Here is a 144,179-nt window from a genome sequence, read left to right as displayed (position 1 = left end):
TGTTACAGAGCATGGGCTGTAGGCACATGGGCTTCAGTAGTTGTGGTGCAAGGGTTCAGTAGTTGTGGCTCGCAGGATTTAGAGCATAGGCTCAGTAGTTGTGGTGCGTGGGCTTAGTTGCCCTGTGGCATGTGGGATCTTCCCAGGCCAGGGATCGAACCCGTTTCCCCTGCATTGGCAAGCGGATTCTTAACCATTGTACCACCAGGGAAGTCCCGGCAGGTGGATTCTTAACCACTATGCCATCAGGGAAGCCTGGGTCTCCTGTTAACTGCCTGTCTCCCCAACTGGACTTTGTGGTCTGTGAAAATAGAGACTGGTCTATCTTTTTCACTGCTCTGTCCCTAGCACCTAGCACAATATCTTGCACAGAGAAGTGCCCAATAAACATTCGATGAATGAAGCAATGAATGAATGAAATGATTTAACATTACCAAGATATGGCTCTTAGATGGTTATTAAATATGTGTTATAGTTAATTATTTCTTAGTAACTTTTTTCAAATAGAAAAAAAAACTTAAAACATCCTAATGATATCATTGAACTATAAATCGTTAATATCACCTTCATGTTTCTCATTAATATTATAATCTCTAGATATCATGGCCACTAAACTTAGGAGAATATATTTGTCAACCAAATCATCTAGCCCCAAATCACCTTTGATAGTGCCCACAAGTATTTTCCTAAGAATCACATCTAATGTCACACCTATGGTAGACACAGATAGTTGTCTACACAATCTGTTCTCCCTTCTCCCTTCCTAATAGAACCTCTATTGTTTTTGGAACAGAAATATGCTCAGATAGCATTTCTCAGCCTTCCTTGAGGTAATGTGAGTGCCATGAAACACATTTCTGGCCAGAGAGACAGAAATTTTAAATCTTTTCTTTTTTTAAAAAAATAATTTTTACTGGTTTATGTAGGATATTCTTTTCTTTTCTTTTTTTAAAAATTTATTTGGTTGCACCAGGTCTTAGTTGTGACAGGCAGGCTCCTTGGTTGCAGCTCACGGGGTTCCTTAGCCATGGCATGCATGTGGGATCTAGTTCCCTGGTCAGGGATTGAACCTGGGCCCCCTGCATTGGGAGCACGGAGTCTGAACCACTGCACCACCAGGGAAGTCCCCAGAAAGTTTAAATCTTTAGAGAACGTTTTGCATTCTTCATAAGGACTCCACTAATTGCTATGGGATGCTTCCACCAACTTCCACTCTGAGACTTGAACATGGTGGCTTGAGCTACAGCAGCCACCACCCAACCATGAGGAGAAGATGAGAGAATCACAAAGACCTTGCCCCTGACACCCTCGAGACATTGAACCAAAACCAGCAACTACTAGCCTTCAGATTTCTTGGTGAAAAACAAACCTGAGTTTGTTTAAGGCATTGTTTTACCAGGTTTTCTGTATTACTTTTTTTTTGACATTTGAAATTATGCTGGTTGGCTGGCATAGGGTTTTTTTAATTTTTATTTTTATTGAAGTATAGTTGATTAACAATGATGTGTTAGTTACAGGTGTACACTCTGTTACTTTAAAACCTGCAGTGTCTCTACTGACTATATGATAAAAATCCAGACTTCTTCCTGTAGAACCCAGGGACTTTCACAGTCTAACCCAAGCCACCTTCTACCATCACTCTCATTCCTCAGCCATGCCTTATTACAGCCCCTCAACAACCTGCTCTCACTAATGTTTTCTACACGTCAGATGACTCTGAACTTCTCCCCTTTTCCTACTACATCACACATCTCCAAACCTCTGTGTCTACTACTCCTCTTACTACCTCCTGCTGGAACCTCCAGTTCCAGCATCCTGCCCTCCATAAGCCTTCCATGTCTCTTTGAGTCAGTTTCCTTTCCCATTCTTCTCTGCCTCCCAATGTCATTACAGTACTTATGACATTGCATTGTAATTGGCCCATGATGCATCTGTTCCCTCTAGTCTGTGAGACATAGGTCTGGTATGTTAGTCATCTTAGCATCTTAAACACCTAACATTCCATTGGTTACCATAACCCCTTAAAATCATTCATCAAATAAATGAATGAATGTCTCTCAGCTAACAGTTACTGTTGTTTTAAAATCATTATATCTCACTGTGTGTCTCCATTAATTATTCCTTTCTTTTTGAGCACCTACTATGTGCCAGACTCTATACTAAGCATTAGGGATAAAGCACTGAACAAAACAGACAAAGTTTTGTCCCTGTACAGATTTTCCTCTGTTGAAAAAAATTTATGGAAATGAAGTGAAAATCAATTAAAGGATATTGCAATAAACCAAACCTGAGCAGTAATAAGTAATGAAGGCAGGGTTGGTAAGGTGACACACCAAGGTGCCAGTGTAGTGCAAGTATCATTCAGAAAATAAAAAATAATTCTAAGCCTACCTCATTAGAATGTGAAGAGGACAGTAAGCAATAATCTAATTTCCACTGTTTATGCTAGATACAGTTACTACTAAGGTATAAAAAAAGTAAAATGAAACAAATGTTTCTATGTAAACATTCAGATATATGTGCAATAAGTCTTATTACATCATTGTTTACAATAGTCAAGCTTTGGAAACAATCTAAATATTCCTCAATAGGGGATTCATTAAATAAAATATGGTGATTTCATACTGTGGAATGTTATGCGGCCATTAAAGGAATAAGAAAGTCTTATAGCTACTGATATAGAAAATAAACCTCTAAGATATGTTACTAAAAGATAAAGCAATCCACAGAATAATATAGATAACATTTATTTCTTAAAGGTATGTATATGTATGCAACATATTTACTAAAGTTATAAAAATAGAACTGCAGAAAGAAGGAAAAACAGAAGGATGGAAGGAAGGAAGGAAGGAAGGAAAGGAAGAAGGAAGGAAGGAAGGAAAGAAGGAAGAAAAACTGACACAAGAAAAATGAAAAATCTCAATAGTACTTGTATCTGTAAAAGAAATTAAATCTGTAATTTCTCTCCCAGGAAGAAAACTTTAGGCCCAGCTTACATCAGTGATTCCTTGAAACCTTTAAGGAAGAAATAACACCAATCTTACACAAAGTCTTCCAGAAAAAAGAAATAAGGGAATATTTCCAATCTCATTTTGTGAGGGCAGTAGGTTGATATCAAACTCTGACAAGAATTTTATAAGAAAGAAACTCAACAAGAACAAGCCAGTTTCTCCCATGAACACAGATGTAAAAATCATACACAAAATATAAGCAAATCAAATCTAGTAGTATATGAAAAGGATAAAATACCACAACCAAGATTTGTTTCCACTAGAAATGCACGGGTGACTTAATACTTAAAATCTTTTAATAAAATTCAACAAACTTAAAGAAAAAGAAAACAGAAATCTCATATGGTCATCTCAAAAGATCCAGGAAAAAGTAATCATTTGATAAAACTCAACATTCATTCATAGTAGAAAAACTTTGTAACAAATTAGGAATGCAGGGGAACTTCCATAATCTGATAGCCACAATAACAAAACAAAACAGAAAAAGCCTACAGCAAACATCATAATTTATAAAGGAAGGAGCTTTGTTTAGTCAACTGGCACATACTAGGTACTTAAGAAACAGCTGTTGAATGAATAAATCAGATTTAATTTATTTTATTCTAAAATAGAAACACTAAAACATGCTTGTTACGAAATAAAATTATCTTAGTAAGACAGTAACTGCTATTAGAAAATATTTCCAAATTATCTGTTAAAAATAAATAGAAATCTGGTAATGGCACCAGTTGCTGAGAGTTTACCATGATCCAGTCGCCTTACATTCGTTACCTTATTTAATCCTTACAAAAGGATTAATAGTATCTGCTACAAGGCAAATACTATAATATACACATTTTACAGATGAGGGAAATAAGGCTTAGAGTCACACAGCTTGCCTAACTCACATAGATACTAAAGAGCTGAAGGATTTGACCTCAAATAACCTGTCTCTCGCGATACCTCTTTTTTTTTTTTTTTTTTTTTTTTTTTTGTGGTACGCGGGCCTCACACTGTTGTGGCCTCTCCCATTGCGGAGCACAGGCTCCGGATGCACAGGCTCAGTGGCCATGGCTCACGGGCCCAGCCACTCCGCGGCATGTGGGATCTTCCCGGACCGGGGCACGAACCCTCGTCCCCTGCATCAGCAGGCGGATTCTCAACCACTGCGCCACCAGGGAAGCCTCACAATACCTTTTTAACCACTATGTTACACTATCTTCAATTTTTAAACCACTTTTCACTACAGTATGTAATTTTTGAAAGCCAATAAGAAAAAAAGGGGGGGAAAAAGCAATAGGCAGACTCCTACTTCCTAAAAGGATATGAGACATAATGAAAGTGCTTGAAATGGCACATATTGGAGCCAAAGTGGTGGTTGTTAATAAAACTGAGAAAGGATGAATTGCTTTCCCACAGAAATTGTGGAAACACAGATGCTATCCAACCTTAGAAATGTAAAATTGTTCATGTTTTTGATCTCTGGACCAAAGGAAAAATGACAAATTCCAATGTTTGGAACATTTAATGGAAGAGTTTTAAAGGAAACCATTATTATAATCATGGTACCCACCAGCATTATGAGAATCCAAGCTCTGTCAACATTTCTTTATAAATTCACTATTAGGACTTTCTAACTCATCCAGTATTATTCCGTTAGAGCTTAAAAATCTGAAATGTAAGATCTTAAATTGTGAGTGATATTATTCCAAGAATTATGCAGAGGAAAATGGATATCATCTGATACAGGCACAATAGAAAAATGTTTGGCTTATGCAGGATTTTAACAGGTATTAGCTGTCTTTTACTTTGTTTTTCTTGCTTTGGAAGAAGGTTTAGGGGAGGAGGGTTGACCTGGGATGGAAGATTGTATTGTCAACTCAACCATGAGCAAAATTTTTAAAGTTTAGTATCTTATATACAGTTTGATAAACTCTTTAAAAACCTAGATATTGTCTTCACTTTCTGAGCCTACACAAAGGCTTGGAATCTCATAAAGAGAGATTATATTTAAGAACTCTGGCACTTTGCTTTTAGTCTAAACCATAAAACAAACACACAAAACAAACAAACAAACAAAAAACTGAAAGAATAGTCATTTCTAATCCTGTCCAGTGCATTCCAGCTAAATGGAAGCAAGAAGACATAGAATAAAAGGAGCTATTCGGTCATTTCAGAACTTCAACAAATATTGAGTTAAAATCTTTTCTCAATAAAGGTTAAGGCTGAAGAGCTCTGATTCCTCTGAAAATACTTCTCTTATCTCTAACCTCAATGTTCCTTGACATTATTATTTTTTTCATCTCCCTTCCTTGAGATGACTTGTCTTTAAAACTAAATCAAAGGTGAAAAAAGAACTGTAGCAAATTGTATCTCACAAAGGCAAATGAAATAAACTTTAATGATTCAGTCTGGAATTAGAATTCATGTCACCATTTGTCACGCTTGAAAACCATGATGAATGTTTTGTAGGATCACATTACATGGCTAAGTCAGAAGAGAATGAATGAAACAATGCAATCCATCTGATTCTTTATGGCCAATCTCCCCAGTCACAAATATGGAAGAAACTAAGAAAACTCAGGCCCTTCATTGACACTAAAAAATAACATAATGAATTGCCCAAGGCCACCCCATTTTCCTGGAATCACATAAATATAACCTTATGTGGCTTCTTTTTCTAATCTATCCAATTCAATTTTTACCTCACTGGATCTTGAAAAAACTATAGTGTACATGAAGTTCTAACTTTAAACTCCCTCTGCCTCCTAGGATTACTAAAAAATCAATTGGTTGATTGTTTAAGTGCAAAGTAATTTAGATTTATTTTCTGGTAGGGCCTGGTGTTCCTTACCAAAAGAATTGTCTGACTATTTTACCTAATCTAGCATTTTTTGCTTCTGGATTTATTTTACATAGTAAATTTCTACATCAAATGTTCACTTAATGGGTAAAGCCTTAAAATAATAGACCCACTTTAAATAAACCGTCCAATAAGTAAGGAAACTCTTGAAACTATGGGAAGTAAGGCTATTTCTACTATTATGCTTTAAATCTTATGGTTCACACAATTTTCTTATGTACACATTTTGGCTACAAGTACATCCTAATATTAAATAAAAATGGTTTCAAAGCAAACTGATTCATGTGTCAGCATAATATAAATACAGAAGGTATAATCTTATAAGTAGAAATGGTGCTAAAATTCTGAAGTTAGAAGGTTTACTGTAAGTAAGAAGCCAAAAGTTCAGACACTCAACCAAAGTTGATCCAAACTTCTTGGGTTGGAAATATCACAAAAGTGAGCTTTTCCACAAAATAGCCTGTATTTCCTGTTTTTAGCTAAGCTGGAAGTGCAGTAGGAACAATACTTATTATGGCATGTCACTGTGTCTACTTTGGGTTTGAAAACACCAAGCAGAGACTATAAGCATGACGAATCAAAAGGAAAAAAATGAGTGGGGAGGTGTTCTGGGCTAAGAAAAGGAGAATTAATGGAAACAGAATTTTCTAACTTGACCACCAGTTAACCATAGCTTGGATGTCCAACGTGCTATGAATCATGAGCAATTAGCTCCAAGATAACACAAGAACATCTTGGGCTAGATCATTACTGGAGTATATTGTTAATAAAACTTCCAGAAAAAAAATTAGCAGACATAGTTATTCAAGGGGTAAAATGGTACTCATGTAAATTCCTTTTTACAAAATAATCTGGAAATGAGATAGCGCAAACAACTTGCTAGACATTCACCACATTCATTTAGAAATGTTAAGCAAAAATCACAGCTCTCATCAACAGGGTTGATAATAACTCTTCACAGGAAGAGTGTGGAATTGTTAGACAGAACACAGGCTGCATTTTCAAAAGCAAAGTCTCAAAAGTTTCATGGATTGTGAATACAGAGGTATATTTTCCAAAAGGCCACTTAATGCTGTTGTCTCTAACATAATTTCTTACGGTCTTTAAACTAAAACTTCTTAGTTGATAAACACAAACTACTAATATTCCACCATTTAGTTAATATATTTATTGAATCTGTGCAATATTGGTTATGCATACTCAGTTAAGAAAGAAAATTTGGGAGCTGTTCCTCTTTTCTACTTGATTACTCCATAATCAAGGGCATGCTGTGAAGTTGGACAAGTCACTTAGTGATGCAATATCTAAGAGTCCCCTTAGAAATATTACTTGCCCCCTAACAAATTAATCCTCAAAGATGAAAAGACAAAAAATAGTTAGTAAAAATGAAAAACAAGAAAAGAAAACAAGTGTTTAGGATTTGTAGCCAGGACGAGAGAGTCTTAATAGTATAATATATTGACACTAACTATAAAGGAAGTTTGTGAGTCCTTGCAAAGAATATTGAAAAGTAAGAAAACAATGAAATGAGACAGCAGAACTGAGACACAAACCCAAAACAATGAAGAAAATGGCAATAGGAACATACATATCAACAATTACCTTAAATGTAAATGGATTAAATGCTCCAAGCATAAGACACAGACTGGCTGAATGGATACACAAACAAGACCCATATATATGCTGTCTACAAGAGACCCACTTCAGACCTAGGGACACATACAGACTGAAAGTGAGGGGATGGAAAAAGATATTCCATGCAAATGGAAATCAAATGAAAGGTGGAGTAGCACTACTCATATCAGACAAAAATAGACTTTAAAATAAAGACTATTACAAGAGACAAAGAAGGACACTACATAATGATCAAGGGATCAATCCAAGAAGAAGATATAACAATTGTAAATATTTATGCACCCAACATAGGAGCACCTCAACATAAGGCAAATGCTAACAGCTATAAAAGGGGAAATTGACAGTAACACAATAATAGTAGGGGACTTTAACACCCCACTTTCACCAATGGACAGATCATCAAAAATGAAAATAAATAAGGAAACACAAGCTTTAAATGACACATTAAACAAAATGGACTTACTTGATATATATAGGACAGCCCATCCAAAAACAACAGAATACACTTTCTTCTCAAGTGCTCATGGAACGTTCTTCAGGATAGATCATATCTTGGGTCACAAATCAAGCCTTGGTAAATTTAAGAAAATTGAAATCATATCACATATCTTTTCTGACCACATGCTGAGACTAGATATCAATTACAGGAAAAAAATCTGTAAAAACTACAAACACATGGAGGCTAAACAATACGCTACTAAATAACCAAGAGATCACAGAAGAAATCAAAGATAAAATTTTAAAAATACCTAGAGACAAATGACAATGAAAGCATGATGACACAAAACCTATGGGATGCAGCAAAAGCCGTTCTAAGAGAGAAGTTTATAGCAATACAAATCTACATCAAGAAACAAGAAACATCTCAAGTAAACAACCTAACCTTACACCTAAAGCAATTAGAAAAAGAACCAAAAAACCCAAAGTTAGCAGAAGGAAAGAAATCATAAAGATCAGATCAGAAATAACTGAAAAAGAAATGAAGGAAACAATAGCAAAGAGCAATAAAACTAACAGCTGGTTCTTTGAGAAGATAAACAAAATTGATAAACCATTAGCCAGACTCATCAAGAAAAAAAGGGAGAAGACTCAAATCAATAGAATTAGAAATGAAAAAGGAGAAGTAACAGCTGACACTGCAGAAATACAAAGAATCATGAGAGATTACTAGAAGCAACTATATGCCAATAAAATGGACAAACTGGAAGAAATGGACACATTCTTAGAAATGCACAACCTTCCAAGACTGAACCAGGAAGAAATAGAAAATATGAACAGACCAATCACAACTAGTGAAATTGAAACTGTGATCAAAAATCTTCCAACAAACAAAAGCCCAGGACCAGATGGCATCACAGGCGAATTCTATCAAACATTTAGAGAAGAGCTAACACCTATCCTTCTCAAACTCTTACAAAATATAGCAGAGGGAGGAACACTCCCAAACTCGTTCTACAAGGCCACTATCATTCTGATACCAAAACCAGAAAAAGATGTCACAAGAAAAGAAAATTACAGGCCAATATCACTGATGAACATAGAGGAAAAAATCCTCAACAAAATACTAGCAAACAGAATCCAACAGCACATTAAAAGGATCATACACCATGATCAAGTGGGGTTTATCCCAGGAATGCAAGGATTCTTCAATATATGCAAATCAATCAATGTGACACACCATATTAAAAAATTGAAGGATAAAATCCATATGATCATATCAATAGATGCAGAAAAAGCTTTCAACAAAATTCAACATGCATTTATGATAAAAACCCTACCAGAAAGTAGGCATAGAGGGAACTTACCTCAACATAATAACAGCCATATATGACAAACCCACAGCCAACATCATTCTCAAAGGTGAAAAACTGAAACCATTTCCACTAAGACCAGGAACAAGACAAGGTTGCCTAATCTCACAACGATTATTCAACATAGTTCTGGAATTTTTAGCCACAGCAATCAGAGAAGAAAAAGAAATAAACAGAATTCAGATCAGAAAAGAAGAAGTAAAACTGTCACTGTTTACAGATGACATGATACTATACATAGAGAAATCCTAAAGATGCTAAGAGAAATCCTAAAGATGCTACCAGAAAACTACTAGAGCTAATCAATGAATTTGGTAAAGTAGCAGGATACAAAATTAATGCACAGAAATTTCTTGCATTCCCATATACTAATGATGAAAAATCTGAAAGAGAAATTAAGGAAACACTCCCATTTACCATTGTAACAAAAAGAATAACATACCTAGGAATAAACCTACCTAATGAGACAAAAGACCTGTATGCAGAAAACAATAAAACACTGATGAAAGAAATTAAAGATGATACAAACAGTTGGAGAGATATACCATGTTCTTGGATTGGAAGAATCAACATTGTGAAAATGACTACACTACTCAAGGCAATCTACAGATTCAGTGCACTCCGTATCAAATTACCAATGGCATTTTTCATAGAACTAGAACAAAAATTTTCACAATTTGTATGGAAACACAAAAGACCCCAAATAGCCAAAGCAATCTTGAGAAAGAAAAATGGAGCTGGATGAATCAGGTTCCCTGATTTCGGACTATACTACAAAGCTACAGTAATCAAGACAGTATGGTACTGACACAAAAACAGAATATTAATCAATGGAACAGGATAGAAAGCCCAGAGATAAACCCATGCAAATAAGGTCACCTTATCTTTGATAAAGGTGGCAAGAATATACAATGGAGAAAAGACAGCCTCTTCAATAAGTGGTGCTGGGAATACTGGACTGCTACATGTAAAATAATGAAATTAGAACACTCCCTAACACCATACACAAAAATAACCTCAAAATGGATTAAAGACCTAAATGTAAGGCCATGTACTATAAAACTCTTAGAGGAAAACATAGGCAGAACACTCTATGACATAAATCACAGCAAGATCCATTTGGACCCACCTCCTAAAGAAATGGAAATAGAAACAAAAATAAACAAACGGGACCTAGTGAAACTTAAAAGCTTTTGCACAGCAAAGGAAACCATAAATATGACGAAAAGACAACCCTCAGAATGGGAGAAAATATTTGCAAAGGAAGTAACTGACAAAGGATTAATCTCCAAAATATACTAGCAGCTCTTGCAGCTCAATATCAAAAAAGCAAACAACACAATACAAAAATGGGCAGAAGACCTACATAGACTTTTCTCCAAAGAAGATATACAGATTGCCAACAATCACCTGAAAGTAGGCTCAACATTACTAATCATTAGAGAAATGCAAATCAAAACTACAATGAGGTATCACCTCACACCAGTCAGAATGGCCATCATCAAAAAATCTACAAACAATAAATGCTGGAGAGGGTGTGGAGAAAAGGGAACACTCTTGCCCTGTCATAAGGAGTGAAGTAAGTCAGAAAGACTTACTAGCACATATATATGGAATCTAAACAAAACAAAAAAATTGTTCTGAAGAACCTAGGCGCAGGACAGGAGTAAAGATGCAGATGTAGAGAATTGACTTGAGGGCACGGGGAGGGGGAAGGGTAAGCTGGGATGAAGTGAGAGAGTAGTGTGGACAGGTATACACTACCAAATGTAAAATAGATAGCTAGTGGGAAGCAGCTGCATAGCACAGGGAGATCAACTCAGTGCTTTGTGACCACCTAGAGGGGTGGAATAGGGAGGGTGGGAGGGAGATGCAAGAGGGAGGAGATATGGGGATATATGTATATGTATAGCTGATTCACTTTGTTATAAGCAGAAACTAACACACTATTGTAAAGCAATTATACTCCAATAAAGATGTTAAAAAAGAAAGAAAGAAAGAAATAATGGGTCTCTTGTTTGGTGGCAGTCAGGCTACCTTCCTGGAGCCGTGCTGTTGTCGGGTCTGAAACAGGCCTGAGCTCCACTGTGAGCCCACATGTAATTGATGGTAAAGCCTAGAATAGCCTTGCTGGACTTGAATCTAGAAGACTATGTATATTTCTTTATTAAACTTTGAATCTATGAACTCAAGACTGTGTTTGATTTCTTCAGAAGGACTTGCCTAGCTGAGGGAATCCTGACACAAAGGAAACTCAAACTACATAGAAGCAAAACAAACACATATGGTGTGGCTCTCCTAATTTATCAATTGCATGAAGATGAAACCCTGATAGTGAGTAATTTATTGGGGCAAAGACCATGTCTCATTCATTTTTTATTTCCCAGCATCTAATCATAGTGTCTGGCATATGGTAGGCATTCTGTAAACTTGCAGTGAACTGAACTGGACTGTGTTGTTTCAGATCTCCACTGCTGGTCTCCTTTCATCTGAGTAAAAACTGTACTTGACCTTGGCTCAGCCTTCACTTCCTCAGAAAGGTCCTCCCTGACCTCCCCAACTTGATCCATTACCCCTAGTATTTACAGTTATATTATTATGCACTCTCCTTCAAAGCACCTATCACAACTATAATTTTATATTTATTTACAAAGCTCTTTGAGATAAACAATAGAAACCATAAACAATAAAGTCAAAGGAGGCATCATGCCGTGCGAGGCAGCCTCAGACGGCCCACGGAGCCGCAGCTGCCCTTCGAGCCCTCCTTGCCAACACATGCCCCAGTTCCTGCTTGGATTTACTCTTGGCAATGTGGTGGGAATGTATCTGGCTCAGAGCTATGACATACCAAACCTGGCTAAAAAACTTGAAGAAATTAAAAAGGACATGGACACCAAGAAGAAACCCCCTAGTTCATGAGGCCAACTCCAGCACTGCCTCCTGGACAAACTGATTCTACTGTTCTGAGGGCCTCCTTTACCATCTGAACCAAAAGCTTTTGTTTTCATCTCCAGCCTCAGCAATTTTCTTCTTTGCTAGACCCTGTATTGCCATATAGCACAAATGGGGCCACAGGTTAAGAACAACCCTTACTTTTCAAGCATCCTCACTTTTCCCTTCCTCCTTCCAGCCACTTGGGAGATCCTGAGAATGGAATTATGGTGCTAGATTAGTAAACATGACCTTAAATTAGTAGTCTCTCCCTTATTCTTTGGGATTTCTACTACCATTTCCAAAAGAAAAATTGATGAGTTTTGTAGAGCTGATGGGATATAAATAATGCTGATTTCACAGTCTAGCAATTATATTGGGTGTTTAAACCTTTGGTACTAAATTATGCTGCTTCAAAGTAGTAATTAAAATGAAAATCTAGAAGCCAGTTTCTGGTGAATTATCCACTAATTTTATGTTGTTGTCAGGAAGCTCCATGGTTGCTAATTTAACCAATAAATCAATTTGCTATTCATTAACCAAGAAACTGTTCTGAGAACTCTATCAGGAACTGGGGAATTTAAGTGTTTAAAGTAATGGCCTTTGTACTCAGTAGAATTCATAGTCTAGTATGCATATTTTTTCTTAATGATGCATTTGATCTGGCTCTATTCTCTCGTAAGAATCATACTTATTTCATGGGATTACAGGCGCATTTGACACTACATGGTAGATAAATGAGAAGTTGTCTATAAAGGAAATGTCATGCCTTTTTACATTAAAAAAAATGTATTTACATTATAACTTATAGTGATTCTCATAAGAAGACTTTTTGTGTTTTTCTTTCTGCAACCATAAATTACTCTTGTAATTTTTCAAATGTATAATAGTCTATAATTTTTTTTAATTGAAAAAAAAGTTTAAATACATAACTTTCCCCTGGGTCAATCCAAAGTGATCTGCGTTGTCCCCCAGCTCCTAGGTCCTCTCCCTGGATTCAGGCACTCGCTAGTTTCCTCTATCCTTTTGAGAAAGATTTTGTGCCTGAACAAACACATGTATGGGGGTGTTTTATACAAATGATAGCAAACTATATACAGTGTTTTCCCCAGTGCAGGTCATTCCATATCCATAGGTAAGGAACAAAGAACCTCTTTCCTTTTTTGGCTACATAAGGTTCTACTGAATGAATATACCATAATTTATTTAATCTGCTTACATGTCTGTGCAGGGGGATAGCTCCAACCTAAAGTCCTAGAAGTGTAATTTGCACTAAATATAAATAAAGGCCCATTTCATTGGGTGTTTTGTTCCAGAGGGCTTGTTGGGCAGCTTCATTGATGATGCCATTTCTGAAGACATTTTAGCAGAATTAGTAAATGGGAAGAATGGTTTAGAGACCTTTTTTTCAGACAGTGATGCCACTGATATTAAATGTGATTATAAAATGAAGTGATTCTACCTCTCTTTGAAAACATGGATCTTCCACACATGGAGATAAGTTTTGTCCATGTCAGGTTGTACTGGTGCGTGAGACAGGTTAGGATCATATTATGGTTTGGCTCCTTCCTTGCAGTGTGATCAGCGGCAGGCAGCTTATTTTTCTGAAACTGTTATGTTCTCCGTAAGATGTGGATGCAATACCTACCTCATAGGGCTTCGATGAGAAACAGTTGAAATAATGTATGTGATGTGTAGCACAGTGCTTGCAAATTGTCCAATAAATAGTAGATATTAGTCCAAAAAATTAAAAAAGTAGAAAAAGTAAAGTCAAAGGAGGCAAGAACTGTGTCTTTTCGTTTTCCGCTCATGCAGTAAATATTGTTTTTGTTGGCTCTCAGTAAATATTTGTTAAAGTAGTGAACCAAGAGCCCATAATTTTCATGGTTTCCTCTCACTCTAATAATACTCACAAGGCCTCAAATAATATGAAATAAATTATCCAGCACACATTCACATAATAGTCAGAGCTGGGAAAGTAAGTTTGTGCCACAGGCCATCCAGTTAGGAAGAATTCTGATAAGGCAAAGGAAAAATACAAATGTCTTTCATTATAGCCAGAAGTATACCAACCTGGAGAATGCCATAGAAATTTTTGTGGAGAAATTTTTCTTCTTTTTTATTTAAAAAGAAGAAGAAGAAGGAGAAGAAGAAGAAGAAAATAAAGCATAATCCATTAAGTTTAACCACTAAAGGTCAAAAACTCCCAAATATTGTCAGTTGCATATGACCCAACCCAGCAGACTATGTATATTTACATAGTTTAGTTTATCACATGTGAGCAGTTTTTCTATAGTATTGTTTTCTGTACCTTGGAAGTAACAAAAAAGAAATACTGTCCTGATCCAAAACACAGTACTAAAGGAATATGAAATGTGGTGAATGACAAAGTTCTTTTCTGGTTAGAGAAAAAGAAAAAGCAGACACTGAAACTTAGTCATGTTTAATCTAATATCTGAACACTTATAATAAACCAATATATCCAATTTTTCCAATCAACAACTTAAGTAAAATTCCAGAAGAATGATTAAGGCAAAAAAAAACCATCCTAAGAGGCTATTGATTTAATTCAGTTGGACCATAGTTTTGAAGCAACTCCTGTGTGTCAGGCAGTGTACTCAGCACAAACGATGCAGCCATGAAAGACACAGATACAGTGCCTGTCCTCAGGAATTTACAAGCACTGAAGGAGTCCCCAGTCTGCATCTCAACCCTTCACAACAGTTCTATCTTCTTCCAATTCTTTGGGGGAAACTCCTGGCCTCAGGCAGGTCCACAAGGAATGCTCTCCTTCCCCTAAGGGGAATTACTGCTCTTCACTTAGCCTGAATTCTTAGGAACAATGCTATGTACCAAATCAGGTTTCAATAAATATTATTGGAATAAATGAAAGAAGAAATTAACTAATCACCCAACTGATATGAGAGCGAGCTGTATAAATGAGGAGTTGGACAAGAATACCCATGGCTTGCTTTCCACAAAGTTCAGGTTTCCTGGCTTGACTCTGATCTTTTACCTGATCCTGAGACAAAGAAGACATTTTTATGGCTGATTTAAGTTAGCCTTACCCAAAAGTAAAAGTTCAATTTTCTTCTTTAACCATCTAATATGTGCACCAAATAACTCTGGCTCTTACAAGGTAGAAGAATCTCAGTTCTGTCACTGTGTGACTTTAGAAAAATTATAAACTCTCCCTGTGCCCATTTTTATATCTGTAAAACATTGGTAATCATGTAGTAAATTTGTGAGGATTAAATGAGGCAATATATCTAAAGCACTTGGCACAGTACCAAGCATAAGGTAAGCTCTCAGCCAGTATTGGTATTATATTATGCATGACTTGTAGCATTATTATCCCTCTTTCCATGTATTTTTTATTGGGGACATCAAGGTACTGGTTAGATTGAAGAGCTCTGGTTAAAAGGCTCAAAAAAAGATCCAGCACCTCCATTTAATCATTCTACAAATATTTATTGAGCTGCAAGGCATCAGGGTTGACCAGCTCCCAGAATCAAATGGGTGACTTACTGCGGGCTTGGAAGGGAGAAGGCAGAACTGTGGAAGAATAAGTAAACCATAAGTTAACGGGCCCAAACTAAGGTACAAATCCTGAAGACAGAGAGCATAAATAAAAGGGGTCAGGCACAGAAGTGAACCTCAGAGTCCTTGGGCAGCATTAAGTCTTAGAAAATTGTATTAACCTTTAACAAGAGGAGAGTCCAAGGTTGGAGAACTTTCTTACCCATGACTGGCCCCTACCTAATCTAGAATGCTAAAAAAAATTCCCCATCTTAAATGATCTTAAATATTATCAGAGATGGTTTGTTGTGTTAATGTCCATCATCATAAAAAATCAAGAGAGAGAACACAGTTATCTTGCCAAGAACTGGAGGGCTATGCAGAAATGGAAGTCTAGTAATGAGCTAAGGATGAAAATCCAGCCTGGTGAGGAACAATGAAGATAATTTCCAAATATGTTGAGCAATAAAATGGGAAAATAAAAGCAGTTCCTCAGACTGAAGACCTATATCCCAGGTTTGCTCAAGGCTGGTCTTAAAGAGACTGAAGTCTGCAGGGGAAGAGGAGCAGTGAATTATCTAAGAATACCCAACTTCTCTGCAGTGTCATGATTTGCTGATTGGTCTCCACCAACTACATATCTGGTTTCCACAGACAATGTTCATTGTGAAATACCAGAATCATCCTGCTAAAAATACACAAGACTCAGGAAACCACATTCATGGACTCAAAATGTCTTGTGTGTGTGTTTTTTTTTTTTTTTTTTTTTTTTTTTTGTACTAGACCAGAGATTAAGAGAGGAGGAGATGGCTTGAGACATGTCAGAACTGTGCAGTGAAGGCTATTTGCAAACTAACATTCATACTTTTACAGATGCTGGAAGAATATGTGACATGCCTGTGTCAGAGACAATTGCCGTTATTCCTCTCAGCAGTAGTGGTAGCCAGAATATCATTATTTTCTTGCACTAGTTCCCAGAGAGCCAATTCCCATAGGGCAACACAAAGAGGGTCAGGTGACATCTGTACATACAATAAATATTAAAGGAGAGGGACCCTGAGCTTAGGGAACCTGAATCTTTTATACTGGACAGTAAGCATGCCTGCCCTTTGCTCTGAAGGGAGATACTATCTACATCTTCTAAGGCTGTTCACTGCACAAACATTCTGGAAATAATAGAGTGGAATAAAGTTAGTTATTTCCTTTGCTCATAAGACAGAGAGAAATGTGAGACTCCAAGACACTCCAAGAATTGTCTCCCAATATGACCTTGACTCTAAGAGAATTCACAGAACATGCTTTAGTGCTTGGCGTCCTGTTGGTCCACACCCTAAATAACTGTGGATCTGCAAAGGATCTTTCTGATTCAGGATGTCATCTAATCTGAACAAACCATTATTGCACATTCCCAAGAACATTTTCCTGAGCTTGTCAAACCACTTACGGGTATTCATTTCCTGTTTATTAAAGTCAGCACAAATTTCTAAAACTACTGTTTTTTACCATTTCCCAAAAGGATTTAGGGATTCATATTGTAAAAGGCTTCTGCAAAGTAGAACATCTCTCTTCCACTAGCGCTAGAATATAGTCAAAATATAGTCTATACCTATCATGGATTTAAGGTAGGCATAGTCTTACTTTATACTATGAAAACATTTCAATAATAACAATGCTCCTAGCATCCACCTGCCATTCCACCCAAGCCTCCTAAGTAAGGATGTCAACACTGAAGAGTAGCAAAGGCATGAGTCCTGGCTTAACTTACTAGCTATTGCCTTGGGTGAGTCACTTCATCTACCTTAGCCTCCTTATTGTGAAATAGCTGTAATAATACTCAGTCTCCCTACCTCACACAATTTTTGAGAAAGTCAAATGACTTAACATCTGTGAAGGCATTTTATGATCAAGAAAAAAATCTTAGCCTCAGAAACTGGGTCATGATAGTATCAATATATTAGGCAGAGTTGTGGTGTAATCAGTTCTTTGCAATTGGATTCATGTGTTATTGGGTATACAGAGGAAATCTCTTTATCATCAAGGATTTGTGGGGGAGGGGAAGGGATGAGGCTGTTGGGTGAAAAGGGTAGGGGGTGGGAGGGAACACAATGTTATTTCTAGGTCAGAAGCCATTTCCAAATATATAAAATAGCCAAGGTTTTATGATACCAAACATTGGCTTTTGGTTAATTTTTAGTTGAGAATCAGTGAATAGAAAGAAATAAAATATACTATCCACTTTTCATTAATATCTTCATTAATCTGCCTTCCACGTTTTTGTCTTTTTCCAAGACACCAGTAAGACTACTGTCAGAGTATATTATTTTCCCCCAACAGTGTCAGGGTGGGCTACAAGCAATGCACAAAAGTCTCAAGAAAAAATAGTTTAAAACCCATAAAAGATGGATTGCAACTGGTTAAACAGTTCTCATGCTGAAAATTATGAAGACTTGGATCAAAAATTCTGCTCTCTGCCTAATTTTCCAGAAATAGAAAACCTTGTAGACTGTTAATATAGAAAAAGGCACATAGCACAAGCACCCACAGATCAGAAGTGGGAAGCAAAGAAAACAGGAGAAAGTAAAAGGGACAGAGATCTGCTACCAATCCAAATAGTTTTGAAATAAAAACTAGAATAAAAATGAAAAAGAAAAAACTAAAACCTGAAAATACATTCTTATGATGTTGCACTATTTCCTTTAGGAAGAGAACTTGATCTAGATTATTTCTACTCCCTAAGATCTTGTACTCTGTTCTCTTTTCAGAAGTTGTCAAATTTTGGTAAAGATAGATTTTCCATTAAAATTAAAGTTAACAAAAGCATCTCTCAGTTCCCTAAATTCCCTTGAAAATGCAAATGCTTTGAATCAGCAATGGAATTAGATATGTCTAAGTATGTTTCTAGTAGCATCCAATAGTCTAGAAAAAAGCAATCCATAGAGCTTCCAAGTATGAAGTCTCTTTCTGGAGAATAGTGAGTTTAGAAGTCAGTTTGTGTACCATGTGTCTTTTATGTTCTATTCTGTTTCCATTCTCTCTTAGCTTATTTTGACCTGTCTTCTAGTTCATCAATCCTGTGTCTTCTAGTTCATCAATAATGTGTTCACCTGGCTGTTCAAAACATCCAAAGTTTTTAATATTAAATATTGTATTTTTCAGCACAAGAAGGTCCATTTGATTAATTTATATGGATTCCAATTCTCTGTTGAAGTTATATTTTCATCTATTTTGTACATCATTTTCTCCATCTTCTTGATCAGATTAACCATAGTTATTTTAAAGTCCCTATCTGATAATAGCAATATCTAAATCATGTATGGGTTTATTGTCTTTTTTCTCTTGGGTTTTGGTCATTTTTTTTTCCTGTTTTAAAGCACATCTTGTAATTTTTTATTGACTGCTGAGTATCATAGAGACTCTGATATGGTCCTGAAAAGAGAGTTAAATCGTTTTCTGAAATTCAGGAAAAAAATGCTGGTGGATCAACTGATCCTGTCTAAGCTTGATTTAAAGCTCTGTTGTATTTCATTTTAAGGTCCCTACTCCTAGGGCTTGACAGACAGGGTCTCCACTGAGATCCTGAGGTTGTTTACCAATGCCCCTGTACTTTGGCAGCACTTGAATTCCTATCTCTCTCCCCGATGTCACGAGGCTAAAACACCCCAGAGATATGTTTTTTAGCCATTCAGATGTCCTTTTGTGCTACATTTCTTGAGGTCTTTGTCACGCTTATGTACAGACTAGTAGTTGACAACTGACTTGAACAGAATTTTTATGGAGATATTTGGGCTACTTTTCTGAGGCTTACTCCCCTCCAGAAATTTTCCCCTCTAGCTCTAGCCACTTTGTTTGCCCTAAAGTCTGATATCATTCTCCTTAGTCCAATAACAATTGCCACTTTCTTCTTATACTTCATTCACTTGTGCTAAAATTTAGACAATGCTCTCATAGGGGTAGCCATGGAGAATTTAAGTGCAGCCAATGTGCTTCTCTTCTCTCAAGGATCATAACCACCCTTGTGTCCCGACTATGTCGGTTGCTCTCCAATGTCTTCAATCTATTATCTACATATTCTGTCCAGCTTTTATAGTTATTTATTGCAGGAAGGTTTGTCCATTACAAATGACTCCATCACAGAAACTAAAGTCTACAATACAAACGTTATTACAGAGAACGCTTAGTGCGGTAAGCTTTCAGGTAGAAGCAAGCACAGATACATGGATCATGATACAAAAGAGAACCAGATACCCTCCTAAGGTTGGTAGAGCAGTAAACGTTGTTCAACATGGTAGAATAAAGTAAGGGAGGATTCACTGTATGGTGGGCAGCCTACTATGATAGCAAGCAACAGAGAAATTCTGATTTACTGTAATGAACAAAAATAAGCACAATTCAACAACAAGGTAGCAACAGTCAGGTGAGCACTTGTAACAGGGGCTAGGTAATCCTCAAAATTCTGAACTTTAATATGAACAAGGCTTCTAGAAAGCAAGGAATCCCAAAGTAAGGCCTAGCATAGTTGCACGGGTCTCTGCCATTAATTTTCCCTGCCAAAGGAAGTCTTTTATTTTGTCTTGATCATGGTTAATCCATCAAGCTTAATCATTGAAAGGAACCACTCTAGGCTTAAAGCAACTTTGACTAGTTAGAATAAACAGCGACTTCAGCCATCAGTAATTACATAAGGAGATATATTTCTATCAGGAGATCTATACTCCATTACCACCCATTCAGGTTCCACTGTAGGATTAGACTACAAGAAAGAACCCTCCATCCTCAGCATTATTCAACTTCATCAGTGACCTAACCATCCAACAGAGGTCAGGGGGCATCCAGCCCATGGGATTTGTGACTCACAGCAATAACTAAATTACTTACTTAATTTAAAAAATCATTAAAAATAAAGTAACTTTTTTTGCTTTAAAAAAGTCTAAATACAAATATAAATTAATAAAAATTAATCGAATCCTGCCTTTCCTTCCAGTATATAAGTATTGCATTTACAATGAACAGAGCATTATATAATGATTAATATTTAATGTTTAAAGAATTAATATTTTTCACACAATTTTTACTTTCTAGCTAAGCCACTACAAGAGACACAGTATTTATTTATGCATCTCTCTCTACATTCTTCTTCTACCTATGAGGGAAAAGATGGTGTTTTCATCAGCTTGATATTCCCAGGGCATAATATGGTGCCCAGTAGGTGCACAGAGCAGGTGATTAACAGATGATTAATGAGTTAATCAATTAAAAACTGGGATGGATTTGCAGTGATCCAATGACATGCCCATCATGCTGATATCAAGCTAAATGGACTTTCTGTCAGATACAATTCTGTAATAAAAGTGGAGAAGAGAAAAGGATCTGGATTGTTAAAGGGCTCTAATTTACAGATCCTTTACTAGGAAGGATATAGGGTAAAATCAAAAGAGCAGAAGAGGAGAGGATATTTATTCAAGAACTGGCTCCGCCACTGTCTGTCTGAGAGTGTATCTTTGAGTAAGGTGCACATTGCCTACGGAGTCAGTTTCCTCACCCGTTGAAGGGGAGGTGCACTCACAGGCTTTGCAGAGCTCTGCAGAAGCAGTGAGCCCAGCTCCAACCCCTCTCTTGAAACAACTACAGCTGCTCTTCCTGGTTTTTATAGGTTACATTTTTGTAATTAGGTGCCATGGTGAGAAGCTTGAAAAGCATAAGACCACATGATCAGAAGTGTTTTCTTCCAAATTTACCAGTTTCAAATTCTATATATATTTAACTAGCTGAGAAAAAAAAGAAGCTGTCAGTTTCTCTAATCAGAACCAAAAATTAAACTACTACTTTCACGGTGCTTACTTTTGGCAGATTTTCTAAGACAAACTCCCAAGACTTTCATAATTTTTAAACTCACATACTTAGTGAATATTTAATCCACGTCTTAAACACATTCACCCAGACTTCCTGACAGTGCTTATTCTGAGAAGTAATGCCACATCTAAAGGGACTTCTTAGTCTATTTAACAAATATTTCTTTAGAAGAAAGCCTGACTTTCAAAGCAAGATAATTTAATTTCGTAACTAAGCTGCTAATTTCCCTTGTTTATAAAATTTTTACTAATTGAAAACATTATTCTTCTGTTTCCCATTCAATGGCCCTTACTGTGAACTAACAATGCTTATGAGATCACTAGAGCACTGAGAAGCCCCTCTCCAGAAAGTGAATTTCCCCTTGATCCCTAATTTTTTTAGTTTTTTAATTGGGGAAAATAAATCTTTCATCTTCCTTGATAATATTAATTATTAAAGTAAATATAATAGTCTCTAACGTTTGGGGAGTACTTACTATATACATCAATGCTGTTATAAACACTTTAAATAAACTATACTTCATTGAATTCTCACAACAACCCCCAAAGGTAGGTTTTGCTATGCTCTCCATCTTCCAAAGGGGCAGCTGAGACACAAGCTCTCACACTTAGTGAGGGGCAGAGCAAGCCCCACCCAAGTGCCTGACTCCTGAGCCCAAGTCTGGAGCCTCATTGCTGCATGTCAGCAGCCACTGCAGGGCATTAACATCCTGGGCCAGTATGCTGAAAATTACTAAAACAACAGCCTTAATTTAGAATTCATGTTATTCTTTTCCATTTATTTTTATTTTCCTCAGAATATATTTCCCCATAGTAAATTAAATAAGATAGGATGAAGTAATGAGAAAAAAACAAAACAATGGAGATGGAGCTAAAGTCAGCAAACCTGTCCTTAGCAACAGTTCTGCCACTAACTGGTTATGTGGCTTTGGACAAGTCTTTAAATATCTATTCCAAGCCCCGAGGGAAAAAAAAAACAAAAAAACAAAAAACTATAATTCAACCTACCTAAAATTCATGAGGTATTTAGGGAACCACATCAATAGTATTACTAATCACCAAACCATGTATGATAATTATTATTATTAAGGGAATAACTGCAAATAATAGGCATGCTTTACTCTATTATACAATACTAAACTGAGCTTAAAAAAATATTCTAAGACAGTTTAAAAATGGTTTCCTTTGTTTCATAGGACTTTTCCTAAAGATAACAGTAAAACTGTCACTATTTCCTGTAAGACTCTTCCTTACTCTGCAACTTCCTGAAGATGACCACATTAAATAAACTCTAGAGAGGCCACAGTTAGAAGACATGGTACTGAGCAAACTCTACTGAAGTTTATTCATATTATAGAACAGATGCCTTGCCTTTTGTTTTTCAGGAAGAAAGAAATTTAAATTAAAAGCACATATATTTTGATATATTTATGTCAAATAAAATCTAGTCTACAAGTGGAAATACTAAATAGTAAGATTTGGTCGGTATGTGATCTTATGGTGGAATTTCCACTGGGATTGTTCCCTTCTTTCATACCTTACCTTTTTCATAGTAGGAAGTCAGGCTCTGGCAGTGACTTCATCCTGTTAACTGAAACCAAAGACATGGTGTTATTTCCACAACAAGCTAAAAAGAAAACTCCTATTCTTAAATTTGCTAGTTGTATGTTCCAAGTTGAAATTACATTTCCATCATATTCAGGATTTGCCCATATAAAAATACCTGCTAACATCTTTATGTGTAGACATTTTATAACCATTTAGGTCAACTGAGCTTTAAATAAATCAACCCAGTAAAATGTGTAAGTTAAATACTTTTAACTTCCTTCTTTAGGGGTGGGGATTGGAGGCGGAAATTTGATCTTTGTATTTGCTTTTCAACTTTTGGCTAAACGTATGAATCAAGAATTAGTCCACAAATTAAATGAGTATAAAATTAAAAGAACTACCAATTTTCAGTTGGTTTACTTTTGGTTTAATGTCCTAGGTCTTTTTTTTAAATACACAAAATTCACAAAACACTAACTCTATATTGTTTTACCCATTCATCTTCTGATTCAATTGTTGTTTCTCTTTTTTTTCTGAACATCTTTACTGGAGTATAATTGCTTTACAATGGTGTGTTAGTTTCTGCTTTACAACAAAGTGAATCAGTTATACATATACATATGTTCCCATATCTCTTCCCTCTTGTGTCTCCCTCCCTCCCCCCTCCTGGCCCTATCCCACACCTCTAGGTGGTTACAAAGCACAGAGCTGATCTCCCTGTGCTGTGCGGCCGCTTCCCACTAGCTATCCACCCTACACTTGTTAGTGTATATATGTCCATGCCACTCTCTCACTTCATCACAGCTTACCCTTCCCCCTCCCCATATCCTCAAGGCCATGCTCTAGTAGGTCTGTGTTTTATTCCCGTCCTACCCCTAGGCTCTTCGTGACATTTTTTTTCCTTAGATTCCATATATATGTGTTAGCATACGGTATTTGTTTTTCTCCTTCTGACTTCCTTCACTCTGTATGACAGACTCCAGGTCCATCCACCTCACTACAAATAACTCAATTTCATTTCTTTTTATGACTGAGTAATATTCCATTGTATATATGTTGTTTCTCTTGATTGACGGTTAATAACAATCACCCTCCCTTTGTAGCATTCAGACTCTCTACTTTGTAATGCTCTCAATGAAAATGACTTCACCACTTCCAACCATATGTAAACACACCACATGAAAGACAAACAATTGACCCAAATGATCCCAAGAATGTAAGAGTAGGTGTGGCTTAGAGTTCTGCGTAACTCCTGAAGTTTTAACTCCTGATACTCCACTTTGGGGTGAAGGGAAGAGAAATCTGACAAGCTTGGCTTAGTAGGTCTGTAATGTCCTGCTTTAATATCCAGCCATCTTCCACACTTTGTGACTGTCTGTAAGAATTCCAGGAGTTACATAGAGTAGGAAATAGTTCCACAGATTAGTTATTGAAAAGGACTGCTCTATCTCCATGCCTTTGGGGTGCCAGTTGCCTCAAGAACAGCTGGATCCCACCAAGCTTAATTCAATTCAAGTCAACTCATACTTACTAATATGCAAAGTACCCTGCAAGGGCTGTGGAGAAAATTAAGACAAGCACAAGCTGGGCCTAAGGCATTTCTAGGGAAAATAATACTCTTCGGCAAATCTCATGAGACAAAAATCCACTTGTGCTAAGTCTTCCCCCTCATTTTGCATTTGTTTTAACTGCTCTTCCAAATAGCATTCTGAGGATGAAATGGCATCATTGCCTGCACCCAATCCAAGACTTGTGAGATGTCTCTAACTTCCAAATGCGTAAAGGCACATGTCTGATTATAAAACAAATTTTACTTTACACGTAGATTCTATTTATTCTCAAAAAGTTCTGGTGGGGATGGAAAACTCACAATCAAATAAATAAGGACATGCTAGTGGATTCCATTTTATTTGTTACAAACAACATTGCTAAGTTTTTGAAAAATATTTTAAATCTATTCAGTCTCCACTTCTAGCCTAAAGGTAACAATCATTACTTATTTGATGTGAGAGTGTCAAAAATAAATTTTTGAGTGTTATTTAAGTTGGTTATTTAAAAAGACAGTCTTTATTAAATCATACACTGAATAAATATCACCCCTTCATTAACAATTATATTTTAATTACTAGATATGCAGTAAAAGTTTGCCACGATAAAAAATGTACATACCCACATAATATGAATAGTTTATTAATGGTACATTTCATCTTATATTTTATATCACATTTGTGTGACTTTTTAATTACTCTTTCTTGTTGACTCACATTTGTCTCCAAACTGTTATAACTGTGGCAGTTTTGTTTTTTCAGTTAGTTTTCTGGAAGTGATACTTAAAAGCCAAATTGCCAATTCAAAGCCATATATCTGACAACACCATCATTAAAGATTATATCTGTTGTACAAACATTTACTCAACAAGCTCTCATCAAGTGACATCTATAAACAAGGTATTGGGCTTGGTACTAGGGACCAAGAGGTGAATGACTCACTTCTGCTCTTGTGGAGCACCATCTGGTGCAAATTACCATACAGTTAGAGAATATAGTGATGAAAGGATAAGCACCTAACCCAGTCTGGAATGCTAAAACAGAAAGTGACATGTGCGCTGAGAGCTGAAGTATCAGTAAGAGTTGGCCAGCTGGTAAAAGGCATAAAATCACCCTCAGACTAAAAGTTCTTCGTGAAGTGTCCTATGAATGCACCCATTACTGAGTGGCTGAATGAATGAAAGAATTCTCTAGACAGTTTGAGCAAGTAATACTGGTTTCAGTCATGTTTGTTTCTCAGTAACATAAACATTTTCAATACTTTATAGTTATGGGATGTTCATTGCGTGCATAACACCATATAGGAGTCACGGAGCATCACAAAAAAGAAGAAATATATTCTCTTCCCTCAAGAAAGATGCATTCATTCAACAAATGTTTATTGTGCTTTGTGTTTTTACCATATGCCTGGCGCTTTGCAGGTTGTGGAGAGAAAAAATAATAGATACTATTTAAAGCCAGAAGAGAAACAGAGCATAACAATAATTTCAGCATTACTAACTCTGAGTTTTGAGACTCTCTTAATCATTCCTTATAAATCTGCAAGTGTATTCTTAACATTCTCTAAGCCCTGAAAACTATTATAAAGCAATATATATGTTCCAAAGACTAGAGGACTAAAAATAAAAGTGATATATTCAACATTAGAGTAAAAGAAAGAAATTAGGATTGCAGTTCCTGCACTGTAGTCCCTTCCTTAATCCTTCCAGTTCATCCGTCCAAACAGCCCATCTATTCTCTTCCGTATATGTCACAACATTCACAAAGTCAAGACTGTTCACACCATTCCTAAGGTCTGGAATGCCTTTGCTGTTCCTCTTGTCCTCATCTTTTAACCCAGCTTATATCCGTTAAAAGGTCACGCTGGGTTTTCCACATTGGTTACTTCTCCTTCCTCTTCACTTACAGAACACTTAATGCTATATCCCTCCATGACCACTTAATGACACACCACTGACCCACTGACACCTGAGAAAGAGCTCTTGAGCCTCATAGCAAATGGTTCTATCATTATGTATACCTCAAAGTTCTTCAAAAGTTCTAATAATCTTTGGGGTCATGAAATATTACATCACACCAATCCTCCAGAGTTTTCAGTGTCGTGTGGTTACCATGTCAGAAAACTGTGAAGATCATTGGTTTAATGCTTAGTCCATGTGTAACTTGCTTCTGCAAATAGATCATAACCTCCTTGTAAGCAAGAACTAGATATCTTTTGATATCCCACTGTGTTTAAAACAATGTTAGAAATATATCAAATGCTCAAAATATTTGTGAATTATTTATTTCACTGAAAGGGAAACAATAACAAATGTCTGATTGAGTTTTAATTTAGAGCATTTGAACAAATTTATTAGCTTGGAAGAATTTTCCACTAATATCTTCTTATGCCTAAGGTTAGGCAATTTTGACAATTGCATTAATTTTTAGAAAATCCATCGGCCAGTCAACCAGCAACTTTTCCTACATACCTAGTATCCAATTTTTTAGAGAATGTTTTACTTCAATAAATTATGGCTTGAATGAAATAAACACTGTATTCCCTAGTATTCTGAAAACCACAAACTTACCCGATATGAACACATGAGCCTCAGATATTTTCTTTATATGATCAATAAATAAATGGATAGAAGTACACTATAATATAAATCACCATAGTTCCTAAAAACTTAGTAATTGTGAGTTTTAGCTAAATATAGCATATTTATAGGCTATTTTAAAGTTCAAGCTAGTTCTCAAACTTTATATAAGGAATTCATTCAATGGCAGATTTGTTTGTACTCGATGCTGTGTGAGAGGTTATTCACAAATACTCAGAAATCAACTTCCAAGAAATACCTTAAATTACCTAAAAACTTTTTTTAAAAAGTAGCAATTTTCCAGCAAGCTTCCCTATGATCTTTGATATCTTCAAACCAAAGGAATTTCTATACATTTACCATTCCAAAACTTTAGAACTTTTAGAAAGCCTTTGCCCAAAAATGCCATAAAAATATTATCATTTTCTATGTATTCCATTATGTCTTTTTTAAAAAGGGTGGGTTAGAAAGCATTGTTATATCCTAATACTGTGAAAGAATTAGGAAATGTTATAAGTAATTACATTAGAAAATATAAATGTGAAAGTAAAACTATTCCCTCTCTCACATTAGTGAAGTCTGTATCAGCTAGGACATTTTGGAGTACAATATCCAGAACCCATTAAAAAAAGCAGGGCTGGACATATTGGCTCATGAAACTGATAAAACTGATTAAGTACCAAGAATCCAGGTTTTCTCTGCCTCTCTGCTCTGTATTTCACTTGCACTCCACACATTGGTCTCCCAGCAACTACAGGTGCTCTTTTAATGATTCCCAACTGTCTACAGCATCCCCAGACCTCACATCCTCACACGACCTTCCACCTCCCTCCAATGCTTATTCAGATAGCTTATCCTGATCACCTGGGATTGCAACGCTATATCTATATATCTTATTTCTAACGTGTGGGTTCTATTAGACAGTAAAATAAGCTTAGAGATTTCAAGTGTTCTTAGACCCAATTCCAGTGAGTGTGGGGTGTGTGTGTGTGTGTGTGTGTGTGTGTGTGTGTGTGTGTGTGTGTAGGCTTCCCCACATTAACAAACAATTCAGATTGAACAATTAAAGGGCTCAGTCTCATAAGACTGTCCTCCACTTCAGAGATCAGTTGCAAGGCCAGGCTGTTACCTGTGCTTTTGACTGACTGGTTATAAATCAAAGGTTCCCACGACCCCCTCCTTGTTTTCTACTAATTTACTTGAACAGCTCTCAGAACTCAAGAGAAATATTTTACTTAACAGCCCGAAGGAAGAGACACATAGGGCAAGGTATATGGGAAGGTACGCTGAGCTCCACGCCCTCTCCAAGCACACCACACCGCTCTCCCAAACCTCCACGTGTTCACTAACCCAGAAGCTCGCTGAACCCTGTCCTTTTGTGTTTTCATGGAGGCTTCATCACATAGGCATGGTTGATTAAATCATGGGCCATTGGCAATTGATTCAACCTCCAGCCCCTCGCAGCTCCCCAGAGGTCTGCTATAGTGGGGGCGTGAGAGGGGGAGTGGACAGAAAGTTCCAACCCTCTAATCTCATGGTTGGTGCCAATGGCAACCAGGTCCATGCTTAGGTGCTTCCAAAAGTCACCTCATTCACAGAACAAAAGACACCTTTATCACTCTCAACACTTAGGAAATTTCAAGTGTTCTGAAAGCCATGAGCCAGAAATGGCACAAAGACTGAGTATATGTAAGAAATACATTTTGGTCATCTGAAGGACCAAATATATTTCTAATAAATCACAGTATCATGGAGGTTAAGATCAGCATTTTTTAATGGAATGTAATCGATTTTAAAATACCAAAGCTATCACATATAGTAACAATAAATATTGTTTCCATAAATTTTTTATTTCACTGTGTGTGTGTATGTGTAAGTGTATATGTACTGGAACAAATATAAAACAAGCTCCTACTATAGTCAAAAGTTCATTTGGTATAAACACACTTTACAGCTCCTCCAAGTGCAGGATATGCAAGATTAGTAAGTTATAACAGCATGATTAGCATGATGAAACTACTTTACTGAAACTGACTGGAACAAAATAGGAAATGAAAAAGTTATAAGGGCAGGGGTGGTGGGTAGTGATAAATAAGAATGGAGAAGATAGGAACCACACGAAGGGATTTATCTTGGAAGCAACGGAAACCATGTGAAGGTTTTAAGCAGGTGAGTAAATACTTTGTAGTGATAGATTCCTCAGGCAGCAGTGCAGGGAATAAATTGGAAAGGGCAAATAAGGCAGGTCAAAGACCAGTTAATAACAGAAAGACTAACGCAGTAATTCAGACAAAAGATGCTAATGGCATGATATGTTGGGAAGATATCATGAGAAGGTAGAGTCTACAGAGCTTTGGGACTGACTAAATATAGGAGGTGAAAGAGAAAAAAGAATATCAAACAATATACAGGCTTCAATATGGAGTGGTACGGTGGTTCCAATCACTAAGACTGGGAAACATTAAAGGGAGCAGATTTGGGGGTGGGGGCAATGAGTGTGGCTTTGAATATGCTTACTTTAAGGTCTGTGTAGGACATTCAGATTAATATCCTGTACATGGCACAAATGTTTCTGGTAGAGAAACATTTCTCTGGTAGAGAAATTATTTTATCATAAATATTTCTACTTTCTCACGGATATTAATATAATCTGCTTAGATATTTTAGATATGCACACTCAGTAATAATTGGTATCAAATTCCTTAACCGTATTCTTTGCTTCTTTCAAGAACTTATACTCCCAACTGTGGCAATTTGATGGCAAAAAGAAAAAAAAAAAAAAAGAAAATAATGGGATCCTAAGGACAGAATCACAAGTCATAAATCATTCACAAGTGACATAACAATAGTATGTGTTTTGCTAGAAAAAGTCTGTCAACAGAAACTGTTACCACATTCTTTTCTTTCCATGCAATCTGCATAGTGCATGACCCCGAAACCTACTGGGCTAAGGGGCTAATATTTGGTCAATGTGCTAATGCAAAAATATTTAGATATGAATGAAAAGGAAAATTTTACCTTAACGAACGTTTACTGAGTGCTTATTCTGTGACAAACATTGTGCTTGGCACTTTGCAAGATTTGAGGGATTTAATCCTCACAAATTGTCCCAACAGTCTTATAAGATAGGGTACTATATCTCCAAGTTAAGAGGAGCCAGCTGAGGCTCAGATATATTAAGTAGTTTGCATGATGTCACACAGTTAATAAAACAGTTGACTAATGAAGTAAAGAAGAAAAAGAAATAAAGATCTCTCCTGAAATAGTCAAAAAGAGAAATACTAAGTCCAGCAAATTCTATATTCATGTCACTTCTGTATTACCTCTATCAATAGAACATTTGAAACCAAGATAACAAAAGTTGCCCTAGTTAAATCCAAAATGGTGTCTATTTTTAGGAACTGCTTTCCAATACAGAATTAACTTACTTTAGGTAATAAATGTTCATACTAGAATATCAAACTAGAATTGTTGAAAATCGTCTTTAATTAAATACCAATCAAGTTTACTTTGTAGGCTTTATTCTTGACATCTTAAAATGTAAACACCAAAGGTTTTTAAAACATGATCTATTGGTTTCTTTGTTTTTTCCTTTGCTTTCCTAGGCTTGACTGAATACTGGGCTGACTGAAATAGTATAATAGTATTTCCCTACCATCACCACTGCCAAGAAAAAGAAGGAGCCTAAGCAAATGACCTTCAGCTGTGCTTGTCTAAAGGACGCCAGGTGGCTTCCCTGGTGGCGCAGTGGTTGAGAGTCCGCCTGCCGATGCAGGGGACACGGGTTCGTGCCGCGGTCCGGGAAGATCCCACGTGCCGCAGAGCAGCTGGGCTCGTGAGCCATGGCCGCTGAGCCTGCGCATCCGGAGCATGTGCTCCGCAACGGGAGGGGCCACAACAGTTAGAGGCCCGCGTACGGCAAAAAAAATAAATAAATAAATAAAAATAAAGGACCCCAGGTGATGCACTGTCAATGCACTTGGTCACCTGCCCTCGACACACATGGAGTCTGAGAAATCCCCTAGTCTTTGGCAGTTGTAGACAGACGTCTACAGATCACCATTTCTGCTCAATATAAGGTCATTTTCCCTTCTTGGAAAGTCGGATGTGAAACGCGAACAATACAGGAGTTTGGAGTTCCTGTGCCCTCTTTAGATTAAGGCCAGGCTTCCATGAGCAAGAAGAGAACATCAGGGAAGCATAAGAGGTACCACCACGCTATGGGGGCCCCTCACTGGCAGCTCCTCCAGAAGCTGGCCCGGAGGAATCTGCTGGACTGGTGAGGGGGGGCCTGTGCAGATAGAGTCACGGCCAACAGGGCTTTGTGCTCAGTTCTACTACAACAGTGCCCAGCCCAACAGCGCCCAGCACAGTACCTAGCACAGAGCCCACCATAGTACCTAGCACAGCACCCACCACAGTGCCCAGCACAGCACCCACCACAGTGCCCAACAGAGTGCCCAACACAGCACCCAGCACAGCACCCACCACAGTGCCCAACACAGCACCCAGCCCAGCACCCACCGTAGTACCCAGCACAGCACCCAGCACAGTGCCCAACAGAGCACCAAGCACAGCACCCACCACAGTGCCCAACACAGCACCCAGCCCAGCACCCACCATAGTACCCAGCACAGCGCCCAGCACAGTGCCCAACAGAGCACCAAGCACAGCACCCACCACAGTGCCCAACACAGCACCCACCATAGTACCCAGCACAGCACCCAGCACAGTGCCCAGCACAGCGCCCAACAGAACACCAAGCACAGCACGCACCACAGTGCCCAACACAGCACCCACCACAGTGCCCAACACAGCACCCACCATAGTACCCAGCACAGCAACCAGCACAGTGCCCAACACAGCACCAAGCACAGCACCCACCACAGTGCCCAGCACAGCACCCAGCACAGCACCCAGCACAGTACCCAGCACAGTACCCAGCACAGCACCCACCACAGCACCCACCACAGTGCCCCACCGGGCACAGTGCCTAGCAGTGCCTCATCCCACTGCTAAGTAAAGTTGGTTCAAAGTCTATCTGAAGCTAGGCCAGAAGTTTGCCTGCTTACCTATAGAGTAGAAAGCAAGCGGTGGGAGTCTCAGGAATCAGCCATATTTGGAAACAGCAGAGGGCAAAACACATGAGCAAGAAGAATCAACAGAGCAGTTAGAAATGATGAAAATGCCACAAGAGATTCATTTGGACAAAATCAGCTTTCATCATCTATATGTGAGAAATGGCTTAATGGTGAAATATTTCCAGACATGAGCAAGTAAGTCTATGGTTCTGTGAAACTTTATCCTGTAGTTGTTCACTCCCACACACACACATGGGTCCGTACGAATATCCCCACATTACAAACCTGCCTCTCCTAGACAACAGCACTCTCAATCTCTGCCATGTGTAGTGACGACATAGACCTCATTCCATTAACAACAAGAAACTCATCAGGATTCAAATCAAATCATCCCATGGCAAAAGAAGGGGAAAGCTGTAAGCCTGAAATGCACACTGTATTCCATATGAGGAAAGTGCTTTTTCACTGAAGATGGAGTTCATAAAATAAGCACTATGTTAATAACAAGCTGAGACATGCCTATTAAGGGATACTTGTGAAAAAATTCTGTCTATGGTAGATACTGCTTCACTGCCAATGGCCTGTCTGAGAGTCTGCCATGGTATTTATGCACAAGGGTCGCTTATCAGTGAATGATGCAATTATTCAAGAAGACTTTTTTGATGCCTGTGGTTGGTCCGAGTCTCAGCCTAAACAAGACAGCACTGAGTTAGAGACTGCACATTTTCAATGTGGGCTGCGGCTGATGTCATAGTAGTACACACCCTGATATTAAGCCTCCCAAAGCATACTCATCATCTTGATTCATGTTTCCATTTTTGGCTACATCAGTTCCTTAGTGGATAAGAAGCAACACATCTGCCTACACAGCAAAAATAGAAAAATCTTAATCCTGGGGGGGGGGGGGAAGTCTTTGTCTAAGCCCAAGAGTCTCTCCTAATACAGATCAGTAAACGTTATCTTTCTACTTCATGCTTATCTCAGACCGCAGCATAATACTGACTATGCTAATTAGCCCACAGTGTTTTATATGCCTTCTAGGGTTTGTGCTTTAAGAGTTTAAAGAAGCTCTGAGATAACTATCTTAAGAACATACATTGTTCAGAGATCAGTGTATATAGAACGTGAAGAAAAGAAGCAGTGGAATTTGAAAAGAAGTGATCCCTTTAGAACCGAATTCAGACTCACATGTCCCTGCTCCACCTCTGCCCAAGCTTATGTAATGTTACTTAGCCTTCTTGGACCTCAATTTCCTCACCTGCAAAATGGGGAGAATAATCCCTCACAGGACCATTATGAAGCTGAAGTGAGATCGTGTATGCAAAAGGGCTTTTGTAAATTTAAAATTTCTACATAAACGGAAGGTGATACAGCCATATAGGGTATCCATTTCAGGCACCCTGACAGAGCACTAAGAAGCATTCTTGTTAAATTGATCAGACAGAATTGGCATTGTGAGTTCTAACATCAGACTCAACAATGCATTAGTTCACATTTACTTCAAATCTGATGATGTCAAGAGTTTAGAGTGGCTTTTCTTCCTTTATGGTGTTAAGCTCTGACCTAGAAGCCTAAGGCCTTCGCAAAAAGCCTTATCCATCTGTTCAGATTTTAATACATGATTCCCATAGGCATAGTTATTTAAAAATTCCCACATAGAGGAATATTTTAGAAACTCTTTGGACAATATGAACAGCTTAGTTTTTAACACTTTAGCATGTACTGGCTACCAGTTCCCATTCAATTTGAAAACTTGCTTGTCTCTATCATGGTAGCATAGTTCACATTTAAAATTAAATGAAAGAAGAAAGTCTAATGTAGACTGTAAAATGTCTATGGCATTATGTTAAGCAAAAAAAATACCATCTTGGTTTCTGAGGAATAAACAACCTAAAGGAAACATCACTGAAACAGGCAATAATAATAAATTTTTAGTTGTCTCTTGAATATTTACACGTGATATTTTTACCTAAAAGTTTCATTTGTTAAATGTCTCTACCAATTCTGAGCACCTAATCTAAAAAATGAAGAAGTCAGATTTGATGTTCTCTAAGCTCTTGCAGAATTTTAACACTCAGAAATCCCTGCAAAGATGAATGGTGTTATCAAGTCAGACTGCGATGGGCTTTTTAAAATCAAGGCTTAGCTGGACTTAAGAGGAGGAAGAGCCACTGAAAGACAGAAGAGATTTAAAATCCTCATACATTATCTAAAATTACTTTCATAAACATGGTCTCCTTGGGTTGAAAAATAACTTTGAGCAGGTGGGAAATTGGGGGCTCAGGGAAGATTAGGTCTGACCCTGAGCTCCACGGCAGGTAAACGGCAGGTGTGGAATTCACACCTCCACCCTCCTAGCCAATTCTCTGGGTCCTACCTAATGATTTTCAAAAAGTATTCCAGGAAGCCCTGAAGTTGTGAGAAGGGGCTTTCAAAATATTTATCCTTTCATTTACTCCCATTCTTTGAAATAAAATCTCATCTCAATTCTGTCTTCCTCTTAAACCTATTGATTTGCTTTCCCCGAATCACACATTTGAACGAATGGTTACCTCCATTCTTTTCATTCCTACTCACTTATCACCTTAAGTATCACCGAGCGGACTCTACCTGTTTAGGTAGAGAAAACAAAGGGTTGTAAATACTCCTGGTTGCTATACATTTGAGTTGCTAATCTGTCAGGAAAAGTGTTAGAGAGACACCTCCATGTAGAAGCATCTGTATTCTCCAGCACCATCTCAGACTAATGCAAGCAGACCACAGGCAAGGCGGGATTCTAATTAAACTAACAGGATAAGTGAGACAAGTAGCAAACTGAAGGAAATAGCATCTTTTTTAAAATTCTTTTCCTTCCTCACTCCTCTAACCCTCAATTCCATTTACCAGCAAGTAAATGAACAGGCAAACATAAAACACAGACCACATGCAACAGTCTTGACTACCTTCTGACAAATAACTTTGCATCAGAAAATATCCTAAGAAAGTCAGAGAACTAATTATGAGGGAAAAGCATGAAGGAAATGAATGTAATTTAGATAGTAAACATCCGTGCTTCTTTCCCACCTCTGAACTCCCAGGGAGTACGCCCTCTCTTTAACCTTCATCTTAAGCAAATACAAGGAAATGTAAGCCAAGCCAGGGTCCCTGAAGATTTTAGGATAATATTTATGACTATTTTTCAAAAAGCCTACTGGCACACCATGTTTTTTGCTGGAATTCATTTACATGATTGGATTTGAGGCATGTCAGAAATATCGGAAGCCCACTCCCAACTGACCATCACGACAAATCATCCCCCTTCCAGATGTCCTTATACGGCCAGACTTCCTATAAATCTGATGGCTTAGTGTGTATGCATTGCGTATGGGTCTTGGCTCTGAGTTACATTCCCTGGGAGCTTTGATTTCCGCTTTGAGGGTTGGCACAGACTCCTGCTTGCTCTTATAAGAAAATGTCTACGACTGAAAGCTGAAATGTGCAAGATTCCTTCCTCAACTACACAAACACTCCGAGTCTGGCCACTTTCCTGTAGTCCTGCCAGGTTTTCTCTAGGTCTGATACCTGATCAAGTAACCTTTTTTTCAGGGAAAATTAAAAAACATAAGAGAAGGAATGTAGTACATCCGCAGCTGAACATCTTACAAGCCTTAACCAAACGACCTGTACAAATGATGCCTGAGTAGACACACACTTACCTTATATAGCTCTGTAAATAGGACTCAGTGGCCAGTTCAGTGAATTCCTCATTCTACCAGGAAAAAGAAAAAATGCTCTCTAAAAAGCATTTGCTAGATAAACACTTGCTTACAAGACAAAATTAGTGCATCTTAACCATTTTACACACAAATTCAAAGACCTTTTTCTCCCAGTTCTGACCTGCTGTCAATCAAAAGGGTTGGGATAAGTCAGAGCTGGAAGAAGTTATAAGAAGCCACTATTTCCACTTTACTGCCCAGGCACACACAAACATTTGCTGAGTCATTTATAATACTGCAAGAATTCAAATCCCATGGCATGAGTGAAGGACAGAGTGTCAGCCTTTCCCTTTGAATTTCCTGGCATTTGATGGTCCATATCACAATATAAACATACTTTTGAGTCTATGAATGTCTTGGGTGTATTCATTCTTTCTCTCCCACCCTCTTTCTGACACTGTCTTAATAATCTTTCATTTTAAACCTTTCAAAAGAGTTTTGATCATAAAGCCCCAATCTAAACTTACATGCACAGCATATTTTTCTATTCTGAGAGTCCATGTTCTGTATATTTCAATATGCTTATTTTCTCTTAGCCAATATTAAAACCATCCAACTGGAGCTAACTATGGACTTTTGAGACTTTGAGAGACCAAGTGAATTTTATTAAAACCAAATTCTTTTTATAATAGTTCCCGATATTTTTAACAACACAGCAGAATAGGAATATACTTGTTATGCTTGTGGAGAAAAAGAAAATCAAGAAAGATCAAAATATAAAATTAAATTAAATTTTAAAATAAAGTAAAATAAAATAAAGCACCAGTTCTCTGAGAACTGTAGTCTAATTAACTATCATTAAACCATCATTTTATAAACAGAAACTCGGGAATATGACTCCTACTTGTGACTTCCCTAAGATTTGTGAATGGCAGCTCCAAGAATACAACCCAGGTCACCCAACTGTAACCCAGTCCAGCAATTTAGCCCCTCCCTGAATGAGAGTCTCCACTCTGCTGGGCATGAAGTGGTGGCTCTTAGACTCTCCAGAGTATTCAAAAATTCCCAACCAGTTCTCCCATCTACCTCACCCTGCAAGGCACAAGAGCTCATGGCCCAGGCCACATGTCACTTTGGGTGAGGTCCCAACTTCACATCCCTCCCCTTCCCCATCCACCACACCTTTCCAACCATTAGTGGTAGATATAATTGGGGGTTTAGGTCTTGAAAGATTTCACTGTGGCTTCCCACATATTTTGGACTTTTAAAATCATCCACAGGGGAAGAAAAAGTTGGGGGCCAAGTTGCCTTTAATACACATGTGGCTAGTAACATAACTCAGAATGTTCCTTCTTTAAATAGGAACTTTTAAGGCTTCTTCTCTTTGAGGAATGCTTGGAAAGAACATGAAATAACAATGATGAAAATTCTTCCTGAGCTTCAGAGACCCCCATCGTTGGCTGGCCATGCCCACTGTTGACATGCAGCTACACTGTACAACATGTGGACTGCTTAACAAGGTAATTGTGCACAGATGATGTGGTCTGTGCTGAAGCTGGAGTAGTTATTTTTTTTCTTGGCTCTTTTTCAACAGAATGAAATGAAACTTGAAAAAATGTGGCCAGTTTAAACAGGCTATTTTCAAATTATAAATCTATGTTTCTGAAAGCTTGCCTTTGCATCTGAAACAGATAGGTTAATCTTCAACCTATACAAGGAAGCATCAGCAACTAAAATGAATCTACTCATTTGATGCCAGCATCAAAGGATGTGGCATTACAATAGCAAAAAATGGCATAGCCCTGGAATCATTCTCTTTACATAAAGTGGAAACTGGAGTTATTAACAAAAAAACCCCCTATAGATTCTAGAAGGAAGCACAGTTAATTAACTGACTTCTTAGTGAAGTTAAATAGCAATATTAGGAAAGGTACATATGTTTAGACTTTATTGGCCATATTTGACATCTGCACACAAGCAGAGGGAATAAAACCCATTCTTTCCTTGTCCTGATCTCCCTCCATTAGGCTACAGGCTCCTTGGGTAATAAGAAGTAACAATCACTATTCACAGATGTGTGGAGAGTCACTAAAATATATTACTTACTGACTCTCTTAGTTTATAACCAAATATAATGGGAGTACAGTGTTCTCATTATATAATCAATTTTTTTTTTACTGCAAGACAACTGAATCTACATTTGAAGACTATAGGTTTTAGCATAAGAAAATGACTCATTTCTCAAAGACCCACAAATGTGTTTAAAACTCCCCAAGTGAACCCCAAGCTTCTTGCTGCTCCCCTCCTATATGGTTCCCCTGTCTTCCCACCCCCTTTTCCATCCCAACACCCAGGGCTTCTACCTACCCAACACATAATCACTTGCTCTGACATAACAATAGATGGATTTTTCTGGAAGTGTTGATGTCCACTCATCCCTTTTCCCTCTCTATAGCCCCAAACGATAAAACTGCTACATATATTAAGAGAAAACAAAGCAAGAGTGGTGGAAATCCCTCCCAGAAAACTGCATCCATACTCAGACCCCTGGCTTTATTCTCCTTCTCGTCTGGCATGGGCAATCCAAATCGTTATTCCAAGTGACAAATGATCAGATCCCTGCATCTCCAATGTGGGATTCAGGGATTTGCAGGTGTGCTTCTGCTTCTAGAGGATTTCAAGCAGTTAAAAGCAATGAACTCCTTTTCTGCTCTCTGAAGAGTTTCAAAGGCAGACAGCCGCTAAAACTAAAAATCATTACCAAACCAATAAAAAAGGAAACCCTTTCAAATTTTTTAGGAATCCCTGCTATTAGCCTCTCCAGCTACCTACCTCCTACAAAGGATATATGTGTGTAGAACAGGCACAGCTATTAGAAACAGAAGTGAGTGGCATAAAAATAATGATAATCACTGCCGATGTGTTTCTTAAATGATATAAATCAGGAGTGATGCGAAGAGGCAAGAGGAAAAATAAATCCTATTTGGTGGCTGGAAATACTGAGCTTTTTTTTTTTTTTTTTTTTTTTTTTTTTTTTGGTGAGCTGGAGTGTGCCAGCTTTTTCAGACGGGAGGAATGCTGAGTGTCAAGGGGTCAGGATCAATCCGGTGTGAGTTGATGAGGCAGGAAGGTGGGGAGGAATGCGAGGAATGTCCCTGTTTGTGTAGGACTCCATTCAGCTCATTGGCGAGCCGGGGCCGCCCTGAGCGTATAAAAGCCTCGGGCCGCCCGTCCTGGCCTCACACAACAACTCTTCCCCGCCGAGAGGAGGCAGCCAGTGCGACTCCCACCGCCGGCGACCCACTGCCTTTAGCTCGACGGCAGCCGCCCAGGCCGACAGCTCCCGAGACAGCCGCCCGGCGCGTCCCGACCCCGCCTCCGGCCCGAACCCGAGCCGCCCGCCCGGCCCGCCGCGCCACGCCCGCCCCGCCGCCCGCAGAGACCCGACCATGTCCGCCGCCGGCCTGGGCCCCGTCCGCTGCGCCTTCGTGCTCCTGCTCGCCCTCTGCAGCCGGGTAAGCACCGGAGACCCCCGCGGCGGCCGGGGCCGGGCGGGGGACCGGGAGGGACCCCGGCGGCGCCGAGGGGCGTGCGCCCGGCTGACAGCCGCCTCCCTCCGCAGCCCGCCTCCGGCCAGGACTGCAGCGGCCGGTGCCAGTGCGCTGCCGGCCCGGCGCCGCGCTGCCCCGCCGGCGTCAGCCTGGTGTTGGACAGCTGCGGCTGCTGCCGCGTATGCGCCAAGCAGCTGGGCGAGCTGTGCACCGAGCGCGACCCCTGCGACCCGCACAAGGGCCTCTTCTGCGACTTCGGCTCCCCGGCCAACCGCAAGATCGGCGTGTGCACCGGTAAGACCTGCAGCCCCCGCCCCTCCCCGCCTCCCCGGGCCCCTCGCCCCGCGCCGCCGCCACCGCCACCGCCACCGAGACGCCGGGGGACACTCGATGACCCACCACCTCTTCCCTCACGCTCACCGTCCCGCCGGAAAAGAAAGCCGCTCGAATTGCGTCCCTTCCTCAAGCTGTTTCCCTGGAGCCCTGCTCCCAGCTCGCATCCCCGACGCGCTTCCTGTTCAGGCTCGAGAACCGTTGCGTGACCCCTGCACGTCCCCTTTTTCCCTTCCTCTCCTTCAGCCAAAGATGGTGCCCCCTGCGTCTTCGGAGGGACGGTGTACCGGAGCGGAGAGTCCTTCCAGAGCAGCTGCAAATACCAGTGCACTTGCCTGGACGGGGCGGTGGGCTGCGTGCCCCTGTGCAGCATGGATGTCCGCCTGCCCAGCCCCGACTGCCCCTTCCCACGAAGGGTCAAGCTGCCCGGGAAATGCTGCGAGGAGTGGGTGTGTGACGAGCCCAAGGACCACACCGTGGTCGGCCCTGCCCTCGCTGGTGAGCTGAGTCTTCCTCTAAGTCAGCCTCGTGATTCTCCCCCCTGGGGCTGAGTCCTGACTTTGCCAAGGGCAGGGGGAAATGTCTTAGCCTGGCGTCTTACCTCGTGTTTGCGTGCTCTGCTCTCACAGCTTACCGACTGGAAGACACGTTTGGCCCAGACCCAACCATGATTCGAGCCAACTGCCTGGTCCAGACCACAGAGTGGAGTGCCTGTTCCAAGACCTGCGGGATGGGCATCTCCACCCGGGTTACCAATGACAACGCCTTCTGCAGGCTGGAGAAGCAGAGCCGCCTCTGCATGGTCAGGCCTTGTGAAGCTGACCTGGAAGAGAACATTAAGGTACGTTTTCTCCTCCTATTAACTCATAATCATGGAACAAGAGTGGACAGGACCAAAGTTAGGACAGGACCAAAGTTAGGTCTCGTCCCACCCTTGTTATTATAGGCCTGTCATCTCCAAAAATATCCAACCATTGAGCTGTTTTGATGGAATGAGATGTTATGTAATAGGAACCACCAATTTTCCACTCGGAAATCCTCCACAGTGTTAGTTCATTCAAGACATCCCAGAAGAGGCCATGTCTATTTTTGGAAAACTGGCAAATGAGACTCAACCTTCCCCTTCTCAAAATATAAATAGAAGTCAGACAGCCCTAAGGCGAGAACACACAGAGGTTGAAGAAAGCCACGCCCCTTGCAGAGTCATTGATTTTTCTCTCCTCCCTTGTCTTCCTCAGAAGGGCAAAAAGTGCATCCGGACTCCCAAAATCTCCAAGCCTGTCAAGTTTGAGCTTTCTGGCTGCACCAGCGTAAAGACATTCCGGGCTAAATTCTGCGGCGTGTGCACCGATGGGCGGTGCTGCACCCCGCACAGAACCGCAACCCTTCCCGTGGAGTTCAAGTGTCCTGATGGCGAGGTCATGAAGAAGAGCATGATGTTCATCAAGACGTGTGCCTGCCATTACAACTGCCCCGGAGACAATGACATCTTTGAGTCGCTGTACTACAGGAAGATGTATGGAGACATGGCCTAAAGCCAGAGAGAGTGAGAGACATGAACTCTTTAGGCTGTCACTTGAACTGATTCACATCTCATTTTTGTGTAAACATGATTTCAGTAGCACAGGTTATTTAAATTTGTTTTTCTAACTGGGGAAAAGAAAAATTCCCACCAAATTCAAAATCTTGTGCCATATGACATTCAAATAGTCTGTCAACCCCAGACACTGGTTTGAAGGAAGTAAGACTTGACCGTGGGACTGCATTCGTGCATAGCACCAGCATGTATGCTAGGAGCAGTGGGAGGGGACCAATAGAAAACCTTGTCATCTTACAGTAGTGATGTACCTCCTGTGTGGAGTGTCACTGGGAAGGAAGACTCACTGACCTGCCTGTAGCTCCAGTGACAGCTAGGATGTGCGTTCTCCAGCCATCGTGAGGATGAGTCAAGTTCTTCTCTAAGTCATAACAGCAGATTCAGCTCTGACCTGATTCGGATGACAGTGTTCAGGAATCAGAATCCTGTCTATTAGACTGGACAGCTTGTGGCAAGCTAATTTGCCTGTAACAAGCCAGATTTTTTTTTATTGATACTGTAAATACTGTGTGTGTGTGTATATATATATATATATATATATATTTGTACAGTTATCTAAGTTAATTTAAAGTTGTTTGTGCCTTTTTGTTTATGTTTTTAATGCTTTGATATTTCAAATGTTAGCCTCAATTCTGAACACCATAGGTAGGACGTAAAGCTTGTCTGATAACTCAAAGCATGAAATGGATATTCAAATGGAAATTCTGCTCAGTTAGAGCAACAGTCCATCAAATCAGGTTTTTTTGCTGAAGGTGAGGCAGCAATGTCCTTGGAAGTCTGATTTGTAGGTTGGAAATGTGGTAGGCTCACTTTTAATGTACAAATGACTTTTATTAAAAAATGAGTGGCTCTGTATAGCTGATTGGTTTTTCTACCTGGAAGCATTTGTTTCTACTTTGACTATGACTGTTTTTTTGGACAGTTATTTGTTGAGAGTGTGACCAAAAGTTACATGTTGCACCTTTCTAGTTAAAAATAAAGTATATATTTTTTATACAAAGGGCTTGGTTATCCATTTATTCTCTAAACATTTCTGAGTTTTCTTGAGTAAAAATAGAAAGCTTTTATTTGTCTTAGAACAATTCACTTATAATTTTCTAGATATCTTTTATCATCTAATCAATTGGTTAATCCTTTCAATAGAACTTTTACACGAATACACATCACACTGAATCAGGTGTCACAAATTTGCAGGCATATACACTGTATTGAGTACACAGGCATTTTTTGTTATCTTCACAGTACTTTATAAACACTTCAATTCTCTCTAGATTATTTCAGTCTCCACTAATCCCTGTTGTATTACACTTGGCCCTGTTTACATTTAATACCTCTCTGGCCATTGTAGGCATCTAATTTCCAACCTGTCATCACACAATAGCCCATGTGCCTTGCACATAGAAAACTTTTTTGAATTTGTATGCTCTACTGTAGATCACACACTAGCCTATGTGCCTTGCACATAGAATAACTTTAACTATTTTTTGAATTTGTATGCTCTACTGTAGATCTATTTCTGAACTTTAATATCTTACAGTTAAATCTGAAAAAGTATAAAATCTCCACTAAAGTGGAACAACTTAATAACTCTTATTTTGCATAGTTCTGCTTTCAGTTGCCAGATAACAAATCACAAATACATGAAGGCATAAGTAGAAAAAGAAGATAAGCAAATCTTCAATTCATATGTATCATAGAAATTTGCCTGAAATTAAAAGCAACTCCTCCATTTCCCCAAGTTTTTCACCTTATCAGATCTCAAAATCAATAATTTACCAAACGGTTTGACAAAATGAAATTGTTCAAGAAGCCCTGTGTAGAAATGATAAAGGACCTCACCAGGTCTCCACTGAAAAATCAACTGACGTAAGTGGCAAACAAAAGAAACACTCCAGGGACAACTAAAAGCCCATTTTTTTCTAGATCAGAATAGATGTGAATTCTAGGGACAAAAATAGTTGCAGGCAGAGGAAGCCCTCACAAGGTAATTAGCAATGTTGTAGTGCCAGTGTCATTCTAAGAGATAAAAATACATCCGAAAATAAAGACTAGATTTTCAAACAGTACCAATGCCACTAACCAAAGTGAAAGCTTCCCATGTTCAAAATGTGAAAAGTATTTCTGGTCAAAACGTTGGACTTTTAGGATATGCCTACATACGTATACAGCAATGCCATCAGTAGCTGCACTCCACTTCCCCAAACAAGCCCACGTGCAAACACACACACACACACACACACACACACACACACACACACAGAGCACACTGTTTGCTTTACATTTCCTTTCTGTCAGTTGACTCCTAGCTGCAAAGATGAAGGGCCATTGTAAATGAGCCTAACTGTTTTAAAAGGAATTTGAGAATTCTGGGAAGATAGAAGTAATAACGGAAGCATAGATTTTAGATTTTCTAAATATCTACATAAAAACAGAGTAACTATATTGCAAAATCAAACCACCATGAGACATATTTACAACAAAATTAGATGGCAAGGCATCCCTTGCCCCAAGATAAGAGAGGGGGAAAATCATCAACCACCACAAGACCCACACTACGTCAGCATAAATTTGAGAAAAAGCAAAGGAATGCAACAGAGTGTCTGATGCTTCTGAGAAGGGGAGAGCTCCAAAATATCCAACAGTGAAATATAGGAGATCAATCTGAGGATGGCTTATGAAACTGATAGGAGTTTTGCCCATTCCAACAAAACTTAGAAACCAAGGCTCTCTCCCAAGGGAGGACTCCATATTCTTGGAAGTAAAATCAAAATTAAGCAAGTCAGAGACAGCAAAAACATTGAGAGAGAGGGTCCAGGTAAAAATGAGAATAGGAACAGATTCAAAATCTCAGGGAGCAAATGACCATATTTTTAATGCTGCATGAAACAACCAAAGAGGGAGCTCTATGAAGTCAGAAAAGCTATTTAAGCCAAGCCTCCTTCCTAAATAAAGTCCAGGGAAACTAATTTTACCTAAAAAATAGAAAAACAAAATTATCAAAGCCAAATCCATAATGATAAAAATCCTCCAGAAAGTAGGCATACAGAGCACCTACCTCAATATAATAAAGGCCATATATGACAAACCCACAGCCAACATCATTCTCAATGGTGAAAAACTGAAACCATTTCATCTAAGCCCAGGAACAAGAAAAGATTGCCCACTCTCACCACTATTATTCAACATAGTTTTGGAAGGTTTAGCCACAGCAATCAGAGAAGAAAAAGAAATAAAAGGAATCCAAATTGGAAAAGAAGTAAAGATGTCACGATTTGCAGATGAAATGACACTATATAGAGAGAATCCTAAAGATGCTACGAGAAAACTACTAGAGCTAATCAATGAATTTGGTAAAGTAGCAGGATACAAAATTAATACACAGAAATCTCTGACATTCCTATACACCAATGATGAAAACTCTGAAAGAGAACTTAAGGAAACACTCCCATTTACCATTGCAACAACAAAAAAATAACATACCTAGGAATAAACCTACTTAAGGAGACAAAAGGCCTGTGTGCAGAAAATTATAAGACACTGACAAAAGGAATTAAAGATGACACAAACAGATGGAGAGATATACCATGTTCTTGGATTGGAAGAATCAACATTGTGAAAATGACTTTACTACCCAAAGCAATCTACAGATTCAGTGCAGTCCCTATCAAACTACCAATGGCATTTTTCACAGAACTAGAAGAAAAAATTTCACCATTTGTATGGAAACACAAAAGACTCTGAATAGCAAAAGCAATATTGAGAAAGTAAAACAGAGCTAGAGGAATCAGGCTCCCGGACTTCAGACTATACTATAAAACTACAGTAATGAAGACGGTATTGTACCGGCACAAAAACAGAAATAAAGATCAATGTAACAGGATAGAAAGCCCAGAGATAAACCCACACACATATGGTTACCTTATTTATGATAATGGAGGCAAGAATATACAGTGGAGAAAAGACAGCCTCTTCAATAACTGGTGCTGGGAAAACTGGACTGCTACATGTAAAAGAATGAAATTAGAACACTCCCTAACACCATACACAAAAATAAACTCAAAATGGATTAAAGACCTAAATGTAAGGCCAGACACTCTAAAACTCTTAGAGGAAAACATAGGCATGACACTCTATGATATAAATCACAGAAAGATCCTTTTTGACCCACCTCTTAGAGAAATGGAAATAAAAACAAAAATAAACAAATGGGACCTAATGAAACTTAAAAGCTTTTGCACAGCAAAGGAAACCATAAACATGACGAAAAGACAACCCTCAGAATGAGAGAAAATATTTGCAAATGAAGCAACTGACAAAGGTTTAATCTCCAAAATTTACAAGCAGCTCATGCAGCTTGATATCAAAAAAGCAAACAACCCAATCCAAAAATGGGCAGAAGACCTAAATAGACATTTCTCCAAAGAAGGTATACAGATTACCAACGAACACATGAAATGATGCTCAACATCACTAATCATTAGAGAAATGCAAATCAAAACTACAATGAGGTATCACCTCACACCAGTCAGAATGGCCAACACCAAAAAAATCTACAAACAATAAATGCTGGAGAGGGTGTGGAGAAAAGGGAACCCTCTTGCACTGTTGGTGGAGTGTAAAGTGATACAGCCACTATGGAGAACAGTATGGAGTTTCCTTAAAAAACTAAAAATTGAACTACCATACAACCCAGCAATCCCACTACTGAGCATACATCCTGAGAAACCCAGAATTCAAAAAGAGTCATGTACCACAATGTTCATTGCAGCTCTATTTACAATAACCAGGACATGGAAGCAACCTAAGTGTCCAGTGACAGATGAATGGATAAAGAAGATGTGGCCCATATATACAATGGAATATTACTCAGCCATAAAAAAGAAATGAAATTGAGTTATTTGTAGTGAGGTGGTTGGACCTAGAGTCTGTCATACAGAGTGAAGTAAGTCAGAAAGAGAAAAATAAATACCATATGCTAACACATATATATGGAATCTAAAAAAAATTAAAAAGATTCTGAAGAACTTAGGGCCAGGACAGGAATAAAGACACAGACGTAGAGAACGGACTTGAGGACACGGGGAGGGGGAAGGGTAAGCTGGGACAAAGTGAGAGAGTGGCATGGACATATATACACTACCAAATGTAAAATAGATAGCTAGTGAGAAGCAGCTGCATAGCACAGGGAGATCAGCTTGGTGCTTTGTGACCATCTAGAGGGGTAGGATAGGGAGGGTGTGAGGGAGACACAGAGGAAGGAGATATGGGGATATATGTATATGTATAGCTGATTCAGTTTGTTATACAGCAGGAAAGTAACACACCATTGTAAAGCAATTATACTCCAATAAAGATGTTTAAAAAGGGCTTCCCTGGTGGTGCAGTGGTTGAGAATCCGCCTGCCAATGCAGGGGACACGGGTTCGTGCCCCAGTCCGGGAAGATCCCACATGCCGTGGAGTCGCTGGGCCCATGAGCCATGGCCACTGAGCCTGTGCATCCAGATCCTGTGCTCTGCAATGGGAGAGGCCACAACAATGAGAGGCCCGCATACCACACACACAAAAAAAAAGTTTAAAAAAAAACCCCAAATGCATACAAAGATATTATATGAAAAAAATAATAAAGGACAGAATAACATATCTACAGATAAGAAAAGTATGCCAGAAATATGTGCCCAGAAAACATGTCAAAACTATAACCTACTATTTCAAAAGAACATTAAGAAAATAACACTGGACATAAATGATTAAAAGGTAATGACTAATGACATAAAATAACAACATAAATGAGTTAGTAAAACCTGGAAATATGATAAAAACTCAAGAAGGAATTAGAAATTAAAGAAATATTAGAAAAATAGAAGGAACACAAGAGTGAACAAACACAACAGTTAATTCCTTAAGAAAAAGAGATAATGAGGAGAAAAAATTTTTTAAATAAAAGAAGAATTAAATGGTTTCAAGAAAAAGGGGTAAATATTACTGTTAGGCAAAGAAGGTCCAACATATGAATAGTAGGAGTTCCTGAAGAAGAACAAAACCAAAAACTATAAATCAAGAAAACTGAAATAAAAAGAGATTTGAAAGTGATACTGAAAAAGAAAGAAATAATGAATGAATGAATGAAAGAAAGAAAGAAAGAAAGAAAGAAAGAAAGAAAGAAAGAAAGAAAGAAAGAAAGAAAGAAAAGAAAGAAAGAGAAAGAAAGAAAGAAAGTGATATTGAAAAAGCATGCCATATACCTAATAAAATCAACCAACACTAAAACATATTCTAATAAAATAGCTTCACTATAAAGAAAAAGGAAAAACTGTTGGGACATCTAGGCAAAAAGAACATGAACCTTATAAGTAAAAGAAAATTAATTCATTATTCTGATAATGACAGCAACACTTCATATCAGAAAAATTACAATAACATGTTTAAGATACTGAAGGAAAGAAAATGTGAGCCAAAGAATTTTTACTCTTCAAAACTGATATTCAAGAATAAAGGACACAGACAAATCATCAAAACCATGTAAGAACTCAGGGCATATTTTCCCTATGAACACTTTCTGAGGAGCCTACCTGAGAAGAAGCTCAAAAAACAAAAATGTCTGAGAGATGTTAACATAAGGACTAGTGGTGAGCATTAAGTATAGCTTATCTTTAGAACTAAGACTAAAAAAAGGCTAAAGAGGAGAAAGTATAGTATGCAGTGGCTATATACTCTGATAGTGTGGAGTGCAACCATAAAATGTTTGGGGAGAGAATGAAAGTAGCATATGTCACACACACACACATTTAACTCCTTTTATTGGTGGTGGTGGTGGTGTTATTGTTATTCTTAGACTATGGGGTGTGTAAGGTGAGATCAAGCAAATTAGCCATTATGGACATTCTAACACTATCCCAAGTGGTGGTGAGTTCCTAGGATTCTTAGTGAGGAAGTCAGAAAATACAGATGTAATATAAAAGTGGTTAAGTTAGATTCTGGAGTCCTGAACTTGAATTAGAAATATCAGCATAAACTTATGATGTATTTTATCTTTTAAAACACACACACATATGCACATTTCTTCTTACATCTGCTCACTGAGAAAGCTTAGCTACAATGACAACTAAAAAGCAATGAGCATCCCTAAGTCCAGATTGTGCTCTTGTTATTTTCCACTAAAAGAACCTAAGGCTTCTTGGAGAATGGCTGACTCCAGGACTGGGGCAGTAAATGTGTAATATAAATACATTTATGCAAGTAACACCTTTATATATTGGATAATAATGAAGCTAACAAGGACCATTAAGATCATACTGAAAGGATTCAGGAGGCAAATTGAAGAGACTCCTACTAAAGATGGGGCAATTTGAGCTTCTATGAGAATAAGAATTGCAGTGTATTAAGCCTATCATCTATCCTTAAATTGATTGGCTCATTATGATAGCTAAAGAAAAAATCTAATTAACCACCTGAGAATATTAGGAAACCTATTCATTATACACTAAATGTAATACTTCCATGACGACTTTGGTTTCATATCTTTGTTCACATCTTTGTTAATCTACACAGCTCATAGTGCTTCAGAAGTGATTGGTCTAATCTCTTAAAAGAGATTAAGACATAATCCAGAGATGACTTTTAAAAGAAATAAATCTCTTAGTAGTATTCATCTCATGATATTCAATTTAAAGTAATTTTATATTCTTTAAAAATAATTTTCTATAATTTTCCAAAAAAACATGCATTATTTTATAATCAGAAAAAGTTTTTAAAAATAAATCTTTTAACCCCTCATTAAACAAATAGCAAGAATATACCAAAAAGTGTTAGAGTTTTTCATGATTTCAGATTTAGATAAACAGCTCACTGTACCTAAACAGATGGCTAAGCCATTCAAGTCACTATTCCTTGATGTGCCAGGTGCCCAGGAGCATGTGCAACACACATATAACCTCTAGACTACATGTATTCATGTATATTAAGTGTATTCTCTTACCTCATTTTCTAATTCCATAAATAAATTCATGGAAGATTTTCTTCTGTAAATTTACAATAACTGTTCTTTATTTCATGAATCATACTGATTATATTTAGACTGTTGCTAGGACTAAGAATAAAGTAAGCAATGTAAAATGTATTCTTAAAATACTGTCACATTCCAAATCTAAATACAGGATCCAAAACAGTAGACATGGAGACCCTCTTCTGTATTAGATATTTAAAAGACAAAGAATAGTAAGAAATGTAAAATGTCACTGATTAATTTGAATTTAGGTCTCAAGAATGTAAAACATATATAAGATCTTCATTCGGTCAACAAATTCTAATACAGTTTTTGTCAGCACAGTTAACACAATTGGGTTAATTCAAATTGGGAAACTGAGATCAAAATTTAAATTTATACTTCCACATTAACTGCTAACAATGTTTATATTCTCCATTTTTCAATCCAATATATATTGATTTATTCTATGTTTGAGATTGAAGTCCTTTAAAATTGAAACCCTTAGCATTAAAAAAAAAAGACAAACTATTATTATCTTATTCTTTTTTCAAATGTTCTTTTATATCATTCCAGAGGAATTTTTTTTTTAACTAAGCATAGGCTCAACTCTTTGTTTTTCTCCCCAATTCCTCTCTTCCTGGATTCTCTCTGATCTGTGGTCAGTATTTGTTGTATCGTCTCTAGTGAGTTATTATGAAATACTGAAAATGACATTAAATCCAAGGGCTTAGGAAATGTTTTCTACATGACTGTTTTTTGTTTGTTTGTTTGTTTTTGCATTTTGCTGATTTGCTGGTTTTTAAACTTTACCCATAATTTGGGCTGATGAATCTCAATATGAAAACTATTTCATGTCACTGATGATTTGTAACTCAAGGCAAGTTTCCATGTTTATATTAAGGAGCTCCGAGAAGTCTGAGAAATTCCCAGAACTCCATTTGCATAAACACCTTGAAATAGGGATGTGGTGAGAGAAGGGACGTGTGTGGGGCATGAGCCAAACACTAAAATTGCCTAGATTTGAGGAGGGAGTTATGGGATTTATAATGTGACCATTGGGTGATACATTTTAAAGAAGACAGGAGCTTTGCTGGAACTCTGGGGAAGTCAGTTCATGTGTTCTGCCTTGATGAACAGCAAAAAAAGTGGGAAAGACAACTAAAAATGGTGTCCTGTATACAGAATAGTATACATATTCTCAATTCTCTCATTTCTGGTTTCTGGTGAGTTTCATCCTTTTGGGTTTGAGTCTTTGTCAATTTTCCAGGTACTCTTTCTGTTTCTCTGCTCCAAACATGATTGTCTAGTGAGCTCCTACACCCAGAGATTGCTTGGCTAACTGGAGTACATAGAGGACCCCACAATGAGTAAACACCCATCAGTCCTTCTATCCAGAAACCCAGCATCTCTGTCTATGGGACTTTTCTACCAGGTATGTAGAGTAACCAATGGAGATACAAGGGACTTTGAAAGAACAGTGTGACATCTTAACTGCCCCTAAAGGGCTTAATAGAGAGCCTATTGAGATATGGTCTTAAGGAGTGATGCTGGAGTGTAATGCTCCCATTAGTCACTGAGGGAAACCAGAAGACTTTTGAGAAGATGTATGGGATTGAGGTCCTTTACAATTAAATCTTTTAGAATTTAATGGGATTCCAAGGATAAGCGGTCAAGAGCTGCTGGCAATCTCTTGGAGGAAGGAAGGAAGGAAGGAAGGAAGGAAGGAAGGAAGGAAGGAAGGAAGGAAGGAAAGAAGGGAGGGAGGGAGGGAGGGAGGGAGGGAGGGAGGGAGGGAGGGAGGGAGGGAGGGAGGAAGGGAGGAAGGAAGGAAAGAAGGAAGATCTGCTGAGATGTGTTGCTGCTGGTTAGGATCTGTGACAATATGGGTGGCCACTGGAAGCTGCTGCTATGGAAATTCTTGCTGACCACTGTTGGAAGTAGTGGCCAAGAAGTGGTCATTGCCAAGAGCAACAGCCAAGAGGCTCTCCTGGGAGATGTTGACTGGAGTCATCCTTGGGTGTTTTTAATAGAGAGCTGGGTCCAGGGATCATCTGCTTGAAGAGCTTTTTGAGGGAAGATGTTGTTCGTTTTGTGTAAATATGCTTAGGTGAATCATCCTTGATGTTAGGAAAAAAAGAGGAATACTATTGGTCTTATTATGCTCCTCACTAAGAGAACACCATAATTTCTCTCAAAATCAACTTCTCCATGTGACTCTGCATTTCTATTAATAGCACTATTAATCTACTTGTTACCCAGGTAGGAACACTCCATTATCATGGAATCCTCCACTTTCCTTTTACTCACACTCAAATATTTTAACTTCAATTTAGAAATTTATTTATAGAGAAAGTAGTCCCAGACCCAGTCATAAGGGGAGCCCCATGCTTTTGTGAATCTTACCTCCAGGAGCTCTATGAATATTGCAGGAAAATTCCCTCTTGCTTCATGCAGGGGAAAGGGAAAAGTAACCATTTAAAAATACACCAGAGCACTCTGTTCTTCTTAACAAGGCCAGGCCCAAGGAGAAATTATTTTACTAGAGTCTTACCTATTGGGATTTTGTTCAAGTCTAACCTACCTGGAGGAAGGAAAATACTTAACTTCAGCTCCCTCTAGCTATGTGATCACACCAAAGACAGGGGAGACTGAAAGTACTGGTGATGTTTACAGAGGCACAAGCTCACCAAAAGACTGAGGCCCAATCATAGGACTATAAAATGCTTCCCCTCCCCCAACACCTTACTACTACATTACTACAGGCCTATTTACTGCAGTTCCTTTCGCTCAGTACATCATGTCTACCTTTCTATAAAAAAATTACAAAACATACTGAAAGGCAAAAAAAAAAAACAAACCCACAAACAAACAAGAAAAAAGTTTGAAGAGACTGAACAGACATCAGAACCAGAGTCAGATATGGTAGAAATATTGGAATTATCAGACTAGGAAATTTTTTTACATTATAATTAATATGCTGAAGAATTTAATGAAAAAAGTAGACAACATGCAAAAACAGATGGACAATGTAAGCAGAGAGATGGAAATTCTAATAAAGAATCAAGATTAAATGTTAGAGATCAAAAAAACACTATAACAGAAATGAAGAATGCTCATCAGTAAACTTGACACAGCTGAGGAAAGAGTTTCTGAGCTTGATATGAAATAGATATATCCAAAACTGAAAGGCAAAGAGAAAAGAGACTGGGAAAAAAAAACCCAGGATATCCAAGGATTGTAGGGCAACTACAAAAGATGTAGCATACACATAATGGGAATTATGAGAAAGGGACAGAATTGATATTTGAAGCAATAATGACTGAGAATTTCCCCTAAATTAATGTCAGACATTAAACCACAGAAGCAGGAAGCTCAGAGAATACCAAGCAGGATAAATACCAAAAAAAAAACCCAAAAACTAAACCTAGGCATATAATATTCAAACTTCAGACAATAAAAGATTTTTAAAAAGTCTCGGGAGAAGTCAGAGGAAAAAAATGACTTACCTATAAAGGAACAGAGATGAGAATTACATCTGATTTCTCCCCCAGAAACCATGCAAGCAAGAAGAGAGTAGAGTGAAACAATTGATGTGTTTCCAGAAAAAAGCCCACAAACCTAGAATTCTGTACCTTGTGAAGCTATCTATACATAAAGAAAGAGCATCAAAGAAGAAGTAAGTAAAGTAAAATTAGAACTTTTGCTTTTCTTTAGTTGATCTAAAAATAATAATTTGGGCTTCCCTGGTGACACAGAGGTTGAGAGTCCACCTGCCGATGCAGGGGACGCGGGTTCATGCCCCGGTCCAGGAGGATCCCACATGCCGCGGAGCGGCTGGGCCCGTGAGCCATGGCAGCTGAGCCTGCGCGTCCGGAGCCTGTGCTCCGCAACGGGAGAGGCCACAACAGTGAGAGGCCTGCGAACCACAAAAAAAAAAAAAAAAAAAAAAAAAAACAAGGAGAATAATCCTCTTACTTGGAAGTGTCTACCTCCTAAATGCCTAAATGCCTGTATTAATCAGCTTTCCTGTGGTGACAAACAAGTCCCAAATCTCAGTGACTTGTAACAACAAATGTTTATTTCTCGCACAATTCCATGTTAGTAGCTTTGTCTTGGCTGCTGTGGCTTTGCTCCATGTGCCTTATCATGCCAGGAACAGGGCTAAAAGAGCAGCCCCTCTTTGGGACACTACATCATTATTGAGTCCAAGGGGAAAGGGCAAGGCGCAGAGCCAAACCACCCAACTGCCCTTAAAGCTATTACTTGGATGTGGCATTTGCACTTCTATTGGCTGAAACAAGCTACATGGCCAAGTTGAAATGGTGGCCAAGTGTATTCAGCCCATAGGGTGGCTTTACAAGTCCTGTGGCAATGGATGAGAATGCATAATTATCCTACAGGGAAGGGGACTGAGTCGTGGGTACAATGATGCAACTACCACGAGAGCCAATTAACATAGTTATCTTGAGTGCATATTTCTCGCAGTAAATGACGCTGAATTTTGTAAAGTTTGTGGTTCTGAAACCTCCTGCAGTTTTTAACTCCTTAGTTAAGTCCTTGATGATGAGTTCATTTTTATCCCTCTGTTTCTGTTCTGCCATGGGATACAAGGATTTAACCCATCTTCTCTCTTTCTAGACTGTCCTACCAACCTACTAGATACTGAACCCAATTGTCATCTTATGTAATCCTCCCAGGAATCTCTGAATATTCAAATAAATGAAAGGTCTGAGAGGCTAATAAAGTTGCCAATTTTCTCACTGCTAGAAATTGATTTGTCCAGGATGTGAATTTCATGGACTTTCTAACACATCATGCTGTCTGCTATGTAGACTTGTCTTATCCAGGAACAGGAAAGGCCAGGTATGGGCTGGGTGGAGAGGGTCATTTTTCAGGGTCATTTTAAGGCCTTGGTAGGCCCTGAGTTCTTTTATTATGGAGGTTTCACACTGCATCACATAAAACTTATCAAAACAAATCCATATCCCACACTAAATAGAATTTTCAGCTGTAAATTTTTTGAAAGGATGCTTATAATTTTACCTTTGAAGCTATTTGGCTACAGATAGCATTTGATTGATGGTTGACTATGATTTGTCAGCTATCACCATGTATACTTAGGAAGTATTTCAAAGTAAGAAATTCCAAATACCAAAATTATATTCAAAGGCAATGAAATTGGTATAAATACTAAATTTGACAATTAATACAATTGACATGGTGCTATATTTGTAGATTTTAGTTAAACACTTATTACTTTCAATTTTCCAGTCTTCTTATATTATTTTGAGCCATACGTGTTTTTTTCAGGACTCAAATATTTTGCGGGGGGCGGGGGTGATGGGTCTCTAAAATGCTTATATGCTCCAGGATTTGTGCATACACCACCCAATGGGTTAAATGCTTTATCCTAGAACTATTCTGGGGGAGGAAAAACACATCCTCAAAATGTGGAGCCCAGAGACAGAGCTTTGAGAAGAAATTAAAAGTCAGATATCATCCAAAGATCAAAGAGTAGAATCTGTGTGTGAGACAGCAGGACAAAAGTGAGAAATTTGAGATTAAACCTGAGGAATATGAGTGAATGGGAGAAACGTGGAAAGAGATGCTTATTCAGTGAGATGCCTGCAGACACTGGTAGCTCTGTGACCTCTGGGGAGGTGGGAGCTGCTGAAAAGCTGGCTTTTAAGTCCAGCACATTTTTGTGCTTGACCCAGGGCAAAAATGTGCCTTGAACTTTCTGGCCCCAAATGACTGCTCCCCCAGACTCCAGAACTCCTGCACTGACACTATTCTCACCCTCTCCATCTTTCCAAGAGATCTCTGTAGCTCCCCTTCTGGGCTCCTTGCAAGAGGTACTTCTTTTCCTGAGTGGCCCCAAGTGTTTCTCCCTCAGGCTCTTGGCTGTCCTGAACTTTCAATGAAGGGTCACTGACTCTGATCTCAGGAAAGCCTAGTTCCTCTTCCTGATTTTACTTGTCCAGTGGAAACTGTTCAGCTGTTGAGGCAGATTCCTTCTGTAAGTAAAGCTGCATTTCTGCTCCCAAGATTCAAAGTGATTTCTACATCCCACTCTCCCATTATTACTCTACAGCACTAACTCTATTACTTTTAGAGTCATGTGACCTCAATAATTAACGGATTTCTCTTACTGTGATGGAGCATCTCAGCCCTCTGATTTTTTCTTCATTTCCCATTGAATTCACATTTCCAGTCTGAAGAAGATACCACTAGCTTTCCTCTTGATTTTGAAGCAGAGGTGATTGATATACCATTAGCAAAACTGTTTCCATAGCTTCTCTCTAAGGATAAAATCAGGTGACTCTTCACCTAATTCCAGCAAGAGAACTTCTGGAGTCTAATTACTGTTTCATATTATTATAAAAATATTTTTTCACCTTCAGTACCTTGATTGATGAGGACCAAGCTTATGAGTCTGACTCCCAGGTCTAACCTCATCCCTTCTTCATCATGGAACATAAGGACATTGTCTCAATCAATTTCTAATCACAGAGCTATTATGGAGGTGTCCGTTCATGATAAAGAGATCTTCAGAGGAGACATGGCTGCCTGCCTGGATTCTGGGCAGACTTGGAGGAAAGTTGAGGAGCTGTAGCAGAGCACATCACAAGAGAGATTTGATGGAGGGAAAACCTGGACCTGAGGGTGCTCTGGATGGCCCACCCACCAGGACAGTCTTTAGGTGAGGAGAATGACCTGCAGCATCATCGAAGTCCACTAGCAGGGCACTACAGGGTGAGTGATGCAGTGTGCCATGTGTGTAACTGGCTACGGTGGGCCTGACAAAGGGAACTGTGTCTGGTAAGAGAGAGATGGTACTGGGAGCAGGCCAAGCTAGCAGAGGGCAGGGCCTCTGCTGTCCTGGGCTTCAGAACAGGAAGACCATCCTCCGCGGCCTGGAAGTGGTTATGTAGTCTGAGACTTCATGAAAATAATGTTATCACCGCACCATCCAGAAAGGCAGCTGCTAGCCACGTGGAGCCATTGAGCACTTGAAATGTGTCTAGTGTAACTGAAGAACTAATTCTTAAAATTTAATTTTAATTAATTTAACTTTAAAATTGACATTCAGTTTAGTTATTGGAAAACTTTTATGTATGACTTATGAAATGGAATAACTCAGTCTATGAACCTATTTCTAGCTATAAATTTTATGAAATCTAAACACATCAAATTTAGTGTCCAAATTGAGATGGGTTGTAAATGTAAATACACACCAGATTTCAAAGACTAAGCATGAAAAAAATGTAAAGTATATCTATCTCTATATATAATTTTATATTGATTTCACATATAAATAAAATCAGTCAATATATCATTAATATATTTTATTATATAGATTAATATATCGTTAATAGAAAATATAAATATAACATTTATATATTGTGTAAAATATATAATTACATAAATATATACATGTAAAATTAATATAGCTTAGAACATTTAATATATCATTACAATTAATTTCACCTATTTCTTTTTGCTTTTTAAATGTGACTTCTAGAAACTTTAAAATTACATATGTGACTCATATTTCTATTGAACAGTGCTGCTGTATTATGTATTCATGTATATCCTCTAGATTGTTAAATAAATATAATTTTTAACGGTCAAGTACTATGCAAACTTTTTAATAACTTTTTTTCCACTTCTCGATGTTAAGAACATTTTGTCATATGAAATAGATATTAAGCTACAACCTCATCAGGACTAAAATAAATGAGATCCTTGTTTGCTGGGTGAGCTTATTGCTGAGCAAATTATGAGTTGAATCTCCATTCCTTAATTAGACTTTTTCCTAAAATATTGATGGCAGAGAGCTAGCAGGTGGGGGAGCCCTGGACCATTCAGTGAGATGTGTTTTTAGGAAACAGAGTAGAGACTTGGATGAAAGGAGTGTTTGTAAGCTAAACATTTCATATTACACTTGCCCTGGTCACAGTGACAATAACAGACTATTGTCTGTCAGTAGTAGCTATGGGCTATTCTCTCATACAAGCTTATCATCAAGCAATAATACTATTTTTAGGAGATGACTCTGTAGAGTTGACAAAGCATAAAGTAGCTACAGACTGCCTCTAAGCAACCAGTATAAAACAGATTGATGGGACTTGCTGCATTTAAAGTCTTATAAGAGAATGGGGAATAATAAAGTCTCAAAATAGATTTTCCAATAAGAAACTTTCCCCTTAAATGTCAACTTTTGCAGTTCAACTCAAATATAGCAAATCTGGACTTCTCATACATAAAGAGTAATTATTTTGTACATATGCCTACATATACTGGCATAGAAACACTTAGTTACTTCACAAGTTTCCAGATCCCAAAGCAATAGTAAATGGCACCAATATGCCTTGCACGGTAAAAATTGTCCAGAGACAATATTCTTTGTTAATGCTACTTCCCAGAGAAGTAGCATGGTAGTGTGGGAAAATCATGAGTTTCTAGTGTCTAAGACTTTTCACTTCTGGATCGACATTTATGGTTGTGTGGCCTTAGAATGTAATTTAACCTTTCTAAACTTCAGTTTTCCCATCCTTAAAAAGAAACAATAGTAAATGCCTTCTTCCTCAATGTGAATATCAAATTTAGTATTGCATTCATTGAATTCTCTCAATCGTCTATTAGGTAGCAGGCACAGAGTAGCTGATATAAAGTAAGCAATCAGTAAATATTCTTTCTTTTTCATCTTACGTTACTTAAACATCTAATGTCATTACATTAGAGAATGCACAAGTAAAAGAGCAGAGATAAGAAGAAAATAGAAATCAAGCATGATACCCTGCCAAAACAGACTAATAGGGCTATATAGTTTGGGTTTTTTTCTCGTTTCATTTGCCTGTAATAGTTTAGTTTTGAAATACATTTGAGTTGGAGTCTACTGCAGCATAGTCATTTGTTATTTCCTTTAATTACACCAATATTTGTGGTCATCTGAACACATGTCTGGCAATTGACGGTTGTTCCTCCCCATATTTAACCTTCATCTGCAAGGATGCCATACGAGGAGTTGAGTCTCTACGTTCAAGAAGTAAATAACAAAACGAGACCAAAGTATACACTTATTTTGACGGTGCACATCATATCAAACATATTAAAAAGCACCCACATTCCTAATTAAACATAGAGATAATTATAAGAATTGAGGTCTGGTTGACTGACATATTGTTTTGTGTTGTAGATAGTGACCTATTTATTAATTTTGATTTACAGTTTGGCATTTTCTTTTTGTGACTTGTAGATGAAACTTTGTTTTTCAAATTGCAAACGTTTTTGTAGGCCTTCAAAATCTTATGTACCTGGGCAAGCACTGTATCAGGTATCTAACAGATAAAAGACTATGTGTTGTGAGGCGGGGTTTCTCATAAGTTAGTGGAAAAAGACTGTTGGTCCCCGCACCTAGAGTTTTTGACTCAGCCCGTCTGGGTAGAATATGAGAATTTGCATTTCCAACAAGTTTCCTGGTGATGTTGATACTATTAGCGTAGTGACCACGCTTTGAGAATCATTAGTGTTGTGTTTGTAACTACTGCAACGTAGACAATCAAGAGCAGACCGTTAGTGAGGGGACTGCACTTAAATAAGCAAAGATGTGTGAAGATATAGAGGAGATGTTTGATTTGTACTCAAACAGCTTACTGCGTGGCAAGAGTTAGTGTCTGAAAGACGTGACATTGGTACAGAGAACAGCGGAGTTTCAGTTTTAACAGTAATTCGTAGAATTCTCTTGGGAAAGTCACTTCTTTCTGCGTCCCAGTGCTACCTGCATAGAGTGGGTTTTGAGTATCAGTAAATTACTAAATACTAATCACTACATTTAAAAAGTTTTTTTTTTCTTTTTTAGTATAAGTGAGAAGTGAAAAGAATGGGAGTTTAAGATCCTTGAGAAGAATATACAGTCTAAACACTACTGCAAAACAGGAGAGCAAGAATCTGAGTGAGAATAAGCCGGTTGGCACAGTGGTTGGATGAGGCGAAAAGGCCCTCAGGACCAGCTACTCTGTCGCAGCTTTAGAAAACAATTGCTGAAAATCTGAGAGTGAACTAAAAGAGCTGTAACCTTGCCGTCCGAATGAGGGTACCAGCAAGGAAGAAATTGTAGCAGTAAACAACCGTCCCTGGACCCGGCAGGACTCACGCTCAACAGCGACCCCATGTGGCAATGACTGACAATAGCTGTGCTGAAGTAACAGGGCAGTTCTCTCTGCCTGGGGCTGGAAGAGGACTGACTCCCTTTGTATTAAATAATCCCCAGGAGTTCTTGAATAATTTGCTGGAGAGGGTGAGGCCTCAAAAGAGGACATTAGGGGCTTCCCTTCCCTGGTGGCACAGTGGTTGAGAGTCCACCTGCCGATGCAGGGGATACGAGTTCGAGCCCCGGTCCGGGAGGATCCCACATACCGCGGAGTGGCTGGGCCCGTGAGCCATGGCCGCTGAGCCTGCACGTCCGGAGCCTGTGCTCCGCGGAGGGAGGGGCCACAACAGTGAGAGCGCCCCCCCGCAAAAAAAAAAGACATTGGACTTTTTTTCAATAAAGGCAGTTGGATTTAAAGTGATTCTACAGAAAAATAAAGAAATGTGACTGTATTTGTACACTAAAGATTGGTGACTTGGTTCATGCCTGAACTATATTATTTGTTTCTACCATGAGGAGTAGAAGGCAGGACTCAGTCTTCTATATCTAAGCCTGTAGAGGTCCAAATAATCAGATAGGAAGACACTGTCACAGGTCCCATTCTGTTTTCATGTATGTCTATGGATGCTAAGGATGGCTTGAATGAATGTTAGGTTTTAAGTGTTTGCCAGATGGATTTCTGTTTCTGGGCAGTAGACAACTTGAACATTCTCCAACCATGTCTAAACCTAGAAATTCTGGGTAAAATACAGCCAACAATCTTTAAAATGCATGGTTCAGCTCTCAAGAAAAGAAGGAATTCTATAGGGCCTTCAAATAATAAGATATTAAAAACTAAAGCTATGAGTGCAAAATAACACTGAGGTTATCCTGGGAGGGAAGAGGGTTCCAGCCCCAGGAACCATAAGTCTGGGGTCTTACCACTCACATGAACACAGCATATGAAGCTCTGATGCCAGGAGGTGGAGATGAAAATAAGACCACCACCCCAAGCTCCTCTCCCAGAAAAGCCAGAATACTTGAAAGGGTGGTCTAGAAAAAAAAAAAAAAAATCAAACTACTAGCACAAGAGAAACAGTTTTGTCTGCCTGGATAGGAAAAAAAAGTCTCTTCTGGCATTAATAGTTGTGGGCTTTCCCATAAGTAGTTTGAGGTTTGAAGTTGCACTACTTATATAGTCTGGGAACCCTCAGCTAGGAGATTAATATAAAGGTTAGTCCCCAAACGCTAATATCTTCAGTGTGCCTGACTAAAGCAAACTGGAAACCATTTTGGAATGGCATATTCCCAAGTCAGGCTGTGGAGAATTTCCATGGATAAATCTGTGTTCACAATTCCAAATTATAAAACCTTGATTAAATAATCTTTCATGAGGGAATGTTAGGGCACAAAAACAGGAATTTTAGACCCCTAAAAATTAATGTAATGGAGGAGTAGCATATCAGTTCGGGAGGGGTTTGGGGGTAAGAAATAGGTCTCTTACTCTGTGCAGATGGCAATGGCTGTGAATGCCTCCCCTGAGCTCTTGAGTTGAGAGGATTCTGAGGCCACGTCCAGGCTCAGTGGAAAAGCCTCATTGTCATATGTAGTGTTCCCTTCTTATTGGAAAAGTTTGTCTATTTTATCTCTCTGGATCAGGGATGCCAGGGCCTAACAAGCAGTTTGAGATAATAAAGTATGTAACTAAAAGAGACAAAAATAGCAGCGAAGCATTCTAAGTCCTCCATAATGCTTCCCCCAACTTAATCCCTCCCGTAAGTCTCCATTGCACTTTGTACATCCATTAATTATAACTTATCAGGGACTGATATTAGAAGTGTACAGATCTGCCTCCTGTACTAGGCAGTGAGCTCCTTAAAGGAAAAATAGATGATGTTTCATTCAAGTGTGTATGCCTAGGGCCTATCAAAGTACTTAGCACAGAGCATGGGTTTATTAAAAGTGTGCTGAATTGAACTGAGGGAGAGGAGTGCGCGATGCGGCATAAACAGTCACTTCATTCCTTAAGCTGTCTTGCCAGACAAACGAAAACCATTCACTTTATCCAAAGCACCAAAGAGGAAAAAACAAACAAAATTTGAATCACATACTTTTTTTTTTTTGTGGTACGCGGGCCTCTCACTGTTGTGGCCTCTCCCATTGCGGAGCGCAGGCTCCGGACGCGCAGGCTCAGCGGCCATGGCTCACGGGCCCAGCCGCTCTGCGGCACGTGGGATCTTCCCGGACCGGGGCACGAACCCGTGTCCCCTGCATCGGCAGGCGGACTCCCAACCACTGCCCCACCAGGGAAGCCCTCTCTCGCTATTTTGATGATAGTCATTCTCATTGTGCTTTTGATTTGCGTTTCCCTGATGATTAGAGATTTTGAGCACATGCTCATGTACCTGTTGGTCATTGGAAAATATCTATTCAGGTCGTTTGCCCACTTTAAAATTGGATTTACTATTATTATTATTATTGCTATAGAGTTGTATGCTTTCCTTATATATTTTGAGTATTTACCTCTTATCAGATATGTGGTTTGCAAATATTTTCTCCCATTCTGTAGGTTATCTTTTTATTTTGTTGATCATTTCTCTTGCTGTGCAGAAGCTTTTTAGTTTTATATAGTCCCACTTGCTTATGTTTGCTTTTGTTGCTTTGTGCTTTAGGTATCATATCCAAAAAAATAATCATTGTGAAGCCCAATGTCAGGAAGCTGTTTCCCTATATTTTCTTCTAGGAGTTTTACGGTTTCAGGCCTTACATTTAAGTCTTTAATGCATATCGAGTTAATTTTTGTCAGTGGTGTAAGATAGGGGCCCAGTTTCATTCTTTTGCGTGTGAATATCCAGTTTTCCAAGCACCATATTGAAGAGACTGTCTTTTCGGCTCCCTTGTCAAATATGAGTTGACCATGGGAGGAAGTGAATTTAAGTTGGGCTTTGGAGAATGAGATAATCAGAGGTTTGGGAATTGATAGGATGTATGAGCAAGACAAGAGGTATTGTTAAGGGACAAAGCAAGTGTGTCTGGTTCAGCAGAAAATTGGTAAATATTTAACCACTAGCTGGAAGAGATGGAAGGTACTGGTTTGTAACAACAGAAGATTTCTATTGTAAATGCTTCTGTGATAGACAATTTCAAGCTACCAATGTAAAGTCAACCCACTTGCAAAATCTCTGACAAATTATCAATCAGCTTTTATAAGCCTGCTGAGGCTGGACGCAACACAAAACAGCCTGGTTTGAACATTGAATTTGAGATGACTGTCAGACATCTAGACGGAGGTTAGTCACCTAGTCGTAAGAATTACAGGTCAATTGTTCCAATGAGAAGCTGAGCCAAAGCAGGGTCTTCAAAGTCCCAAAGGTCTGCTGTACTGGGGGAGAGTGGCTTCATGCCCTTCTTCAACTAAAGTAGCTCAGCTCTAAATCTGTTTTATGCTTAAACAGTAGGTACCGCTTCACTAGTTTAGAGGCACCAAATAAAACAGTGTTTCAGGTGATATTCAAACTAAAAGATACCTTCAGATTAGCATTATGTCCCACATGCCCTTAGAATCACCCCTTCTAAGCAGCCTAAGTAAACTCCTAGATCCTTCACGCTGATGCTTGTTACAGTATTTCCCATAATCACTTATCGCCACCTGCTGGATGAAGAGAAGCAGCGCTCAAGGACAAATTGTATCTCAAGGACAAGCTGAACTCTAAGTAGTTATAACTTCTGGGCTGTTTGTCCTCTGTCACTGTTGCTGCTAAAGCAAAAGCCAGTTGAAAAAAGATAGTACAGACAGTTCAGAGAAATGGCATCTGCCACGGACATCTGCAGCCTTCGTTGGCTGTTCTGCGAGCTTCTACATGCCTGCTGAAGGTCTCTGCTGATTGGCCCATACTTCAGTGACTTGTGAGATACAAGGGGAGGTACTTCTCCTATATGATACTCTTGCAAACAGTTCCCCTCAGTGGTCAGTGCTCTAATGGATACTCAAAATGATAGGCAGTGCTTCCCAAGGAATTCCCATGGCATCTGTATAATTAGTACATGAGCATCATATGCCCTTAATATTTCCTAAACTGAAGGGATCCTATGGTGATATTTCACTGTGATCTAATAATATTATAAAGCTTTTGATTATCCACTTTATCCTATCAACAAAATGAGAGTCACCTCAATTTTTTGGCAAAGTGATTACGGTTTATCAGTTCTACATAAACATAATGGCAAGGGCCAACTATAGTTGCTGACTTTTTCTTTTCTTACTTTAATCTAATTCATAAGAATGAGGACTTTGTTATAAGAAGAAAAACAAGAGAAAATACCAAAGATTTCTTAAAGTAATTGGTCAGATCATTATTAATGTGATCGCTGCTTCTCATATAATCACTGCAAGGTGAAAAATTCTACCAGGAGTATGAGTTTTCTTTGTATTGAAGGGGTTCAGAACAAGTCTCCCCAAAATGTGCCATTGTGGAATGTGGATTATTTTGCACTAAAGGCAATGGAGAACTTGTAGATTCAAGAGAAACTTTTGCCCCTCCCGTGAGTACCTGGAAGAATTTAAATTAGGAGTTTTTCCCAGAATTAGAGTTATTGCCAGAGATCAGTTTTATTTGAGTGGCCCATCTGTGTGGCAGGGCAAACATCTAATTACCCAACATCTGCTTTTCTTCTTATTGTCCTGTGAATGACCCCCCCCAACCTTGGAAGGCTCAGGCCCCTAAGCCATTCCTTAGCTCAGAATGGCATACAGACTTCATTTTACCTTTCTGTCTTTGAACCTCTCACGTATGTGGAGTTCCCATATGTTCAAAATTAAACTTTGTTTTTCTCCTGTTTATCTGTTTCACATCAATTTGATTATTAGACGAGCTGAAAGAAACTTTGAAGAGTAGAGGAAAATTCTTTCTCCACAACAGTATTATTTATTATTTTTTCTAATTGTTTTATATAAACCTACTGTTTTTATAAACAAAAAATGGATACTCATCAGAAACATAGCAACTAATGTTCAGATTTACTCTGATTGAGAAAAAATAAATAAAATGGCATTTCTATCAACCAACATTTGTCAAAAAACCTACAGTTAACATTATTGTTAAGGGTGAAAAATACTGTTTGCTTGCTAGGATTGGGAACAAGTTAAGGATGCCCATTCACCACTGCTATTCAACATAATACTGTGCCTTCTAGCCAGTGATATAAAGCAAAAAAGAAAATAAAAGGAATACAGATTGGAAAGGAAGAAATATAACTGTCCTCATTTGCAGACGGTATGATTATCTACATAAAAAATTCCAAGAAATCTATTAAAAAAATCCTAGAACTAGTAAAAGAGTTCAGCAAAATTGCATGATACAAGATCAGTATACAAAAACTAATTGTATTTCTATACACTAGCAATGAACACTTGGAGATCAAAATCTTAAATACAATACTATTTACAATTGTTAAAAAAAGGAAAAATGCTTAGGTGTAAATCTAATAAAAACATGATGAAAACTTTAAAATATAAATGAAAGAAATCAAAGATCTAAATAAATGAAGAGACATACTGCTGTCATGAACTGGAAAACTCAACATAGAAAAGATGTCAATTCTCTTCAAATTGATATACAGGTTTATTGCAATTTCTGTCAAAATTCCAGAAGATATTTTGTTGGTAAGGACAAGATTATTTTAAAATAGATATGGAAAGATAAAGTAACTAGAATAGTTAAAACAATTTTGAAGAAAAAAAAAGAATCACATGGGAAGACTCACTCTACCTGATTTCAACATTTACTATATAGGTTCAGTAAACAACATAGATCAATGGAAAAAAAATAGAGAACCCAGAAATAGACCCACAAAAATATGCCCAATTAGTTTTTGACAAAGGTACAAAAGCAATGCAATGGAAGAAGGATAGCTTTTTCAACATATAGTGTTAGAGAAATTGAATACTCACAGGCAAAAATATAAACCTTAAACTAAACACACATTTTGTACAAAAATTAATTCAAGGTTTTGGATCATAGATTTATATGTAAAACATAAAATGATAATGCTTTAGAAGAAATCACAGGAGAGAATCTTCAGGACCTAAGGCTTGGTGAAGTGTTCTTAGACCTGACACCAAAATCATGATTCATTAAAAAAAAAGATAAATTAGACTTCATCAAAATTAAAAACATTTTAATTTTGCTAAGTAAGTGCATCAAAAGTTCCTCACAAGACCCTGTTAAGATGTTGAAAAGACAATCTACAGACCAAGAGAAAAATATTTCCAAGCCATATATCTGATAAAGAATTCATATACAGACTTTTAAAAGAATTCTCATAACACAACAGTAAAAAAATAAATTAAATAAACCATCCAATTAAAAAATGGGCAAAAGACAGGAAGAGATATTGCACTAGAGGATATACAGATGGCAAATAAGACATGAAAACATTCAACATCATTAGCAAATAAAGAAATGCAAATTAAGATCACTATGAGATATTGCACACCTATCAAAATGGCAAAAATGAAAGATTGACACCCAGATTGTTGGCAAGGATGAGGGAAAACTGGATCTTTCATACATTACATGTGGCAATGTAAAATGGTACAGTCATTCTGGAAAATAGTTTGGCAGTTTCTCATATAAACTAAACATACACTTACTATACAACCCAGCAATTGTCCTGCTGGGCATTTACCCCAGAGAAATGAAGACTTATGTCTAAACAAAAACCTGCACGTGATTGTTCATAGCAGTTTTACATGTAGAAGCTAAAAACTGGAAATAACCAAAACAGATGAATGTTTAAACAGACCATGTGCATCCATAAGGAGAATGCTACTCTGCAATTTTTTTTAAAAAAAGAACCAACTAGTGATATATGTAACAACTAGGATGGATCTCAAGGACATTGTACTGTGTAGAAATAAAAGCGAATATCAAAAAGTCACATACTATATGATTCCATTTATATAACATTCCTGAAATGACAAAATACCTTAATATATGTATATATCTCCTGAATTTGATTTACATGATTTGCCTGTCTATGTATTTCTGTTAGTTGTTATCTCTGGGGGCCAATGTCATCTTTTACAGATTAACTGTTGTTAGGGGTTAGGGATGATGGAGGGAGGAGGTGGGTGTGACTCTCTAGGGGCAGCTGTGGGAGGTCTGTGCTGATGGAATACTTCCAAATCTTGATTGCAGTGGCACTTACGAAATCTCAACATCTGATAAAATGACACAGAACTATGCACACACTTTATACCGTCATCAACTTTCTGTTTTGAAGATGCAATCATTGGGAAAACAGGATGAGGTATACGTGGGACTATGTGTACTGCCTCTGAAACTTCCTGTGAATCTGTAATTATTTCAAAATAAAGACCGTTCTTGAAAAATCCAACTAGAGAAAAAAGAGAATATATTAATGTACAATTAATATATTAATATTTGTATGAACAGATTACTTCTTCTTAGTGAATTCTAAGGGTAGGGACCCCATTTACTAATTATACTTCTGCTGAGTCTCTCTACTGCCTCTTTATGCCCCAATTTTTATTCTCTAGTACACAGACAAATTCTATCACATTTATAACTCTTTACTGAATTTAATGATTTACATGTCAATGTCACTCTATTAGATGCCAAATTCAGTTCTACACCAGTGTCATCTTTGAAACCTGTGTTTAGCACAGCTCCTGGCACCTATTAGGGGTTAAATAAAGGTTGGTGAATGAGTGAGCTATATCCAAATGAACTGTACGTTCATTTTTTAAAAATGGAAGAATGAATGAGTGAATAATTGCAGATAACAGCTATGGGAGTTTAGAGTCTCTACAGGAAATATTTTGGTAAATGAAAGCACCTGATCTTACAGGGAACATGCTTATTCCATCAGTCCTGGTTATTTCCTAAGATGGAACAATTCCAAGGTGACCAGCAGGAGGCGAACTGCTCCTTAGTTTAGTGCTGAAATCTACCAAGTACCGTGGCTACAGGAGTTTCCTATATTCAGTTTTATCCCATGTTTACATTTACAGAACTGTTTCTAAAATGACAATTTTTTTTGTTATTTTTGCTCCTGCTATATTTATTTTTGCTGTGAAGCATAACTGTAAACTTGCAAATTCCCCACCTACAAAATCAGGATTTACCATCTATCTTGTCACCATGCCCTTCCCCACCCCTCGATTGAAAAAAAAAAAAAAGTGGTCAATCAAAAACCACCTTACTTAAAATATACCGTGTTAACCATTTTTAAGTGTACAGTTCAGTAGTGTTGAATATATTTGCACTGTTGTGAAACAGATCTCCAGAACTTTTTTGTCTTGCAAAACAGATGCCTATTTAACATCTCCCTATTTCCCCCAGCTACACACCACTGGTAACCACCATTCTACTTTCTGTTTCTGTGAATTTGACACTTTAGATGCCCCACAGAAGTGGAACCATACAATACTGTCTTTTGTTGACTGACTATGTCCTCCAGGTTCATATATGTTGGAGCATGTAACAGATTTTCTTTCCTTTTTAAGGCTGAGTAATATTTTATTGTATGAATCGACAACATTTTGCTTATCTATTCATCCATCCACGGACATGGGGGTTGCTCTCAGCTATCGTGAATAATGCTTCAATGAGCACTGATGTGCACCAATGTGTCCTTTCAAATATGGAATCAACACTCACACACAAATGCCTTATGTCTCAATTTTCAACTCAGCCTTGTCCCTTTCAGAGTGTTTCACAAACAACTGGAGACAGATTTTGAAGAACAGCAACATTGTATAACACATAACACAGGTAGTCCTTTCTTCTACCTTCAACAGTCTTTACCATTTCCAGCCTCTGCCCACTGCCTGGTCCCAAAGCCAATGTCACATGTTCCAAGTTGGGCTTATGATACCATCCATGTTCAGGTATCAATTATATACTTTTGCATAAAAGCCTCCCTAAGACATAGTAGCTTAAAATAATGATTCAATATTTCTCATGATTCTGTGACTGTGATCAGCTGGATGGTTCTTCTGATGGTTTCCTTTGGGGCCACTCATACAACTGCAGTCATCTGGCAGCTCCACTGGGGCTAGAGGCCATCAGATGGCCTTATCCTCTCATTTGGGCCCTTGCAACAGGCTGTGCGCTGAGCCTCTCTCCTACATAGTTTCTCATCATTCAGTAGTTAAGCATTGACTTCCTTACATGGTAGTAGGAGCATTTTCAGAGCCAGAAGCATAAGTGGCAAGGTGACCTCATTGGTGGACAACCTCATCAGTGGAGAAACGTCACTTCTGCCACATTCTATTGGTCAAAGTAAGTCACAAGGCTAACCCACGTTCAAGGGATGGAGCAGCAAAGTCACATTGCAAAGAGGCATTCGGAATGGAAAGAGCCAACAATCTATTATAATGGTTAAATAGGGACATAATGGGAGGAAAACCAGTGAAACAGAGAAAGAGAAAATACGGTTGACAGATATGTGAAATCTCTTTGGTATGCACTAAATTGGAGAAATAAGTCAAAGTCTAAAATTATCCAGCATAGGATTTTTGAACCTAAGGTGAAGTGTACCTTTCTCTGAGACACAATCTCTGAAGAAGGAAAGATCTCAAATATCCTAAAAAGTCTAAGACAACCTCAGTCCATCTTTCCTCCCATCCCTACACTACCCTTGGACTTCAGAAAATTGCACAGGACATAAAATATTCCTCCCTGACACAGTTTAAAGGAAAACACAAACAACTCTCAGACACAACTGGAAGATGATTGCTTCATCTCAGAACAAAATAAGATGAGTAATATAAAAAGAAATGGCATTAAACTCAGCAAATTACTACAGGATAAAAAGGGAGGAAGGCTGGAAGGAAGGGTGGGAGAGAGGAAGGAAAGAAGGGAGGGAGGGAGGGAGGGAGGGAGGGAGGGAGGAACGAAAGAAGGAAGGAGGGAAGGAAGGAAGAGCTCATTACATCAATCCCATCTAGAAGAAAAACACATAGGTCAAAAGAAATGGTTTACATTACAGAACAGGTTAACAGAAATGTGAATCCAAAAAATAAAAATAAACTTAAGGAAGGTATAATAAAACAATAGGAGATTTTAAAAGAGGGGATAGTAGGTTCAAAGAAGTAATAATATAGAAATAATAAATTACAAATAAGAAAGAAGAAAATAAACATTACTGAAAAATGGAATCTGGGCCATGTAAGGAGGCTTAAGATAATCATCGTGTTTGAAAATATAAAACAAAAAGATTAATGCAATTATCAATAAGTTAATAAACTAGAAAGGATGTTAACAGTGGGTGGCTGTATCGGATGATTGTTATTTTCTTCCTTATATTTTACAATATATTTTTTAAATTGCCAAAATAAAAACAAAATCTGTCAATTAGGAAACTGTTATTTTTTTAAAGAGAGGTTATAAGAAGTAGTGAAGTTTGGAGAGGTGGTCTGAAACAAATTTATTGGAGTTTCCAAAAAAGGGGAGAGGTTGGTGAAGAAATAACATCAGGAAATGAAAACCAACCGCTTATCTGTCCTTTCCTACAGTGAGAGGAGAAGACCGTGAGGGAGCCAGAGCGAACAGATGCCACAGGGTAAATGCTTTAGAAAAATAGAAGGACACGTGCATAGTCAAAGCAGAGATGTGGAATCAGTTCAGAGGTAGGAATCACAGATGTGTGTGTGAGAAAGAAGCATTAATCATTAAGAAAACAAAGCCCTGGAGGAAGGGAGGAGTCAGGTCTGGGGGAAGAAGAAAAAGAATCACACTTCTTCTATGATGGATTAGAAGGAAGTTGGACGGGGTGTGCACACAGAAAACGGGAAGGAAGAAGATAAAAGACACATGTCTTGTGCAGTATGGCAGAATTCAAGTCAGAATGGGCCTTTTGGAATTGTGTTAGCATCGCCGTGGCAAACAGCAATGTAATGAGGGAATGGCATGTACACACTATTAATCTGTACCTAGTCAATATCCTTTGGTACTGGATACTTTCTGCTGTTCAGACAGTTATTACCACCTATATAGACAAGGGGAAAGACACTTCAAATACTTTATGAATTTTCAAAATACTTTTGCCTAAATGAATTGTACTGTTTTTTTTTCCAGATTATAAAATTAATGCATTATAGAGGAACAAGAAATAATGGAAGATCATCCCAAATCCCACCACTCAGATACAAATATTGTTAATATTTTAGGGCATTAACTTCCAGAGGGAACAATGAGAGGGGTGACACTGAAGAGGAGAGAAAGAGAAGAAAAGGAAAAGAAGGGGAAAGAGGAGGAAAAGGGATTTTATTTTTTCTTTCACCAGAATCGATAAATTATCATACGCTATTTTAGAAGCTGTCATTTTGAATTCCTATGGTATGAAGTTTTCCACTTTAGTAAATTTAGATAAGCATCACTTTTTAAGAGTTTATTCTATTATATGAATATACTATACCATTACTCTTTCTCTAACAATAGTCAACCACTTAGACGGAGCATTACTTTGTATCTTCCAGCAGTTGGATCATGGCTTCTTCAGAATAAATTTGAAGAACTAAAAGTTCTTCATACCAAAGACTGAAGTGTTTGTGGACAATTTTTAGACTTTCAGAACACAGTTATCAAATTGTCGTCAGAGATGTCGTAGCATCTTATGTTGTGCTGCCCTCCTTAAGTTCTGACTGCCTGTAACTCTAAACACTGGAGATCTGCATCTTTTTAATCTTTTTCCCACGTGGTAAGCACAAAAATACATTAATTAATGAATTAAAACATTTTATGCATTTATGTTTGTTCTTTTCATTTCTTTCCTGTGCATGTCTTAATCCAGACTTTTGCCCATTTTTCAATTGAGGGTTAACGTATCTTTGTTTTGTTTTTAAGTGTTTTTTTTAAAAATTGGTGATATGTCATACTTTTTTTTTTTTTTTTTTTTTTTTTGGTATGTGGGCCTCTCACTGTTGTGGCCTCTCCCGTTGCGGAGCACAGGCTCCGGCGGACATGCAGGCTCAGCGGCCATGGCTCACGGGCCCAGCCGCTCTGCGGCATGTGGGATCTTCCCGGACCGGGACACGAACCCGTATCCCCTGCATCGGCAGGCAGACTCTCAACCACTGCGCCACCAGGGAAGCCCTGTCATACTATTAATACACTATTAATAAATTTATTTCAAGAACTGTTTCAGAGCTCAATTAGTGATGGAGTAGAACTTGATGAACATTTTCAATGTGTTTATTAAGAAGGCAATATGATATACTCCTTAAATGTATGAACTTTGCCAGGACCTGGGTTCAAATCCCTGCCAGGGATAACCCACCAGCTATGGTTAGATGAGTATTTTCACATTACAGGATTGTTGAGAAGATATATGTAAATCATTTAGCACAATGTCTGGAACAAAATAATACCCAGTAATGGGTAGTTATTATAATTAACATCATATTTGATCTCAAGATCTTTGTTATCATAATAATATTACTGATTCATTGGTTATTTGAGAATTTAAGTTTAATCATTTGTCAACCTTCCATCAGAGATAGATGAGATGATTTCACCCACCTCTAACACTTCTTGGTCCACTACTATCTTAGCCAATGCTAGATTCCATTGCCCTAAATTTCAAAGATAGGAGGGAGGTGTGGGAAAGAGGAAAATCTCTCCTCTTTGATAAAGGGAAGTTAGTTGTCTGAAGTCTGTCTGTTCTAGAAGCTCCGGTGTGGTTGCTACCACCTACTTACTTCTTCCAGGCTGATTTGCTTTCCCCCACAGCAGAAGGTGTTACCTGAAGTTGATGAACATGAGAACTAAGATATTCTCCTGTATGAGATGTAAGGCACCCTCTTGGGGCCCTAGCTGAACCAAGGCCCCCCCACTGCCACCCCCGAGCTCGGTCATGGGCTTCTTTTCCACTCAGGTTCATGCTGCCAATAATGAAACTGAGTTTGGTGCAAGCAAGACAGGCTTTTATTCAATGGCCAGAGAATGGAGAAGGGGAGCTCATGCTCTAAAGGCATCATCTCCTCTAAGGGAGGGGAGTAAGGGAATTTTAAGGGTCAGGAGGCAGACAGGTCATCAAGGAACTAGGAAAGGGGTGGAAATTTCCAGGAGAACCCCAGGCATGAGCAGTCTACCACACTCCTTTGCATACGGCACCAATTGTGCAAAGCAGAGTACAAATCCCCCCTTTGGGTGAAGATCTTAGCATGGGGATGAAGCAAAGGTAACTCTTAGACTCCTCCCCGTTTCATCTGCACAGGTGTGGTCCTGTGGTCAAGGACCACCAATTCCTGGCCTGGTTTGGAGAAGCTGACTGCTGTGTATCTCTCAAAGCATGTATCTCTCCTAGTACAGCTGCAAAGCACCTCTGCCCAACACCAGGTACTTTTGAAACAAACACAGAGATGAGTCAGGGGAAGTGTCTTTCGGCTTTCAGGTATTGGTATGGATAAATCAAGGCAAGGAAAGTGGTGACATTTAGCCTACTTTGTTCACCATCTTGGATCAAGCCAGTTCAGTCTGGTTTGCCCCAGGCCTTTGTGGCAGCCGCCTGTATAGTTAAAAAAACAGTTTTTGCTCCTGGGCCCCGGGCTACATAGCATGGATGACACTCCCATGCACCTTCACCTTTGCCACTGAATGTTTATGACAGCAGCTTGTTACTGGAGAAACGCTGTGTGCTTTATGGAGAGGTTTTCGTTTGACATGTCAAAACTCTGAAGAGTTCCGTCTTTCGCTTTCAGTTCACCAGACATCATACTTTCCACAGGATCAATGAAACAACTGTGAATGACCCTCGAAAGGCATTCTTGATCTTTTATTTATTATTATTTTTTAAAATCTGCATTGTGCACTAGAAACATATCTATAGATAAACCCTTTTTTAAAACTGTCCCATTGAAAATTCCATCTGGTGCTTAAAAACTAGGGATGCAAAGAATAATTAATTTCAGTGTGATTGTCCTCCAGCTGCATTTCTGTAACCTGTGATTCCTTGGCTATCTTAAATGGATGTTTTGCTAGGATCATCTCATTGGTTTGTATTCACCTGGGCATTTTTTTAATTGAGCAACTACTATGTGCCAGGCATTGTGCTAGAAACAGAGGATATAAAGATTATTTCTGTTCTCAGTGACAGATGACTTTGCAGACAAGACAATAAATACATGAAAGGAATATATCAATTTAAGAAACATGCTAAATACCAAATGAGAGTTATGTGAAATAAAATTCATATTTATGGCAAGACAGGAAAAATTTAAACATAAAAATTCTTTTCTGCCCTTTGGCCTCCCTTCTCCCCCCACTGTGCATTGTATATCTGCATTATGCATTTACCAAACCTTCCCCTTCAGCAGGAATACCTTCTCAACCATAAACAGCAACATTCTCCTAGCATCAGCAAGTCCTGAGAAGATAACATTCCTTCTTAATCTTGTAAAGGATCACATGACCCACCATCATGGCACTTAAATCTGGATTATGTAAACTGTCAATAATACATCATTTAATGTACAGCCATCTGTCTCAAAAAACTTATATAAACTGTGTCTTGACTTCTAACAGGCAGAACAGTTCTCATAGCTTTCTGAGATGTTCTTCCTGGGTTATAATCCTCAAATTTGGCTCCAATAAAATTTTCCAATTCTTTCTTAGATTGACTGATTTTCTTTGATGGTTACAACCACTGGGAGGAAAGAAATCCCACAGTATAGAGTTGCATTCCTGGTGAAAGAGTACATTCAACATCACTCAACATATATCTCATCAAAGTTATAGTTTTGGGGGATAAGCTCAAAGGATACAGTCTTAGCAAATTTAACACAAGATCACAGGCTGGGAAAAGTATAGATGATGCAGCTTCTTGGGACTTCTCATTTTCCTTATATGGTTGGTGGTAATGTGTTCTCTTTAGGATACAGTTCTGCCAGGTCCCTCCCTGGAAGCCCCAAGTAGAAGCCAACAATCCTTTTATACCTATAACCACATCACCTTAAAATCATTTTATTTCCTTTTATGGTTGCAGGTTGCCTTTAGCAAGCCATGTATTTAGACCTAGCATGGGGTGGGTGGGGCAGGGCGGTGGGGGAAGAGAGGGGCTGGGGACAACCTCTTAGTAGGTCTCAATGCCATCTAGCAACACTGTGCCCAGGTTATGGAACATGGGCAGTTGGGTGCAACTACGTAAGAATGTCTAGCCTTGAGGGCATGTGCTATTTATAATCTCCAAAGTCTAGGAGGGTATGATCCCATGATCCACCCCTTAGCGGGATAGAGACGAGGTTTCAAAAGGACATGTGCATTGGGCTAGAACTTAAGAGGTTGATAAGTACCAAGGGGACAGGCATCCCATCTGTCCTGTTCCCCAATTTATCTCTAATGCCTAATTCCTTGACACAGAGTAAGCACAGCTTTGAAATTTATTGTTGATCTTGATATCTAATTGAATCTAATCTAGTTGCACTGTCTTAAAGTGTGCTATTAAGTTAAACAGTGGCGTTATCTTAAAAACAAACAAGTACACAAATAAAAGCCCCATAGATCTACCAGCCTGTTTCTGTTTTGACCTTAATAAAAGTAACTCTTCAAAAGAGTGAAATTGTGTCAAGGTATAGAATCGTTTATGATTGAGATTTTTTTTTAATTGTGAAAATTTGAGCAATGAGATCTACTCATTGGACTGAGAAAATTTTGTTCTCATTTATTTACAATTGTTTCAAGTTTTTATTAGCTTAGGCCTGTTTTGCTTCCTTTATTTAAACCCAGCGCAATGCCATCTAAGTGTAGGCATAAACGATTTTTTTTTTTTTTTTTTTTTTTTTTTGCGGTACGCTGGCCTCTCACTGTCATGGCCTCTCCCACTGCGGAGCACAGGCTCCGGACGCATAGGTTCAGCGGCCATGGCTCACGGGCCCAGCCGCTCCACGGCATGTGGGATCTTCCCGGACCGGGGCACGAACCCGTGTCCCCTGCATCGGCAGGCGCGCTCTCAACCAGTGCGCCACCAGGGAAGCCCATAAACGATTTTTGATAGTGAAAAATACCTGGACATCATGGGGCAAGAGATGTAAAAATCAAGAGATGTAAAAATCTCATTTCCTGGATGTTTCTTAAATTGTTTTGTATCTCCATTCTGTGAAAGCCAAAGTCTATTCTGAGGTCTGAATTTCTGATATATAATGAAATTGGTTATGAGTTTTTAAAGTAATGTGTTAGATATTTTTATTAAAATCCTCAAATTTTTCCTTGAATTGAGGATTTGAGTGAAACTATGAAGTTAAATTTAAAACAACCACATTGGGGTAGGATTACATTGCTTCCTTTTGCCATCCCATGGGTATAATACCTATTCCAGAGATTCTTTTATTTTTAGTACACTAAAACGTATTTCATACCTCTATGGTTTCTGGTACAGATATGATTTCTAGCAAATATCTTTTTTTTCACTCATTAGCTATCACGGAAAGGATAACTGCAAAAATTTTATGTTGAAAAAAATCTATGGAAGTTACAAGTTGGAGACTTTCCTCCTGGTTTCAGACCATTTGAAATACTGGAAAGATCTTTATATATGCCTGTCACTCGTTGTTACCTAGAAGTACGACTACATGAAATTAAAATACCACAAACAAGGATATAGGTCACAAATCAGAAATGGTTAACTCTGTGAACCTGAAATGAACTTTGGATCTTTTTTCCTCCTCCTGACAACACAGCTGGAGTTAATTGTCTACAACCCTTGTACTCAGCACCAATCCCTGGAGAAACACCATCACCGCCCTTCCTGACCCCACCCTCCAAACACACATCCACATCCAGGCAGGAAAGCAGCCAAGATTCTGTATATACAACTTTTATTTGTAAATTCACATTTCTTAGTTTAGAGACACTTATTCTATAGAAGTTTTGTTTTGTTTTTTGTTTTCCCTACCTTACAATATTTAGACTGGCCAAAAAATCAGGGAAAATGCCCTTGGACTATAGCCATGATAAAATTTAACCTGGTGCTTATGAAAACACCCACACACCAAATTCCTGTGATAGGCCTCAGTGTGAAGTATAATCACATTTAGTTCAAAGTTCAAACAACAGTTTCAATTACAGATAAACACGTACCCACAGATGAGGGCTGGACAGTTATTGCAGCTAATGGCAGAAAATAGTCAAGGCGGGGTGGCCGTAGCCTATCCTGGAGGACTCAGTGGTTCAGCTCTATCCTGGTGGGTCTTATCTCCATAAACAGGACCAACCAGGCCAAGTGCCCTAACCATGCTCTGCATATCTCCTTACCCTGCTGGAACCTGAACATTCGCCTTCTTCCCCCTAAGTTTTGCCCTCTTTTCTCTGGATTCTTGGAAATATTTTTGGGTTTCACCTGATTTTTTGCTCTGCCATGAATAAACTAACCAGCTAGAAAATTATGTATGAGAGTTACTTACCTCATTTAAGAAGTACTGACTGGAGGCATGGAAGCAAAATTAGGGATAAATAAAGGTTTTGCTTTGCATTTGAAAAGGAAAGAATAGCCTTTATTGAAAAAAGTAGGATACATACATTTCCATATATGATCATGTGAATTTACCATACAAACTGGGGACTAGTCACATGTCTTAAGTAGATGAAAGAGTGCAAGAAAGGGTCTCTTTCAAGACAAGAGAAAAAAAAAAAGCATATTGTATAAGAGCAACTGAAAGCTAAGTAGGAACAGATGTGGATGCCTTTTCCTTTAAAGAATCAGCGCAGAATTTATAGTCTGACATTTCCTTTAAGAACGGAAGATTAACAAAGTAAGAAAAATGAAAGAGTTGTATATTCTAAGTTGGTCACAGTGACACTTGTAGAAAATATCGGAAGCAGCAGTAAATGGAAAAATGCCCCAAATGTATCCACCCAAGGGAGGCTAGAATGCTGTTTCACCTATTCACCTGCAGAGCTCCAATTCACCCTTCAAGTCCCAGCCCAATCATTACCACCTCTGGGAAACCACTGCTGATGCTGCCAAGCAGCACCCAGTGCCTGCTTTGTACTCCCTGGCACCCTGCCCATGGCTCCATTATAACATTTACCATCTTTTAGGGATCATTTACACTTCTGCTGCCTCCTCTCTCTCACCAAGACTGGAAGGATTGTAACTTGCTTTTCTCTGTATTCTTGCTGTCTGGCAAAGGAGAAAGGCATCTATCCATTTAATTAAGATCTGCTAAGATGCTCTATGTAGAGGCAACTGTGTCTGCATGTGTTTTGAAAAATATATAAAAATCAATGAGACACTTCTATAAAGAAGTAGATATCCTTCTGCTAAGTGCAGATAAAAATCTTCATTATTATATATAAAACAAACATAGGAAGATTCTGAAAGGTGGAGAGGAGAAGGCAGACAGGCTAGGGATCTCGGGACCCAAGGAACAACACTATAATGAGTTCTGCTGGGTTTTCTTTTAGTTCACATATGCCAGACTTGTTGCTGAAGAAGTCAGCAACCTGGAAATGTCAACGAGTACAGACAAAAAGAAGCCCCAAGAAAGGCCTGCTAGTCTCACCAGCCAAAGGACCAGAAGAGGAGTGGCCTAGCAAGGGAGAAAACAATAACTGCTCCACTCCAACTACACACCACGTAAAAGACCATGATTCCTCCCATGCTAGCAAAGACAGAGGTTTGCCAGGTTGTGAAAAGGTGCCCCAAGTCCTCTGCCAGGATAGCATCAGAGAAGACTGAGTAGGAAACTGGTAATTTCATCCCCACCTAGTGATAATAAAGTTTTCCCTGCCACCCCTGTCCACATCAGTGGAGACCACATGGGGGCAGTAACAAGGTGCCCTGCACATCTCAGCCAGGGAAGCATCAATGGAGACCCAGTGGGAAGCTGAATTCTCACCCTGCCTACTAACAAGGGTCCCCTATTACCCCATGTCAATAGAGGCTGAGTAAGGAACCTGGCAATAATGAGACAGTGCCCCCAATTCCCCTGCCAGGGTGATGACAGAGAAAGTCAGCTAAAGTAGAAGGTTTAAATAAGATCCATAGTTTCATACATAATTCCTAAAATATCCAGGTTTCAGTTGAAAATCATTCACTACAACAAGAACCAGAAAAATCTTTTTGAATGAAAAAAGACAACAGAAGCCAACACAAAGAAGACACATGTAGGAATTATCTGACAAGGATTTTACAACAGCCATCATAAAAATCTTCAATAAGCAATTATGAACATGTTTGAAACAAATGTAAAAATGAAAACTCTCAGCAAAGAAACAAAAGCTACAAAGAAGAATCAAATGGAAATTTTAGAAATAAAAAACACAACAGCTAAAATATAAAAATCAGTGGATGGGCTCAACAGCAGAATGGATTAGACAGAGGAAAGAATCCATGAACTTGAAGATAGATAGAACAATAGAAATTACCCAATCTGAAAAAAAAACAGACTGGGGGAAAAAATGTACAGAACCTCAGGGATCTGTGGGACTAAACCAAAACCAATGAGACTTTCTAAATTAGTAAATAATTTTCAGATGCAAACTGTATGTATTATCTAAATTAGGTCTTTGTGGCCCCTATGCTTCTGAAGAACAAGTATCATATGAAGGACAAATACAGATCTTTGTTGTATTAATATAGCACTTGTATCAGACCCAAGTAGCCTAAAAGTGAACATAGCCTTTGAAAGTCCACAGGTTGGTACTAAAGGGTATAGTCTATGAAGCAGAGAAATCAAGTTCATTTATCATGACTACCGAGAAGATATAAAATGATGGTAACACATTCTCTTCAAAACAATGGAACTTCAAAATGAACAGCTCAGAACAGTATAGCTCTGCTGCTGGTAGCGTCATTTTTTGTGCACAGAGGAAAACATTCCTACTATCTGGATGAAAAATGCCACCTTGCATGAGTTGACAAGCTCTGTGAAGCTTCACTAAGACAAGACACACTTTTAACAGTCTAAAATAACCATTTTGGGAGTTATTTGCAACCTATGTTAAATACCAGTGAGGAGGATGGGAATATTTTTCTTCTTTGGTACAAATGTAGAGTAAAATTTTATAAAAAGATGTACTCAATACAGGTCTTCCCTCAAAGTTTAACTTGAAAGAATCATTAAATCTGAAGAAGCCCGGTCACAGTTAAAACATAACACAGGATTACATACTTTGGCTGTTGGGGGGCTGTACAGAAAAGATAGAAATAGGGCCTCAAATATTTTTGCTTCCATTAACGTTTATGATTAAAATTAAAATAAACTCCAAGTTTAAAAAGAATCCAGAATCACTTTTAAATTCTTGTGAAGAAACGAATGAAACATGGCCTATTCCAATCCTACTCATTAGTCTAGTGTTTGCCAGCATCATAGAAGTTTATTAATGATAATAAGATTCAAACATCTGGTGTCCAGAGAATGTTCACAGCTACCTCTGCCCTTAAGAGAAGTAGAAGAGCAGTTTTAGGTACGGTCTGTCTTTATTCCCAAATCTGAACAATTCTTACATATTCAGACACGTGAGTGACTCAATAGGAACACTTTCCTACTGTTATGCGGAGGCCACAAGTTTCCCTGAGATGGTTGTGTATCACAAGAGGATTCCCAGTTCTAACTCCAGTCAACAGTCTCCAAACAATGCAATAGTGTAAATAGAGGATGTATAAAACAGAAGGTTCTTTCAAAAAGATTTACGGCATGGTTTTGGAATAAAAAACATCAGCCTTCTTGGTTAAAGGCTGGCAAATGTGTTTTCAACTTTAAAATGTCTGAAATTGGCTCTTTTCTTTCTTGATAGAAGCTGAGTCCAGTGATGTGTTCAACATCTGCGATTCGAGCTCTGTGTCGCCTCAACAACTCTTCAACCCATGAGGATTCATGCTTCCCATGCTACGAGGGTGGGAAAGGTAGAAAAGTCACTGGAGAGCAGTCAGTTAACCTTCCCTATGAACTTTCCATCTCCCCCATTTTAATCAGCCGTGACACCTTGGCTCTTAAATGGCAGATACCACGAGAGTTGTTAGGCATAATCCCTGCTCTTGAGTAGCTCGCTATCTAATACGGACCATGCATGTTTGTTTAATAGAGGTACCAAATTTGGGAAAAGTATATGTGGAACAGATGTTCCTCTATTATTTTGGTGCAAGAAACGTCAACAGTATGGGGGTAAAAAATGTTAGAAAACAGAAGCAACATGCCATGTAGAAAGAATATGGAAATTAGCATAAAGAAACTTGGATTCAAGTCCTGCTGCTACCATGATCCTACCAGGTAAACTGAGGCAAGTTATTTAACATCTGAATCCTAATTCTCTTACCTTCACCCTCCTTAATGGGTTACTCTGAAGATCAGATGTAATGATGTGTGCAAATGCACTATACAAACGCTAGTTCTTATCCGAATCAGTTATCTATGTGGTTACGATGAAGAAAGGATTAGGGGAAGTGGTAAAATGCACTTTCATTTCTGGTGAGGTAGTGAAGTTTTAGCTAATACAAGATCGAGAAAGAATTAAAGCCTTATGCTCTGGCACACGGAAGCAGAGATAGTAGCTAAGGCAGGTAATTGGGATGGAAATCATACATCCATGTGTTGGTATACATTTTTCTGAAAATGGCTACTGGAGAAAGTCGGATGAAGAACATAGCCACTGGTTGGTGTGCTATGATTATACTTTAAAGGCATACTTCAATAAAGGTTCATGTACCCTTAAGATATTATTAGTTGGAAATGGTAAATATAGACTTTTCACATAAAAAGGAACAGACCAATAATTTCCACTTTCCCATTAGCCTCCAATCATCCACTACCCAAAACTGCTGTTACACTCAGTTTCCTCCTCTGCAGCAGTCCTCACTCTGGCTTTCAGGGGAATAGCCCTTACTCAATAGACTACTTGGCCAGTAGATACCTGCCATTTGTTCCAATATTTACAGGAATAAATAAAAAGTACACACAAGGGATCTGTCCTCTCAGGCCAATATCCAGCTAATCCTTAGTCACTATTTCCATAAGTATGTGTGATACACCTTCAAACAATCCTCTTTCTGGCTCACGTTCAATATTTAGTGTCTTCTAATTACACTGCCATTATAGAATGTGTTAAATGCTTGTATTTAAGATATCGGTACAATAGCTTTTGGAATGGTACAGATGGAAAAGGAACTCAATGCCTAATTCATGGCACTTAACATCATTGTGGTCAGTGAAATGTAAGCATAAGTCTATTGTTGCCTTTTTTTGCAGGGGAGGGCCCAGAATTCATACATGGATTTAATGGCTAAGCCATACGAAGTCACTAAGTTTTGACATTTTGATCTTACTGTTAGTGCTTTTAACAAACAAGAATGATCTTCTCTGAAAATATGTCATCTTAAAGGATCAAATTTAAAACCATCCTATAATTTCGAAGTACATGTATATACCAGTTATGTTAGACATGACACACAAACATATTTATGTATCAATGTTTAAGGTAAATTTAAAAAGGTTACTTACAGCACAGCTCTCACTGTTATCAGTCCTGTGAGGCAAAATGAAAGCCAAGGTATCTAGATTTTCACACTGTGAGGGAGTCTGAGATGTATTTTTACAACTTGTTAGCACAATGAAGAAGTGAGTTGGAATCAGAATTTCTTGATTACGGATGATTCTGCTGTTTCTGTAAAATATGGTAATATTCACTTTAAGAAAGAAATAACTATCTTCCTCTTATTGAATATTTCACTCAAGTATATTGTTAATACAATACATCCCCAAATAAAATTCAGTCAAATAATTAAACAGACTGTAAGAAGCTAGTTATCATAATACCTCAACATTTTCTGCCGGATGGAGAAAGAATAAGAATTACAAGACAGCTAAACACAATCCAAATAATGTGATTTTCTATAGAAATTTATTAAACTTTGGATTTTGGGGGGTAATTCTACATTAACAAACCAAAATTGAGACACTAAAGAGAAATATATCAAGTTTGAATATGTACAACCAAGACTCTAAAGCATTACTGATAGTCTTTTATATTCTAGGCAGTTATGAACAGAGAGTGAAAGAGAACTGGTTTGGGATTTTTTTATTCTAGATCCTTCAGAGAACCTATGAATTCTCCTATGTTTTACCTGGATCTTCTTTCCTATCCCATAACTTTTTTTTTTAATTGAAGCATATTCTCAAAGATGTACCAAGTGACACTTTTACCTCATCTTAATTCTGCCATTCCCTTTGGTCTCAAAACTAGATTTGTTTGAAATTTTTAAAAAACCAAAAAACTAGATTTGTTCGGGTGGTATTTTAGCATCTTTCAAAATTTAAGGTATTGGTATCATTGTTTTCAAACTTAATCGTATGTGGAACCATGATACATAAAATAGATGGAAACAGCGCTCCGGTTGAAGCTGTGAATGGTAAAGGTATAAGTTCTCTTCTTTACCCATTCTACTGCTGTCATCTCTGAGGCATTTACATGGGACCCTTATGCCTCAAGGGATATAGTAAACAAACGAACAAAAAAAGAATGTAATTTTACAAACTAAAGTGGTCACAGGTGTATGTGTGTAAACAGTAATCCCTAAATCCACCTGAGAGAGGGGTTCTCAGAAAGGGGCTGAATCTCAGTGGATGTTTCACTCTCTTTTTCTTACAGTCTGAATAGCAAAATTGCTTCCAAAAACCTTGTAATTTTTGTTCTAATAAAGATTAACTAGTCTCTAAAATGTTCTTCCCCGCTCCTTTATAAAAATAGCACCACTGATGGTTTCTCAAGAAGGTCACAGTATCACTTCCCCTCCCGGCAGAGTTGGGTAAAAGCTGTGACATTCGACCAGGGGCAACCCTAGGGCACTACCGCTTTACCAGCCTTCCTTGACTCAGGATGCCTCCAGCCACACTATATCATTTATCTTCTAATTGGCAGTACGCGAGTTAAGACAGTATCTTAAAAATAGCCACACAGAGAGATTTTTCAACACATGTTATCTTCTTAACAAAGGCAGAGTTCAGTATTTAATATGAACTACAGAATTATTCATCTGAGCTGAGTGGGCGATAAACACTACTTTCATCTAAAAAATATTTAACACTGAGCAAAACATCCAAATTAATCAGATATTTCAAGGGGCTTCCAGCGTAATCAGAAATGTCATGTACCTAAATATGAATAGCATCAGATAGAAAAGGTTCTGCTGACTCAACTGGACGGTAATCTCACTTGAGAGCTGTTTTTAAGAGTAAATGAAATACGTTCTTACTGTTTCAGAGTCTCCAAGGAATCATACTGTCCGTCATAATCAGAATCAAAGACAGGACCACTGACAACATTGAGACCATTTCTTTCTTCAGCATACCTTTGCAGTAGGGTGCCATGAAAGTAGTGCCATATAACTGAAACAAGAAGGAAGACAGTATAGTTTCAAAAGAACAAGGTGCCATGTGGTCATGGGAAATAAATCAGCACCATGATTCAAATCTAGCGTTTGTCATAATTAGGGATCAAGTCAAGTTTGGCCAAGAATACACTGTTCAGCTTTGGCCCTTGGAAGGACTAACCAGCAAATGCTGAATTCAACTCTACTTCAGGCATCCTTAAACATGTGCATTAAACATGTGCTGTGATCACACGTCATCATTAAGCATTTAAAAAAAATCATGAACACAAACAAGGCAGGTTATTCAAATTTACTGTTACTATCTGAATCTTTTTGAAATATCAAAAGCATTCTAGACGTAAATGAGAGTAAAAATTTCCTTGTATGCTCTATATTTTGAAATTCTATATGTCACAAGGTATAAATGTGTATTTAGTTTTATGAGTCAAGTACTGCAATAATTAATAATGATGTAAAATCTATTCATTTTAAAATAAAAAACAATTATCAAGAACTTCCAAATAGTTAAATAGTACAAGAGACTGAAATTTAATATATGTTAGTAGACTGTATTAGCTACGTAACTTAGGAAGAGCATTACATACTTTTTCCACCAGAAATGTTTGTAAACACTTAAGTACAAAGCATAATAATAACTATAAGAATATATCATAATTCTAATACTTGTAGAATTTTTTGTGTACTGGTATTCTCGAAGTTAAAAAAACCTATAAGAACACATCTGATGCTTAGTCATTTAATTTAGAGCATCAGCCTTATTACATGTAAATCATACCTATAATTTAGGGAAATTCATTGAAATTATGAGATATAAGATTAAAATTTTTTACCTTGAAAACTCTGGTACATGGGCACTATATTAGTAGTAAGCAATGCTTCAGAATATACTTGACTTGAACCTTTATTTAATTCTACAAAGAAAATAACAAGGTCTGTTTCATTCTTCACAAATAACACTAGGAATTATACTTTCTCATGGGAGGCATTTAAAAACATCAGCTGAGTATCATCTTAAACTTGTAAAACTTTCCCAGGCACTGGGGCAAGGGGAAATGCAATGTGTTTGGTCAACTCCCTTAAAAAAACCAAAATATTTGGATCTTTTCTTCTTCAAGATGAATTTATCAATGAAACAGAATCTTTAATACAAAGGTCCCAAATTAAACATATTCAAATTTTACTTCATTTGCCTTATTTCAACTAAAGTATATTGTGTTGACAATCTTCTTTCCTTAAACTCTCTCACAGTGAAAAGAAAAAAGAGAATATCTGGCTTCAGAACAACACCTACTAACTAGAAAAAACATCACAGGATGTCTGCCTCAAAATGCTGTACAAGGCTTCTCTGTATGGACTTTTGGCTTAGACCTGTCTATTTTTATAATGCAATAGCCAAGTTCTGACTTCAGAAGCTTGCTCTGGGGACTCGATTGGATATTGAGTGTATTTGAGCACCTGGAGGCTTCTGAGTTTTGCCTTTTTAGGACGGATTCAAATTGTCTTCTCATTAACATACAAGTCTGCCACTTGAAAACGCAGAACACTTAACTTCGGAAAAAAAGCCATTCCCTAGGGGCTTTGTATCAGTAGAAGAACAAGCACACTTAGGCTCTCCCTTTACCTAATTCTTTGACAAGTCACATTTTTCTTTTCAAACAACAAAATGATATCTCCTTCCTAAGAACCCTGATGCATCCTTCTGACCTGAGTTTTCTCAAATTCTGTTTAAAAGAAATGCAGAAAAGTGAAGAATGTTCTACCTACAGTGCCTGCACTAAATCCATCACCCTCCAAACAAAAGTAAAAAGGTTTCCAAAACTCAGGTTTTAGACACTTGAAAATTTTCCCTAATAGTTCTATTTCCCATTCACAATTTTCACCAATAAATAAACAAGACGTGCACGGCCCCATGAGAAAGGAAAGGAAACGCAAGAGAGAAAGAAGATAAGGGAAAGGGAAGGTCAAAGAGGAAGAGACTTACGTGGTGGGGAAAGGAACCCATAACTCAGTTTAGTGTTATGTTTATAAAACGAACATTTATGGACAGGTCTAAGAGGAATTCGGAGATCCTGGTAAAGACAATTGGAAAAGTCTTCTGTAGAGAAACTATCCTGAAGAACAAAATGAAAAGGACCATCAGGGATCAGGCATACGGAAGAAAAAGAGAGAGTTTTATAAATAGTTAAAGGTGAACCACAACATAAAATCACGGAGTTCTGGCTGTCGGTTCATGTCCTTCACCATTTTCCATTTTTCTACGAGACTATTCATCTTGCTTCTAACCGAAGTGTAAGAACTCTTTACAATTATTTAAGGGTATTAATCATATATGTGCAAATATTTTCCTACTATGTTGTACTAATTTTGTTTTTTTTTTTTTCACTTCTTGCCTCTTTTCAGTATTCCCATTTTATTTTATTTTTTTTAACATCTTTGAGTATAACTGTTTTACAATAGTGTGTTAGTTTCTCTTTTACAACAAAGTGAATCAGTTATACATATACATATGTTCCCATAGCTCTTCCCTCTTTTGTCACCCTCCCTCCCACCCTCCCTATCCCACCCCTCTAGGTGGTCACTAAGTACAGAGGTGAACTCCCTGTTAATTTTGTTTATAATGTTTTTGTCTACTCAGTTTCAAACTTTTGTGTAGTGAATTGCTGATTTTTAGAGATCAGACTCTTTCATATCCAACACAGCCACAACAATAAAAGTAGTGGGGCTTAGTGGGTGGAGAAAAGCCACTGAACAGCAATTCGATATGAAAATCTCAGGAGCAGTGATGACTCTGAATTTTTGCAGCTTTCATTGTATAAGAAAACTGAAAATTCAGAGTCCAAGAACACCATAATTAAAGTATTAAACAACAGTAAATAGGATGGGGACCTACAAAACACTGGGTAAACTGCTATATACTACAAAGTCAAGTAAAATGTGTTTAAAGTGTTTGAAGATGCTCTTTAAAAATTAAAAATCAAATTAAGGTAAAAACATGTTAACACGTGAAATGTCTGTGTGTATTCAATATATGTATATATAGACACAGAAATTACATATATATACACGTCTCCCTATCTTTTTATTTAGCCATCTTAGTGAGTAGTAACAAAAGCTCCGTTTTTAAAATCTAACTGCTACAGTCAACTAAGCTCTCTCAAATCCCCTTTCCATCTCTTAAGGGCATCCTATAGCTTGCCAGACATTTTCAGTTTTTGAAAATCTGGTCAGTCTAGTTTAAAACTTCACTTCCAGATAAGAGCTAAGTCTCATCTCCTCCCCCCATTCTCTTTCTCAAGGCCTATTTCCTTCATCATTTATCTTTCTACCACTGCCCTCAAGGGACGAGAGAGAGGGGGAATGGTGGTCTTATTCTGGGATATTTTCCCTTACTTCTTTCAAGGTCAAACTCTTCTAGTCTGGGTGGTAGACAGGATCCCTGACCTTTCCCTGGTTTAGTCTGGGTGTCTTCCTATAGGTGGTATACACAGTGAGGTAACTGAGCTTTAATGAGCTTCTCCATCACTGAGGACCCTATACGATTTGGGGAAATCCTTGTACTTACACAGCTATGTATTTTGAGATAAACTGATTGTAAAACTGAGTTCATTAAGTTAGAAATTAGAATCATCAAGTATTAAAACTGAGAAAAAAACAAAAGCAAGGGAGAAATCTTCACTGCACACCCTCATTTCACAGAAGAAGTTTGCTCTGAGTGTCAAAGTCACATAGCTAGTTATCAGCAGAGCTAGAACCAGAATCTAATTTTTCTGACTCTCAGTTCAGTGATCTTCTAATTTGGGAACTGATTACAGAGCCAAGATTGACAGTGAGAAACTATGCTTTCAATGTTTTGCTTAATGATAATATAAAATAACCACACAGAGGGAAAGAGGTGACAAATAACTTGCATTTCTGTCGATGGTGTAGGCTGTCCAAAGGGGCATCAGGATGTCATGGCTGTAACCACTCACAAACTGGTGCTGGTAAAGCAGACAGACGGTGCTGTTCTTCCCGAGAACTCTGGGTCTTCCATAAGGTAGAGTGCCACGCTTAATGGCCTTCTCTTGGGTCACAGGGGGAAAATGAAACCACCATTCAAATATACGTAGTGTGCAAGATATGATAATACATAATGATACACTGATCTAATTCTTTCCTCTGCTTACCCTATTGAAAAATTATTTGTAACTATAAAATTAAACTAATTACAAAGAGCAGAACCATAAACAATTTTTTTAAAAAGGAGTTCACTGCAGCTTTTGCCTATGAAGACTCTGAAAGATCAATGTAACACTAAGATATCACAAGATACTACATGAAATTGCTAGGAATTACAGCAATTAGGACTTAAATTATATTACTAAAATTCTTTAACATTGTCTTTATTACTTATTTTCCAGGATATACTACAGAAGGAAAATTTTCTGGATGATGTGTGTACCTGGAAAGCAAAAGTTCAAAATTGAAATTATGAGACTACACCGAATGAAACAACAATAGTATGTATACCGTTTTTCCAAGCATCAGATGCTTTTTTAGAGTTCTTTGTATACATCATTGAATTTAATTCTTATAGAGCCCTAAGAATTAAGGTTATATGCCCATTTTATAGATGAGAAAATAGCAATTTATAGGGAGTAATTGCTTTTTCCATGGACATACATTTCCTAAGCTCATATTCAAACCCATATCTACTCAGTTCCAAGGTGTCACTTTTCACCACCAAACTCTGCCATCTTGGGGCCATCAGAGATTTCTCTAATCTGAACATTTACAGAGATTTTATATAGAGAAATTCTATATGAATAGAACTTCATTCATATAAATGAATGCAGAACTTCATTCATTCTGCATATATGAATGCATAATTCACCTTTTTATTCCAGCAAGAAAAACCTGTGAGCCAAGTAACTTAAGGATCAGAGACTGTGTCAAAGTGATGCTAAATCTCCACATTTCATCAGCTGCCTGCATATTCTTAATTTTCATTCAAAAGTTATGAAGAAATAACTTTAGATAAATAAATCAATTTATACTCCCTTATAATTAACTAAGAATTAGGTAAGATAGAAAGCTAATGGGTATTTTAAATGGAAATCTGAGGATCTATTATTATAATATTGTATAAACCTACAAATATCTTCAAAATCTCAAAACACTCCACTAAGTTCATAAAGAGTGATTCAGCTTCCACTAAGTATATTACATGCTGTTTCCACTGTAAACACACCTTCTTTCCTTATGACTAATAGTCTAGACTATCAAGCTAAGAAATCTCCCCGGTTCATCAGATAGTCCTCCATTACTACCTTATTTTGTTGGTTATTCTCAAACAATGACCCAAAACTAATTCTGTGGTTCACATTCTTGAGAAAAAGCTTGCTTCCACATCCCAGGCTCAAGACTAAGCATGCCTTACCTTCTGCCATTGTCAGATTCAACTGTGTCTGAAAATCCACAATTGGCAAAATCTAAAAAATTAATGATACAATTTTTAAGGACTGAGAAACATGCTTTCATTTTGTAATAAATGAATTTTACAGCTTAAGTATTCCACCACAGAACAAAGATAAATTTAAAATCATTTTGTGCAAGTGAAAGTTATTTTTTTTGGAGAAGAGATAAAAGAATAGGGATAACAGTTGCAAAAAGACAAAATTGTTAGCATAGCATAACACAAGTCATCGAAAACAAAAATGTAATTGCTGCTTTATAATTCTTATCTCTACTCTAACAGTCTTTTTACAAGTCCAAATTAAACCTAAAACAAAACGGAAAGCATAAGATGAACTACTCAAATGTCTATTTTTATGGACACTATCAATTTTGTTCATAACTTCTCATATATTTTCATCTCCTTACAACAACTGCATATTAAGATAGGAGTAAAAAAGGAAAAGTGTCATAAATCCATTTCATGCCAAAAAATGATATTTTCCCTCTAAATTTAGAATAGGTTGGGATGTATTTCAGAAAAGGAATATTGTGATTGGTTCATAAAAGACCTCACCGCTAGGATATCAGCACGGATTCTGGGATTCAGTACATTTCAGGACTCAGCTAGACCTCTCCCAGCCTGCAGCCAAATCAAGTCTCGACACAGGGGGATAAAAATAGAGCAAGAGTGCAAAAACCCGGAGCAGGAGAAATAAATAATAAAAAGGTCGGCATGTGTCACTGGAATTGAAAATAAATATACGTTTACGCCCACTCATAAATTTTAATTTAATCGTTATGTATTTCTACAACATATGCTATGCAGAGGGTGTTAAAAAATCTTACCCACTGGGCTAAACTTCTTGGGACTGCTTACCGAGGGATCACACGAGCAATCGAGGCTCTCCCCGGGGGCTCTTGTGAAGGGGCACCGGACCAAGGAGCGGAATTCTTTGGGATGCCTTGGGGTATAAACAGGATTCTTTAGAAGGTGGTTAAGGCTTCCATGAGTTCCATTATTAGGAGCTGGTGTCAAATTCAGTAAATCTGCATAATTTCAAGAATGGTAAATAAAGATTTACTTAGACATTTCAAAACTAAATAAATAGTAGACTTGCACTATGAATTTTATCTTATAAAGCCAAATCTATTTAAGAGTCCTTAACTCTTTACCTAAAATAAAACTATAAATCTCTCTTGGGTTGTAGAGTATTTATAACCATGCTATTCTCAAAGGAAATACTGATATGCATGCTGTACTTCTCTATAAAAATTTCTAAATTTTAATGTATACAATAAATATAGTTATCTCCTGTTGAATGCTTATTATATGCCAATCAGTATGCTGATATATTTTTCTTACTTAATCCTCAAAACAATTTAATAAGTTATTGTCAATATTTGGTAGATGAGTACAGGCAGACCTTGTTTCACTGTACTTCATTTTACTGCACTTCAGAGACACTGCATTTTTTACAAATTGGTTTGTGGCAACCCCACAATGTCAGATGATGGTTAGCATGTTTTAATAATAAAGTACTTTTAAATTAAGGTATGTACATTGTTTCTTTAGACAGAAGCTATTTTACAGAAGCTTAATATTTTTTTTTTTTTTTTTTTTTTTTTTTTTTTTTTTTTTTTTTGCGGTATGCGGGCCTCTCACTGTTGTGGCCTCTCCCGTTGCGGGGCACAGGCTCCGGACGCACAGGCCTAGCGGCCATGGCTCACGGGCTTAGTTGCTCCGCGGCATGTGGGATCTTCCCGGACCAGGGCACGAACCCGTGTCTCCTGCATCGGCAGGCGGATTCTCAACCACTGCGCCACCAGGGAAGCCCAGAAGCTTAATATTAATAGCTTAATATTAAGCTATATTAATAGCTTAATATTAAGCTATTAATAGACTACAGTATAATACAAATGTAACTTTTTATGCACTGGGAATCCAAAAAAATCATGTGACTCGCTTTATTACAGTATTCACTTTATTGCGGTGGTCTAGAACTGAACCCGCGATTTCTCTAAGGTATGCCTGTAACCAGAGTGCTTAGCTCAAGATTTCAAGCTACTAATGTAGTAGACCTAGGATTCAAAACCAGCTCTGTCCAAGTCTAAGGCTCACATTCTTGATAATAATGATAGCAAACACTTATACACTAAAGCACTTATTATATGCCAGGCACTATTTAAGTGCTTTAGGATATATGAACTCATTTAAGTATACAGGCTCTCACTAAAATAATTATACTTAGAACATATTTAAGGTTTTACAAATGCCCAGTATTGTTATCAGAAAAAGGAAGTAATATTTAAAATGCAATACTCAACCATAAAAGTGCTAATTTGGAAGGTACAGAGTAAACTAAGAACATATTCAATATGTCCTCCTCCATTTCTATAACCTTGACATTGCCATCCATTCAACTATTATTGCTACCAGAGGATCCACCTGTTTTGTCTACCTTTCACAACCCCAAACTCTTCTCTGGCTTCCACCCTGATCTGGTTCAACTGTCATTTAATGAAGTCCAGGGCCTGGCAAAGTACTGGGCGCTTGGGATGTACAGACCTCCCTACTCTGAGTGTTGTACTTTACCACTGTGCAGTCTAGTGGAAGGAACAGGTAAGTCATCAGATGATTATGTTCTGCACATTTTTTTCAATGACTCTGGGTCAGGAAGAAGAAAGGTGGAAATATAAGGGTCTGTCTTGCTGTATCATCACTTCCAGAAAGGTGCCCAACATGTGACCTACTTTTGATAATCCTATTCCAGCTCTGTGTTCAGAAGGGAGAAAAGATGCCTGTTCACACTTACCACACATTAAGTTATAGACTTCAATATTTTCAAAGGAATCAACTTCAATGCCATGCTTGAATCCAGGTCCGTAGCCAATAAAGAGGGCCTACGTTGGCCAGAAAAGAAACAGTTTATCTACTCATTTCAGTTATGTATGGAGTTGGTCACCAAAATGGTATTATATCTTCCCCATTGTACATATATAAACTGGTTATATTAAGGTAAGTGGAAAAATACGGTGCCCAGTGGACTTTCTAGGATATTATTTTAACCCCTGTTGCACTTTTAATCTAAGGACATCTAGGTTATTTTTCTTAACTGCATTATAATTCCTAACGTGACAATCAGAACAGAATGATGATGAAATATTTTTTCAACTGTGAAATGGGATCTTCTCATTCTTCCCACCACACACAGTGCCGTAGGGATCAAATCAGAAAATTATTATGAGTATATTTTGAAAATTTTAAAGTGCTAGGTAAATGGAAGGCATTATTATTTTGAGGGCAGCCACGCTGCGTAGCTTGTGGGATTTTATTTCCCTGACCAGGGATTGAACCCAGGCCCTCAACAGTGAGAGCACCGAGTCCTAACCACTGGACCATCAGGGAATTCCTGGCATTATCTTTATTTAAAACATAACTATGATATCTTTTCACCTGTTAAATTACTGGCTTTCATTTACTGTGGAGCAACATTCTTAATGAAGCACAAATACATACAAAATAATTATTAGAAATTTAGTATGAGGTATAAGTCACATTCATAAAACATGAATATAAATATTTAACAAAATTCTATTAATTTATTTAATGTCCAAAGTAAAACAGCTATATGAAATTATAAGCTTCATTAATTCTCATTCAAGATATATAATGACAGTCTATGATTTTAAGTCTAAAACTTTATGTATCAGTTTTTCCTTCAGATATAAACTGTAATTTTTACTTTATAATAGGTTTACTCACTTGCATATTTGAAAATGCATTGTCAGAGCCGTGAAATCCACCTTCACAATATTTCCTTTCTGAAGGATTCCTAATTTTCACATAATATAAATTAACAATGTAAAGTCCATTCATAAAGCAAAACTGACAATCATGACATTATTTCCATTAATAAAGAGTAACTATTCCTTAATATTTAATATTTTTCTTTAATACTTTTGTACATTTTAAAATATTCTTTGATAAAAAATAAGTAACTATTGTTAAGCAAATCAAAAAAAAGTAAATAAAACCACTTGTTTTTGAAAAGCATTAAGGGGCAGCCACCTTTATCTTTCATTTTGTAGACAAATCAATTATAAGCAATATGGTATAAAGGAGAAAACCATTAGCATGGTTTTGAACCCTAACCATACTATTTACTCAGCTGTGACTTTGGCAATTTAATTATCTTCTCGTGGTTTCAATTTGTCATGCTGGGTTTATAAAAATTAAATGGTTTGTACTAAAGAAATGCTTAGAACACAGTAGATGCTCACTAATATTAGTTCTCCCATGAAGGTAAGGACCTCCTCTTCTTTCATATTCTTTCTCTAAACACTGAAAGCACAGCTCTCTAATAAAGGAGAGACAGTGCAATTCTGTTGACTGAATTATGGTTCCCTGCTTAGGTTTTGCTGGACAGGGGTATTTATCGTCTCTGGCTTCCTGGCAACCATACACAGTTAATGATCAAGTTTTGAGATATTAACAATACGAACCATCCAAATAATTTGCTGAACACACCAATAAACTGAGATTTATTAATGGACTAGTATAACAAGAATGAAAAAACAGCTTTGTCTAATGAAGAAGGTAATGGCTCATTATTATAAAGAGTTTTGCCAATTATTTGTTAGACTCTGAAGGTATTATTAGGCATAACTGTAACATGCAGAAGAGATACAATGACAAGTGGTTACACGAATGTGGAGCATAAGAAATAATGAAGATGGATGTGAGGGGAGAGAGCAGTGGTTCTCAGCTGGAGGTGACTCCCCTCTCCAGAGGACTTCAGATAATGTCTGCAGATATTTTTGGTTGTCACAACTATAGAAAAGGTGTTTTTTTATCTAGTGAGTAGAAGCCAGGGATGTTTTCAAATATCCCACAACAGACAGGACAACTCCCCGACCACAAAGAATTATCTGATCCAAAATGTCAATAGGCCAAGGTTGAGAGACCCTGGGATAGAGTGAAGAGAATCATATTTGTAGTTTTCATATAACGACATCATTGGAAAGGGCCCAATGGTTACCTTGAATTACTACAAGATCAAGCTAAGTTCACCTGGGAGATTGTCAGAACTTACAATGCAAGTTGCCACTGAGGGTCCAAATAGAATGTCAAGGGCTCAATCCTGTCACTTTTGGCAAAGTGCAAACGCTTGGGTAAGAAATGTTTCAGGTAAGGTTTGAAGTGCTGGTTTGGTTCCTGGCACTGAAATTGTAGAAGGCAAAGAAAAACCATTATTTCCATATTTTCTTAAGTGTAAACTTCCCTTGAAATTGCTTTCTAATTCCATATGAATTTTTTCTCACGAACATTTAATCAGTATGGCCAATAAGTCACAGATGCAAATAAACTGAGTTCTTACTACCTATATAAAGTAAAAGTTGAATATTCCCAACTATTGAATGTTCTTATTTTTATAGAAAAATCATAATTATTACATAAGAGTCCCAGGATGCTTAGATTGAGTCACTAGTTTACCTTTGTGTTACTACTGATGATCATATTTTCAAACACTCTTATAAAAATTTTAAGAATTTTCTTTAAAATTGTAAGAATTTTCTATCAAGTAAAAAAATGTAGTGTAGATAAATCAGCACTAGGACAAAAGCTTATTTTAAAAAATAGGCATAAGAAAGACTGGTAGAAAATATATCATAATGCTAACAGTGTTTATGGTAGTACAGCTATAGGGTTTTCCCGTCTATTGTTTTCAGTTATTTCTTGTACTGTCATATAAATTTAACAATGTCAATAAATAAATTCTTAAAATTTTAAAAACCTACATTATTGGGGTATGTCTTTAGAGATCTCTAAAAACTACAGAGCATTTAAATGTTGGCCCCGATACTCAAAAAATTAGATTAAATTCTACACTCCCAAGAACAAATACTGAAACTTTCTTTTAAATATATTTTATACAAAACTAGTAATAACAAAGTAATGGGGGAAAAAAGATACTCACAGAAAGATTTTTGGCAATGCCTTCATAATTAACTGAAGGGGGGCAAAGATAAGAATTAATAGTTGAATGGTATGCTACCATTAGAAATAAAAATAATACAAAAAATATATAATGTCAGACTCAAGCCCTATATTTAAATACCAAAGCTGGTTTTAAACAGATCATTTAAATCAGGGGTCCCCAACCCCCAGGCCACGTACCGGTACCGGTCTGCAGCCTGTTAGGAACTGGGCCGCACAGCAAGAGGTGAGCAGCGGGCTAGTGAACAAAGCTTCATCTGTCGCTCCCCGCCGCTCCCCATCACTCCCCACTGCTCGCATTACCGCCTGAACTATCCCCCCTCTGCATCCGTGGAAAAATTGTCTTCCACGAAACCAGCCCCTGGTGCCAAAAAGGTTGGGGACCATTGATTTCAATTATTATATATTAGCCATTGACAAGAATAAGACAGATCTTTAGGAACCACCCAACCTTCACTACCACCATGCCTGTGAAATTCTGTCCTATTGTTGAGGGAAAAGGCAAGCTATAGAACATCAATTTATCCATCCGTCATTCTTATGTGTGTCCATTCATCCATCTGCCTGTCCATCTGCCTATACATCCGTCCATCTATCTATCTGTCCATGCATCCAAATATCTATCCATCCTTCCATCCACCCATCTAGATCCTGTATAATGTCACTTTGTAAAAATAAAAATGAATGTGTTTTACATATACATAGCAAATACCTGAGACGACATATCCCAAATCTAAGTATTTATCTCTAGAGAGAGGAACTGAGTTGTGAATTAGGGTGGAAAACTGTTACTCTTTACATACTTTGATATTCAAGGATAATTCCAGAATTTCCAAATAAGGACATAGGGGAATTTAGAAGTGAGGGCAGGTAGAAAAGTTTTGAAACTGAATTTGCACAGCAAGCCCACAGTGTACTTACATAGTGTACTCTGTGCTGTAAACAGTAACTGCCTAGCTCCCTATGATTCTTTTAGCTATACTTTACATAAGTTTGAGAAAATTATCCAGATAAAAGAATATGTACTGTATATATATTTTAATGTATGAATGTAGATACAGAGATATATAATTTTTACTTTAAATTGGGAAACTTAGGGGCCTAATTGAGATAAGCGTGTGGCTAAGCTTAGCCATTCTATCCTAAATATCTCTGGGGACTGCCATTGCCTGTATAGTTTTATAACAGGTTTTATAACAATCATGTACTACTTTAATAAACTTTTTAAACACTAATTAAAACTTGTTATTGTACAAGTTAGAGTCTGTGCTTTGGGTTACTATGTTAATATATTTGCATAACTATTTTCCTGCAGGGAAATCTACTTCTTCTCATGAATATTCAACAGTATCTACCAAAACATATAGCACTGCATATACCCAAACCTAATCCAATGCTGACGACTGCCAGAAAAGCTCTTTTCTCTTTCCATTTCAAAGGTAATTGTAACAAAAAGATAAACAAAACTGCCCTTAGTATTTGAGAATTACCAAGGATGGTAATCAAAAAGAGGGGTATAATAGAGGAGCAATCAGTTCTGAAATAGGCTTGACTTTCAAAAGAATGAATATTAAAAATTTCTTGGTAGTTTAGTAAAAAACACATTCTCATTGTTTTTTGGAATAGTTTAAGAAAGTCATTTCTGAGAACACAAATTAGTTGCTTATAGAATTAATCATCTCTGCCAGCATTCCTCCTCATAATGGAATATTATCCTATAACATCTGTAAATTATTTTAATGAAATGACATTAATTAAAGTTGAATAAATGTAGCTGAACTTTTCTCTGAAGTTTTTATTTTTCTAGTACAAGTAATCTTGAACCCAACACAAGCAAAAGACACAACGATAACATAAAATTGTACCAAGTTCATCAAATAATATTCTTAGCCATGAATACAGATAAGCAGTTAGACTTGTGCCCTAACATCTAGTTCCATAAAAATCCCTTTAGGTGCAGAAGATCAGCCCTGGAGATTTAGTCATGAAAAGGAAATTAACTGATCCCCTTTAATTTAGAGACATAATGATTCCGAGGAATGTATTGTGAATATAATCATATTCAAAATTAGCATAGAGATATACTTACAGGAATAGTATTTATCTGGTACATCAGAGGGTCTCAATCGAGCTGCAGGTCCATATATAACTTTAACATTTTTAATATCTCCCAGATATTTACTCAGATACACATATTTCTTACAACTGCCTTGTTCCATGCCTAGGAGAAAAAAATCCCCAAACATGTTACAACTTTAATAAAAAACATTTAACATGTAGGACAGAATTTCTTTCACTTCCAGAATTTAAATCAATAAACATGAGGTCAGCACTCATGACAGTTGAACATCTAATAGGTAAGACACAGAATTCCATGTATATCTACCACACCACTTAAAAAAAATCTTTTCCCTTTCCTTCATCCAAAATTAGTGTTTCTTCTTATTTATATATTATAATATATTTATATGAATGATAAGGAATATCACAGTTTTAGAATGAATATGAAAGCGTAGTTACTTTCTAAGAATCACCTAGCATATTAACTATGAGTATAAAACTCTCATCCTCATTCAAGGACTGGGGGGGCTTCTTTAGGATACAGCTTCTTAGGACTGTTTCTAGAAATAGTTTTCAGTAATTATTTTTGAAGCAAACAATAATAACAACAAAAAACAAACAAAAAGAACCTCTTTCCTATTTTCTTGTATATACATCACTTTTACAGTCCCAAGGCTATACACATACATGTTCTAGAGGTCACAGTAAGTAAAAGTTAACTTAAAATATTGCCAAAATTAATACATACTGCTTTTTTTTTTTTTTTTTTTTTTTTTTTTTTTTTTTGCGGTATGTGGGCCTCTCACTGTTGCGGCCTCTCCCATTGTGGAGCACAGGCTCCATGGCCATGGCTCACGGGCCCAGCCGCTCCACGGCATATGGGATCTTCCCGGACCAGGGCACGAACCCGTGTCCCCTGCATCGGCAGGCGGATTCTCAACCACTGTGCCACCAGGGAAGCCCCATACTGCTTTTAAAAGTCAGCTTTATCATGCTAGAGAAAACAGAAGCAGCACATAATAATCTATTCAAATTACACCTAAAATTTTTAGAGTAGATTTACCAAAATTTAATATTAAAAAAATTGTTTTAACGCTCCAAGTTCCTGGTGTAAGCCCTCCCCAAATCAGGAGATGAGTGCATCGTGGTTAATAGGCTCTTAGGTTTCTGTGACTTCTACGTTTCACTTGTGATTTATATTTAATGTAGTATTTTCTAAAGGCTTTCTACAAGAAATCACATTTAAAAGAAAGAATTAACTACAAAAGTCAGAGGAAATAATAAAACAATAATCAATCAAGTAAACTTCTGGGGGCACCCATTTACCCTGAAGGAAAAATGATGCAAATTCAGGTTACCATGATCTGAGATAAGGATGAGGTTCAAACATCTATGTAAGTTCAACTCTTTTAGACCATCCATCAGCATGCCAACCATGCTGTCTACCCTCTGCAAAGCTCTGATGACCTAAGAAAGGGAAACAATCTCATGTCATGCAGTTAAAAGTATTCAGGAAATGCTTCTTATAGTTCTATGTACTTAATTTTTTTAAAATTAGAACTTCTAGGAATACAACCCATTGTTTCCATACAAACTGCATTATTCTGCATATGAATAACACGAGGACACAGAATGGCATTATGATTTTGGCAAATTACCCCTGGCGGCTCTTCTCTCCGGTCAAAACCACCGGAGGCAAATTTTTTTTTTGGGGGGGGCAGTACGCGGGCCACTCCCGTTGTGCAGCACAGGCTCCGGACACGCAGGCTCGGCGGCCATGGCTCACGGACCCAGCCGCTCCGCGGCATGTGGGATCTTCCCGGACCAGGGCTCGAACCCGTGTTCCCTGCATCGGCAGGCGGACTCTCAACCACTGCGCCACCAGGGAAGCCCTCTTGTGAAGTTTTGCCTGTGTCTTCGGTACTGTATCAAAACAGTCTAACCTTTATCTATAGTCTGTGTATTTCACTGTATTATTAAACAAGCTCTTTCAACATGGTCTTTTTTTCACTCAAAGATATCCAAGCAACATGGATTGGCATTTTTAAGTATGAAGATAAAGTGGGTTTCGATAAGCCAATAATACTAGCGTTTAACTGAGTTTATAAATTGATGAATATGATTTGAAAAGTAATGGGCTCGACCTTGAATGAAGATGAAACAGAAAACCAGGTACTTTGGGAAATCTTTAGTGAAAAGAAAAAATAGCACTGGTCTTAAAACTTATGTGATCTGATAATCAATTACAAAATGATCCTTAGACTTACTTGTAGCCAAACTGACCTAGACATGGGTCTTAATAGTGAAAGAATAAAAATTATACTAGCATCTGGCCAGTTGTTCAAACCAAGATAAGAACTACAAGAAACTTCCATTTGTCTAATTATGACATGGCCACATTGACGGCCACACATCTCCCACCTCTAAGAAGGAGCATTTCTACTTAGCTGAAGGACAGAATCAAAGCAAGGACATGTTAACTACACTGAAGTTACTGGAGATAGGTTTTGATGGAAAGAGTACAAAGGGTGGAGTGTGACAGGTCTCATTTGAAATTGAAAATATAGAATTTAACTCATCACCGGTTCAATTTAGCACTGTAGATAGTGTAAAACAAAACAATGCTCCCAACTCTTTTTGATTAAAGTGCATCTTTTGGTTTAATAAAAATGTGCTTAATACTCACTCTTTCCAGAAATCATGGATTCTTATAGAATGTTCTAGAAACCTGCTTCAAAGCAAGGTTCAGTTAGCTATTACCAGGTTTAATGAAGTAATCACTGATAAAAATGTACTTACTTCACTGCTGACTGGTCCATAAGAGTGACCTGAAGAATCTGGTTCTTCTAAATACAGAGTGTAAAAGTGTGGTCTAAATCAAACAGTATCAAAATGTAATATTTTACGAACACATTGTAAAACAGAATAGAAAGAATAATTCAACAACTGATAGTGAATAAAAGTTAATGCAACACTGGGGTAACATTTCTAAAATTGCTGAGAAATAATTTACATGTTTAGAGTTCTTCAAAATGTGGCTGTAATAGGGCACTAAAGAGTTCATTTGGATATAAAACATCATAGCCAATAGCAAAGTTTTCCTGTCATCTATTAAAAATATTCTGACATTTTTATAAAACAAAGGAGTATTTTATGACAGAAATTAATCATCTACATACCTTTCATCTTTAGGAAGCTGCAGCCACTTAAGAACAGCTAAAATTCTTTCTTCAAATGGTACTGAACTAATATGAAAGATAAACAAAATGAAAACAAATCTGTGACAACTGTTTGGGTTTAAGATATAAATGTATATCTCACTGAAATTTGCATTCAGAGAGACTAAAACAATTCAAGGCATCAAATGTGTTCCAAGCAATGTTAAGAGTTTCATCTGAAAACTTAAAATTGTTTTCCTGACAAAGAAACGAACATTAAATTTTACACATATGGAAGCTGTAGCCAGGTTTAAAAGATTTGCTTCCTATACTCTACCTGAGGATCTTACTCCTGGACCTGAGAACAGCAATTGCTATGGCATGAATAACCCATGTGTCAATACAGTCTTCAAAGAGGACCTCATGAAGAACTCACTCATTGATGACTCTTAGTAACATTGGGAAGTGGACACCTAATGAGCAGACAGGTCTCCAGGCAACAATTTCTGGGCAGAATTAATGAAACCTTCCTGTGGGCACAGGATTTTACTTACACGTCTCCATCAGAGTGCTTGCCTAACCCCAAGTACACTTAGTTGTACCTTGAGAAGGTCTCTATCAGACCTTGAGAAGCCAGAGAACACATATCACTACTCTTCAAAGCCCCCAGGCCTAGGACAGTGCCTGGCACATAGAATCTCAATAACCATCTAAGGAATGAAATTAACGGCAAATAACAAGGTGCTTGGGTGAACCATAAGGAATAAACAACAGCATAAGGTCACCAAAGAAAATCATTATGCATTTCTTGTTTGGAATTTATGAACTTTTCCTTTCGTCCCTCAAATACATTATCGTATTGATTTTATGACATAAATTTCCCAAGTGAAAGACAAAACTATTTTGCTAGTCTCCCTAAAATGATCCAAAGAGAGTTTTCCAGAAAAGTTTCTGTTTTTTTCATGGTACCTCATGGATTTTGAATATCACAGGGAGGTTACTCCAATCAGTTCTCACATTAAATGGAACGTTTAACAAAGTAATTTGAAAATGCAAATCCAGGGTGCCATTAATATCTTCTTTTAAATAATATTTCCAGGTACCAGAGAGTCACTCCTACCCGTGTCCCTTTAATACTTTCACTTCCTTCTCCTCGTTCTTTCTCCCTAGAGTGAAAATGTGCAGGACCTCTACATTCACCAGGACTTCAATTCTTATTCTTCCCCAAAGATCTGAATGCAAACTCTAACATGTTACCAGTGCTTTCCAGAAAACCTCCAGGAAAAAACTCATCATAGTTTTACTATCTATCTATCATCCATCTAAAACTCTGAGACAGACTTCTTATTCTGACAGGTCTCATTTTTCAAACAACATATCATTCAAATGCAAGAACTCAGGCTATGATAAGAAAATAAACAATTCTATGTTATAGGTCCGAGAAAAAGTACAGCTATACATACCCATTATACATCTTATAGATGTCTGGGAAATTTCCATTAATTTTCACATCTGATCCTGGCCAAAAAAATGTGCCCGTCTTCAGGCCTTGATATTTAGCTGTAAGCCAAATCTGGGGAAGCCAGTGAAGGAAAGTTAGGAAATTATGCAAACATTCATTTCTTAGGAAACCATGTGTTCACACAACACCAATGCTTTCCTCCCAAATGCTAGAATGTTTTTGACGTTAATAAGCTCCAGCAGTTAGACTACAAAATAACAATGTAATATGACTTTGAACAGCAGCAAAGAGAAATTAAATAATCAGAAATTAAATTAACCTAAAAACTATGAACAGTTGATAACTCCTGCAACTTTTGTAGTCATACTTCTACTTAATAGGTTCCTTGTTAAAAGAAGAAAAATTCATGAAAGGAAAAAGAAAAGAAAAATTTACAAATATACATATCTTGAACTTATTGACATTTTTGCTTATGTAACTAACATTTATTAAGCACTTATTTATTGTCAATTACAGTTCTAAATAGTATTCCTATAAGCATCCTAGATTATTAATTCAACTAATCATCACAATAACTCTATAAGGTAGTTAGCAGTATTTACAGTATTATTTACAGCACAGATATGAGAAAATTGAGGCACAGAAAGAATAATTTACCCAAAGTCACACAGCTTTAAATGTCAGGGCTAAAATCTGAATTTATAACTTGCAAATGCTCTTCTCCTTCCAAGAGGAATATCAAGACTATCCAAATAGACCTTATAGAATTGTCATGGCAATTTATAAAAACTCAAAAGGAGAACACATGTAAATCACAATCAGAGAGAATCTTCTAAGTTAGCAAATGCAAACAAAGTCAAAGTTTACACCTGCAGAAACAGCTTTGTGTAGATCAAAATATCACCCCCAGACTACTGCTCTTTGCTACTAGGACAAAAAGGTAAAATCAAGCAGAAAACTGGCTCAGCATAACCCAAACCCCACTCTGGAATAAACTACATAATGATACAAGCTGTATTTAGAGTTACCTGAATTCATCTCTGTTTGCATAAGGATGGCACAAAACACAGTAAATTAAATGAGTTATTAAAAGATTCCAGGGAATCTGATATTTTACTCTGATAGAAACAGATGAGAATAATAAAAATAATTATAATAGCTAAAACAAACAACTCACTGGTTCTCCTTTGTACCACTCAGGATTAAATTTCTCTTTACTTTTAAGTGCAAAGTAAGCATTCATTTGGGGATCATACATTTTATTGTCAATGAGGCCATGGGATTCTGGATAAAGTCCCTAAAAGATATAAAGTAGAAGTTTTATGCAAGTTTTTAAAGTTACAGAATAAAATCATCAAAGAGAAATAGACAACTTAAGCTACATGGAAAGTAACCCAGCTTAAGGAGAGAAGAACAAAACAATGGGTATTGTTAAAACACAACCAACCACTCAAGATTTTATGGAGTATTTGTGTTTTAATTTATGTAATAGGAGAAAATAAATTAGGGATGATATGGATGAAGTTCTATAGAAAGAAGCAGCGTAATTTTGAAAAAAAGTACTGTGTTGTCCTTTTGCATTGCTCAGTGAAACATTTCTGCAGAACAAACTCCTTTTTGGTTGGGTCCAAGAATAGCTTGTACCAACACAAGCTAAAGTATTATTAACTCTCTGGCTTCAACCCTAAGGCCTAATGAATTCTACTTTTTTTTTTCTGGATTCAAATTAAATCTTCAAACTTTGAGTGAAACAAAAATAGAGCTGTAATCCTACCTAAAGTCAGGCAAGGTGGCTTGCTTAGAACTCATACATCAAGATGATTGGAAAGACAGCTGAGAACATGTGAGTGCAAACAGTCTGGGGGCTCAAATAAAGTAAGATAAAAACGAATCAGAAAAAACAGGACCCAAGAATCATAGACTCTTAAATTGAAAGGGAACCAAGAAAGCATTTCTTGGAGTCTTCAGTCACCTTTTTTCACAGATGGGAAATGGAGACCCAGAAGGTAAAGTGACCTGCCCAAGACCACAACTAGTTAGTAGAAAAGCTAAGACCAGAACCTAGGTTTCCTTGCTTCACTACACAATGAAAAAGAAGTTATTTTTTTCTGATCTGAAATCTACTCATTCTCTTGAAAAATGTTACATTTACATCTCACTTCTGTGAACATATAAAAGTTGAAATGCAGAGCTTACGGTGACAATGCTGTAGTGATTGGGGAAAGTTTTTGTTGGATATACTGGTCTCATGTTTTTAGCATATGTTCCACAGGTTTCTACAAGGTAAAAAAATTAAATATTGTTATTAAATACAACTAACAATCTGTTTCCCTCATTTAGCTTTGGTATCACAGACTTCTAAATAGTACTAAAAAATGAACCCAGAAGGGATTTACAACCATATAAAAATGCAGGGTGAATTACAAAGCAACATTTTGGGAAAAAAAAAAAAACTATTTTCTTCCCAGGAGAAATTAAAAACTGAAAATTTTTTAAAGTTCTCCAAATATTATTTTGGCTTGTCACAAAAGAAGTACAATAAACGTACCTATGTATTTACTGAGAGTGACTTAGATGTTTAAACCAACCTCATATACTCAAGTCTAGTAAATAATGTTTCAGAACTCCAGAAGAACATCAAAACAGTGTATTTACTTACTTCTAGTTCAGTCCAGCATTACACTGTGGCTACTTAAATACTGATCACTGATAACAAGCAATGTTCTACAGTTTTTATACCCATATTTAATTTTTTCTTTTTTCAGTAACAATGATGATACAAGTGATGCCCATATTACTGGTGGTTAATGTGATTTAAAACTTTGGCATTAATACTAAGAAAAGACTATTCTACTATTGCATTAGTAACTTATACAATAATCATTCAATTAAGGCTTTATTGAGATAAAGAAGTTGGAAGGATGCTACACGATACTATAAGATAAATAAAAAATATTCTATATCTACACTACTAGAAACATAGCAGAAATACCTTCAGTTTTTGAAATGCTATTTTAAGATGTAATACATATTAGATAAATATATAAATAATTTGTCCATAAAAGGAATCCAAAAGTCTAAGAAAAAAAAGTATATCTTACCTCATCCTTATATCTCCATCTATCACCAAGGGATAAAAATCCTAAAATAACTACTATTATCTCAGAATTATTTAAAAGGCACTTTCAGAACAATTACAATATTAAATACTAGTTCCTTATCATTAGGTTTAACTCTTTTGCAATAGAGGAGTTTAGTAAAACAGATTCTGCCAGTATTTTTCAAAAAAAAAAGACTCCCTCCTTAGTCTACCTCACTGAAACTGTGGCACTCCAATAGTAAACTCTGAAGTTACTCACTCAGCTTGCTAATAACAGGAAGAAGTCCACCCCAAGTGTGTAAATATTCTGCCCTGAAACCATCCAAAGAAAATAAGAGGGTAGGAGGCATTTCAAACCTGGATAATGAGAAAGAAAGAGAAAAACATTGTTTAAAGAAGAAGAAAGAAGACACAGATCCAGTGAAGATTTTCCACTGAGGTTGGTATGTAATCTAACGTAAACTAACAAGCTCAACAAACATCCTCATAAAGAATATTTTGTAAGCACCTATATTCATATATATGTTTTTATATTTTATTATATAAATCATCAACTAGTACAGATTAAGCACTCATACTATTTTGAGCCACCATACAGAGACCATCATTTATGATTCCTGCTATTCCAAAAGCTAGACCAAAAGCAACTAAAATGTAATAATATTTTCCCAATTTGCAAGAGAATAAATGTTAACAAACATCATATTCTAAATTATGTTCTTGTTTCCACTATTTTCTTCCTGTAAAAGCATTTTCTGATATTGTCTCTACTTGAACCTAATAGATAGTATCTCATATCACATAAATTATATACAATACTTAGCTTCTAAGTTTATCATATTTAAAAGATATTAATATTTAATAGAGAAGTTGGTGAGGTATTTACTACATTTAAATATATAAACAACAAAGAAATGATCCAAAGCTAGAAATGAACAAACAATGAAGGTACACATACACACACACACACAGATTTACATGTGTGGTGTGGAAATCCAAAGAGGGAAGCAAAAAAACATGTATAATGATATACTCAATAAAAGAGAATAACTATGGAAAACCATTGCTACACCAAAACAGGCATGGTTCAGAAATTTTGCAGCTTCTAATGACATCTGATAGACAGTAGGAAAGTCGTACATCATTGGATAACCATGAAAAAACTTTCCACTGAAAGTTTACTCAGTAATTTAAAAATCTGAGCACAAAGATTTACCTTACCTTGCCTTTTCCAACTCTACTGCCTCCCCAGCTTGCTCTCATACCCAAACACAAATGGAAAAAGGAGGAAATTTGTGTATAATTTCCACTAGCTAGTATTTGTACCATAGTTCTGTTGGGAGACTCTGCAGAATCAGCTGAAAACAGTCTTAATGGTCCATGTCTATATAAAATTATTTCTATTCAATCAACAGAAAACATAAAAACAGTTTGCTGGGCCTCCAGGTAAATATACGGGTATAATAATTTCCAGTATAATAAAATGTGTCCTAAATTACGGTCTTCTTGTAAAGAAAGGAGGACATATATTTTCCACTAACAGAGTCAACATTACAATTGGAAAATAATAGTCAATATTTAGAAGGAAAAGGAAGATTCAAAATTCATTAAGTGTAAAATTTCCAATATACCTTGGACTTAACAGACATCTTAGGATATATGAGAAGTCCTCTTTGAAAAAAGTCTCTTCTGTTGGAATTTTTTGGGTTTAGTTTTTGCTGCTGTTATTACTGTTGTTTTAAACAGAAAAGAACTCTTCCATCCAACAGAAAACAAAAATACATATTTAAAAAACAAAAATAAATTATATATATAAGTAAGCTAAAATACAGCTTTAAAATGTTTAACAGTCTGGAAAAATCATTATTTTAAAGACATAAAAATATATTTCTGAAGATTGATAATTCAAATTATATGAATTTGAATTCATATATCTTTGTTCAAGTGGAGCAAAGATAATTATGTTTAATACTGTCACCAAATTTCCACCTTCTGAATTCCACACAAATCTTTTTGATGACCTTGTCAACATAAGGTATTGTAAAAACACTCTAAATACAAAAATAACAAGTATAAATTATAAAAATTATGTAACATCTTCTCAAAGACATGTTATCCCCAAAATATATAAATGAACCAAAACACAAAAAGAAATAAAAAGAAGTTGTAATTTGCTATAAGTTCAACTTGAAAAACTTCAAATGAATGTAAAGATCCTTCCTTCCTAAGAAGGAAAACACAAATACTTTCACCCAACACTCATGAGTACTAAATATTTATGACCTCTCTTTTTTCCACTACCTTCCAGAGTGAGGAGTCATGCCATAATCATCTCTATACCACCAGTGCCAAAAGAAGGCTTAACTAAAAATAATATTTACTGAACCAATGAATAATTATTATTTTTATTTGGAAAGATTAAAAAATGGTACTCCTAAAAAAAATGAGTATCTCAGAATATGACCTTACCCTGCTGGACACTGTGGATCATTAATGCTCTCACATGTTTCTTCTGCCCAACTTTTCTCACCTAAAACATTTTCAAGAAGTACAATGAGTTAAACACACTCAACAGAAATACTGATTGTGATGTCTGTGAGACACATTAGGACAGATTCCAAAAACAAAATATGTTAACAGATACATAGATAATATGGGAGGTGATTCTAGGGAAACAAAACAAATAAAGGGAGTTATTCTGTTTCAAAATAAAAGTTAACTGATATCAGGCATTAAAAATGAATGTATAATTGCAAGACTAAAACATACTACTGTATTTGGGAGAACTTGGAAGGCACCTTTTCCATTTTCAAATTGTTAATATTTTCAGCCAAAATTTACAACCCTCCTTCTATCCACCCAACAAAATCTTCTGGTATTAAATCCTTGATGTCTTAGTTCCTCTCATACAGAGCCAGGTTCTGTCAGAGAATTTCAAGGAACCCTGTAACACCTAGATGAGTCATCATAATAACATCAGTTTACACAGAATCTTATGCACTAACTTCACATCCACTCTCTCAATGCACAGCAGACATCGTCCTCACTTACTATAAAGGAACCTGTTATATAGTCAGCCAGGACCGCAAAAGTGATCTTTCCACAAGTACAGCATTAAATATGCAGTGAATATCAAAATAACATGAGGGGGCTGTAGCAGGAGAGGGAGTGACTACAGATAAAACAACATTGGCCGTGTTCGATAATGGTAATTATTAAGCTGGGTGACGCAAGCTTCATCACGTATTCTCTCTATTCAGGTAAATATGTTTGAAATTTTCCTTAATACAATGTTTTTAAAATATTTTTTCATATTGTAAAACAATTATACTCCAATAAAGATGTTAAAAAAAAAAAAAAATTAAAAAAAAAAAATATATATTTTTTCAGCCACTACGGTTGGTCAATAACTATGACTTCTAATGTAAAAAATACTCTGTGCTAAACCCCACTAGGCCCTAGGAAGATGTAAGCCTGCATCTGAACCCGGCGAGGGCATGACCTCCTGACCTTGGCACACGGAGCCATGGTTGATGCAGCAGTCGCCCTTGTCCTTGCAGTCATCCGAACAGGAGCAGAGGCTTCGGGACAACCTTTTCTCACCACACCTGAATTTGCTGCAAGTCCATATCCGTTCTAGAAACAAATATCAACATAATACATTTCATGGTCCAAATTCAACATGTCCAAAGTGAATACAGAAATGTCTCTGGAACATGATCCATGAAGAGACAATGGACCATTTTCTAACCCTTAGTCAGTCACAGAACCTGCGACCACAGTGGTCAATCTGAACTAAGAGAAAATATGTAGGCAGTAATTATTATTCACTAAAAAGCCAGAATCTCATCATTTTAAAACGTTAACAAACATAATTCTTATTATACAACTCCCATGTCCGTCTTGGCTTCTTCCACCAGTCAGAGTTCTCAAAATTTAATCTAAACCTGGCTTGCTCTCATTTAAATGTTATTCCATGTCATACGTGGAGAAGACCAAATCAAACAGAAAATTTCCATAGTCTGATAGTTTTACTTTGAAGTTTAAGTGGACATCTTAAGAACTCTTGCTTTAATAAGCCCATAGAAATATTCATAATTTTAAGCAGCCTTTTTTTGAACTTAGGTGAAATGCAAATTAGACTACATAGGCTGTCAGCATACATTAAAAACAGGCAGTTTTGCTATCCATAAAACTTTAAACACAGCAAAATATGTAAATGTTTTTTCTCTCAGAAAATATAAAGGCCAAATTTTTTTAAATCTCAAATGGGTTAGGTAAATCACATACCTAAAAGATGCAGAACTTTTCTTTGCTCTTTTACCAAGGCCCATGACTCCATCTTTTCCCCTGCGTATTTTTACCTGGTTCTATACACGTCTCCTGGTAATCTAGACAGCAGTTTCCAAGGTCAACACAGGCAACATCACAGCGACAGTTCCCAAATGTTCTCTCAAAACAGCGACCTTTGCAACTTTTAACTGAAAATATTGAAGGAGTTAGATGTTTCTAATCATTATATAATTACAAAGCAAACATCAATTAATACACCTAAGTTAGTTATAGTCAGGTTCAAATATTGTTTTAGAAAACACAGATGGGGTGGGCAATAAAGTTAACCAAGAATCTTTTCACAAATACATGTAGAAAGTGACACAAACAGAAGGCAGTAACCTTATAGAGTTTGCAATTTTATCTCTTGCCATAGGAAAAAGAGATGACTTTTTTCTTTTACATATTATAAACCCTACTGGGGGTAATAAAACTTAAATACTTTTGAATAATAAAGAAAAGAAAAATAAGAAGAGCTTGTTCTGAAGATTTTATGCAGAGTTCTCTAAAAAGTGATAATCTATGAATATTTCAGAAAGACAGAGAATACCTGACTTACATCATTCTCAGTCTGCTGTAAAGGAGAAGTAATGTGTTTGTACAGAACATGTTCTGTGGGACCCATCTCCCACCATCACCTAAAACATCCATTGCACCTTCAGATCCAGCCTGCTCCCTTTGAGAAACTTTCCCAAACTCCCAGTCTAGGTCCTTTTTCCTTTTCTTACGTTTGTATAAAACCTTACCCTTCATCTCAGTCACTTACTTCCATTTGTAACTAGATCATTTTGGTTAATATCCCAGTCTCACCCTAGAGCACAAACTTCTTAAGAACAAAGACCACACCTGGATGTTAACCCAGTACACTGTATCCCTGGTGCCTAGCAAGAGCCTTGACTATAGCTGGTACTACTAAGTTTTTTGTTAAATGGATAAATGGCAGACATAGATGGAAAATACTTTTCATTAAAAACAATTTTAAATTGTAACTCTTTACTAATTACCTAGAATAAGCTACGTTTTTATTGGATTACTAAAAAATCAGGATGGTAAGAAAAAAAATCCACTTATAGAATAATGGAAGTCCAAAAGAAAAAAAATGAATAATCCTTGCTCTTGACTGCAATGGTCTCCTGACCCAAGAAGACACTGCCACAGAGTTTAACTCTCATTTAACGCCGGGAAACTAGGCAATTTTAAGGACATGAAATGACAATAATAATTTTTAGGGTCAAAAATATTAACTTTCCTGATCCAAGGGGGAAAAGCTATTATAATAATAGCTATTACTTGGAGGTCACTAATATGTTCCTAGTCATTTAAAAAATAATATGCGTTCCATGTTGAGTTTAGATTAAAATTGCTGTCTTCAATCATTCGGTTTTATTTTTATATGCCAAACTAAACTCAAGGGGAATTACTTTGTGTCTAAAGGCTACATAGGTGAACACTAAAGTCTATAGCTTTTTAAATTTTATTAAACATTGACAGTTTGCTCTGAATAGTTGCTGATTAAATATATTAAATTACATTTCATTCATTTCAACAATAAATGACAGGTTAACAATCACTAAAATTTTTTAAATGACTAATATTACAATTACAGAATAGTTGAACAGAAGGATTTGTTCAATTTTCAAAACCAAATTCCCTAGGAAGACCATCAATGATTTTAATGGGGAAAAATTAAAGACTACCTCAGAGCCAAAATAATGACTGCTACAGCGTACTGTGATTCATAGTTTTATTATTCATAGTAATCTTGTCAGTGTTGGCTAGATTTCTGCACTCAATAAAATATATATATATATATATATATATAAGCTTAAAAATATCACTGTTGCTTTGAAATGTCTGCAATTTTAAAAGACTTACAAGCATGTAAGGATAAGTTTCTGGTTGCCCAGGGATGCTAACTGGTTACCTAGTAACTTCCAGGGCTAACTCCTTAGGGAGAAAAAGTATTTGGGAGTCACTGGAGAAAGTCAGGGGGAGAGGCTCAAGGAGCACAGCACCAGAACCTGTCAGCCAGCTGCTTGTTTGTGTCTTTGTTCTGTATTTTTTGTTGTTTTGAGGTTTTTCTGTTTGGTTGGTTGGTTGGTTGGTTTTTTGGTCATAGCCCCTCTTCATCGTTTTGGGATGAAGTTCTGCAAGTAAATAAAATAGTATATGGCTAAAATAATAAAAGAGCTTCAAGAAAAAGGCTCAAACCAGCATCAAATTTGCACTGTCTATGGAGTACTCAAGGGATTAGGACATAACGCTTATCTCAATCACATTTTGAAAAAGGCTGACTAGTACCCCTACACACACACACACACACACACACACACACACACACACACACACACACAAATTACTGTACTAATTACCTTCTTTGGCACAGCTTGGTTTCAACCCAAATATACAACCAAGGATTGTCGTTAACACACAGACTGACAATACCTGTGGAGAGAAAAAAAAAAAAATGATGTCGTTTCAAAGCCCTTTTATTTCTTCAAATGTTTTATTTCTTTAAATACTTCTCAACTTGTTGGTGCTGCTCTGTTTCCTAATCTGGTGCTGGTCACATGATGTGTGCACGTTGGAAAAATTCAAACTGCACATTTTTGCTTCAGGTCCTTTTCTGTATGTATGTCATACTTCAACAAAAAGTTTGCTTAAATATTAGCAAACAAATCTATGCCTTCCTAGGTTAATGTTGCCAGAAATTTCCCAGTTGATGTACATGAATCCAGTCCAGAAATTTATAATAATTAAGGTAGGGAGAAAAGAAAACCTAACAATTTTCTACTTGTTAATCCATAAAAGGCAATATGAGAACATCAGATGCCTCTTTTAACAGTTTAATTACACAAACCTAAACACTATTCTCATATTCACTGTGACAGCTTATGGAATGAGCAACAGACAGGGTCGGATGCCTACATCCCGAACCCAAATGTCACCACTGGTTGTGTTGAGATTTGGAGCAGGTCACTTTAACATTCCAGACATCAATTTACTCACTTATAAAATTAAAGGGCTGGACTCCTTGGATCCCTAAAAATCTTTCCAGCTCCAACATTTTGCAACTTTCTCATTCACCACTATTCTGGACTTTGACATTTGACTTTAACTAGATCATTTGGTTAATATGGTGTAATTGCTTACACCATATAACTCCCAAGAACAATGACAGAAGTTTATTTGTGAGTTAGAGGGAAAAAAAGGAGAATAATCTACAAAATAGTCAATAATTTTTCAGTGGAATGGAGTTCCCTTGGCAGCTCTCTGGAATGTCACATTTCAGGAAAGTTCAATAAAATATGCACTGAGCGCCAACTATGTGTAAAGACTATATTACGCATTGAAGGAAAGAATAAGAGATCCCAGGGAGCTTCTACTTTTTGGGAAAAGGCAAGAGCAACAGCACAAATGGCTCATATTTGGTAGACTCTAGTTGCAGAGTTCTATAGCTGTTTAAAGAAGAAAGGCTGGGGTGGCCGGTGAGAAAGAGATCAGAAAAGATTTCATAGAGGAAGCCTCTGGGCTGGACTCTGAAGAGGGGAAATGATGGCATGACATTGCCAGGCAGAGCTGATGGAAGGGAAGAGAGGCAGAGCAGAGCAAAGTCAGTATAAGGAAAGGCTTGCAGGAAGGAAGGCATATGGGAGGTGGCAGATGAATGATGAGCAGCCTACTTTGGCTGGAACCAAGAATATGAAAAAGGGGAATGGACACAGTATGGAAAGGTGGCATGGCATTTCCCAAAAGCCAAGATGAAGAGATACTAAAGACGGGAGGGATGGGTGAATGGGACAGGGTGGGTGGTGGGTAGAGGCTTTTTTAATGTTTTCTGAACTCATTCCCTCAAATAAAACATACTGAGTATTGACTGTATGCTCATCTGTAGTCTAGGTACTGGGTACTCAGTAATAAAAGAGACATGACCTCTGTCCTCAGCATGCCTACTGTCAAGGGACTGCAGAACTAAAGAGGAAGTGAATGGCAAACTGAGGAAGCAGGTCTAACTCATTTCAAAAGAAAACGAAGGTAAAGGAAAGAAGAGGGAAAGTACAGTGGGTCTAAAATACAACAGGGTCTAGGTCAGGTTGTTTTTTTAGGAAATCAAAAACCTAAATGTATATATGTCCATTAAAATAAAGAGCCATCAGAAGAAGAGCTTGAACAAATAAGTAAAGAATGGCAAATAGAACAAGGTCATAAGAGTACTAATGGATTCTCCTAAGTCTTTAAATGGTGGTGTAAACTAACACAAACTTATGGAAGAGTAATTCTAAAGGATCTATCAAAAACAGCAAAAACTCTCTCACTGTCAATTATAAATATATAGGGAAATGAAAAAATAGTAAAACGAATCTGTATTTAGTATCCTGTAATTTAAACCATGGAAAATTAAAGTTTTATTTCTTTGTAATAAACCTATCAAGAATAGCTTGAACAGTACTTTATCTACTTCTCACAATACAGAGTGAGAATCTTTTATATGTCTTGGCAAATTGTCACATTCCTTTCTAAGTTTAGATAAGGTTCCAACGTTTTTTTTTTTTTTTTTTTTTTGGTTCCAACGTTTTAACCTTTGTACTTTTAATATCATGAAATATCTCCCAAAATTCCATTAATATGACTCTTTGTATCACTGTCTCTTCCTCTGGGACACCTTCATCCTTTTCATCACAACCATGCTTCTCCTGTCAATAAATTCGCTGTCGCTAAGTTCCTTTCGCTGTACATCTAGAGTCTATTGAACAGCCGCGGTGTTAGCCTACCACCGTCAGCTATCTCTTCCGTAACCCCATCTACATTTGATCTGAATTTTATTTCCAGCATTATCACTTTTCTTTTTTTAACTGCACTTTATCAGCCAATTCCCTCTTTCAATTATTCATGTCTATAAAATGTGATGTAGGTCTACCACTGGAGGATAAAAAAGCAACACAAGTACTTGTTTTTCTGTCTGTGCTGAACTGACCAACAGATGCATAGTAACCAATAACTGACACACTTTAAAAGAAGTGACATTGGTCACTGACCATGATATGCATCTGCTATTTGCATAGTATTTTGTGGACTGAAAAAGCTAGTAGCAAAGATTGTACCTGATGCAATTACTCACAGTCAATAAATCTTAGTTTACTGAAATTTGAACCATGTTGTTGGGAGACTGGTGTTATTTAATTAAACTGTGGGAACTGAAATTGTACATGTCAGAGAACCACACAAAGCTGGCACTGCCTGTACTCTCACAAGTGGGCAGTAATACAGTATATAACATAATAATATATATATCCAAGGATGGTTAATTCAGAACTGTTTGTATTTGAAAAAAAGAAACAAAAAACCAGAAACAACCTAAGTTCATTATAAGAAACTGGTTTAAACAGTCAGGTTAATCATATAATAAAATACTCTCAGGGGATTAGCCTCAGAGATAGGTGGGTGAAAAGAAGGCTTAAAGATACAAAAACCAAAAAAGGCAGAGGGGTAGCCATAGGAAGTTGGAAGCAGCCCTTCAATCCTTCTCTGGGAGTAAGAAGCATCTGTGGGGAGTGGGGAAGCCAAGGTGGGGGCTCTGAAGTGATGAAGGGGGCTTAGGAGACCCCACGTGAAGGATGGCGGCAAATCAGTAGGGACAACAGAGATGGCGTCAATAATGGAAGTGTGAACACACCCTCCAGATCTGGAGGCCCAGCTTAACTGAGATCATGAATTGTTTGTAATAAGACCCAGAGGCCTGGAATTCCAGGAGTAGGAGTGGGGGAGTGGGATAAAAAGATAACATGGCATGGGGAGATAGGAAGGGAGGGGAAACAGAAAAGGGAACAAGAGAGTCAAGGTGTGACTGCAACAGCTGAACAGCGGGAGGGTTAGGACCATGTGAACATGGGTATTTGGATGGAGAACTGTGAGAAGTGAAGGATCGAGCGGATGAAGGAGTGGGAATGAGGGAGGGAGTGAGGAAGGAAGAACAGAAACTATGGACTCTGAGGAGAATTTCACAGTCTGAGTTCTCAGAAGTGGGACGGTTTGGAGTGGAGGTGAACCCAAAAGTAGAAACCTGAAATTGGCATAAGGTACTTGCTGGAAGTAAGAAGACGAAACAGTTCTACTACTTTTACTAGTAATAGGAGTTAACCTTTTGACAATGAATGAAAATCATGATAAGAGAAGTTATTTATATTCTCATATTTATTGACTTATAATACATATTCCCTCACTGCTGAAGAAATTCAGTCATGAAGATGTATTACCAATAACCTTACTGGTCTAAGTAAATATAAAACAAAACTTGTGAACAGTTCTGCTACAAGTAAGTCTCATCTTGAAGAAAACTATGAAAAGATTTAGTGGTAAGCAAGCATTTAAATTGCAACCATGCATTTAAGGCATACATGATATATGAAAATCTTTGCCCTCTTGTTAAGCTACAGAAGAGGCATGCTGATGTTTTTAATCACCTCTTTGTTACTAAAAGATGGTATTTAGATTTACCTTTTAGATAATGCATAGCATGAAACTGAAACTAAAGTATGACCACAGAAACAATCATTTTACCTCTGTAAAACATGAAATTTAAATTACCTACTACTTTGTTACACAACACCCAATCAGAATAGTTTTTAGTAGGAAATTTCTCTCCAACGATTATCACAGCTGTGAAATCTAATTCAATTTGAATTTTCTTCTCAAAGTAGTTTAATCCAACAATGTCAAAATCCACCATCCTTTCATACCTCTATAACAATTTAGGTAGTTTTCAAGTTTTGATATTTTCTTAGAAGCTATAGACAAAATATTTTATCTTAGAAAACATGCAGCTTGGAGACATATAAGTAAAAGTAAAGTTGTTGGAATGTTTTGCCTCTATGTTAGAACAATATTTATTTGGAGTTTCCTGCTTGTTTAGTTAGAGTCCCTGAATCATTTCTTGGACATTTAGTGAACCAAAACAGATATAAAGAAATCACTCATTTTTTTTTCTCTCAAATTCCCTCAAATACAGTGGCGTTAACATAATGAGTATTATTCTTTCTTTATCAAGTATTCATACAAATATGTGTCTACTGGCCTTTGCTAAAGGCCAGAGATGCAAATGAAAGCAATTCCTCCCCTGACAGAGAAAGCATGTGGACATTACAATGAATGATTACAGTGGAATGGACAAGAGCTACAGTTGAAATATGTAAAAAATGTTAACATGCTACCAGCACACTGGAGAGAAGAAAAGGAGAGAATGGTTACAAAAGGCTTCACAAAGAGAGAGGTGGGAAAAAAGGAATTTCCCCTTCAATCAATAAACAAATGTTTGAGTGCCTGCAAAATGCACTGGATTTCGATTCTGTGGAGAAGTACAAAATTAAAACAAAAAGAATTTGTGGTGAAATCCCTAAACTGAGCTGATAATCTACTCAGGGCAACAACTCTAGAATTTGTTGATGATAAAGACATGAGACAGTGAGAAGTAACCTAAGAATTAAACTACAGAGTGACAATGTGTCACCCATGCACCCATGCATAGGTACAGAAACTATTTTTTAACTGTACAGACTTGCTGTGTTTTATCAACAAGATGCCACAAAGGCCCATGGCAAAACCAGACTGAACCAGCTAGATCCAAGATGGCAGACAAAGTAGGCTAGTGGTGACCAGTTTCCTTGACTTGATTTATCTCTGTGTTTCCAGATCAACCCCTGAGAGCTGAAGGACACTTGCCCTGATTTAACTCTGTGTTTGTTTCAAAAGTACCCGGTGTTGGGCCGACGGTTTGCAGCTGTACTGGGAGAGATACGTGCTTTGAGAGATACACAGTGGTCAACTGCTCGGAACCCAGCCCTGACCTGACCACAGGACCGCATCTGTGCAGACGAAACCTGGAGGAGTACTCTGCTTGCACAACTGGTGCCGTGTGCAAAGGAGTGTGGAAGACCGCGCATGCCCGGACTGCCCCTGGAAATCTCCACCCCTTTCCTAGTGCCCTGATGACCTTGTCTCCTGACCCTTAAGATTCCCTTACTTCCCTCCCTTGGAGGAGATGGTGCCTTTAGAGCATGAGCTCCCCTTCTCCATTCTCTGGCCATTGAATAAAAGCCTGTCTTGCTTTCACCAAACTCAGTTTCGTTATTGGCAGCGTGAACCTGAGTGGGAAAGAACTCCCTGATCCAGCCAGGGGGCCTCAGTTCAGCTAGGGCCCCAAGAGAGGGGCCTGGTGTCTAATTCAGTAACAAATCTATGCAATGGTGCTTTGTGCAAAGCCAGGGAAGTATAGAAAATAACACCAGTCTGGGAAAGAGAGAATAACAGTGAGTACAGTAGTAGCCATCACTTCTACAGAACAATAGCAACCATCCCTTCTGTAGTACTTACTATGTGCTAGGCACTTTTCTAAGAGTTTCCTATCAAATCATTTAATCCTCACAATAACACTGTGACACAGATTACTGTATTTACCCAGTTTCAGGAAACTTAGCTGCAGAGAGTTTCGCAACTTGCCAAGGATCACACAGTTGATAAGCGACATGGGCAAGATTAGGACTTAAGCGGTCAGATTGTAAAGAGAGTGGGGCAGGAGGGAGGGACACGGGAGTGGCTGAAAGGTGGCTGTGGCCTTTGGGGCAGTCAGTGTGGAGCTGCTGCAGATTTAAACATGAAAGTGACATGACTTGGATTTATAAATTCTAGAAAGATCCTTTGGTGACACTGTGAAAGGCTGGGCCATAAGTCACTCGCCTGCCTGTCTTCTCTCAGGAGATGCTCTGTCCTCCTCTGGGTCTTTCCAATTAGTGCAGCCCATGCTCTGGGAGATTTGTTTATCCGCCTGTCTTTGACTGCACTGTGAGCTCCAGGGAGGCGTGGATTTATTGACTCATCTCTGTATTTTCTAGGTCTAACAGAGTGCCTAGCGCATAGACATTCAAAATAACTGTTGACCTGAAAAATCAGTAAACTGATTTAATTAAACAATTTGGGGGAAAACTATAAATCTCCCCCTTTTCTTCATCTGAGTTGACAAAGTCAATCAGTTTGTTAAGTGCCTTTATAAAAGGGTGCCTATAATAAATATAGGCGAAAAGCATTTTTTTAGGAAATGGACAATTGATGGATTTGGTATTCAAATGTGCCAGATGCCTCTCTAGTTTGAAGATGAATTAGATGACCACATTGCCTATCAGTCAGTCATCTGACCTTTTACTCAAGCAGCATGCTTTCTGGAAACGACTCTGTGGGAACTCAGACCTACATGTTGCTGGAGTCTTCAAGGGATTTCCTTTCCTAGAGGATGAGGATTAGATCCTAATGCAATAAGCCCAGTGCCAAGAAACTCCCACCGGAGGCTCAGAGGGATATCATGCTCAAAGATAATGTCTTGTTTTTGAAGAAATTTGAAGCGTTCCAAAGTTCAGTGTAGAAGTTAGAACAACTGCTTGAGTGTATTGAGAAGTTTTTTAAAGACAAGGTTCTAACTTTTGCTTGGACTCTTATATACTCAGTATCATTTTAGTTACATTTGACTTAACTGCAGATTCTCCCAAATGGCAGTGAAATTTTATGTGAAGCAATTTATATAACTGGTCAAAAGAAAATGGGGGAAGGAGATACTACACACTGGACAAGCACATCACTTGGGGCAAACCTCACACTCAACCTCTCAGTGAAACCTGAACACGCTGAAGAAGTTGACATCTACCTGGCAGAAAGGGGTTCCGTTTCAAAATGGTGAGGGTTCAAATCCCACCTCTGTTCATTCACTTTTTTTCAGCATTCAACAAATATTTCCTGAGAGGCTACTACGTGTTAAGAAGAGTCTCGTGCTGGGTATACACCAGGAAACAAAAACATTTCAGTGGTTTCATGGAGCTTACCTTCTTGTGACTTATAGACAATCACCAACTATGTGACTTAGAAATGTTTCATATCCTTGGCTAAACATTATTTTTTATCTATGAAGTGGTGATAATACACACCTCAAGAAATTGGCACACGCCTTGGACATAATTTACAGAAAGTACCCCGATTGGTGACTGGGGCGCTGAGGTACTCCATAAATGACAGTTTCTACTAGGAATATCCAACTCACTTAGAGCACTGAGACGTTACAGATTCTTCCACAGGAACAATATAACCTTTTCAATGTTTAATCAAACTTCAGGGCATTCTTTCTTATTTGCTGTTAAAAGAAATGCCATAAACTAGTGTACTAATATTTCCCTTTTTCTTGAGGGGGGGGTGTTAATTCTGCAGTAATCTGTTTAACAGTGGTTGAAGACCATACACTGGTAAAGAAAATATGTCAAAAAGGTGTAATAGAGAAGAAAAGCAAATTATTATTTTGCAGGGAATGGCTGTACTGGTAACTTTAGTTATACCTATACAGCAGCTCTCCAACCCATGCCACTGAAAAAGAGATCCATGTAAACACCAATTTGTGTATTAGAGATTACTACAGATTCATATCTGCACACTTAACAAAGATTAGCTGTGGATTGATCCAAGCACTGTGCATATAAAAATCTCTAGAAAAAGTCTGAAACAAACACCTGAAAGTATATATATACTTCTCAAAAACTACACTTCCTACACTTTATCCTAAGCCAAAAAAATTATGTACAAATATTTAGATACAAATATATACATGCAGTACTATTTATAACAAAAAATAGACGTACATACAATGTCTAATAATAGGAAAATGGCTAAAGAAAATATGGACTATGTATATAATATGAGTATTATACAGCCATTAACGGTTATGATTTAGAAGAATATTTAATGACCTGGGGAAAGATACTGTTGAGTATGAACTGCAAACTATAAAACAGAATAGGCAATATGGTGCTAATTTTATGTTATACATAATACATAGTTTACAAATAGTCTTATCTCTGGCTGATGGGCTCACAGTGATTCTTGTTATCTTCTTGGTACTTACCTTTATTTTCCAGTTTCCACAATGAACCCATATACTTTTAGAATCAGTATACTGGAGAACCCACGGGGCTAGCATGGATACTACTGACCCAGAGTAAAGTTTACCTCATTCTGGCATTTTAGTGATCTTCAGCATAACAGGAAGTCCTCCCTGCCCACTTGCTCTAAGCAAACTCTAATCAACAAATTCTGCCTCCATTTAACCTACCTAACCCTCATTCTTAAATATCAATGAACCACCATGATTCGTCAGTCATTTGAGGTAAGCCTACAATATGAGATCAACAAAAAGAAAAGGTCTAAGATCAACACAAAGGAAAAAGAGGGAGAAGAGAGAAAAACATTTAAAACAAACTCATCTAAATAGTATTCTCAATAGGATTCAAGAAGTTACATACAAATCTTGAAATCAAAAGGCTCATACTACTAATATCAAGTAACCAGAATAATAAATCAAAGGCTCATACTTATTCACATCACTATAAAATACCAGAACACTAACAATAAAAAGATCTTCAAGTGAAAGGCTATGCCAACTTCACTTCACAATAAGCAATAAAGAAGTTTAAGATCAGAGTTAGTTTTTCCTTGAAGGATAGAACTAACTGTGGAAGCTCTCTGGGCCTAGAAAGGTCTGTGCAAGAAGTTTATTGACTTCTGGTTCAATCTATCTCTTCATTGATTATAGAATTACTTAGATTCTCTAATTTTTCTTGACTCAGTTTTTCTTGGAATTTTTCACTTCATCTGCAGTTTCAAATATATTGGTATAAAGTGATTTACAATAATCACTGTTATTTTTTCAGTGTCTGTAGCACTGAATTTGTGTTCCTTTTTTTATTCCTGATGTAATTTGTGCCTTCTCTCTTTTTTTGCGTAATCAGGCTCACCATTGGGTATCATACCTTTTCAAAGAATCTGCTTTTTACTCTGTCAGTCTCTTTTTTATTTTACTGATTTCTGGTCTTATCTTTATTTTTTTCTTTCCTTCCATATCCCAGGTCTAATTTTCTGGGTTTTCTTTTATTAAGTTGTTGATATGGACACTTAGGTTTTAGCTTTTTTAGACTTTATTCTCTCTCTCTCTTTTTTTTTTTTTTTTTTGCTGTATGCGAGCCTCTCACTGTTGTGGCCTCTCCCGCTGTGGAGCACAGGCTCCGGACACGCAGGCTCAGCGGCCACGGCTCACGGGCCCAGCCGCTCCACGGCATGTGGGATCTTCCCGGACAGGAGCACGAACCTGTCTGTGTCTCCTGCATCGTTAGGCAGACTCTCAACCACTGCGTCACCAGGGAAGCCCTATTCTCTTTTAATATTACTTTTATTCTAACTTTTAAACCGCTAAGACGTTGTTTTATAAGTACATTTAGGTTTACCCAAATATTTACAAGTTTATGCATTTTAATGCATTTTTTCCTTTACACTTTTCATCTGGAAACATCTGGAATCAGTTTCCTTCTGCATAAAGAAATCCTTCTGCATAAAGAAATCTTTTAAAACTTAAAATTTCCCTCACGGCAGATTCTGTCAGTGTTTGTTAGTATATACATGTCTTTATTTTGTTCTCATTCTTGAAAGGTATTTCTGCAGGGGTATACAATTCCAGTCTGGCAACTGTTTTCTTTTGGCACAGTGAAGATCTCATTATACTATGAGAATTCAGCTGTCAGTCTGTCACACTTGAAGAATATTTGTCATTTTTCTCCTATACCTTCAATGGTTTTTATTTTTACGTTTGTATTCTGCAATGTTATTCTGTTGCTTTTTGACATATATTTCTTTTATTTATTCTGCTTATGATTCAATGAGCTACTTGAATCTAAGGACTGATGTCTTTCGTCAGTTCTAGAAAATTGTCATCTCTTCAAATAGTGTCCAAAATAAAAGGTAAAAGGGATAATACTATCAGAAATCAGTAAACCTAGAAAGTTTTTTAAAGAACCAATAAAATTTTTAGAAATAAAATGAACAAAATTAATTAAGGGATTAGGCTTCACATCAGAAGAGATGTAGAGTAGTGGAAGATAGAATTTGTAAGCTGAAAAATAGATCAGAAGACATTATCTAGCATGTATCACAAAGAAAGTCACAAGAAATTATCCTTCTAATTTAATTCACTATTATGTCTTCCATATTTTCTTTAAAAAGGACAAGAATTTTATAATCTGTATCTGATAACACTACCATCTGAAGTCATTGTTTGTTTGCTTCTGCTGTGTGACACTTCTGGTTTTTGCTCATGTTGCCATTTTCCTTTGTGTGCTTAGTTGTTTTTAACTGTGTTCTGTTCATTGATGTTAAAAATTTTCAGAATTTTTTGAAGCTGAGGATAATGGTGTTTTCCTCCAAAAAGGATTTATGTTTGCTTCTGCCAAAAACATTGGGGAAATTTCAAGTTTGAGACCACCTTCACAACTTGAGGTAGATAAAGTGAGATCAGCTTGTATATATCTTTATATATGGAGGATACACCATAAAGTACACAATACCTATGTCCTCCACAGGATGTTCCAATTTCATACAACATATTACATACATAAGATAATTCACTTATAATATAATACATAGCTTATAAGGTATATAAGCATGCACAATTTCTTCATAAAATGAAATTATGACTTCAAAACCATATCTCAATTTCTGATTTCTGATAGTTTCCAAAAACATATCTTTTATATCTCTGCCTCTCTGGCCCATGCTCAACCTCTTCAATTTCAATTTAAGAAATATTAGTCCCAGCCAGTACTATTCCAGGAAATATCTCATAGGACAACTGTATTAAGCTGAATGTCCTTTACCCTCACAATTACATCAGCATTGGCAATTAAGAAAATAATGGTAATATTTATTCTCTCATTGACCGGTCTCAATTAGGAGTCACAGAAATCATCGCAATACCAACTTATGACTAGCATAGGTTGAAAATTACAATGACACAGGGAAGAAGAGGTGCTAAAATAAGAGTGTAATGGGGGAATCATTTTATGAAGTTTCAAGCAATAACTAGAAATTTCTTAAACCATAATACACACACACACACACAAAGAATGACAACAAAACCCCCAAAATATCCAGGGTCTTGGTGATCAAGGCCATTTATCAAACCACTGCTTATACGAGTAACTAGAAGGACCAATCACGAGGCTAATGACAACATAACGGAGAGGAACACCACGGTGGGTTCCTTTGACCCTGGACAGATCCATACATGTGGGGTAGAACGTGTCACTACCTGTGCAAGCCCAGCTGCTAAAGCACTTCTAGGACCTCTGTATGAGTTATAAGCAAGCTAAGATCACAAGCCATAGCACTCCCCCTCAGAGAGACTCTTACTTCTATGGGTAGAAGGAACCCCTGCTCTGCAGATACGGTATTTTCCACAAACATAAAAGGGAAAATATTACCTTTAAAATGAGAGATGCTAAGACAGGAGTCCACAAAAACAAGCTTCAAAGACGTATCACAGAAATTTTGGTTGACTTTCTAAGTATTCATCATCGACACATTTTATTTTTACAATAATGATTAACAGAATTGCTGGATGTATACCATCATTTCCAACAGTACTTCTTCCAATTTAGGTCAGAAATATTGCCATGAAATCTGGTACATTTCTTAAGATACAAACTACTTCTCATATTTAGTGAATGGGGGAAATCAGCAGCAGGCTGAGTTTAATGGACTTTACCAAAGTGAATTCTAGTCATGAGTAAAAAGAAACATATTCACATTGCGAAACTACACACTCTTCTTTGGTATTATTTTTTCTCATATCCTTTTAAAAAAAGAAAAGAGGAGAAATAAACTTAGAAGGCAGTAGAGCAGTTTTATGAGGTACAAAATATCATTAAATTAATATTTAAATATTTAATGTAATATTTATATTATTATTATTTTAAATACTGGCTCTTAAAGGCTCCCCCCATCTGTCACTCAGTGGTCTTGAGCTTTTAACCCTTTCCTAAGTGAGAAAGAAAGATAATGGCAGACATATTTTTTACCATTCAGATATGACACTATATATATGAAAGATAGAGAAGATAATGCCCTCAATCCAGTATAAATCTGTTAGGAGTCACTGATAATAGAAAGTGCAGTTCAAAACAATTATCTTGAATAAGCACAGTGCTGTACACACTTAGTTGAACCAGTCTCTCAGGCAGATAAAACTATGAGAGTCTTGTCTAAACTCTAACAGTCCAGAGAAGGGTTTCGGCACTTTTAATATTCAAGCAAATAGTCATTTCATCATTTCCCTAATTTTCAATGAATTATCCTGGTAAAATAAGCGTTTGAAGAAAAGTCTCAAAGAAAGCTCAAATTAGTAGCCCATGGGAGCTAGTAATGATAATTGGAAAATATTTTTTTAGGAGAACAGGTTAAAATGGAATATCAAATTAGAACTCTAGCTTAAGAAAACAGAAACAATGTTAGAACTTTACCATAAACTGTAAGGAAATTATTAAAATTCTATCCATTTTTGATTAAAAATATAAGTCTGGCAAAACTGTAGCCCTAATCTCAAAGAGACCAATAACTCTCATGCCTTTATATCCAAATTAAGATGTGAGTTACTTCTGGAGCTTTGTGATATTGAATAAAGCACATTATCTATAGCCCCTTTATTGGGTTGGACTGGGTATTTTCTCTTCTCCCTAATAAATCTAAAATATCTATGAATCTACTTTTTTTATCTTACCTTTATTTGGATCACCCCTAATCCCACATCCTGTACCCTCCTCTCTTAAGGAATATTACCCCAAATATATACATGTATTAAGATTTCTTGCTGAACACAGGCCATTGGAATAAACTATTAGGCCTGTCATGAGAAGTACCTGAAACACGAGCCTGCAAGCCTTACTTTCCCAGTTGAAGCAGAAAGGGGGTCAGAAACTCACCTGAACCGTATCCTCCATATCAGAACTTTTCCTGGGGACCCTGCAAGGCCTCCAGAGAACTGCTTTATCTAGGCCAGTAATTCTCCTTTCCTATAGTGTTCATTTTTCCCCCCAGTTTTATTAAGAAATAATTAACATATATCACTGTATAAGTTTCAGGCATACAGTATGATGGTTTGATTTAAATATATAGTGAAATGATTATCACAACAGGCTCAGCTAACATTCATCATCTCATACAGATACAATAAAAAGAAAAACATGATCATTTATTTTTGTTTCCCAAAGTACCAAACATTTTCAAAGGAAAAAACATCCAGTACTTATAACTTCTGCTTGAGTGAACAAATCACTTCTCCCAGATCGCAGTGACTGCTTTCACAGACCATTTCCCTCTGAAGTTAAAAGTCAAAGGATAAAAGTCCATTTGGTAGTTTAAAGTAATGGTCTCAGCAGAGATTCTGCCTTGATGGCAAGTTCCTTCCATGACTCCCACACCCTCATTGAATCTTGAGAGGCAAGCACCTAATCAACAAGATCAGTAACAGCAAACACCTCAACACAGAGCAGGATCCTCTTAAAAAGCTGGTGGGTAACTCCTCAGATATAGCCTCCTTCCCCTAGAATTTCTATTTACATCCACAAATGGGTAATGCCCACAAGGGATCACAGAATTATTAAATATCAACACTGTTCCTAGTCTGATGGCTTATTTAACCATCTTCTGTCTTCAACAGGACTGTTAGTATTGAAAAATACATTTTTGTGGCCTCTCTTTATCTAATCTTCAGAATTACCTTAGCTTTTTAAGAAAAGCAATCTATTGAGAAAAGAGATCTTGAGCAAAGTATATAGTAAACTGGATTTCTATCTCTTGCCAACAAAGTAACATCTGAAATAAATATTTAAAGGTTTAACATGAAATCACTAGAAGAAAATATAGGCAAATATTTTTATATTTTTAGGGTGATAAATACCTTTACAAGCAAGGCACAAAATCCAAAAATTATAATGGAAAAGCTGATATATTTGATTTCATAAAAATTAGGAATTTCTGTAAAAATTCCAAAAAAAAAAGAACCCGTACCACAAGAAAAATCGGGGTGGGAGAAACTAAGGTAAAACTTTCCAACATATGACAAAAAGTTAATTTCCATGATAGATTATGAGTGTATAAAAGTTAAGTAGAGGGCTTCCCTGGTGGCACAGTGGTTGAGAGTCCACCTGCCGATGCAGGGGATATGGGTTCGTGCCCCGGTCCGGGAAGATCCCACATGCCGCAGAGCGGCTGGGCCCGTGAGCCATGGCCGCTGAGCCTGCGCGTCCGCAGCCTGTGCTCCGCAGCGGGAGAGGCCACAACAGTGAGAGGCCCGCATACCGCAAAAAAAAAAAAAAAAAAAAAATGTTAGTAAACATTTAGGGGGAAAAAAATAGGACAAGAGGAGCCTAAAACTCCTATCCCAGAAAATAAGGGAAGGCACACATACACTCACATACAGACACACACACAAACACACACACACACACACACACACACACACACACACACAATGATGGGGTATGTCAAAAGATATAAACTCCCAGTTATAAAATAAATAAGCGATAAGTGCTGGAGATGTAATATACAGTATCGTGACTATAATTACTAATACTGTAGTGTATATTTGAAAGTTGTTAAGAGAGTAGAAATTTAAAGTTCTCATCACAAAACAAAAAATTGTAACCGTGTGTGATGATGTTTTAGACTTTCAGACTCATCTTCTAGCACCAGAAAGTAAGGGAGTACTAAACACATATACACAATGATGGGGGTATGTCAAAGGGACACAGGAGCGAACTCCCAATGGCCAAAGCTGGAATAATTTGAGCAAAAATATGAACATATTATTAGGTTATAATCCAAAGTGTAAAATAAATATCAATGAGTTAATACTGATATAAATAAATGATTGAATAAATTAATAAGAGTAGACAAATCCCCAGTACAGTCGAATTCCAAACAATCTATGTAGATACCCCACTCTCAAGGTGAAACAGAACTCTCTCCTCTTTAAGTAGGGGCTGAACACAGTGACTGCCTGCCAAAGAGTACAGAACGGAAAGGCACAAAAGAGAATATCTTTGAGGTGGAGAATCCTGATAAACACTACCTCAGCCAGGTAATTAAAGTTAACATCATCGATGATTAAGTCATATTAATAGCATAGATTCTTGATATGGTATGTTGAGAATGACACTTTAACCTCTGTGGTCTGTCTCCCAAAAGCACATGATACCCGTCTCAGCATGAGGAAAACATCAGACATTCCACAAATATACATGACCAGTCCTCCTCAAAACTGTCCAGGTCATCAAAAACAAGGAAAGTCTGAGAATGTCTGAGAAACTCAGCCAAGAGGAACCTAACGAGACGTGACATCAAAATGTAACATGGTACTCCTGGGTTGGATACCAGAACAACAAACAAAAAGGACATCAGGAAAAAACTAAGGAAGTATGAATAAAGTTTGGACGTTAGTTAATAAGGCTGTACCAACATTGGTTCATTAGTTGTGACAAATGTACTATACTAATATAAGATGTCAGTGACAGGGAAACTGGGTGTGTGGTATGTCGAAACTCTCTGTACTAGCTTTGCAACTTTTCAGTAAATCTAAAACCATTCTATAAATAAAAAGTTTATTGAAAAGGGAAGGAAAGGGGCTTCCCTGGTGGCGCAGCGGTTGAGAGTCCGCCTGCCAATGCAGGGGACACGGGTTTGTGCCCCGGTCCGGGAAGATCCCACATGCGGTGGAGCGGCTGGGCCCATGAGCCATGGCCGCTGAGCCTGCGCGTCTGCAGCCTGTGCTCCGCAGCGGGAGAGGCCACAACAGTGAGAGGCCCGCAAACCCCCCCCAAAAAAAAAAAAAGGGAAGGAAAAAAAGAAATAGGCATGAATACATATTATTCCACCACAAAATTTCCACTATTTAAAAACGTTGGCTACTTTCTTTTAATTTTTAAAAAAATGCATGCACACACACATAAATAAATGTACACGATTTTTTCTATATATATTTTTAATTAAGAAATTATTCTATACATAATTTTTCTTTTTTGCATGTAATACTATTTCATAAGCATTTCTTAGTTTATCAATAAATTCTTTAAAATATATATATTTTTAAATTTAGTTAGAGCCATAGGTTGGGATATGGACCCATTTAAACAATACATGGTACTGTTAAGTGAAAAAGCTGAACCTCCGCTTTATATATTTCAGTGCTATATGATTTTTAAAACTAAACAATGTGCAGACGCTGCTTTCACATCTGCCGCCGTTCAGTGGTGGAGACCGTGATAAGCTGCCTGGATTTGCCTTCGGAAAGGAAGGAATTACTCCCCTGGCTGCTGGGGGTGCCAGCTGGCAGGGCCTGCCTCAGCTGAAGAGAGCACTTGCCCAATGCCACACCCCTTCCCAGGAAAGCCAACTCCCTCCTGGACAGCTCTAAATGGTCATGCTAGGAGGAAGAGCTCACAGACTGGGCGGAGGCCTCCACTGAGAGACTGCCTCACAGCTCACCTCACCCTCCCCACAGTCCTTTTCCTTCCATAGAAGCTGATCTCAAGGGCACACCTGATAAAACCCCTGGGATGCCAGTCTCCATCTCAGAGTCGGTTTCCTGAGAAACCCAAACTCTGACACTGTCTTTCTCCTGAGCTTCTATCTCAGAGAAATGATGTCTTAGTAAATATCAGTATATTTATTACCCAGGCTCTCTAGCTCCAGCATCAGACCAGGATAAGCCAATGGGAAACACTGACAGAAGATTAGAGGGTGGGAAGACAGGAGAAGTCAGAATACATCTTCCCTGTTCTAACTAACCTCAGACAGGACCCCTGGCAGGGGCTGCATCTCTCCAGGGTCCCAGGTCCTACAGGGAAGTCCTGGCTGCCAGCTCTGGATTTCATCAGCTTTTCCCTTTGCCTTTCCTGCCCTCAAGGTAGTACAAGCTTCTTTCTGGTACTATTCCCTGGGTTGCCACATTGCCATACCATCCCATTTGGCTTTCGGCTCTTCCAATATTTGACTTTCAGCTCTTCCAACACCTTTGTAACTGGTTTCTTATATTAAATTCTCTTGATTAAACTACCAGGTATGGACTTTTATTTTTCTAATTGGCCGTATAGCAAATGATCAGATATCAGACATACACATACATATACCCCAAGGCATAAATGTAGCTAAATTAAATATAGGCAAAGAACTTTTCATTCTGAGAGTTTACTTGTTTTTAATCCTCAGTCTCCTAGAGGCAAAACATATTGTAATTAGATCTTGCTTCAGTTGGATATCAAGGGGGGGAAAAAAAGCACTGCCAAAATAATCCTGAAAATAGTTTGTTTCCTTAGAAGCTACAATCAACAAAGACATGACTCACTAAATAAAAGGAGTATTAAGTCATTTTAGGAAAAAATGTTTTAAATTTTGTTTTAGCTCATAAGACAGGAAAGAGAGGAAACCAGTTTATTAATGGTACAGGACTGCCCTTGCCACCCCCAGGCGGAGGATGAAACAGATGGACTAAGAGGTAAAGGGCTATGGGCTTTGTCTAAACGACAGTGCTTTTCTTGCCTAGGCAGGTGTCCTGCCTATGCAGGTGGTAGGTCAGAGACGAAGAAACAGAAAAAGAGAAAGAACATCATGTTCAGTCAAGTTTATGTGATTTATTTCTAGTTTTTTTCTGAAATAAGTTTTGGAACATAATGACTAGAGCACCTTGCATTTATTCTTGAAAAATGAGCTCAGTGTAAATAGACAACAAAAAGATAACTTCCAGAGGATTTTTGGTATTCTTCCTGAGGACAGAGAATAGGATTAACAGGGAGATTAAAATGACCATTTACTTTCTTTAAAGACCCAGTGGTTAGGTACTCAATCACAATTACACTCAATCACAATTACAGTGGCAACTTAAAGACAGAACTTAAAATCTGGTAATGGACATAGAGGTTTATAATTTAGGAGGGAACCATAATTTTAGAAATGTGTCACCTTTTAATGTGTATATTTAGGCTTAAGTCAACAAAATTACATGCATTCATTTGGATAAGGAATCTTAAAATTATATTTGTAAAAACATTCACAACTTAACTCTCTTAAGCAACTTCTTTTCTTCTAACAAATGCTTCTTCAACAAACAACATTTGTTTTATGCACATTTTCATTATTACTTGCTGGAAAAATAAACATAAAAGTAAAAAGCCCTATGATATCACCATCTTTGGCAAGTTTTTAAGATGATAAAATGTTCCCTCTGTCTGTGCTGCCCTACAGGCTGGTACCAGCACATCACTGCTGAGCACTTAAAAAGTGGCCAGCATGATGAGGAAATGAATTCCTTTTTAAGCTTTTTAACTTTAATTCATGCAAATTTTAATTTGCATAGTCACATGTGAAACTTTAAAATCTAGTAGAAAAGAGAAAGTAGTTATGAAATAGCCAAGTAAAAAAATAAGACGGTGCTCTTTCTACACCCAACATGCTCTCTTTAACTTGTTCTTGCCGCTAAAGCTAAAATGACCTTTCCAAAATGTAAATGAGACTTTGTCACTATGAACAAAAGTGGAAACAAAACCAAGCAAACAGAAAAATATGTCAGTGATTTTTCAATTGCTCTTAAAACAAAACCCCAAAGCCCTAAGATGGTCTGCAAGGCCCTGCCTGGACCTGGCCCCTGACTACCTTTCCTGCCTCATCACCCATCACACATCTCTCTGCCTACCAGCTACTTGGTCATCTCCCAATTCTGGGTCACGCCATGCTCCCTGCTACCCCAGGCCCTTTGTATGTGCTGCTGCCTCCCCTCAGAATCCTCTTCTGCTTGCCTGTTACTTCCTCCTGGACACCTTCTTAGACCTCTCTGACTAAGCAAACTTCCCCTCACTACCCCCTCTCACAGCCCTGCATATAATTTCTAGGCAGCACCAATCAGAGCTGCAGTGAGAGACACTCTTGCAGGACTTTTTGATAAATATCCAGTCCTGTGGGGATGGACCAGGAGAACAAGGAGTCTCCCCTCACCACCATTTAGCCCCCAGCCTCTTGACCATTACTGCCCACACAATAGGAACTCTAAATATTTGTTGAAAAAGTTACTAACCATAACCATAATAATAACAATAACCCCTAATCTAGCCTCTACTATCTTTCAGGCACTTTTCTAATTAGTTTACATAGATTAATTCATATAACCCTCAAAACAAACCTGTGAAGTAGCTACTATTATTATCTCCATTTTACAGGTGAGGAGACTGAGGCATAGTGAAGTTAAGGGACTTGACCAAGGACACACAACAGTTATGGGCAGAGACAGGATTCAAGTCCAGCAGCCTGGCCCTTAACCACTCAGCTCTACGGCCTTTATATGATTAAGTGGCATATGCGGTTAAGTGATCCAGGGACAGGGGATACAAGCCAAAGAGAAGTAAAGGAGCGTTTCCTTTGGGAGGATAAATTCAGTTGGATCCCAGGGGGTACCTGGTGTTGGGTGAGAAGAAAGGAGGTGAAAGACCACTTCTGGGGTAGAGAAAAGAAATGGTCCCTATAAAGTGTATCTGGTGAACAGTAAAAATCTGAGCTGTAATGGAAGGTGTGTTGCAACACAGCTGGAACTTTTGTGAGACAGGCATATTGAGACCCTTTCTGACCCTCTAAATTGGCAAAGTACCACCAGAGCAGAAGTTGAAAAATAACTTGAACCCTTTGAACTTCTAAATCCAAGTTATGCATATAATATGTGCGAGTCCCCTATAACATATGGGACATAGAGTCCCCTGAGGTGTGAGCTCCATACCAGACTCACTCACCAGCCAACACGTCTGCTCCCTCCTGCCTCACACAACTGTGCCAATTAAGCAGATAAAGGGCTTAACATAGGGTCTGACATAGAGTAAACTCAATAGAGGCATATGGGAATTCAACAAACACACAGCACTTACGATGTGATGGGTCTGCTCTGAATGCCTGACAAATATGGACTAACAAATGGCTACACATATGTGTCCCAGGCCTGCAGGATTGCTATGAATGGATGAAGCTGTGTTAAGCCCTCAAGCGGTAACACTGTTACTTGAGTAATGAGACATAAGGCTGAAAAGAAGAGTGCATTTAGGAGGACACAATTTCCCACATGTGTTGTGGCAGTCTCTGAGAAATTCTGAGCGGAAATAAAGTGCAAGGAAGTAATTATTTTCAGAAAACTAATAATCAAACCATAAGAGGAGACACAGGCAATGGAGATGGAGTTGAGGGATGAATGAATCAAAAACTGTGCCCTAAAAAATATTTAAATTCTTGGGGAATGATTATGTCTGAGGTATGAGTAGAGATGCTTTCAAAGATTACCCCATGGGGCTTCCCTGGTGGCGCAGTGGTTGAGAGTCCGCCTGCCGATGCAGGGGATGCGGGTTCGTGCCCCGGTCTGGGAGGATCCCACGTGCCGCGGAGCGGCTGGGCCCGTGAGCCATGGCCGCTGAGCCTGCGCGTCCGGAGCCTGTGCTCTGCCACGGGAGAGGCCACAGCAGTGACAGGCCCGCGTACCACAAAAAAAAAAAAAAAAAAAAAAAAAAGATTACCCCATGAACTAAAGTTGATAAAAGCCTCAAAATCCCATTCATGAAAGGTGCATTAAAAAGCTGTCTAGCAGGACTTCCCTGGTGGTCCAGTGGTAAAGAATCCGCCTTCCAATGCAGGGGATGAGGGTTCAATCCCTGGTTGGGGAACTAAGATCCCCCATGCCGCAGGACAACTAAGCCCGAGTGCCACAAATACTGAGCCCGTGCACCTCAACTAGAGAACCTGCGTGCCACAAACTACAGAGCTCAGGCACTCTGGAGCCATGCGCCACAAATAGAGAAGAGAAAAGCTGCACGCCACAACTAGAGAGAAGCCTGCGCACCGCAAGGAAGAGCACGCACGCTGCAATGAAAGATCCCACGTGCATCAACGAAGATCCTGCGTGCCACAACTAAGATCTGACACAGCCAAAAATGAAAAAATTTTTTTAAAAAAGGCATCTAGCAATGGGAAAATCTCATAATGGAAATATAAGTTAAAAAAGAAAATAGAACAGTATATGCAGCATGATCCCATTATTGTTTAAAAAAAAAGTGATACATACACATAGAAAAGTCCTGAGAGGAAAAAACCAAAATAGTAATAACAAGTACACAATCTTTACTTTCTCCTTTATACTTTTTTTATACTTTCTGAAATTTCTGCAATACGTAGTATCTTTATAACAAAGGGAAAATATTATAAGCTCTCTATACAAAGATTTAAAACCTAGAAGAAATCCACCTAATCCCAAACCCTCATATTATGGTCACAGAAAGTGAAACCACTGCTCAAAGGTCACACAGCAAATAATTCTTTTGACTCCAAGTTTAGGACCCTTCACATGACCCGTCTCTCAAAATCTCTGAAGCTTCCCAGAAAAATCAATGTTCTCTTTTCCTTTGAAAGTTTCCAAGAAATGACAAAGGCATAGATACTTTCCTATGTCAACATTCTTCACATTTACTCCCTGTGAGCTGATCACTAAGGTATTTAAATAGTGTACAAGCAGAGTTGTTTTGTACTGTTTCTCTGGTTAATCCAAAAAGAGAAAAGATCAACAGTCTATTCACAGTGCTCCTAACCCACACCCTTCCCACCTGAATATACTTCATTCACCTATTTCTCCTGGTCTCGGAAGTTTCTAATCTAAATGGTGCTGGGTGGCACTTTATAGGAAGCCACTGTGTTTGGACGATGAAGTATTATGGAGTAAACTCTGTGCCAAAGACATCAAACCTGACTCAACATCTCAACACCACCTGAAAAAGCCCTGGTCTAAGACTCCTTTGTTTCGGTATTATGTCAAGTATACTGTAGATTGTTGAGAATGTACTGAAGTGGAAACTTAATTGAAGAGTTCTACTGATGGAGCAATGTAAAGTGAAATCTACTTGATACTCTGATAGATGGATGGTTGAATTGGAAAGAACACTGGAGCGTTATCAGATCACAGCAAAGGCAGAAGACTGGCACAGCAGACAGCAATAAAGAACAATTAAAGGACAAGCCAAGGCAGGGTAAGGAAAGGCAATTTGAAGAAACAAACAGACTGTGTATGAAATGTCCTGTAGACACGACAAAAGTGGTGGGGCTACTTTAATCAATGTGCCTCTTAAGTTCAAGGAAGGAAAGGGGCAAATGCAACCAGCAGCAGCACCACTTCCACCCAACGCTAACACAGTTGAGGTCAGTAAGGAACATTCAGTAATTTTTTTTTTTAAATCATAGCAATATGTATGAAGTCAATGGCAGGATAAGGGTTGACTGGAACCCCCAGCTAAAGAAATCCAGGTTGGGGCACCTTCTGTGCCTCCTCATAGCCCTATGGAGTGCTGTACCTCAAAGTTCAATTGTGAAAATATAGATTCTGGTATGGTAGGTCTGGGGTGGGGCCCAAGAGTCTGCATTCTGTAAAAGTTCCAAGGAGATGATGCTGATATGCTAGTCTACAGACCACACTTTGGGTAGCAAAGATGTAAAGTGTCTTCTGAATAAGGAAAAATTTAAAGATTCAGTAACACTGAAGCTTATCAAAATTAACAAGAAAAATGACCACTTATTCAGGGCAAACTATGTGCCACTTTGTATAGTTTATCTAATTTAATTCTCCTAACAACACCAAACAGGGTTTTATCAAGCCTATCTTATGGTTGTGGAAGCTGATATTCAGGAAATTTAAGTTATTTGCCTACCTTCAAAACCAGCAAATAACAGTACCAGGATTTAAACCCAATTCTGTCTGACTTTATTTCTCAATAAGCTACAGTAATGAGATTAAGAGAATTATTATACTAGTTTTGTGATCTTGGAAAGCCCCCTTAATTTCTCTAAGCTTGATTTTTTCATGTCTAACATGGAGATAATGGCAGAGCTGTGGTTTGGACCAAACCAGGTGGTAGATGAAAAAGTATTTTGAAATCCATAAAGGACCTTACCTAAAGATAGAACTGTTGTAAATAGCGGATTCTTTTTATATGCCTAATTTCCTTTCCCTCTCTCCCTAGTACTAAAAATAGTATTGAATGAACACACCTTTCCTTAAAGCAGATATTCTCAAAACTGTTTGTTTCAGAATCCCTTTATACTCTTAAAAATTACTGAGGACCCTAAGAAGCCTTTTCAGATAATTGTGTACATTCTTATTTAAAACTAGACTAAAATTCTTAGTTATAATATCTTAAACACGAAATGCAACATGAAACTTGAAACAATATTAATGAACTTTTCATACCATTATATTAAAATTCATTAGTCTATCTTGCAGTTTGATTGGAACTTACACCCATGCATAATTTTGTAAATCATCCATTGGTCCTTTGGAAAATACTGGTTCACTGAGCTACATATTTCTTTCAAATGTTGACACATGTCATCGTACCAGATGAAAAAAATCACATTCCTTACTATCTCCATCTATTTCGTCAGAAAAATCTTTTAAGGATTGGGATGCTGTCAAACCTACAGTGGCAGAAACAAGTTCTCCAAAATTTCAATTTTTACCTAAAAGATCGAATTCTATCACAGGCAGCAGGTACCTCATTTTGTTTTCCTGGAAGTGACAAGCTAATACTTTTCATTTTTACGAAAGTATGTGCCAAATACCCAAGTCTGAATCACTGGTTTGTCAGCTGCTCTTTCCAATAAAAATGGTGTTCCATGAAAAAGGCAGCTAGTTCAGCTCACAACTCAAACAGCAGCTCAACTGCTTTCCCTCCAGAAAACAACAGTACTTCAGGCTGCAGCAGACGTGCTAAAGGCAGACTTCCAATGTTGTCATGCAGAATATTAAAAAGGAAGGTAATTTAGGTTCAAATTTAATAAAATCTGCTTCATTGAGGACATTTTTACTTCTTCATTAAGTGAAACTGGCTTTTTCGGTTTTAACTGCAGATGCATGAGGACTTGTACAATTAGTGCCACTGCCCTGACTCCTGCTGAGGGGCAAGCAGTTTTCCAGCAGTGTAAATGGCAGCACAGTGAGAAGGGTGAATAATGTCTATTAATGTTCAAATGGTTTAGACTTCACAGTCCCCTTGGAAGGCTCTTAAGAACCCCTCAGGGATTTACAGAGCACACTTTGAGAACTGTTGCTTGAAATACTCTGGCTGAAGCTTTGTTCTACCTGTCTTGCGTTTTGTTTCTAAACATATTTATCCCAAATCACTTGACACGTACTCTGGAGTAATATGAAACTCTATTTGGAAAAAAAAAAAAAAAAAATCACGTAATAATAGCTAAATTTATTTTATTGTATAATAGCATCATAAAAACACTGTTGAGTTTTTCAGTTCTCTCTCTCCATGAGAGATCAAAGGCTCCAGATGCTTGCTAATGCCAAAAAACTTATCAAGGGAAAGAAATCAGCTCTAGGAATAAACTATTGGGCTGGCCAAAAAGTTCCTTTGGTTTTAAGTAAACATAAAAGACATTTTTCATTTTCACCAAGAACTTTATTGAACAACATATTCATTAACCGAATGAACTTTTTGGCCAGCCCAATACTTTCTCAGGACTATTCCCTGAAAACCAAGATAGAGTGATCTTTAAGGGTCTCAAACCACATCAGTGACAGGATATTTGCCGTCTACATCTGTGTGAAGTCCTCAGGTATGGTGAGAAAATGATTGACCCACAAATGAGATATGCCTGCGAAAATTCACTCACTCCAAAACGACTATCATGACTCTATTTTCCTGTTGTAGTACATCTAAAGATATATTAAGAAGGAAACGCAGATTAAGAAGAAAGTCACTTTCCCCCAAATCTGTATACATTGGAAGCTCACAATAACATGATTATTGACTTCACACTGATAAAAGGGAAATAAATGGGGGTTGGGGGGGCATTTAGCCATTAGTCCAGAATAAAAATATGTAGTTAAAAGTCCTTTCAGTTATCATAGTCCACTACTTACAAATGATGTGACTTATGCCTATAAATTTAACCCACTGTTTCTAGAAGTGGAATAACTGAACCAACTACATCTGAACAACTTGAGGTACTTGTTTAAAAACTACAGATTCTTTAGATCCATTCCTATCTTACTTACTTTGCTCAAGTTGCTATAACAAAACGCCATAGACTGGGTGACTTAAATAACAGAAATTTACTTCTCACAGTTCTAGAGGCTCAGAAGTCCAAGATGAAGGAATTGACCAATTTGCTTCCTGGTGAGGGCTCTTTCCCTGGCTGGCAGATGGCTGCCTTCTCACTATGTCTCCACATGGCCTTTCCTCTATGGGTGGGTGCATGTGCTCAGCTCTCCTCTCTCTCTTCTTCCCCTTTTTACAAGGCCACAAATCCCATCATGAGAGTTCCATCCTCATGACCTCATCTGAATCTAATTACCTCTGAAAGGCCCCACTTCCATATATCATCACATTGGTGGGTTGGGACTTTGACATATGAATTTGGGAGGGACACAAACCTTCAGTCCATAACAATTTCAGATCTTCTAAATCACAATCTCTGGGATTGGAGCCCTGGAATCTATGGTCTTCAACAGTTCCCAGCTGGTTCCTACGCACCCTAATGTTTAAGAAACACCTCTGCGAGCCTCAGTTTCCTTATCTGTAAGGTAGGATTGACTGTCACCATACTTTCCTATTTCAGAGTTGCTGATATGTCAAAGATCAATTAAAAATATAAGAGAAAATGCTCCTGAAAGTGCAAAGTGCTATGTAATAATCATCTGAACTTTTACCACCTACTTTTCCACCAAACGTTATTCTAAAAACCCAAAGTAGGAGGATAAAGTGAAAAATACTATCGATAATACCTTAATTCTTGTAATCAAACCTCATACAATTAAAACACTCAGGAAACAGAATGTTCCAGTTAATATTTAGCTGAACATTCTGGTCATTCTTTTGAGAAGCCCTTTTAAATATATTATTATACTTCCTTTCCTTGGTAAATACATAACTTAGCTCCTGTTTGATGCCAAAGGGCTTTCATATTGGGTCAGCACTCTGAATATCAGTTCTTGTTGCACAGAACTTAGAAGAGTAATCTATGTTCTGCCTTGGGCTCATTTGCTAAAAGCCTCCTTGTTTATTTTTGTTGTTTGGGGGATATTTTATGGTTGATGGAGGCATGTTTATTTTAACCAGAGGCAGATCTCTAATTACAAGTTGTATTCCAAAAGGTTTTTGTTCCTATGTTGTTTGAAACTTGAAGTGGTTTTCCCCCTACCTACCCTCCCAAAAAGTTATGAATCATGATTAAGTTCTTTGGCTTGTCTAAAATATCCCTAATACAGATGAAATACATTTGCTATGTCTTAAAAGTAACACAGATATTTTGCAATGGAATTTATCAAACTCCAAAACAAAACTGAATTTAAAACTATTTTTATTTGCCTTTAATACTGATATCTAAGAAAAAGACTTGCCTGGAGGAAGATAAGAAGCTGATAAAAAATTCCTATAAATATTCTAAAAAGGTTAATGGTCCCCAGATCTTTATTTATTTTTTTTTTTTTCCCGGTATGCGGGCCTCTCACTGTTGTGGCCTCTCCCGTTGCGGAGCACAGGCTCCGGACACGCAGGCTCAGCGGCCATGGCTCACGGGCCCAGCCGCTCCGCGGCATGTGGGATCCTCCCGGACCGGGGCACGAACCCGTATCCCCTGCATCGGCAGGCGGATTCTCAACCACTGCGCCACCAGGGAAGCCCCCCAGATCTTTATTATACAAAATGCATAATGTCTCTCAACATGGTTCTAGGGAGAGTCATGATTCACAGTCATGATTAGGATATGATGGGGCAGGAGACAGCAAAACTGAGTGCCCAGAGGTAACTGAAAAAGTGGAATAGAATGGAAAAAAAATTAAAGGGTTGAAAGGGTGCCTGTGTATTCCTAAGAGCCTGCATGAAGGAAGTAGAAACAGCTGAAATATAAATGGTGAGAGAGAGAAAGACCAGAATATGACTCAAAGCAGAAGAAAGGAAGTCACAGAAAGCAATGCTGAAGAAAACAGTTCCCTACAAGAGTCACAAAGACTGAATTTGGGGTGTGACAGCAAAGTCACCAAAACAGAAGATGCCTTGGTATAAGCAAGGGAGACCCATTTGTACCTGAAGGATGGCCTTATTTGTACCTGCCAAATGGCTGCACCTGCCTTGTTTCTTTCTGAGGGCGTGCCCAGTGGCTAGATCTTGATTCTGAATCCAAGTTATCATGGAGGCCCTGCTGGCCTCTTCGGTATGCTGGCCTTAGTTGGGAACTTTTGTTTATCATTCATTCACTGCCTCTTCCGTCTCCCTATGTGCTAAACAAATGATATTCCAGTTTGATCTTATTCCTGAATTGACACCCAATGTCATCTCTATAAATTCATCTATATTTGGATTCCTGACTTTCAACTGGCCGTATGGGTATGTAGTTGTGTATTTCGTCTTCCCATCTTGTCCTTTTCCAAGTCAAAGTGTTACTCAGTCTAAGTAAAAGTGCACTTCATTCATTCGACCAAAAGCTGACACTGAGTGTGAGGTACCATCTTAGGCCCAGAAGTAAACACAACAGTCTTGCTGGGTTCCTAGAAACCTTGGGTACATCTTATTAGAACATGTGCAACAAACACCATAAAGGGAAAACAGGAGATGTCTCTAGCCCCTAAGATGTTCTGTTCATTTTTGAAATAAAATGTTCAACTATAGCTGGGCAGATATAAAATTTTACAAACCAAAAAGCAATGTCAATTCTGAATCAGACTAAGAGCAGAGGACCACCTTGAATATCCTCCATGCTGTATTCTAGAGATAAGATGATACGATGCAAGAGGGAGAGAAAAGCTAACAGAATTTATAACTTTCGCAGTGAAATTTCTGACAAACAAGGGCAACTTCTGCCACTTTACAAAGAACTCTCTCCTCGAAAGGTGAAAGTTGTCTTCACTCACAGCCACCCACACACAAGGCCCCTTATGAACACACACACAGGTGTATGTGTTCATAAGGACAGCAGAAGGCCACAAACACAAAATTATGCCGTGGAAGAGCTTACTGTACAGTGGAGAAGTGTACTGAAACATGGTGGAAAATACCTGCCAGGGGACAGGAAAGTTATTTCAAATAAATGTCCGTGGCCAACCTCAGTGGAAGCTGACATTTCAGTTCAAAACTTAACTTGGAACTGGTAAAGGCATCCAGATCCAACATATCTACTGAAGCATGTACTTATTTGCCTTTCTGGGGTTTTCCACAGTCTGGCTCAGTGCCTAGGCATGAGTACTTCCAGAGCCCAGGGCCAAAGCCTTCAGAGCAGAGCCTGTGGTCTTCCTAGGGATCAAATGGGGAGAAGCCAGGGTAGGGAAGGATCGTCCCTTCTGCATCTACTCTCACATACCTCCGGCATTTAAGTTTATCTGAAACACTTTCAAAAAATGCAACAGTCATGTCACCACTGCCTATCTCTCCAGAAGGCAACTCTCGTGTTTATCCGACTAGATAACACCCGTGTGGCTAAGGACCACCTCAGTGGTTGGGCTCTCGTAATCCCATCCCAGATGCAACGAGTCAACCCATCTCTTCAGGTTTATGAAACGTGTGCTGATGTTTCACCTGAAAAAGGAATCCCATAATTGCAGCTTCTCTCTAGAAGACATGTCCCAGAGCTATTTGATGACAACTGTCAAGCTCCTCTTGGAGTCTTTTCCCTTTAGAAGTGCATCATTTGGGAAAGTCTAGAGGGAAGAAGGGTATTGAAGTAGGGAAGGGAAAGAAGAATGGGTAAGAGGTTTCACTTTCACCTGAAACCATTAATTGAGAGTTTCAAAAATACAGCCATGAGTTTTAGTGTACATTAATGGCCCACTGTATTTCATCAGAAGTCATGAAGTAAGAATTCTGTCCAATTCAACGTGTGTTACAGCAAGAGACCCCTCCTAATGGCATAAAAAATATTCATAATTGTCCTACTTGTAAAAGTACTACAGCCACTTGCATGTCAAAGCCCAGAGTTGCATCATCAGAGCATAAAGAAATGCTTTTTGACCAGCTGTCTGCAGGTGTCAAAGACTGAAATGCATGTTCCAAAGGCAGATCTCTGCTGATATCTATTGTGGATTTATAGGTAAATGAAAAGGAAAGATTTTTAAATGGAATTTAGCAACTGGCAATTTACCAAACTTTCAAGACTGTAGATTGGCACGTAGAAGTGATTTCACACGGGAGTTACATACAGATTCGATGTACAATTATTGAATGCCTGCCAAACACTGAAAAGTACTGATACTAAGTTAGATAGTGTTGCAAAGCTAAGGTCTTCCATTGACAAAAACAGAAAAGGTGACTCAAAAGACTAAAACGAACTTCTCATCAATATCAGGTGTTCTTAAACAGTGATATATGATGCAGAAATGAATCCTGAGATACAAACAGTATGTGTTTTGAGACACTTAACCCTTTGAATCTTAGGCTTATTTTTAAGTACTAATTATATGACACCATCTCTTTAGTCTAGGAATGTTGGTTCCTCAGAGCACTGTATCATCTCCACGATACTCAAGACACAGTGAAAATGGAAATGCTTATGAAAGGAAAGATTTCAAAAATCAGAAAAGATATCCTCTACACCGCATTGTTTAATCATAATATGTGATTATACGCTTTAAGGTACACTATACATAGAACTGTCACTTTCATATAATACAGTAAAATGATTATATCTCCTTGTAGTTTTAAAATTTACTCCCCCACATGCAGTGTTGCACAGTGACCCTCACAATAATCTTATCTGATGCACATAGAAGTGATGTTGTCCTCATTTTAACATAGAAGAAATTGAGGTTTGGGGAGAGTTATAGGAGGCCCCAGCAATTAATAACGGCCATGAAAGCAAGAATCCAGGCTTCTGACTCTCAGCCCAGCACTTCCTACCATACATGTAGAATGAAAAGCCATGCCACATTTCATAAAATTGACTGTGGATCCTGCAACTGTCAGGACAAAATAGCAGAGGGAGAGTGAGTACTTCTGTTAGCAACAAAAACCGTGTAACCTATGATTAAAAGAGTAGACGAAGAATCATTAACTTTTCTTCACATTCACATAACATGAATATTGATGGAATTTCTGAACAGTTGCGTGGAAATTCCTAAACAGAGCCAAGAGAAAAAGTATTTTCTAGAGTTCCTGATACAACTTAAAGAGCTCTGTTAAATCTTTTCAAGTGGAATCGGTTAATGCAAGGAAAGTCATCAATACTGCACGTAGATACCCCCAAAAGAGGTAAAAAATTAAATTAAAAAATAAAATTTAAAAAAACAAAACGAAACAAAAACTCCTTGTCGGTCCTTCCTAACACCAACAATTTTCGGGCTGGTCATTTTTCCCCACGAAAAACCTTGTGCTCTCCTGGGGGGAGAAGAGGTGGGATTTCTAAAGATCTCGATTGTTAACAACCTGGTTTCATAAACAGGCCCTTCTGACCATCAGTAATACAAGTGAGAGTGAACTATTCCCCGGCGGGGAAGAGAAGGCTCGGCGGTGATGAGCACCGATAAAAACCGGCAGAGGAGAGCGAGAAGGCAAAGAGGAGCGACCCAAAAGCTGTCTCTCTCCGGGCTCCAGGTGCTGACCGCGCGCGCTCGGAGCGCAGGAGCGGGTGCAGCCCTCCCCGCCCTCCCGCGCGCCAAGCCGGCCGGGACCTACCAGCGAGAGCACTTTATAGGTGTTGGGGTCCTTGGCCGTGCGGGCGCGCGCCGCCTTCTCCAGCGGCTCCTCCCCCAGGTCCATGGGTGCCAGCAGGGACGAGGCCGCCTGCGGCTCCCCGGGCGCCTCGGCTGCAGAGCAACGGCCCGGGTGGGGGCCGTTCCCCGCCGGGCCCTCCCGGGAGCCGCACCCGCCCTCGCCGCCGCGGCTCCCAAGCCCCACACAGCCGTCGCGCTCCATCCTGGCCCTGGGCGCTCAGCTCCCACCGCCCCGCCGCGCCTTTAATAGGCTCCGCGTAGGCCCCGCCCCGCCCCGCCCCTCGCCGCCAGACCCTTGGCTCCGCGCCAGCAGCCCGGCGCTGCGAATGAGGGGAAAGCAGCTCAACGCCCCGGATTATTTGGCTTCCTGTCTGATGGCGGGCTCTCTGCTTGTGGGTTATTTTGGGTCCTTTACGTGGGCTTGTCTTTAACTGCCCCCCCCACCAGCCTTCCCCGCCTCGCGCCCCGGCCACCAGTCGAACACTTGCAGGAATCGCCCTGCGTGGCCTCACGGCGCGGGTGGACTGGAACTGCAGAGCGTGGTCTGCCGAGGGCATTAGATCATGGGGCCCCAAAATAGAGCGTAGGAGAGGGAGGATCCGGCTGCCGGGCCAGTGCAGCTTCTCAAAGGCGGGAGAGTGCAGTCAGGACAGACCTGTGCGTTTCTGGATGGACAAGCAGAGAGGCTATGGGGTCAAGCGTTGGGGGAAGCGACCTTTGTCTCCTACGTAGAAACAGACAAGAATTCCCTCAAAGCCCTGCTATCCACCACCTACGCTACTCAGGACTATTCAACCTTAAAATACCTGAATTTACAAAGGCACACATAAAAGATATTTAATTTTCTGTGGTTTTCTGTGCTGGGGGTGAGGGCTGCTCTTGCTTTATTTGTTTATTAGTTCTTTTAGACTTTATTCATCGAAAGCTTCAAAGCGTCCGCGCTGCGCTCTCCTGAGGTTGCTGCAGATACTTGTTAGCAACGTCAAAAATTTCAACAGTCTGGAATACTT

At 37.9% G+C, this 144,179-nt stretch overlaps 3 protein-coding genes across 3 annotated transcripts; 2 read left to right on the top strand and 1 right to left on the bottom strand.

Annotated features, from left to right (window-relative positions):
* Window positions 1-12,074: 12,074 nt before the first annotated feature.
* LOC131767629 (short transmembrane mitochondrial protein 1-like) lies at window positions 12,075-12,250 on the top strand. Its single transcript, XM_059082886.2, has one exon. The coding sequence runs from the start codon at window positions 12,075-12,077 to the stop codon at window positions 12,216-12,218; it is 144 nt and encodes a 47-aa protein (XP_058938869.1). The 3' UTR covers window positions 12,219-12,250.
* Window positions 12,251-39,294: 27,044 nt separating this feature from the next.
* CCN2 (cellular communication network factor 2) lies at window positions 39,295-42,529 on the top strand. Its single transcript, XM_059082882.2, has 5 exons — window positions 39,295-39,563; window positions 39,671-39,893; window positions 40,179-40,430; window positions 40,562-40,773; window positions 41,171-42,529. The coding sequence occupies exons 1-5, from the start codon at window positions 39,498-39,500 to the stop codon at window positions 41,465-41,467; spliced, it is 1,050 nt and encodes a 349-aa protein (XP_058938865.1). The 5' UTR covers window positions 39,295-39,497; the 3' UTR covers window positions 41,468-42,529.
* A 37,546-nt stretch (window positions 42,530-80,075) lies between these two features.
* ENPP1 (ectonucleotide pyrophosphatase/phosphodiesterase 1) lies at window positions 80,076-143,371 on the bottom strand. The gene is made up of 25 exons (XM_059083082.2): window positions 143,132-143,371; window positions 111,920-111,992; window positions 109,580-109,696; window positions 108,726-108,851; window positions 107,685-107,745; window positions 105,475-105,572; window positions 104,312-104,391; window positions 103,293-103,412; window positions 102,117-102,226; window positions 100,675-100,740; window positions 100,295-100,367; window positions 98,854-98,962; window positions 97,524-97,655; window positions 95,415-95,446; window positions 94,530-94,657; window positions 93,200-93,269; window positions 92,250-92,337; window positions 90,314-90,483; window positions 89,420-89,471; window positions 87,909-88,063; window positions 85,982-86,111; window positions 84,831-84,911; window positions 83,863-83,995; window positions 82,112-82,274; window positions 80,076-80,503 (listed from the first exon to the last, which is right to left on the bottom strand). Exons 1-25 carry the CDS (start codon window positions 143,369-143,371, stop codon window positions 80,333-80,335), a joined length of 2,778 nt encoding a protein of 925 aa, XP_058939065.1. The 3' UTR covers window positions 80,076-80,332.
* Window positions 143,372-144,179: the final 808 nt, after the last annotated feature.

This window comes from Kogia breviceps, chromosome 13 (genome assembly GCF_026419965.1).
Source record: "Kogia breviceps isolate mKogBre1 chromosome 13, mKogBre1 haplotype 1, whole genome shotgun sequence".
NCBI lineage: Eukaryota > Metazoa > Chordata > Mammalia > Artiodactyla > Physeteridae > Kogia > Kogia breviceps.
Note: the sequence above shows the minus strand (reverse complement) of the source record. Positions and strands in the feature narration are given on the sequence as shown.

Coding starts and splice junctions, on each gene's coding strand:
- LOC131767629 (XM_059082886.2), top strand. CDS start 12,075: ATGCCCCAGTTCCTGCTTGGATTTACTCTTGGCAATGTGGTGGGAATG.
- CCN2 (XM_059082882.2), top strand. CDS start 39,498: ATGTCCGCCGCCGGCCTGGGCCCCGTCCGCTGCGCCTTCGTGCTCCTG. Junction 39,564..39,670: donor TGCTCGCCCTCTGCAGCCGG/GTAAGCACCGGA, acceptor CTCCCTCCGCAG/CCCGCCTCCGGCCAGGACTG. Junction 40,774..41,170: donor ACCTGGAAGAGAACATTAAG/GTACGTTTTCTC, acceptor TGTCTTCCTCAG/AAGGGCAAAAAGTGCATCCG.
- ENPP1 (XM_059083082.2), bottom strand. CDS start 143,371: ATGGAGCGCGACGGCTGTGTGGGGCTTGGGAGCCGCGGCGGCGAGGGC. Junction 102,227..103,292: donor AGTGGTACAAAGGAGAACCA/GTGAGTTGTTTG, acceptor TGGCTTCCCCAG/ATTTGGCTTACAGCTAAATA. Junction 100,368..100,674: donor CAGCTTCCTAAAGATGAAAG/GTATGTAGATGA, acceptor TGTTTGATTTAG/ACCACACTTTTACACTCTGT.